The sequence below is a fragment of the Mesoplodon bidens genome, assembly GCF_964165515.1.
Source record: "Mesoplodon bidens genome assembly, chromosome: 10".
Lineage (NCBI taxonomy): Eukaryota > Metazoa > Chordata > Mammalia > Artiodactyla > Ziphiidae > Mesoplodon > Mesoplodon bidens.
The window spans coordinates 78,085,156-78,229,334 of NC_138172.1; the positions used below are offsets into that span (position 1 = coordinate 78,085,156).

At 36.8% G+C, this 144,179-nt stretch overlaps 2 protein-coding genes across 3 annotated transcripts in view; both read left to right on the plus strand.

The window, feature by feature from the left end:
• Window positions 1-7,262: 7,262 nt before the first annotated feature.
• On the plus strand, window positions 7,263-119,761 carry CD2AP (CD2 associated protein). Of its 2 annotated transcripts, XM_081247625.1 has the most exons (19): window positions 7,647-7,740; window positions 38,887-38,949; window positions 43,380-43,540; window positions 51,825-51,978; window positions 59,361-59,461; window positions 62,764-62,884; window positions 80,492-80,679; window positions 82,838-82,916; window positions 83,313-83,407; window positions 86,122-86,226; window positions 87,648-87,684; window positions 88,830-88,892; window positions 98,094-98,259; window positions 98,845-98,987; window positions 105,667-105,779; window positions 106,516-106,617; window positions 107,717-107,886; window positions 110,426-110,489; window positions 116,740-119,761. In XM_081247625.1, the coding sequence occupies exons 1-19, from the start codon at window positions 7,737-7,739 to the stop codon at window positions 116,779-116,781; spliced, it is 1,971 nt and encodes a 656-aa protein (XP_081103751.1). In that variant the 5' UTR covers window positions 7,647-7,736; the 3' UTR covers window positions 116,782-119,761. The 2 variants fall into 2 exon arrangements, with proteins under 2 accessions (XP_081103750.1, XP_081103751.1); XM_081247624.1 differs by lacking the exon at window positions 38,887-38,949 and having other exon boundaries at window positions 7,263-7,740; window positions 116,740-119,756.
• Window positions 119,762-139,195: 19,434 nt separating this feature from the next.
• ADGRF4 (adhesion G protein-coupled receptor F4) overlaps window positions 139,196-144,179 on the plus strand; it is a gene marked incomplete at its 5' end in the record, with an annotated part of 10,847 nt that continues 5,863 nt past the window's right edge. The window contains 4 exon segments of the mRNA XM_081245539.1: window positions 139,196-139,282; window positions 140,130-140,184; window positions 142,635-142,786; window positions 143,989-144,179. The exon segment at window positions 143,989-144,179 is cut by the window's right edge and continues 61 nt beyond it. Coding sequence (XP_081101665.1) covers window positions 139,196-139,282; window positions 140,130-140,184; window positions 142,635-142,786; window positions 143,989-144,179 — 485 coding nt within the window.

Genomic DNA, 144,179 nt, shown 5'->3' on the forward strand with positions numbered 1-144,179 from the left:
GCCTCTCACTGTTGTGGCCTCTCCCGTTGCGGAGCACGGGCTCTGGATGCGCAGGCTCAGCGGCCATGGCTCACGGGCCCAGCCGCTCCGAGGCATGTGGGATCCTCCCGGACCGGGGCACGAACCCGCGTCCCCTGCATCGGCAGGTGGACTCTCAACCACTGCGCCACCAGGGAAGCCCTCCTCCTCTTTCTTTTCTTTCCTTCTTTTTTTTTTTTCTCCTCTCTTTAAGCAAAAAAGGAAATCATGGCTTAAGGAGCAAATTGACTTGAGATAAACTGAAACATTAGCTGTGGAGTTAGCTCTGCATTCAAGCATAGGCTCTGCCATTTAATAGTTACATGATCTTAGGCAAGGTAATTACTGGTCTCAGTTTCCTGCTCTTTAAAATAGGGATGATAATACTATGATTCATAGCATTGTAGTGAGAACCGTACGAGGTGAGGGATATGAAGTGTGTAGGTAGGTCAGTGCCCGAGACTTAAAAATGGTCAGATGCTGTTAGCTGTTATTAATGCTACTTTTGTTGCTAATACTGCAAAACAAGAAATAGCATCACCTAGTTCACTGATTTATTTTAAGGAATACATTGAGATTATGTGCTATTAATGTGTAAAAACTTTGTTACCTTAAAACTAACAATAAGGTCTCAATAAGGTCTAAGATTACTCTGTGAAAAGATATTTGGTGGCCAGGGAGGGTTAGGAGATCAGAAAGGCTACGTATGTAGAGTTTACTAGACCGGACAAACTGGATTGGCAATCAAAGGTCAGTGTTAAGAGAGATATGGTATAAGATAGAAAGGGCGGGGAAGGAAGAGTGAAAATGGAGGGGGATTTCGTCTAGGAAATTAAGGGTAAAGAAAAGGTAGCTCAAATATAAAATTATGAGAGGCCACATCAGAGATATGACTGATGAGAGAAAAAAAGGGGACAGAGTCCTGTTAAAGCATCAGTCCTAGAATGAAGAAGGTAGGCATGGAGTGCAGGAGATCATTTTAGAAAGACTCGGGTTCCCTGCTTATAAACTGGAGGTATTGATATAAGCCTCAGGAGTAAGGAGGTTGAGGTGTAGTATGTGTCACTGGAATTTACCCTCAGATATTTAAGCAGATGTGAGAAAAGGCAAATGCTGGGTGAGGAGGAGTGGGCTGACCAGGAGATGGAGGAGATCCGCTTAGGAGCCACATACAGCATGTGGTGCAATTGTAGGGGTGGTGACATGGCTCAGAAACCGGCAGAATGGTATGTGAATTCTCAGGAATATGCAGAGAGGAATGTATTGGTTTATGAGCTTCTTTTGCTTTGGCAGGTATTTAATCCTGGGTTTCAAAAGAATGTCAGAGCAGGCAGTTTAAACACTCCAGTCTCAGATGGGACATAACCCTCGTTGTCATCTGTGCCCTTAAGGAAGTTAAGTAGGGATTTGAAATAAAGTTTCCACTTCTTGTTTCAGAAACAATTCATGGTTAGATAAGCAGAAGCATAGACATATAACAGTTTGATGAGTGCCTTTTAGTGTCACCTTAGGGCAGACACAGAAATGGTATTGCCCAAGGGATAATGATTATAGATGGAGTCTTCTTCTGGATGTTCCTTTGGGTTATTTAAAAAAATAATAATAATTCCTTCTTTGTCATTTATAAAAGCTCACAAGTAAAGAAAACATAGATCACTAATATTTTTGTTTTCAAAAATCTACTCTTTTTTGAAACTTGTGATACGTATAAATATCTTCTGATTTGGGGGAAACGAGTTATTTGCATTTACTGCTTAGAATTTGCAAAGAGATCTAAATAAGAATACTAATTCATTACTAAATTCATACTAAGACGAGAATGTGCCCAGTTTATTCATTTGTGCCATGTCTGCAAAAAAGGCAAATTTTATTTAAATAAATGTAAGTTCAAAACAGTTAAGCATCTCTTAGGTGGAAATCACAGTCCTTAAAGGCAGAGCTGCTGTTTTCACAGTGCCCAGCATTCATAGTGTCTTGTCTATTATGTTAGTTTAAATGTTTTTTTTAATATTAGTGAAAAACATATTTATTAATTGGTTGAGGGTAGTGGGGCTTAATCAATGCTTATAGAACCAAATTTTTTGTACCTAATTTTTTGAGACATGTGAATTTTTTTCTGTGGCTGAAAGAGCAAAGCAATTGCCTACTTAAAATCCTTCATTAACTACCTATAACTTCTAGGATAAGACCTCAAATCATTTCCACAACACATGAACTCTCTGTGTTTGATTATGGTTCTCCCAGCCTGGCCCCCCGCCAGAGGTATCCCAGGCTTTCAATAGTATACCTGCCTGTTGTTCTGGCTGTCTAAATACACTTCTTTGTCCCTATTGAGCAACTCCAATGTACACCCCCAAAACTCCCCAATACTTGCTCTTTTAAGAGCAGGGACTATTGTGGGATGGGAGTGGTGGGATGAATTGGGAGATTGGGATTGACATAAGTACACTAATATGTATAAAATAGATAACTAATAAGAACATGCTGTATAAAAAATAAATTAAATTAAATTTTAAAAAGTTATGGAAGCAACCTAAGTGTAAAAAAAAAAAAAGCAGGGACTATATTTTCTTTTTCTTTTTTTAAAGTATTTATTTATTTAGGCTGCACTGGGTCTTAGTTGCTGCATGTGGGATCTTCGCTGCGGCATGTTTTCTTTAATTAAAAAAATTTTTTTTTAGTTGCAGTATGCAGGCTCTTTGTTATGGCATGCATGTGGGATCTAGTTTCCCCACCAGGGATCGAACCTGGGCCCCCTGAATTGGGAGCATGGATTCTTACCCACTGGCCCACCAGGGAAGTCCCTATATTTTCTATCTCTATATTTATGACAGAGCAGGTGCTGATCTATAATGGGTGGTCAGTAAATGTCCGTTGAGTTGAATGAATGTGTACTCATGGCCAGAAATACTTCACATGATATTGTGTGTATAATTGAATTGCCTGATATTTGAAAGATGCAAGTGTATTTGTCATTTGGAATTGCTTAAAATATCTGACCCTTCAAAGGAGACTAGCTTTAACATTTTGAAAAAGTAATGCTTCTTGAAAGAGACTCTCTTTGAGGACTTAGAACAAGGCTCTATGACTTACCTACCAACCACCAGCTCTGTAATGACACTACCATCCGAATAAAGTACAAATAACATTATTAAAAAGGTCCTTTCAGTTTGCAAAGTAGTGATTCATTTGGATGGGTTCACCATGTTTTTATTATTTATTTATTGGTAATAGTGCCTATTTTAAAAAATAATTAATTAATTAATTTTTGGCTGCATTGGGTCTTTGTTGCTGTGCACGGGCTTTTTCTAGTTGCGGCAAGACGGGACTACTCTTTGTTGCGGGGTGCGGGCTTCTCATTGCGGTGGCTTCTCTTGTTGTGGAGCACGGGCTCTAGGCACGTGGGCTTCAGTAGTTGTGGCAGACGGGCTCAGTAGTTGTGGCTCACGGGCTCTAGAGCACGGGCTCAGTAGTTGTCGTGCACGGGCTTAATTGCTCCGCGGCATGTGAGATCTTCCTGGACCAGGGCTTGAACCCGTGTCCGCTGCACTGGCAGGCGGATTCTTAACCACTGCCACCAGGGAAGTCCCTCATCATGTTTTTAACTAAATTTTTTCTTCTGTGCAATAATGAAAAGTGCTTAGAGAGACCATATGTTTGAGCACATGCCCCAAATTGCTAACAGAGTAGCAGGACTTTGTTAGAAGCTGATGGGTCCAGTTTGAGCAGGGACATTTTCTAGCTTCACTAACCTCACAGTATAGACATTGTGTTTGAGAGTATTATTTCCTTCAATTATTTTCTAAAGAATGATTTTTAAAAATTCAGGTTATACATTGATGTAATTTGTGCTTAAGTATACAGTAAACTACCCAAGGCAAAACAAAATAACAATAGGAATGCTGGCTAGGAAATCTAGCTCTGTGGAACTGAGAATAAAGAAAAGAATTAGTTGCCTCTAAGATTTGAGCTAAATCAGTGTTTTAAAAATAACACAATCAAGTTAATATTTAATTTTCTTTATAATAATCGTCCTGGTTAGAATAGTTTTCACCAGAAGGAAAGAAGATAGATGGTTTTTTCAATATAGATATCTTCTGATAAATTCCTAAGAAAACATTAGGAAGACATGATGGCAGTTTAGAATGAATTAGATTGGTGGAAACTCTGTCATTCTCACAGAAATTGTAATATTCTCTTTCATATTCAGCAGAAAAAAAAAAGATCAATATTCAGCAGAAAAAAAAAGAAAGTGAGTGATTGGAATGGTATTAGTTCAGGACTTCCCTGGTGGTCCAGTGGTTAGGGCTCAGCACTCTCACTGCCAAGGGCCTGGGTTCGATCCCTGGTCAGGGAACTAAGATCCCACAAGCTGCATGGCATGGCCAAAAAAAAAAAAAGAATACAAAGAAGGGTGAGGATAGATGGATAAATGAAACCTAATTCATTATAAGATAAAGGAAATAAAGACTAAAAGAAAAGGTAATTTGTTCTTAGCTGAAAGGAATTTGAGGTTAAATCTAAATATATGATGAGATTATCATCTCACCATATTTTTTATCATCCAACTAATAGTTACTACTGAGGAAAGCAGTGTTTTGAGCTGAGCAATGTGCTAGTTCCATAAAAATGTATAAAACATAGTGCGACACTTTGAAGGCCTCATTGAGGGGGAAAGACTTATAAGATGAAAGGAGCTCCATGGAGTAATTAATAGCTAACATTTGCTCAGTACTCACAAATTTAGAACATAGTTTCACAAACCATTTTGTAAGTTTAAAAAATACATTTCTAGATTTCATTCTTCCATTGGGATGTCCTTTGTCTTCACCTCTGGAAGACAGCATTAACTCCGGGATTTTGATTACTTCCTAGCTTTAGTTCAGTTTTCTCAACCTTTCTTATTGTCCTATTCCCTGATCTTTCCAATTTCTTTTATGATCCAATATGTCAACGCCACCTCAATGAGGTATTGCCCTCTGAATTTGCAAAGTGATTTTGCTTATTTTAATTTTCAAACTTCTAAAATACATGGTTTATGGTGGAAATAATACAGATCCTGAGATTTCTAGGCTATAACTGATTGTACTGATAGATACTTTATCTTGTCAGATTATGTGACCTGACTTCTGGTTAAAATAGTATGTTCACCTTACCTACTTGTGGCCTCACTTCTTAATCGCTCATTTAGTCACTGAAACCTTTAACTAACTTTTAACTTTTCTATTCTATATATTCTGAATATATGCAGCTATATATATTATACATTCTGGCACGTATATTCTGAAGTTATACTTTTAAAGGTAACCTTATTGTCAAATCCAGAGTTCTTTTTTCCCTCCTTCTGTTTGTTTTCCTTACCCTCTCTTCATTTCTATTCATTGGCCTTTCTTCTTAAAATATCTAGGATCCTAGAGGCCAAGGTATTTAGTTCTTTTCCAATATCTTATATTTTTCTTTATATCCTTCCATGAATCCTTTTTTGCCTCCCACCAGCCTCATTCTTTCAAAGTTTAAATCGTTTGCTTTCTTATGGGTTGCAGGAGCCACACAGATTTCAGGGATATTCGGTTTGCATTTCCACTTTCACTCCTTACTTCTAGGACTCCTCCAGGTTGAAAATATTGCCTTCCTCCACACTTTAGTTCAATTTATACCTTCCCCCTGAAGCTTGCCTTGCCCATAGTAATTTTCCTTTAAATTTTCAGGAATTTGACTCTCTCTACCTCATACTGTTAATAAACTATCTGTTCATGTCTCACTTCCTGGTTAGAATTCAAAATCTTTGAGGGTAAGGGCTGGACTTCAGCTTTTTTGGTTTGTTTATTTGTTTGCTTGGAAGGGGACAATTAACATAATAATAAATATTTGTTGACTGAAAAAAGTTACAATATGTTTCATGGTTTCAGTACAACACAGCCAATATGTACATCTTTTTGGGTGTACATATTTAATTTTTTTCCTTTTTGGTCTCTGATTGTAACTGACAATTCTTGTTAAAAAGGTACCCTATGTAATCTTTTTAGAAATAAAAGATTAAAGGATGTCAAATGCAGGCCTATAGGAGATAGTGGAAATGGATATTTATAAAGTTGCTACTATGTGCCAGACACTGTGCTTTGCACTATAAAGATTCCTTTCGACAGACTCAAGAAACTGAAATCCAGCGAGGTTAATTTATCCAAAGTCCCACAAAAAATAAATGGCTGTGCTGAGTTTCAGAAACCTGGGTTTGCCTGGATGATTGTGAGAATTAAATGACAAGATTGTTTTAAAAAGCACCAACAAATGTTGCTCTCACACGCATCTGTCCGGGAACTGGGTTTGCTTCAACAGTAGAGGAAAAAAGTTGGCTGAACTTTTTTTTTTTTTTTCTTTTTGAGCTGTTTGGCATGTGGGTTATTAGTTCCCCTACCGGGGATGGAACCCATGCCCCCTGCAATGGAAGCACAGAGTCTTAACCACTGGACCGCCAGGGAAGTCCCTGGCTGAATTAATTATATATATTTCTAACTCTAAGAAAGTGTCATATCTGATTACAATAATCCTATGCTCTTTTTCATATTCAGGCTAGAAAAAAATGCCAGGCAATCTCTCAAATCATGACTATCCCAACCTGCTCCCCCCACCCCATCAGGTAACAATTTAAACTATACTTTCGAAGGAGAAAAGGGATTTAGAAAGTGGTCTTCAGCGGACAGAGACTAAAGGAACCCAATAATTTAATCCTGTAAAATAGAATTTACTCTGTGCCTAGGATTTTTTTCCGACTAAGAAATGCTTCTGATTCATGCGGAACTTTGCAAGGTAAACCGCGGGTTCTGATTGCAGCTGGACCTCTAAAGTTCGAAAGCAAACGGTTTTTCTCTCTACTTCTGTCCTCTTGCATCTCTCTCGCGCGGCCTCTTTTCTTTTAGGTCCCCCAAAGCCTGCTGCAGCAACACTGCAAAGTGGGGCAACCCAGGCTCAATTTGCCTATCAGCAAAAACTCTTTGTATCCATCTGAAGCGACAAACCACACAACACGTCTGTCCCAGCAGCTTCGAACTTCAGGGCGGAGGACTGGTCGCAGCTGTGCCGCACGGCTCCCCCATCCGCTCCGCGCACCTGGACGCGTGCGGCGAGCGACCCCTGGGCATGACGTCACCGCACCTGGCAGCCGCCGGGGGGCAGGCGGTGAGCCGGAACGCGGCGGGGGCGGGGCAGGGAGCACCGGGGATTCTCGCGAGATTTTCCTCCTCCCGGCCCAGCTCCCGGCCCAGCTCCCGGCCCAGCTCCCGGCACCTTCCCGGCCTCTGTCCCGGTCTCCACCTCAGTCTCTCGCGTCGCGTTAGAGGACAGCAGACGCTGAGGGAGCGGCGGGGGGCGGGCTCCGGGGCTGGGCTGGCGCTCCGGGTTGGAGCCGGCGGCCACGACGAACCGGCAGGTCCCACCCCGTGGCGGGAGCGACCGGGGGTGGGGAAGCCGCCGGCTGGGCGGACGGGGGAGGGCGCTCCAGCCGCCGCGAGTGAGGAGCGGCCGCCGCCTGTTCCTCACGGGCTGCGCGGACGGGACTGGCCGGGGAACGCCGCGGGCGGATGGAGGCGCCTTCTTGCCCCGCCTGAGCTCAGCCGGGCTAGAGCCGAGCGGAGGGCCCGCCTCCTGCCGCCGGAGCGGCCGCGCGAGCAGCCGGAGGAGGAGCGGCGGGCACCGGGCTGCTCCCCGCGGGAGCCCCCAGCATGGGTAAGGGACTCGAGGACGCTCCCGATTCGTGGAGGCGGTTCCCCTTCTCGATCTCGGCGGGGAGGGGGCGGGAGTCGGTCCCTGCGCGGCCGCACGGCTCGCTCCCCGCCGCCCCTCCTCGTCCTGCCTTCCACCTTGCTCTTCTGGCGGAGAAGTGCTCCATCTCGTGCTTTTCTCTCTGCCTCTTTTCCTGGTCCCGGGAAAGGTGAGGGGATGGGGGGGGTGCGCCCGATCACCTCGCCCCGCGCCTAGCTCCGCTCAGCCCCGAACCTCCTCCCTTCTTCTCTAGCCCCTTCTTTCCTCCCCGATCCTGGTGGGATGGGGGAGGGTGATCGAAAAACTTGACAAACTAGCACTTTCAACTTCTTTATCTACTGTGAACCTTTGTATAGATTGGCCTTTTAAAGCATTTTGTAGTTTATTCGTTAGAAAAGGCAATTTTTTTTTTTCCCTGCTAAAACTTCCAAGGGGTGCCTCAGGGGCAGGGAAGCTTGAGTATTTACTCCGTTTCTACCTGGGCAAGTGTGTTGGCACTTAAATATTAAATCTCTTCCTGAGAACTGGACTGGCGTTTGGTAGGATTTCTGCGTTGAATCCTTTGAGAAGCAGTTTCCTGTTTGGAGTTAGACTTCCTCGCTAGAAGGGGAGAAAAGTACAAGGCCTTATATGTTATTTACTGTGTGCTTTAAAGTTTTTGTTTGGAGCTAGAGAAAGAATGTGTTGCAGCCTGGTTTGAAAGGGAGTTTTGTTGAGTAGTGTAACAATTTTTCTGATAACAAAGTTCGGTGTGGGCTAGGCGCTATCTCCCTGAATCCTTTAAAAATGAAAAGCAGTTTAAAAGAACTTTTTTTTTTTTTTAATCAAATGTGTGCCACGGTAAGGCATATGCATGCTCTGTAAGAGTAATCCCAGTGTTGGTTTTGTAGAGCAATCAGAAGGACGCTATCCCTTCTTGCAGTTGAGGAAAGCGTTGGTACTGCTTCATCTCAACAAACTATTAACTGAAATTAATAATTCATGAAACTAACAAATGATTTAGGAGCAGGACAAATACAGAGTACTGCTGATGTGGCACCTACTGCCCACACACTGTTTTGTGGGAAATGCCTTAAGGATAGCGCGTTTATAGACAGTCGCCTAGCTCTTCTTTGTTTTCTTAGACTTTCTACTTCTGTGCTCTCCTGTCTCCCTTTTGCTTTCAGGTACCTTTTGTACACATAGTGCTCTTAAACTTAGAAACAGTGAAACCTTTGCTACTTGGAACTTTCCAAGGAATTTCTTTCTAATATATTAGTTGAGCTTACTGGGTAATTGAGGGTTTATCCTCTAAGCTTCAAATTATAAAACGACTTTGAGTGAAAACATACTAAAATTAAATATGGTATTCTTTTCTGTTTTAAGTAGGATGCAGAATATATTTAAATCTTTTGATGACCTAGGGTCATCATTTGTGACCATCAGTTGCTGTGGTGCCATGAGGATCTGTTGGATTGTATATAGGACTGTAGATCAGATTTCTTTGCATTTTGAAGTTATTAAGTAAGCATTTTTCTGCTTCTCTGTTGGACGTGCTTGTCACTGTGATCAGTGTCCCCCTTCACCTTCCCACTGGTAATTTTTCTACGCCATTTTTTCCTCCGGAAATCAAATTTGTAATTCTGCATAAGGGTAAAAATGAGTTGACCCTTATTTAGTTGTGAGATCCTCTTTTGAGAAAAGTGAGTATCAATACTTGGACATTGGAGTATTTATCTTGATTGTTCGGAGGCCTTTTCTGAGTGCCTTTGCTGTGTTCTGGTTAGGTGAGTTGCCAGGTTACCTTGGTCAAGTGTGATGTTTGTACACTCTCAACTTGACTACCCAGAATGTGTTTTAAAGGTTGATTACTTGGGTGCATTTGCAGTTAATTTTTGAAAGGTATTTGTCAGATATTGTCATATGAATGTGTACTTTAAATTTATTGGTCATGTATTCATAATAAAATTATCAAAATCATTTAAAGGGAGTTTTTTCTTTAATATTAATCTAACATACTTGGTTTTGCTGTCAGAAGTCTTTATTTCTTATGACTTAAGACGATAGCTTAAAATATTTACATGGTATTTTATCTGGTTCATCATGAAATGAAAAATCTTTAATTTCTTCATTTCGAAATAACTTGGATACCTATTAAGTGATGGTTCTTAACATTTAGGTGGTACAGCTAGAGAGTTAGAGCGTGCTTGGGCTCTGAACTGGGACAGTTTAAGGTCAAATCCTGGCTCTTCTACCTACTAGCTGTTGTGACTGAGCTTCAGTTTCTTAATCTATAAATGGGATGAAACTATCAACCTTATAGGTTGTTAGGAGGATTGAATGAGTTAATACTTGTAAAGTGCTTAGAACAGCCAATGTTGGTTGCTATTATTTTCATTTTCAAATAAATTTCCCTAAATCTTGCATCAACTTGAAAAAACAATTCTCAATGTTTGACCTTTGTTAGAAGCATGATATTGTCTTTGAGGGACCAGCGGGATGAGATGATTTTGTATCAATGCAGAAACAGGAAGATAACTTTCAAAGTTCGATATACTGTGAGAAAGTTCATTATTGGTAGTAAGTTTAGTAGTTGAGGAAAAACTAAGTGGGATGGGTGTTAGTAGAGACTTATTTGAATTTTATCTTAAGCTAAAGCACTGTTTTTAGTTTCTGCATTTCTTAAATGTGGAAGAATGCTTATCATAAGGAAATTTGAGGCCTTCCGTGTGGAAGAATTGGGGAGAGCTTGAAAAAGATGGAAAGGCAATACTTATATTTCTTATTCCAAAGTACAGATCTACATTTTGGGGTAGAATAAGACAGAAAGCACGAAGTGTTACTATATATAAATTTTTATTTCTGAAAAAGTAAGCAGATTTTAAGGATTGAATTTCTCTTAATTTTAGATAAAGTTATGAACTTTTTAGTTTAAATTATTTTTTACCACCTCACATATAATACGTCAACATGTTTAAATTATGAGGCAGTAATGGGCAGAAATATATACTTGGTTTAGAGATAATATGTGTACTTCTGTAATACAGTGATTTATTTCTTTTCTTTGATACACTCTTTGGATAAAATCTTGATTCATACAAATAAGTAGTGGCAACTGGAAATTGCCTCCTGGCGGCTCACCTTTCAATTTCAGGATTTACTTCAATTAAACTAATCCTGAGCATGAAAGAGGAATATTAGGAAATTTTTGTTTCAAAGTTGGAATGGACTTCCCTGGTGGTGCCGTGGTTAAGAATCCATCTGCCAATGCAAGGGACACGGGTTTGAGCCCTGGTCCAGGAAGATCCCACATGCCACGGAGCAACTAAGCCCGTGCGCCACAACTACCGAGCCTGCGTGCCACGACTTCCGAAGCCCACGAGCCTAGAGTCCGTGTCTTCGCAACAAGAGAATACACCGCAATGGGAAGCCCCCGCTTGCTGCAACTAGAGAAAGTCCATGCGCAGCAACGAAGACCCAACGCAGCCAAAAAATTAATTAATTTAAAAAAGAAACAAAGTTGGATCACTAGCAAATCTAATAATCAGTTGTGTTCCTTAATTAGTAAGTACTCGTGATCAGATATTCCTAAGGGTTCAAATTTTGAATAGTTACAATTCCATAAAATCACATTTAGGGTGAAAATTCACATTCATAATATTTTATATTTTCCTATAGAAATTAGCCTGAAGTTTGCCATATATCTCTCTTAAATGAGGGGTTAGCAAAGTAAAATGATGTCTTATTCACTTAATAAGATGATCTAAATTTTAAGGCATTTAAGATAAGAAAGTTAAAAAAAGCATGAAGTGCCTTCTGTTCATTCCATATTGCCAATTGAAAACACCTTAAAATTTTTATTTACGAGTAATCCAATCTGTGATTTTTTCCCCTCCTCTCCTGTGTCATGGAATATTTTCCTCCATTAAGTGTATTTTAAGTATGATACCATTTTCTAATGTATTTAAAAAGTGGTGTCATGTCAAGAGGTTGAAGATAGACAAAGAAAGGTGTAATGATTCTTGATTTGTGTGAGAATAGGACAGCTGCAGAAGCAGTTCCTAGGTAAACTGGTGCAAGTTGTGAAAGATCTGAAAGTTATCAGAGTTTCTGTTCAGAAAAGAAAGAGGGAATAAAACCTAATATGATGCGATTGAAATTTAGGTAAATTGGTAATCATCATGATGGATCTGTGACTTGGTAGAATTTGATATCCAACTACTAGGCAGGTTTACCTCAAGCAGGATTAGTTCTTTCTAGATGGAGAGGCCAGAACACTGGCCTGGAAATCTGGTTGGAGGTGCTATAGTTAGCCTCTCAGCATGAGGGATAAGAGTAGCAAAAGACAGTGTGCAGACAGGTGGAGTTGGCCAGGTTGGTGTGGGCGTGGGATGGTGGTGGGTAGCAGGTACTAGGTAGAGTTTCAGGCTGGCATCTTGGAAAAGGGAGGAAATGGGTTTTAGCAGTAGGCCTTGAAGACCTAGGAACAGGGAAGCAGAACCAGACAGGGTCCAGATTTCTTATGACAGATACAAGGTAGCTATTTGTTCCCAGGAACAAAAGTGAGCTTGGTTATTGGAATTGTTTAGGATGTGGCAAGCAGTAATTTTGACAAGATACTGAGCTCCTAAGCTGTAGATCTTATATATTTTCTGCTTGGCACTGCATCGGTAGCTGGATCTATATGTGTGTTACAAGTGGTCCTGGGTAACTGGGGTGAAAGGAGATTCTCTATCTCAATGCTTGAGGATATTTCTTGCTCACAGTCTAGCGCTCCCTCTGTTTATTTGGTCTCAGGGATTTGATACATCTGCTCTTTGCAGCTATTTCTTTTTCACCTGTTCTTCTCCTTTCACACCCAAGGCAAAGCAGATTACAAAGTTTCAGCATACCCTTCTGTTTCAGGAACAAGCGCACAATCCTTAACAGTGTTAAATAGTCATAACTGCCAATATAATAATAAATGGGCAAGTAAGGCATAAGAAACTTGAAAGTACTACTAATTGTTGATCCCTGAACAATTTCACTGAAGTGGTGTTAGGCTAGTTATTAGGCTGGTTATTAGAGAGAGCTTTCTTAGTTGTTTTTTTGTTTGTTTGTTTTTTGTAGAGTATACCTGCTCTTTTCAGTCCTCCCGCATACTCCCCCCACACCATACTACCCACAGCTTTCTTTTAGATTTATGTTAGATAGATGTTCAGACTAGTTCACAGGGTCATTTATTGCTACTATTAAGCAGATAGAATTCCCTTCATAATCTTACTAGGGCTTTTCTGACCCAAGATTGTGCTTTCCTCCCTCCCTCCCTCCCTCCCTCCCTCCCTCTCTCCCTCCCTCGGGTCTTCGTTGCTGCATGCTTTGTTGCAGTGCGCAGGCTTCTCTTTGCGGTGGCTTCTCTTGTTTCGGAGCACAGGCTCTAGAGTGCGTGGGCTTCAGTAGCTGTGGTGCACGGGTGCACGGGTGCACGGGCTTAGTTGCTCTGCAGCATGTGGGATCTTCCCGGACCAGGGCTCGAACCCATGTCCCCTGCATTGGCAGGTGTATTCTTAACCACTGTGCCACCAGGGAAGTCCCTGTGCTGTACTTTCAATTTTCAGTTCTAACCTTGGTTTTAGCCCCAAGTGAGTTAGGTATTTTCTTTCTGGGCTCCTAAATGTTTCCTCCTTTGGACTAAATTTAACTTTACCTCTTTTTTGTTTTTTGGTTTTTGTTTGATAGTTTCTGAAGACCTCAGTTGCCTGGATGTTCTATCCTCATACTTAACTCTTTTCTTTCAACTGAAAGTGTATTTATTGGTTGTTTGTACTTAAAGGAGCTTTTATTCTAATAAGAAACTCTGCTTTTTAAAAATTCATTATTCTAAATGGATATCTAGCCTAAAATGTTGATCTAGTGTCAGATATGGCCATGTTATGGACTCTTTTTTTCCTAGAACCTCTTTATATTACATCATTCCTTTCCAGTGCCTCCAGTAGACTTGCATTTTTAATCTTTAAAATTTTGTATACTTTATTCAACTTTCCATCATGATCACATACTGTTTCTCCACTAATTTGCAAACCAGAGACGACTAAAATGGGCTCCTGAATTCCCGTATCTATTTTAGTGCCACATAGCTCAGGTTCTTTTTATTTTATTTATTTCTGGCTGCGTTGGGTCTTCGTTGCTGCGCGCGGGCTTTCTCTAGTTACGGCGAGCAGGGGCTACTCTTTGTTGCCGTGCGCGGGCTTCTCATTGCGGTGGCTTCTCTTGTCACAGAGCACAGGCTCTAGGCGCGTGGGCTTCAGTAGTTGTGGCACGTGGGCTCAGTAGTTGTGGCACACGGGCTTAGTTGCTGTGTGGCATGTGGGATCTTCCTGCACCAGGGCTCAAACCCGTATCCCCTGCATTGGCAGGTGTATTCTTAACCACTGCGCCACCAGGGAAGTCCGTCAGGTTGTTTTTAATGATTCAGTGTCCAGGTAATTCTCAGAGGGTGACTGTGGCATCTAATCACTAGGAGTTTATAGGAGAAAAATACTTTAAGTATGGTAACAATAGCAGTTACCACCAACATTAAGAGAAAGGTTCTATCACAAGGTCACATTGTCAAGGAAAGGAGCTTCAGATGAGAGATTAATCAAGAAGTATTTGCCTTAATGTGAGGAATGTGATTAATGCCATGCTAGGTGCTAGGAGAATTCGGACAAATACAAGTTTTGGTGCCTCAGGTAGTTTACAACAGTGTTGCGGGTTGGGCATATTATTAGAATCATCTGGATGTTTAAAAATTTCACACGGGAGATTCTGATGTAGATGCTCCCATGTCTCCTTACCTACAGTTGTTGATGAGTGTCATTAGGGTGTTGGGATGGCTAAGAGTGTTGTGATAGGAATAAGAATTAACATGGTAGGAATAAAACTTAACATGTGAATCATCAGAAATCCAAAGAAGAAAACGGAACATAGTACATTAAGAAAATATATTCCAGTGTCAGAAATGTTAAAATGTAATAAGAGAGGTATAAGGAAGATCAGGATATAGATTCCTGCATTGGAAGGCAAATAGGATTTGTTCATCTCTAAGTTTGACCAATGACATAGTGAGTACTTGGCAGTAGCCAAGATATTTTTTTCTCTACTCCTGGTACTGTCTTTAGAGTGAAGCACACCTTCATTTGAACTGGTATCTTCAAGATCCTTTTACCTGAAGTATTCAAAGTGTCCTAACCTTCTTAGTGTCTATCAGTGCCCCAGTACTGAGGAGGCCAGAACTTTACCTAACATCTAGACTGACTTTATTAACTATAAGAGTGCCATTCCTAGAGTACTTGTATTTATCATGATTATCGTAATAATCAGGTGCCAAATTGTTTGTTTTGGATTATAAGTACAGAAGTTCATATATTTGTAAAATTGAGACCATACAGTCTTGGCTAAAGTAGCATGTAGTTTTTCGGAAACATATTTAAAGTTGGTCTTTCAAATGTATATTCTTCTGCATGTTTTTTTCCCTAATTCTTTGTTACACTTTTAAGTAGTTAGAAATGTGTTTTACTATTAAAGTTTTTTTATTAGACTTTAATTAAAACTCCTGCTCTGCTGCAGCAGAATGTACCCTGATGAGTATTTTGCCTTGCTCTTTTGGGGTGTGTGTATGTGTGTGCATATGTGTGTGTGTGCAAGCTATTTAAGATGAAGACTGTATTTTTACTTACTTACTAATTAGACCATTCTTGTCAAACACATTTTATGAAGCAGTTAAAAAAATTACCTTAGTACAGCAGAAACTAACACAACTTTGTAAATCAACTATACTCCAAACCTTAAATGATGAAAATAAATCTGTTGAGAGTTCAGAATTTTCAGAATGAATGTCAAATGGAAACCTAAAGGCTATACTTTAAATTTCAAGATAACCTCTTTCCCACAAAAATTTCCTAAATTTCTTGTATTCTTTATATTCTATACAACCCAACTGAACTTATGATTAAATCTCACAGTTTAAAGCCTAAATAAAAATTCCTTTGTTATTCTTTTTTTTATATGTAATAACCTTACTTGCCCTGAGCTTATGGATGCCAGAGACCCCATCACTTATTTTATTCTAAAAAATTTAACACTTAGTAACTAGCAGAAAATTGGGAGCTTGCTGTGTGTCCACTAAGTCTGTGATTCAATAATGTTTTAATTTGGAGTAATTGGGGTGGATGAGGTCTAACTTTCTTTTTACAAGTACAGTTGACCATTGGATAACACAGGTTTGAACTTCACAGCTCCACCTATATGTGGATTTTTTTCAGTAGTAAATACCATAGTACTATAGGATCTGTGGTTGGTTGAATTTGTGAATGCAGAACCGCCCGTCTGAAGGGCCGACTGTAAATTATATTTGAATTTTCAACTGTGAGGAGGGTTGGTGCCCCTAACTCCCACGTTGTTCAAGGGTCAACTGTGAACTCTTTAACCCTTTCTGTATGACTCACTGAGACTCTTAAGTCCCTTTAGTAGAGAATCAGTAATCTGGGATATTAAACGTCTTGTCAGGGGGATCTGCAGATTGCCTACTCCATGTATGTTACATTGATGTTACATCTAATAAATAAAGGGGAAATTACTTATTTTGCATATGAGACAGTTCTTTATGATTCTCCAATTTATCCTGTTAAATAAATTGAGGCATAAATGCTTAATTTGCTCCAAAAAGTTTGTTTAAAATAACTTGAACAATGTTGTTGAACTGTAAAATTATATGATATTAAATGGGTATCATGAAACAAGTATACATATGGTCTCTGAGGCATACTAAATTGATAAATTACATATATAAATAAAATTTTTCTATAGCCATGTTAAAAATACAGCAAAGGTGAAATTAATTTGAATATTATGGGTATGTTGTTTTAAAGAAAATACATTATTTCAACATGTTCAGTATAAAAACTTATTAATTGGTATACATTTTTTTCTGTTTTTGGAATCTGATGTGTGTTTTACATGTATATAAAACATCTTAGTTTGGACTAGCCATAATTCACATGCTCTGTAGTCACCTGTGGCTGGTGGTTACCAGCTGGGAAATGCAATTTTAAAATGTAAATCTTAAGGGTTTTTGTGAATCTGATGAGAGTATATATGAGAATATTTTTAAAGTATTATGCAGTTAAAATTGTTATGTAAGGAATTGAACTATTTTAGGGTTTGTTAATGGTAAATAAACTATTTTTGGCCTTATCTGATTAGTTTTGTATTAGATATTTAATTAGCGATAATTTATTGTAATTAAATAACAAGTATGTTTTCTCATGGAAAAAAATGCTCAGTTTAATAGATTGCATGTAATAAGCTTGAAGTTTAGTTCTTCTAAATAAACTGATTTTTTGGCAGTCGGCCTGTTGGTGTATTGGAGAATTTGAAGCTCTTGAATGACATTTGGTTTGACATTTGAATGACTTGAGCGTATAATTTGGCCTTAGTAATAAGAGAGCTGTTCTTTCGGTTTATAATGCTTAACTTCAGAGATAAGTAAGATTTAAGTGTGATATTTCACAAAGACATGAATGCTGTTGGTAAGAGCTCAAAAGAAAAACACAGACATAATTATTGGGGAATAAGTTCTCAGAAATGACACGGGAAAAATATTTCAGAAGCCTGTCAGTTTTAAACATGTAAAATTTTGCATGGACCTGTGTGATGGCGTTGTTCTGGGTAAAGTGTCTGTATCTTTTGTTGGATTTTCAGTGAGGTCTGTGATCAGAAAAAAGTTCTGAAGGACTGTTAAATAGCTATTATGTGATTTTTTTACCCCACTACGTTCTAACATTTCTAGTTTTTTAATCATATTCCACACTAATTGTTTTTTCCATAATAATAATAATAAAATTCTATCTTGTCAGTAAACACTTTGGTTTAAATTTGACAGTGTTTCTTGTGATGTTTGTATCTATCAGCACAGACAGAAGCACTCAATAAGAAGGTGGGCAAGACCCTCGCACTCCTGTTGCTTAATCGTTAGTGGGGAGATTGTAGTAGTGAATATTTATTAGGTACTTCTGTTTAAGGCACAGTTTTAGGCACTTTATAAGCATCATCTCATTTAATTCTCACAACAAATCTATATACATTTTTGTGTACTGTTATTTTTCTCATTTTACAAATTAGGAAGCAAGCACAGAAGTAGAAAGTAATAAATACTGAATCCAGGTACTCTTAATCACTATAAAATGTAGAATGAATTCCTAACTGTTCCTCTGAGAGATGTCCTTTGGGTTATGGAAAATAGGTATTTCTGACCCTCCTTATCCTGCCCTGCTGGATGTATCCAGGTCCTAGAACAAGTGCCTTTTAGTAGCAGCCACTCCAATATTTGCTGAATGAATTTTTTTTTTTTTTTTGGCAGCGTTGGGTCTTTGTTGCTGCGCGTGGGCTTTCTCTAGTTGCGGTGAGCGGGGGCTACTCTTCATTGCGGTGGGCGGGCTTCTCATTGTAGTGGCTTCTCTTGTTGCGGAGCATGGGCGCCAGCCGCGTGGGCTTCCGTAGTTGCAGCACGTGGGCTCAGTAGTTGTGGCTCGCAGGCTTCAGAGTGCAGGCTCAGTAGTTGTGGCACAGGGGTTTAGTTGCTCCGCGGCATGTGGGATCTTCCCGGACCAGGGCTCGAACCTGTATGCCCTGCATTGGCAGATGGATTCTTAACCACTGCACCACCGGGGAAGTCCTGAATGAATGTTGAGTATGATTATACTTGTGCCTAAATAAGAGGTTGTTTTTTGAATATTTATTTATTTATTTGGGTGTACCAGGTCTTAGTTGCAGCATGCAGGATCTAGTTCCCTGACCAGGGATCGAACCCGGGCCCCCTGCATTGGGAGCGCAGAGTCTTAACCACTGGACCACCAGGGAAGTCCCCAAATAAGAGTTTAAAATTTTAGACAATGTAATATCTTTCATTTCAATGCTCCAAATAGCTGTTGAGTACATACTGTATGTCAGGCATTGTGATGGGGTTTGGGAATACAAAGATGAGTGAAGCATAGTCCCCTGCTCTCAGTCCTGGCCAAATAGTGTTTGGGGATCATTTGCATTTAGCATTTCTTTGATTCTAAGAGTTTAAATTATTGTTTTTTGTATGCATGCATTTATTTTTGGTGAATGCTTAGAAACATAAGATGCTTAGAGATTTTGGTGGATGCATAGAGAAATTCAAATAATTACTTCAGATTTTTTCTTGATTCTGATTATTCTTATAGGTTCTTGCAGTTGTCTTTATAACTTCATTGTTTTTAAAGTCTGCTTAGAAAGTGAGTAAAATTGTCTTTTATAGCAACTTCCCACTTTTTGGTAAGCTTAAAATTTCTTTTTAGCTGATATTTTGCTAATTATTATCATTTAGGAAATGCTTCCAATGCTAGACATTTTATTAAACATTTAATCCCACAAGAGCATTCTGGGGTAAAATACCATTGTTCCCATTCTTCAGATTCAGAAATTAAAGTTAAAGAGATTGTTACTCACCCAAGGTCAGACAGGATATGGAGAAGGCAGAATCAAACTTGCATTGATCAAAGCATTTCCTCTTAATTATTTTTTAAAACATTTTGGGAAAGGAGAAAAATGTTGAGCTAGACAGAGCAAGTAACATAAATTGAAATGATTATGTCCTAGTGTGGTTTAAATGAACCTTAAAATATTTATTACCTGAAAATTGTGAGTTGGTGTTACACATTGTTCATGTATCTGGGTAACTATTTTCTCTTAAAAGACAACAAATTTTAACTGTGTGTTACACATTGGTCTTTTACTCGTTTATCTTGTAGGGTATCATAGGATTTTTTCTTTTTTTTTTGTGAGTTCTATAAAACTTCATGACAAATATTCATTGGTATTTAAAAAAAATCTGGCTTGAAATGTGCTTAAAACTAATTTCTAGTGTTTTTTCGGAGTTAGTAGTGGATTAAAAATCTGAGGAATATTTAAGTTTTCCAACTTATTTGCTTTTTAGATAGATTTTGTATGTTTGTTGTTTTTAGGATTTATTATTTTGGGAGGAGACATTAATCACATGTATATGGTAATTTCTTTGTTTTGGCTAATTCTTAATCAGTTTTTGTGAGATTAAATCCTTTTTCATTTTTGAACTTTGCTTAAGGTATTTTTGTGGATATCTGTCACCTATTGATCTGATTTAGTAATGTTTAAAGGAATGTAATACTGTGTAAAAACTTCCTCATACCACATTTGCTTTTCTTCTTTTTGAATATGTGGTAAGAGTATATGGTACCTTGCAAACTTTCACACTCTATTTGAAACACAGAAAGGAGGGGTGTGTTTTCTATATGATATCTTAAGAATGACTGGATTTACTTATCTCTGCTGAAAAACATAAGAAATGTTATGCTTATCAGTTCTGTGTTTCACAAGCTTGAGGAAGTAAATGACAGAAATTCTAATATTATACATATAGCTAAAAGAACTTTAGGGATGATACTGTGCTTGTAATTAGTGTTTTGACTAATAGCTCTGGGTAACTATAGGGGACCTGAATAATGAAATGTCATTGGTTAATGACATTAAGCAATGCTCATCAGTTTTTCATTTCTCCATTTATGGTAAAGGTAGTCCTGGAAATAAATTTCTGGTAAAAATTTTTGGTTTATGGTAAAAAAATATTTAATCCTGAAAATAAAAAATAAAAATATAAAAAAAACCTTTTTTAACATAGGAAATAAGAGGTGGAAGCATTAAAGTGTTTTTTATCATATAACTACTTCTTTGGCAATAAAGCTTATATTAGAGTATATTTTTGTTAATTTTTGTATAAATTTCTATATTTTGACCTTTGCTATAATAAACAACGGTTAATTCTCAGTGGTCTAATGTAACCAGTGCTATAATAGAAATAAGGTGAATTTGACACACCCAATTAGATGCCATTGTGCTATTTATCTGTATTGTACTGACCCAAACCAAAGTAAACATTCCCTAGTGACTGCTCATACAACTCAAACCTATTTGGAATTTGTGTAAATTGTTTACATTATTTTTTCATTAGGTGATATTTCATTATCCAAAAAATATGTTTATGAGGGCAGAACAGTCAAAACTTTTATTGTACTGCCATTAATATTTTTGTGCATAATCTTTTTAAAAAATTCTGAATTTTAAGATTTTTAAGCCTGGTATTCAGACATTTTTATTTTTAAAAAGATCACTATTTTTAAATTAAGTGTTTAACCATAATTCAAAAAGAGTCACGTACCACAATGTTCGTTGCAACACTATTTACAATAGCCAGCACATGGAAGCAACCTAAGTGTCCATCGACAGATGAATGGATAAAGAAGATGTGGCACATATATACAATGGAATATTACTCAGCCATAAAAAGAAATGAAGTTGAGTTATTTGTAGTGAGGTGGATGGACCTAGAGTCTGTCATACAGAATGAAGTAAGTCAGAAAGAGAAAAACAAATACCGTATGCTAACACATATATATGGAATAAAAAAAAAAAGGTTCTGATGAACCTAGGGGCAGGACAGGAATAAAGATGCAGACATAGAGAATGGACTTGAGAGCATGGGGACGGGGAAGGGTAAGCTGGGACAAAGTGAGAGAGTAGCACTGACATATGTACACTACCAAATGTAAAATAAACAGCTAGTGGGAAGCAGCTGCATAGCACAGGTAGATCAGCTCCATGCTTTGTGACCACCCACAGGGGTGGGATAGGGAGGGTGAGAGGGAGATGCAAGAGGGAGGGGATATGGGGATATATGTATACGTATAGCTGATTCACTTTATTATACAGCAGCAACTAACACACCATTGTAAAGCAATTATATTCCAATAAAGATGTTGAAAAAAAATTGTGTTTAAAAAAAATACTCCACCGGCACTACCCCCCATCCCTTCCTGCAGCCAAGTTGTTAAGTAAAAACGTTTTTTTGTTTTGTTTTGTTTTGTTTTAAAGTGAGGGTTAAGTTCTTAGAGTGGCTTAGTGTACTTTTTAAATACTTCACTTTCTTTTACTTGTTTTTTTTTTTTTTTTTTTTTTTTTTTTTTGCTGTACGTGGGCCTCTCACTGTTGTGGCCTCTCCCGTCTCGGAGCACAGGCTCCGGATGTGCAGGCTCAGCGGCCATGGCCCACGGGCCCAGCCGCTCCGCGGCATGTGGGATCCTCCAGGACCAGGGCACGAACCCGTGTCCCCTGCATCGGCAGGCGGACTCTCAACCACTGTGCCACCCGGGAAGCCCTCTTTTACTTGTTTTTCATTCTAGGTTTTCATGTTTTTCTTTTCGGTTCTAACAAATACTCTTAATTCTTTGTCTTGTTTGCTACAAATGTTTATTCCCAGTTTTCAACTTGTTTGCTTTGAAATTTCGTTTGCTTTAGTTTAGAAATTTCTTTTTTCTCCATAATTTTGATATTCACTTCCATTTCCTTCCCTCCCTCCTGTCCACTTCGTTCCTTTTGTTTGAAAGTGTGTGTGTGTTTGTGTGTGTGTGTATTGTGTTCTTTTTTATTCAATTAGAATTTGTGGGATATGGTATGAATTGAAAATCTGTATGTAACATGTTCCCCTTTTACACAGCTTTTCAACACTGGCAGTTTTGTGTTGACATTTTGGGCCAGAAATTACTTGTTGTTGAGGGGCTGTCCTGTGTTTTCATCGGTGCTTAGCAGCATCCCTAGACTCTACCCAGTAGATGCCAGTAGAATTCCCTGAGTTGTAACAAGCAAAAATGTCTCCAGACATTCCAGAGTGTCCCCTATGGGGCAGAATTATCTTGGTTGAGAACCATTACCCTAATATAAATTAGTTCTGAATTTACATGTTGTAAATCTAGTTATCCTGAGAGAAACTGAATTGCTATTTTAGCCTCAAAGCTTATGTTTTCTAGGGCAAAGCTTGAGGTTAAGACCTCATGCTATAGGCTTTTTACTGTGACGAGAGGGATCAGGTACACACACACAAAGGCTAATTTTTATTGAATGCTTATTTTAAAATCTGTGGATCATGTGGTTTTTTGTATTACATCTATTTATATGATAAATTAGATTTTCCAAGATTAAACCTATCCCATGATAGACCTTGCTTAGTTGTGGTAGCTAATTATCTAACTATGCATTTGAATTCCATTTGTTGACATTTTATTTAGAACCTTATCTATTTAAGAGTACATTTCTGGGTGCAATCTTTGGTCTTGATAACATTCAAATTGTTTCAAATACTGATTATTTTTAAATAGTGAAGCTTTGTGGGCTTGTTTTGTGTTCTATAGTAGTTTACAAAGAATTAACCTTTAAAACAAACTATTTTTGGTAACTTTTTTTGAGGTCATTTTTTTTAGACCACTTTCTGATTTTATTCCTGCGTTATTGATCTGTTGATTTTAAAAAATCTCTTGAGTAATTAGTTTTTCTTTAAAATAGAAATTTATCCATTTCATTGAGATTTTTAGGCTTGGAACTTTATAGCCTCTCCAAGAACCAGCCTAGTTTCATAAGTTCTCACATGCCTCTGGGCTGCTGAGTCTGACCCAGCTCTGCAGCATCTCTTTTTAGAATGTTGAATTGGCAGATCTCTTTGTGTATTCTCTAATCTCTTGTGGCTCCAGTTGATTTTTCATTGCTCATCCTGATGAGGCTTCTTTGAAGTATTAAATCTTTTGAGATGCTTTGGAAATGGATTGCTGGATGAGTTAACCATGCAAGTGCTAGTGCCCTTTGAGATCACTTGGTAGAACTGATCAGTTAAATATATATAATTTCAGTCTTTGGTATTAGGATGGTTATTCATATATTGGCAAAAATAGCCCCAAATATCTAGGATGAATTTATTTTGAAGTTTACTGACTTCAGAAGGATCTGGTTTATTTAGCTCTAATAAATGAGATGTTAGTGTTTTTTAATATAGTTTGATTATCTAAGAAAAATTAAAAATAGAATGCTACTCTAACATGTACATAAAATTAGCTCTTACAACAAACTGATTTTTAATGAATAAGTTAATTTTACTGGAAAAAACATGGACTGTGTTGAAATGAAAGTTGGACTTCCGAATAAAGGTTTTGTTAAAATAAAGTGGATAAAATTTATGAAAGTTAACTCAGTATAATTCTGCAAGATGAGCAAAATAAAGAGTAATTTAATGTTGTTTAAGGAGGAATTCATTGTAATGAACTGACATTTACTGCTGGAACATTTTTTTTGCGAAAACCTTTATAACTTACTCTAATATTTTGAGGAACATTTTGTATAATTTTTGTAGTATATATTGTATATATGCATATTGTATGTGAAGATATTATAAAATACACTGAAGTACTTAACAATTCTTACATCTGAATATAGACATTATAATTAAATAGATGGCTAGGGGCAGATAGCACTTTTAAATTGAGCACATAGTCAGGAACTTGAAAAACAGTGCATTTGTAAGTCAGGATTTCTTGTTGCCTATGACTTGTTTTATGGAATCCGTGGTTTCTAAGATAATGTGATATTGGAAAATTGGTGTTAACTTTTTTGTATTGAGTTTGGTTTGGTAACAGAATTATAGAATTCTATCAGAGAGTAGGGCGGGTGGGATTTATGACTTTTTAATGATTCCTTTATGGTTGAAACATATCCCACATGGCTCTAACTGACTCTACAACTAGGTGAAATGTTTTGGTGTATACTGTGGGACAAAACATCAGATACCCTCCTGTATCACCTTGGAATGAAACCCTCACTGGGAAAGAGTGACATTACAATAAGGAACACTGTTTTGCATATTTGGGCTTCTGCCACAGTAACATTCTGTATATTCAGTCCACTATGGGATACTAACGTTAGCGACATCTTTCTGATTATAAAACTGTTCATCTTAGGAAGTTTAGAAAATACAAGGAGGATAAAGAATGACAAAAGTGACCCATAAACTTCTACAGAGTGAACAGTTATTTTGATGTGTTTTAGGTCTTAAAAAATAAGTATATTTTACAGATTTGGCTCATACTTCACATATACAGTTGACTCTTGAACAGTGCGGGGGTTAGGGGCGCTGACCCCCTGCAAAGTTGAAAATCTGCATATAACTTTTGACTCCCCCCAAACTTTACTAATAGCTTGCTGTTGACTGGGAGCTCTACAAATAACATAAAGTTTATTTTCGCATATTTTGGATGTTATATGTGCTACATACTGCATTTTTATAATAAAGTAAGCTAGGGAAAAGAAAATGTTATTAAGAAAATCATAAAGAAGAGAAAATACATTTATTAGTACTGTACTGTATTTATTGATATAAATTTATGTCATTGGCTTACAAGATGAATTGTCTATCAGTAGCTATGTCAATATTATATGATACATAACACTGTAGATGTTATATGTATTACTAACACTAGACATCAAAAATGAAAAGATAATGTGAAAAATGAATTTGTATTTACTTATAGGTATAATGATTCATACATTGATAATAAAGAAGCATCAATATTAATGCTTTATGGTAGCCTAGTATAATTGATATGGTTGCTTCATGGTAGCCTTGCCTTTACACTAGTGAATAAATTGTTATAAAATTATGGCATACAATATTGCAGTCATATTCACAATATAGTATGTAAATATTGTTACATTAAAAAAAACACCTGTGATGATAAGCTAATATACAGTTTCTCCAATTATGAGAGAGATAGGTGTACTGTATGGTAATGTAATTCTTTGAAAGCCAAGTTATAAAACAGTAAGAAAACTAAGACATTAACTTTATATTAAATATCACCCATGCCTATGTAAGGACTGGCTCTCTACTTCAGTACAAGTCTTGCACACGATGTTCTACATGATGAATACTTAGGTGATGATGATGATGATGACACAGAAACGTCTCATACATTTCTTGCTGTACAGTTATGAGATTTTTCACATGAAGACACACACAACAGGCAAGTTTATTAACTGTAAGGCATGATGATTATTTACTGTTCATTAAGTGAAAGTGGATAATCATAAAGGTCCTCACCCTTCTTTTCATGTTGGGTAGGCTGTGAGGAGGTGGAGGAAGAGCAGTTGGTCTTGCTGGCTTGGGTGGCAGAGACGGAAGAGTTAGAAGGGGATGCAGGAGAGGCAGGAATGCTTGGTATAACATTACGGAAATATAATTTTTTTCTTTTGCGGTACGCGGGCCTCTCACTGTTGTGGCCTCTCCCATTGCGGGGCACAGGCTCCTGACGCACAGGCTCAGCGGCCATGGCTCACGGGCCCAGCCGCTCTGCGGCATGTGGGATCTTCCAGGACTGGGGCACGAACCCGCGTCCCCTGCATCGGCAGGCGGGCTCTCAACTACTGCACCACCAGGGAAGCCCTGAAAATATAATTTTTGTGTGACTTTTTTTGCTTTTTCATTTTTCTAAAAATGTTTCTGTAGGTACCAATCCTTCTTCCACAGTTCGCTTTAGTTTCAGTGCCTGTATCATAGAAGGATCCATCTTGTAAAAGAAGTCAAAAGCAGTCTTGAATAATCAGAACCCTTCTGCCAGATTATCAATAAACAAATTTGTCAGTTTGTTTTCTGGCACTGCTGTTTTTATGTCATCTTTCTCATTGTTTTCTTTGGAAGCGTTCATCTACTTCAAGTCGTCTTCTGTTAATTCCTCTGGTGTGGTGTCTGTTAGTTCTTGAATTTCTGCAAGATTCGTACCTTGAAACCCTTCACCCTCCACCTTTTTTTTTTTTGCCATATCTATACTCTTTCATCATTTCCTTGACTGGCTCTGTTCTAAATGCTGTGAAATCATGTACAACAACTGGACACAGTTTTCTCCAGTGGGAATTTATTGTTTTGGGCTTGATGGCTTTCACGGCTTTTTTTTTTTTTTTTTTTAAATAACAACAATGGCATCTTCATTGGTGCCATGACAGACTTCCATGATCTCTCTGTGGAGGTCCTCTTCGATAAGTATTGACAATCTTTTCTGTAGAGTACTATGTGCGATGAGCCTTAAAGGTCCTTTGACCCCCTGATCTAGAGGCTGAATTGGAGCCATTGTGTTCAGGGACAAGTAGGTAACTCTGATGCCTTTGTTGTTGAACTCATGGGGTTCTGGGTGGCCAGGGGACATTGTCCAATATCAAAAGAACTTTAAAAAGTAGTCCTTGCTTGGCACAGGGAGATCAGCTCAGTGCTTTGCCACCACCTAGAGGGGTGGGATAAGGAGGGTGGAAGGGAGACGCATGAGGGGGAGGGGATATGGGGATATACGTATGCATATATACGTATGTTAGTATATACGTTATTAACTAACGCAACACTGTAAAGCAATTATACTCCAATAAAGATGTTTAAAAAAAGAAGTAGTCCTTTACTGGCAAGATTTCTTGCTTGCTTGCTTGCTTTCTTGCTTTCTCCCTCCCTCCCTCCCTCCCTCTCTTCCTTCCTTTCTTTCCTCTTTGTTGCTGCGCCCCGGCTTTCTCTAGTTGGAGCGAGCGGGGGCTACTCTTCATTGCGGTGCACAGGCTTCTCATTGTGGTGGCTTCTCTCGTTGCGGAGCATGGGCTCTAGGCACGCGGGCTTCAGTAGTCATGGCTTGCGGACTCTAGAGTGCAGGCTCAGTAGTTGTGGCACATGGACTTAGTTGCTCCGCGGCATGTGGGATCTTCCCGGATTAGGGCTCAAACCCATGTCCTCTGCATTGGCAGGTGGATTCTTAACCACTGCGCCACCAGGGAAGTCCCCAGTCCTTTTTCTGGATTGCACTCTTATCCAGGCCTTCTTGTTTTGTAACCAAAAGATTGGCAGCTTGTGTTTAATCTTTTTCCTCAAGGCTCAGGAGTTAGCAGCTTTATAGATGAGAGTAATCCTGACCATAAACCCGGCTGCATTTGCACAAAACAGTAGTGTTAGCCTGTCCCTTCCTGCCTTAAATCTTGGTGGTCGCTTCTCTCTCTCTTTTTTTTTCACTAATAAATGTCCTTTGTGACTTTTTTCCCCCCAGAATAGGGCACCTTTGTCTGCATTAAAAACCTTTTCAGACAGATATCCTTTCTCCTAAATTATTTTCTTAATGGCATTTGGGAACTCTTCTGCTGTCTCTTGGTCAGCAGAAGCTGTTTCTCCTGTTATCTTGGCATTTTTAAAGCCAAACCTCTTTCTAAAATTAACAAACCATCCTTTGCTGGCATTAAATTCTCCAGCTTTCTATCCTTCACCTTCCTCTTGCTTTAAATTGTCATGTAATGACTTCGCTTTTTTTCTTGAATCTTATTAGAGTCTATAGTCTTATAGCAATCCTGAATTAAAACTTGTATTCTCAGTATGAAATAAAAAGTTCATGGTTTTTGCTATGCTGGCACAGCTGCAGTGACAGCTTCACAAATTTCCTTTTTTTCTTTCTTTCTTTTTTCTTTATTAATTTAACAATAGTTCTTACCCTCGATTCAGTTATCTTGAAATGGCTGTCAGCTGCAGCTGCAGACCTCAATCAGTGGTATTGATACCTATCAAGCAATTCAGCCTTTTCTCTGTTTCTTGGGAGCATTTCCAGCATTACCAGAGGCACTTCCTATGGGTAGTATTGCATTGTATGACTGTACCAGTTTTTTTTTTTTTTTTTTTTTTTAGTCCGTTTGTCCATTGAAGGGCATTGGGATTTTTGTAGTTTGTGGCAGTTGAGAACAGAGCCGCTGTAAACATTTGTGCATAGGTTTTTATGTCAGCATAAGTTTTACTTCTCCAGAGTATGTGTAGCTAGGAGTCATAGTGTATGTTTAACTTTATGTGAAACTGCCAAACTCTTTTCCTGAGTGTCTATTATACCTTTTTTTTTTTTTGTCACTAGCAATATATTAGAGTGTCAGTTGCTTCACATCTTCGTGGTATTTTAGTCATTCTAATAGGTGTATAGTAGTATCTCACCGTGTAGAATTGGCAGATTTCTTCTTTAAATGTTTGGTAGAATTTGCCAGGGAAAACATCTGGGCCTTGGGATTTCTTTTTTTGGAAGGTTTTTAAGCTACAAACTCAATTTAAAAAATAGTTATTCAGATTATATCAAACTACCAAACTACCAAAACTTTGAGGTTTTCTTCATGTGTATCTTTTTTTTTTAATATTTATTTATTTGGTTGCACCAGGTCTTAGTTGCGGCACGTGGGCTCCTTAGTTGTGGCATGTGAACTCTTAGTCGCATCATGCATATGGGATCTAGTTCCCTGACCAGGGATCAAACCCAGGCCCCCTGCATTGGGAGGGTGGAGTCTCATCCACTGCGCCACCAGGGAAGTCCCCTTCATGTGTATCTTGTTTATAGTTTTCCCTTATTATTTTTAAAATTAATGTGAAGTCTCTGGTGATATTCCCTTTTTTTGTTCTTCATATTGGTAATCTGGGTCTTTTTTTTTTTTTCCTTCTTGATCAGTCTTCCTAGAGATTTATAAATTTTATTGATCTTTTCAAATAACCAATTTTGATTTCATTGTTTTTTCCCTATTTTTCTGTTTTCTCTGGTTTCAGTTGAACATTTTATATGATTCCATTTTATGTCCTCTCTTTTTATACTTAAAAGTTTTTTTAGTAGTTGCCCTAGAGTTTGCTATATACATTTATTACTAATCTAAGTTCACCTTTAAATAACACTGTCCCACTTCATGTGTAAGGCAGGTACCATAGAGTATTCCCAACTCCCCCTTTGTCCTTTATGATATTGCTGTCATTCATTCACTTATCTATATGCTAAAAATCACCCAATACATTGTTACTATTATTATTTTAAACAGTGATCTTTTCGATCAATTAGGAATAAGAAAAGTGAAAGATTTTGTTCTATCTTCATTTATTCCTTTGCCTTCACTCTTTATATAGGGTTGAGTTTTTGACCTGTATAGTTTTCCTTCTATTTGAAGAACTTCTGTTATCATTTCTTTCATGGCAGGTCCATTGGCAATGAATTTTTGTTTTTTGTTTGTGCGAGAAAGTCTTTATCCTTTACTTTTGAAGGATAATTTCACTGAATATAGAACTTTAAGTTGGTAGTTTTTTTCTTTCAATACTTTAAGTAGTTTACTCTATTTCCTTCTTGCTCGATTGTTTCTGAAGAGAAGCCTGCTGTAATGCTTATCCCTGTTCCTCTGTTGGTAAGGTGTTTTTTTCTTATGGCTTCTTTCAAGATTTTTCTCTGTCTTTGGTTTGAATATGGTATGCATAGGTGTAGACTTTCCCGCATTCTTTGTGTTTGAGCTTCCTGAATGTGTGGTTTGGTATATGTTACTAATTTTGGAAAATTCTCCACCAATATTCATTTATTTCTTCTGTCTTGTCTCTTCCTTCTTCCTTATCTGATATTTCAATTATGCATATGTTATATCTTTTTAAAAAATATCTATTTATCTGGTTGCACTGGGTCTTAGTTGTGGCTCGCTGGCTCCTTAGTTGCAGCATGTGGGCTCCTTAGTTGCAGCAGGCGGGCTCCTTAGTTGCGACTTGCGGGATCCTTAGTTGTGGCTTGCCAGCTCCTTAGTTGTGGCACACAGTCTCCTTAGTTGTGGCATGTGAACTCCTGGTTGTGGCATGAATGTGGGATCTAGTTCCCTGACCAGGGATTGAACCCAGGCCCCCTGCATTGAGAGCGCAAAGTTTTATCCACTGCACCACCAGTGGAGTCCCTATATCTTCTGAAATGGTTCGACAGTTCTTGGATGTTCTGTTTTGTTTTTTCAAAAATTATTATTTTTGTATTTTAGTTCGAGAAGTTTCTGTTGACCTATCTTCAAGCTTCTTGAATCTGTCCTTTGTGGTGTCTAGTTGGTAGATGAGCCCACCAATGGCATCCTTTATTTCTGTTACAGTGTTTTTTGATTTCTAGCATTTCCTCTTGATTGTTTATCTTAGAGTCTCTATCTGCTTACCTTATACATCTGTTCTTGCATGTTATCTGTTTTTTTCCATTATCACCTATAACATATATTATAGTTATTTACAATTCCCTGTTTGATTTCAAAATGCATGTATACTTCAGTCTGGCTCTGTGTTTTTCTTGCCTTCTAAAAGCGTGACATGTAATTTTTTGTTGAAAATTGGACATGATGTATTAGGTAAAAGGAGCTGAGATCAATAGGTCTTTAGTGTGAGGGCTTTTTTTAAATTTTTTTATTTGGCTGCATTGGGTCTTAGTTGCAGCATGCAGGATCTCTGTGTGGCATGCGGGCTTCTCTCTAGTTGTGACATGCGGGCTCAGTAGTTGCGGCGCATAGGCCCTCTAGTTGTGGCACACGGGCTCTAGAGCCTGCGGGCTTTGTTGCCCTGCAGCATGTGAGGTTTTAGTTCCCTGACCAGGGATAGAACCTGCGTCCCCTGCATTGGAAGGCAGATTCTTAACCACTGGACCACCAGGGAAGTCCCTAGTATAAGGTTTTATATTAATCTGGCTAGGAGTGTACTGTTTTTAAAATTTGTTCTAGCTGTAGGTGCCAGAGGCATCAAATTCCTTTAGTGTCCTTGTTTTTGTCTCCCCTGCTGTCTTTGGGTTTACCTAAGAACTCCTTCTCAGATAGAATCTGCATCATGTAACTCTTTCAGTGGTAGTTAACTTATTATAATGGAGCCCCATGGGTATGGTTGTAAGGTGCTGGGAAGAGGAAGCATCCTATAATCTTACAATTAAATCTCAAACTACTGGTGGGTCTGTGTCCTGGGACTGTGATGTCTTTCTTATTTCCCCACCCCACACCTCTCCATGTGAGACAGAAAGGTAAGAGGGGACTGGAATCAGAGAAATGCCCTTATACCCTTTCCACAGGTGGGATCAGGACCTGGTGGAGTCTTTTTCCTGGAGAGTAGGTCTGTGTTTTGGGTACTGGTTATTTCACAATGAATTACTTTCCCTTACCTCTCTGCCAGAACCACAAGGAGATCTTTATAGGCTCTTCATTGTGAGAACCTGGTGGGGTTCCTGGAAGTAAAACCCACAAAAGGGTGGAGGCTCCCCTGAGACTGTGGTCCCCAGAATTTTTCTACTCTCATGCTAGTCCATATTTAGCCTCCAGCAATTCATCAAAGGTTTTGTTTTCAGTTTTTGTAGTAGATTGACTTTTTGCCCCCAAAATGTTATGTCTAAGTTCTAAGTCCTGGTATGTATGAATGTGACGTTATTTGGAAATAGAGTCTTTGCAGATGTAGCTAAGGATCTTAAGATGATATCCTAGATTTAGGATTGGCCATAAATCCAGTGACTGGTGTACTTATGAAGAGTAAGGAGAAGGAGGTTTGAGACAGACACAGAAGGGGAGGGCCATGGAGGCAGAGGTTGGAATTATGCAAGCCAAGGAATGCCAGAGGTTGCTGGCAGCCCCTAGAAGCCAAGATAGAGGTGTGGAGCAATTCTATATCCGTCTTTAGAAAGATCCAACCCTGATGATACCTTGATTTTGTACTCTGGTCGCCAAAGCTATAACTATGAGAGAACAAAATAGTTTTATTGTTTTAAGTCACCTAGTTTGTGATAGTTTGTTATGACAGCCCTGGGAAGCTAGTACAGTGTTCTTACCAGTTTATGACTCCAGTGGTTTCTACTTGAGATGATCTAGTAGATCTTAGCTGTGACTCTCTGGATATCCCTGTCTCTCCGTATCTTGAGGTGGTGGTTTGCCCTGTGTCCTCAATTCTCTGATGCGTCCAAGGAAAGTCACTGATTTTCCATTTGTTTAACTTTCTTCTTGTAAGGGTGGGAGTGACAGTTTCCAAGCTTCTTCCATGTTGGAGCTGAAACTGCAAGTCAGGTTTGTTTGTTTGTTTGTTTGTGTCTAGCATTTTTATACTGTATTATTTTAGTGATTACCACATGCCTTTTTCACTTTTAAAAATCTAATATTAATTGCTACCTTTACTCTCCTTCAGTACCATGCAGGGATCTTAGAATACTTTAACTCCTGATTTATATAGCTGTTGTTATTTTAATCTTCCTAATATTTAAAATTTCCACATCCTCCCCCTCCCTCTTCCTCCTCCTCCTTTTTCATCTTATTTATGTTTTTGTTGTTGTTGTTGGGGTGTAACTGTCATATAACAGTATATTAGTTTCAGGTGTACAACATAATGATTTGAAATTTATATGTTTTGAGAAATGATCACCACAGTAAGTCTAGTTAGCATCCGTCACCATACATAGTTACAAATGTTTTTTTCTTTTGATGAGAACTTTTAAAAGATTTACTCTCTTAGCAACTTTGCAGTATGCAATATAGTTTTATTAACTATAGTCGCCATGCTGTACATTACATCCCCAGGACTTATTTATTTTATAGCTGGAAGTTTTGATTTTCATTTCCCTGGTGATTAGTGATGTTAAGTATCTTTTCATGTACCAGTTGACTATCCATATGGATCCTCTGGAAAAATGTTTATTCTGATTCTCTATTTTTAAATCAGACTGGTTTTTTTCTTTTTTTTCTTTTGCTATTAAGTTGTATGAGTTCTTACGAACCCCTTATAAGATATATGATTTGCAAATATATTCTCCCATTCTGTAGGTCGTCTTTTCATTTTGTTGATGGGTTGCGCAGAAGTTTTTAGTTTGATGTAGTTCCACTTGTTTATTTTTCCTTTTGATGTCAAATCCAAAAAATCATCCCCAGGACCAATGACAAGGAGCTTACTGCCTATGTTTTCTTCTAGGAGTTTTGTGGTTTCAAGTTTTAAGTTTAAGTCTTTAATCCATTTTGAGTTAATTTTTTCTTATTTTACTCAGTGTTTATATACCTATATATTTACCACTCTTTTGCTTTTCTTTCCTTTGTGCATCTCTTTCTGGATATTGGATGTGTTCCCCTTTTCCTGCTGTGCTCAGAAAACACCTTCAGAGTTTCTTTCAGTGTGGCAAACTCTGCTTTTTGCTTGTCTTTTTTTTTTTTTTAATACAGCAGGTTCTTATTAGTTGTCTATTTTATACATGTTAGTGTATACATGTCAGTCCCAATCGCTCAGTTCATCTCACCACCACCCCCCGCCGCCGTCACTTTCCCCACTTGGTGCCCATATGTTTGTTCTACATCTGTGTCTCTATTTCTGCCTTACAAACTGGTTCATCTGTACCATTTTTCTAGATTGCACATATATACATTAATGTACTATATTTGTTTTTCTCTTTCTGACTTACTTCACTCTGTATGACAGTCTCTAGATCCATCCACGTCTCTACAAATGAACCAATTTCGTTCTTTCTTACGGCTGAGTAATATTCCATTGTATATATGTACCACATCTTCTTTATCCATTTGTCTGTCAATGGGCATTTAGTTTGCTTCCATGACCTGGCTATTGTAAATAGTGCTGCAATGAACATTGTGGTGCATGTGTCTTTTTGAATTATGGTTTTCTCTGGGTATATGCCCAGTATTGGGATATCTGGGTCATATGGTAATTCCATTTTTAGTTTTTTAAGGAACTTCCATACTGTTCTCCATAATGGCTGTATCCATTTACATTCCCATCAACAGTGCAAGAGGGTTCCCTTTTCTCCACACCCTCTCCAGCATTTGTTGTTTGTAGATTTTCTGATGATGCCCATGCTTATCTTTTTGCTTTTGTTTTGAAGAATATTTTCTCTGGCACAGACTTTACGATTTGCAGTTATTTTCTTTCTGCATTTTGAAAATACAAAACTGCTGCTTTCTGGCTCCTGCTGTTGCTGCTGAGAAGCCCATTTAAGTGTTGCTTCTTTGGTAACCTTTTAAAAATGTGTCTCTTCTAAGATATTTTTTTTTCCCTCTTTGATATTTTGTGATTTTACTATGTTGAGTGGCAGATTTCTTTTTATTTATTCCGTTTGGAATTGCTTAGATTTCTTGACTTCATGGATTGATGTCTTTTATCAGTTTGGTGAGTTCGTAGCTATTAACTTTTCAGATAGTTTTTATTTTCTCCTTCTGGGACTCCAATTAAACATGGTAGACTGTTTTAGTATATCTTCTATGTCTGTTACATTCTCATCTATATTTTCTATATTTTTGTCCCTCTTGACTGCATTTTGGTTAGTTTTTGTTGATATTTACCTGTCTGCCCTTTAGCTAGTTTTCTGAAGCTGTATGTAATATACTTTTAAACTCATCCACTGAGTTTCTTTTTTTGGTTATTGTCTTTCTCAGTTCTAGAATACCTATGTGGTTCAAGTTTGTTTTCTCACTATCTGCAGTACTGAGCTTTGTGTCAGTTTTTCAATCTGTAATTTATATCTTTGAACATGGTAAATGTTATTGTTTTAAAGTCTGATAAGTTCAGTATATGGAGTTCATTGAAATGTTTCTGTTGTTTCTTGTTTCTCTAGGTACTTATTTATGATGTTTTTGCATTTTACATGCCTGGTTATGTTTCCTTGTCTCTGGATGTTGTAGACTAAAAATATATCTTGACATAATTTTATGTCTAGGTTATCTTCTCCCAGAGAGGATTCTGGTTACTTCTCTTTTGTCTTGAACCACTTGAATGGTATGAGGTTTCCTGAGTCATCCACATAACGTTAAACTGGGCTGCGGTGCTTGGGTGCAGTTATTTAGGGTCCTTTCCCAAAGTGTTCATGTAGATTCTCAGAGTTACCACCCTCGATAGTTCCTGAACTCCACTCTCAAATCCTAGAACGGCAAAGCTGCTGAAAGTGCCGCTTAGCCTCTGTCATGTCTTTAGAATTGGCAAATACTTTCCAGAGTGAAAGTAGCCCCAGTATCGTAGTTACTTCTCTGGGTTCCAGTTCTCACTTCAGTTTCACCTGATAACATGTATTTTTAGTAATTTAGTCTGTCTAAGAAGGTGATTTTTATATTTTGTCCTGCTTTTTTAGTTGTCTTCCTGTGAGGGTTGGTCCAAATTATCTAGTGTTCTTTTATTTTGAGTCTTTTTTGATGCCATATTTTAAAATCTTTATTACCCTGCAGATCACATAAATCCTAAAATGTGATATGTGATTAATTTGGGTTGCTTTCTTCACACTATAAAAATAAACTGTGAAGTAGCTAAAGTAATTTAAATTTTACTTTCTCTTTCATTGGTAGTCACATTTGAAATGAAAGATGAATAATCCACAAACAAAATGTGTAATCTTAAATGATCGGTTTCATAGAGAGTAGGTCAGGTAGAAAGAGCCATTAGTGATAGACAAGGGTCTGTATACCTTATACATCCTAGAGTGTTTTTCAGGATGTACACATTATCTTCTTTTTTTCTTTTTTCCTCCCAAATGTTTTTCGTCAACATTTATTTCTTCACTTTAAGCAAGCACTTAAAATGAAGAGAATTAGTCAGTCAAACACAATTGTTTTAAATAGTGGAAGAGTTTTGTCTAGTTTGAAATATAAACGTTTAATTTGCTTTGCAGTGTACCAGTTTTCAATGAAAGAATGAGTTTTTGGAGTTTGCACAATATGGAGGGTGATGATTCTTGGAATGATGGCCTGCATGCTAGTTTGTATAGCAAACTCATGAATTAAATGAGTTTTTATTTAAACAGTTTTAACTTTTCTGTAAATACAATTGTTACATACTGTCTAGTGAGCATCAGTGTTTTTGGTAACTTATTTTTACCCAATTATTATATGTTTATTGTAGAAAAATGCCAAGGTGTGGGTTATTGTTTATAAGAATGCCCTCACTTCTGACAACTGCAGATTTGGGGGGTTCCCACGACTGCCCTCATGTTTGACAATTTGCTGGAAGGGCTTGCAGAACTCATTGAAAACTGTTATACTCTTGGGTATGGTTTATTATAGTAAAAGGATACAGATTAAAATTGGCCAAGGTGGGCTTCCCTGGTGGCGCAGTGGTTGAGGGTCCGCCTGCCGATGCAGGGGACATGGGTTCGTGCCCCGGTCCGGGAGGATCCCACATACCGCAGAGTGGCTGGGCCCGTGAGCCATGGCCGCTGAGCCTGCGCGTCCGGAGCCTGTGCTCCGCAACGGGAGAGGCCACAACAGTGAGAGGCCCGCGTACCGCAAGAAATTGGCCAAGGGGAGAGAAGCATGAGACAGAGTCCAGGAAGGTTCCAGGTGTGATGTCATTCTCTCTCTCTGAAGTCTTGAACAGCATTAACTCCTGGTGATGATGTGTGACAACATGCAGAGTATTGCCAACCAGAGAAGCTCACTTGAGTCTTGGTGTCCAGAGTTTTATAGAGAAGATGTAGTTGACTGCCCATGTGACTGACCTTTAGTGTCTAGCCCTTCCAGAGGTAGAACAGATGCTGCATGGTGTAAGCCCCCAAGATAATGACCTTGTTTGGTAAAGTCCTCAGGTAAACAGAGGTGCCTAAGGAACTCCAGAGTCCTTAAATAAACAAAAACACTCTTCCTAGAGATCAGGATGAGGCCAATTCCTACCCTCTCTTTTGGCTGAGATTAATTCTTTTTTGTTTTAAATATTGGAGTATAGTTGATTAACAGTGTTGTGTTAGTTTCAGGTATACTGCAAAGTGATTCAGTATCTGTTCTTTTTCAGATACTTATCTCATTTAGGTTATTACAGAATACCCAGCAGAGTTTCCTGCCTCTGTGCAGTAGGTCCTTGTTGGTTATCTATTTTAAATATAGCAGTGTATACATGTCAATCCCAAACTCCCAACCTACCCACCCCTTTTAATTCTTTGCTAAAGATGAAAGAAAAGGAGATAACAAACAGCATCTTAGATCCCTTCAGGCATCCATTAACATTTTGGAATGTAACTCTTTATATTTTTCTATGCATATTTTTGTTTCTTCCTTTTTTTACAAAAATACGTTGTTACTATACCTATGTTTTATAACCTTTCTTATTTAACATTGTATTGCAAGCCTAATTATGAATGTTTAAAAGGGCAAGAATTTAATAACCTTATTTACCATATGGTGTTTTCTTTAGGAGAAATAAATTATCTTTGACTCAGTAAACTTTTTAATCATAACACATAGAATCATGAGTTACAAACATATTTGCAATAATATTGGACAAGCCACTTTAATACTTAGTGCTTTTTTTAAAAAAATAAAATCTTATCCAAATAATATCTGCATATGCTATAAAAATTTAAAAGTATTAAAAGACTTAAAATGAAAAAACAGCATTTCCTTGCCTCATGTTCTCTACTTCTATTCCCATTCTTTAGAGGGAAACAACTTTGAACTATCTTATCTTTCAGTTTTAATTTTTTTGGCTTTTGTATTTCTAAATAACAAGTTTCCCAAGTTTCTATAGCTGTTTTTTGATTTGATACTTTCATTTTTTAACCTTCTGATATGATAGGTAACGATTTAGCTTATTGTAATCTCATATCTGTTTTCCATTTATCTCAATATGGTTTTATTTCTCTCTTGGTTACCTTTCTAAATTCTGAGTATATAGTTATACTCTTATTTTTCTTTTCAGCAAGTAAGATAAGTATTTCTGGACTTAGCACTTTGTATGGTGAAGATATTAGTACCTCTATCCTTCTCTTTATCAACCTCCCTAATCTTTACTTTATACTATAATGTGAAGGCTTGTTAACATTTATATTTTCTTCTGTAACCATAGTTTAGTCTTTTTGTTTTGTTAGAGATTGATTTTCAATGTTAACTCAGAAACTAGTTATTATTTTTATTATGACCGTGGAAATATTTTTCACTGTGCAGCCAAGTAGTATATATGATGATTATATTTTCAACATTGTATAGCTCTTTGCCTTTACAGGAGTTAGTAATCATCTTTAGTTTTTCCTCTCCTTATCTAGCTGTATTGTCTCTTTGAGTTCTAGATTCTTCAGGATAGTATATAATTTCACAGTCTGTCTCTCATTTCTTTTTGCCACCAAATACCTCCTAGAACTTTCTGTCTCCTGCTTAATCTAGACTGTTTGTTCCTTAGATTTGTTGCACAATTGCTGTCTTAGAACTTTTCTCACTCTAAGCCTGGCTCCACTATTTCTTGAATTTTGTATCCTCCTCTGTTTTGGTTCTTACTAGATAACATCATGTAATTGCATATGTAGGAGTTAACTTTCTTTGTCCTTGTCTGTGTGAAAATGTTATAACCTATACTTGTCTGTTGATTTGACTGAGTATGGAATTCATTTTCCTTCAGTACTTAAGTGGCTTTGCCTTTTTATTTTTCTTCTTCTAGAATCTGGTATTGCCAATGAGAAGTCTCCTAATATGATTCTCATTCTTTTGTAGATGGAACTCTCTCAGAGAGCTTTCTAGGATATGTTTATCTTTGTTGTGAAATTTCACCTAGATGTGAGTACTTACTTTTTTACTTGTTCATTGTACTGGACTCTCACAGACCTCTTTCTATTTGAAGTTATGTTTCATATAGCTTTGGAATATTTTCTTATATTATTTCATTGTCTATTCTCTATTTTTCTCTTTTTTTCCCCCCTAGAACTGTTAATTGGATGTTGGATTGTCTGGATTGATCATCTGTGTCATATTTGCTTTCATATTTTCTTTATGTCTCTTTCCTTTACCTTTTTTTGTAAAGGTTTTTGGGTTTGTCTCCACCTCTGCAAAAAAAAAAAAAAAAAAGACATTTTGGAAGATGCATTTCCAAATGCTTTTTATTTTCTCATTTCTTTTTTCATAGCATTCTGTTCTGATTTTACGAACTTTATTACAGCTCTTGAAGATAAAAATTTGTACGTGTTTAAATCCTTTTTAATTTTTAAACATTAAGGTGTAGAAATGTTTAAAGTACAGTACAAAGAATTTTTTCCTGACTTATGCCTTTCTCCTGAATATTTTAGTATTTTCTACAAATCAGGATCTTCTCCTACTTAATCACAATTCAGTTATAAAATTCAAGAAGTTAACATTTATTTTTGGTTTCTTACTTTATTCAGTGGGGTATATTCTATTACAGTCATTATTTACTTTGATGCTCAGATTGTCCTGATTTGGTGAGTAGGAGCCGTTCTGATATCACTTCTCTGTGTCCTTTGGCATCACCTTATCTTTTTTGAGAACTTGTTTGCTTTCTGCCACAACACCATGTTTCAGGCTTATTTTGTACTTTTCCTGCCTTAGCCCTGGAATTGCCTATCTTCCCAAGGATTCCTGGTTCCTTTCAGTAGAAAATGGTTTTTAGAAGATCTCGGCATTAGGTTTGCTCATTGCCATTGGAATGTTGTGGTTTCAGGCCCTTTCAGTGGACAGAGCTTGTGTGTGTGTGGTGTGTGTGTGTGTGTTTTATATATATGTGAATGTCTACGTATTGAAAACCATGAGTGCATGATGATACTTCTCATTCCCGTTTAATATCACAGGATCAAATGAAGCCTTTTCCCTTTATATTTGTAACTCCCTTTCATAGAGAAACTTGGCTTCCATTATCCTTAATATATTTACTTATTTGATTAATTCCCCTGGATGTAATCAGTCTTCCATCTCTGCTGTCACCCCACCCTTATATGGACACTCTTTTCTTCTGTGTGGGCTGTTAGTCCCCACTCTAGGTTGCCTCCACCCTCCCACATCTCTGCATGGAAATCTGGCCCTACCCCCAACACCATTTGGCCTCTGATATTTCTCATTAAGCTGCCATCAGCTTGGATGCCCTCACCACTGTGATTGGGTGCTGGCACACCATATCATGTTGCCTCTGCATGAATGCCTTCCTCACCCTACCTTAGAGTTCTGATAGGCTGCACTAGGGGAGGCTCCATAGATGGACACCCTTCTCGCCCTACTTTGTCTCTGATAGCATCACTACGACCCCTCCCCCAGCTTTGGATACCTTCTTTGCTCTTTTTGGCCCCGTCTTCTCACACCTTCTCAGACTCCTTCCCAACCTTGGCCTCCTCTCCCCGCACTATGCTTTTCTACACCTAATAACTTTAAGACTGAATAATTCTGGAAGGGGAGAGGTGGGTGTATATTTCATCCAGGAGTAATTTTTCAATTTATCATGGTCTTTCATGATTAACTATTGTGTACTATTCATATTTATGAATAAACAAATAAAAAGCCAATTGGGAACTCTGTTTATGTAGGTAGGACTGAAGTTTTATTTCAGAATTAGTAGGTTGGGAGCTGCCCATTGCTCTGGAGACCTCTAAATTCTGGAAATCAGTAGTCATTTTTCTAAGAAACCATCACATTTTCTAAGAAACCATACTAGTTTCCCCAAACTATTTTGTGTGTGTGTGTGTGTGTGTGTGTGTGTGTTTGTCTGAGATGAACCCTTTAGTTTTTTACCTTTGAAAAAAATACCTGCCTGTATAGCATTATTGTCTCAGAGTTATTGTGATTGATAATGAGTGTCAGTTCTTCCATACAGGTATTAATTTCCCTGTTTTCAGTTCTGCATTTCCTGTGAGCACTCCTTTTCTGTATTTCTAGCCTTTCTGGGGTTCTGGAGAGCAGTTTGATGTCTCAATTATAGTTTCCTTAAGTTCTCTGGGCTTCTGGCTTTATCAGTTATGGATCCATTTTCACAAATTTAAAAAATTTCTCACTAGTTCCCTTCTCAGGTTGGGATGTTTTCAGCTGCAAATACAATCCCATCTAGAATTTATTTAAAAGTTAAGAAAAAGCTACTTCTATAACAAGAAATCTAAAGGTATTGGAGATATAGGGTTGATTAACTTAGCAGTTTAATGAATCTAGCAAAGATTCAGGCCATTTTCATCTTTCTTCTCTTCTAATCAGATCTGCTGTTTTTCTTGTCTCAACTAGCTGTAGCAGTTTTGTCCATTACATTCTCACTGAAGAACATCCAGAGTCTGCAGGAGTACATTCCTTCCTTGTGTTTTGTTCATAAGGTCAAATGAAACCTTCCCAGAACCCCTGGTTACATTGTATTGGTCAGTCGATCCATCACATGTGTATTTGAAAACCAGTCTGTGTGTGTGTGTGTGTGTGTGTGTGTGTGTGTGTGTGTGTGTGAGAGAGAGAGAGAGAGAGAGAGAGAGAGAGAGAGAGAGAGAATATGAATGGAATTAACTGTCTATTAACTAACTATTTCAACTATCTTTAGACCTTTGCCTCTTTGACCTGCAGCGTTAGGTATCCTGGGACCTACTCAGTCAGTCTGCATTTAAGCAAGATTCCCAAGTCAGCAGGATGACTTGATTGTACATTAGTATTTGAGAAGTGCTGGTCTAGAATAGTTAAGATTTAACCCCCTAGGACTGAGAGAGAAGCCTCATTTGTAAAAGTACAGGGTCTCCATATACCTGAACAAAATCAAGGTTCAGTGATAAAGGAAGAAGGGAGAGGAGTCAGTGTGGGAATGGCTGTTGGTTTGGCAGCCAGCAGTGTCTGCCCATACTCCCTTTCCTTTTTTTTGGTTGTTGTGTAGGACTGAGAGAGAAGCCTCATTTGTAAAAGTACAGGGTCTCCATATACCTGAACAAAATCAAGGTTCAGTGATAAAGGAAGAAGGGAGAGGAGTCAGTGTGGGAATGGCTGTTGGTTTGGCAGCCAGCAGTGTCTGCCCCTACTCCCTTTCCTTTTTTTTGGTTGTTGTGTGTGTGTGTGTGTGTGTGTGAGAGAGAGAGAGAGAGTGTTCTTTTTTCTTATCATTTTTATAGGAGGAAGAAAAGATGAATGGAGGTATGGCTAGTGAAAATGTTAATGCTATGTGTATATGATGTCCTGTAACCTAAAATCTTATACTTAAAAGAGGTGAAATGGATCCTTAAGAGTCTTCATTTCAGGGCGTATTCATTTTCTACTGTTCTGTGAAAAATATTGCCACAGACTTAGTAACTTAAAACAATATACATTTATTATCTCACAGTTTTTGTGATTCACCAGTCTGGGCATGGCTGAGTCCTTCACAAGGCTGCAGTCAGTGTATTGATCAGGGCTGGGTTCTCAACTGGGGAAGGATCTGCTTCCAAGCTTACATGGTTGTTGGCATCATTCAGTTCCCTGTGGGCTGTTGGACTGAGGGCCTCAGTTTTTTGCTGGCTGTCAGGCAGAGACCTCCTCAGTTGCTTGCATGCGGCCCTCTCCGTAGGCCAGCTCAATAAAGCATCTTGCATCTTCAGAGCCAGCAAGTGACAGAGTTTCCTAGCAAGGTGGATGTTACAATCTTATGTAATCACATACAGATCCATCCTCTTTGTCATATTCTGTTGGTTAGAAGTCAGTCATAGGTCATATCCACACTTGAGAAGAGAGAATTACATAAGGACGTGAATATCAAGAGATTGGGGGCTTCCCTGGTGGCGCAGTGGTTGAGAGTCCGCCTGCCGATGCAGGGGACACAGGTTTGTGCCCCGGTCCGGGAAGATCCCACATGCCGCGGAGCGGCTAGGCCCGTGAGCCATGGCCGCTGGGCATGTGCGTCCGGAGCCTGTGCTCCGCAACGGGAGAGGCCACAGCAGTGAGAGGCCCGCGTAATGCAAAAAAAAAAAAAGAGATGGGGATCGTGGGAACCACCTTAGAGTTTGTCACAAAGGATCTCTAGCTGACTGGAAAAGTAAGTGATGATGTAAATTGCACGTTGTGTTGAGGTTCCTGCTTAAAACTGGTACTGTGCATTAGACTCAGGCAATCAAGAAATCTGCTGATGTAGCCAAATATTTAAAACTGAGGTAAGCTTTGATGGTACCTTTGTAATATTATCATTGCTAAACAGTTTCCTTAGTTTTAAGTTTCTTAACATGGTTAATAGTATTTCATGAATTAAGCTTTAGATGTTTATTTCTTTTTTTTTTTAGTTGACTATATTGTGGAGTATGACTATGATGCTATACATGATGATGAGTTAACTATTCGAGTTGGGGAAATCATCAGGAATGTGAGAAAACTACAGGAGGAAGGATGGCTAGAAGGAGAACTAAATGGGAGAAGAGGAATGTTTCCTGATAATTTTGTTAAGGTAAGCATTCTCAGTTAAATTCCTAGCTGTTGCTTCACAGGATTCATTCATTCATTCATTCATTCATTTATCTATCTATCTATCTATTTATTTATTTATGCCTGTGTTGGGTCGTTGGGTCTTCGTTGCTGTGCACGGGCTTTCTCTAGTTGCGGCGAGCGGGGGCTACTCTTCATTGCGGTGTGCGGGCTTCTCATTGTGGTGGCCTCTCTTGTTGCAGAGCACGGGCTCTAGGCGCAGGGGCTTCAGTAGTTGCAGCATGCGAGCTCAGTAGTTGTGGCTTGCAGGCTGTAGAGCACAGGCTCAGTAGTTGTGGTGCACGGGCTTAGTTATTCCACGGCATGTGGAATCTTCCTGGACCAGGGCTTGAACCTGTGTCCCCCCGCATTGGCAGGCAGATTCTTAACCACTGTGCCACCAGGGAAGCCCAATGTTTGAGCTTTGAAGCAGCTTTTTTATGAGCTTTATACTGATTCTGGAGGTGCTACAGGTTATTATATGATCTGTTATTGTTACAGTGTTTTTACTTTAGTACTTTAAAAAATAAGTGAGTATGTTTACAGAAGATGTCTCAGGTGCTGGTAAGTGAATTGCTGTTCCTTATATTTTTAAATTTAAAGTGGAATTTTGGTCCCTTTTGAAGAGTTCTCGGAGCTTGATAATGTGTTTTAGGCTTTTTGATATAATAAGGAACAAGGAAACAAAAGTTATTCACACTTAATCTGATAAGTGAATAAAAATCATTTGGTTGTTTTTTCTTTGTTTTGACTTAAATTTCTAGCAGTTTTTTTACTCGTTTAGAAAAAAATTTAAATCATTGCACCTCTTTTTTCTTAAATATTACGCAGTTTGACAACTTATCTTGCATTCAAAATGTTTTCATTTTATTTCTAGATTTCATAGGTTAAATGGTTAAGTAGACATTAAATCTTTAAACTTATTTAACATCTTTTAAAAGGTACTTTTAAAGAAAACTTAAGTAGTAATATGGGGAATAAGATGATGATGAGATGGCTACCTTGGAATGGTCTCAGTGATTCTTTTTTGTTTGTTTTTTAAATATCACATTCTGATTAGTTTTAAAATCTTATTCCACTATCTCCGTATAAAGGATATTATTTGAATGAAGGAAATGACAATTTGGTTTTATGTAAATTCCTTACTTTATGAAAACTGTTAGTTTGCTTAGATAAACCTCAGTGATGTTTTCAAGTATTAGGAGATGTATTGGTGACTCTAGTAGAACAGTTCAGGAAGCTAGCTTTATATCAGAAGAACGTTTGGTGCTTGATTTACTTTCATTAATTGGAAACACGTTAGAGGAGAAACAACTCTTGCTGATATCAGAATACTAAATGGAAGATAACTTATTGGGAATTACAACAAAAACAATATATGAAACATCGAAGTTGTCTCTAGTTATTTGTGATACATCTTAGTACCTTTTTTATTACATACTGTCAGACATTAACTGTACGCACTGATTAACAGCAATTTGTTCTGAGGTTTGGGTTATTTTTGATAATATTTTGAATCCCATGTAGACTATATTGATTGAGTTAGAGAAATAGTTCAATACAGGTAATGCTAGAAAAGACATGTAAGGATTTAGATTTAGTGTGTACTCACACAACTAACACCTTTCTCTAAATGCCCTAGGACAATTTGTGGGCGCATCAAATTCTTTATTAAAAAAAAAAAATCAGGGCCTCCCTGGTGGCGCAGTGGTTGAGAGTCCGCCTGCCGATGCAGGGGATACGGGTTCGTGCCCCGGTCTGGGAGGATCCCATATGCCGCGGAGCGGCTGGGCCCGTGAGCCATGGCCTCTGGGCCTGCGCGTCCGGAGCCTGTGCTCCGCAGCGGGAGAGGCCACAACAGTGAGAGGCCCGCATACCGCAAAAAAAAGAAAAAAAAAAAAATCAGTGAAGTAATACAGGTTGAAACAAAATTCAAACAGTATAGAAAGTATCTACTTTCTTTCCTATAACTCTTTCCTAACTGCCTTCCACTTTTAGGGATTTGGTAGATATTTTAAAGACTGTTTTCTATAGAAAATGATTTAAACTGAATTATTTGTACCCCCTCTTCCCTTTACATCCTGTTTTTCATACCACAAATTTAAATTCGAGGCATTATTATATACATCATGTTAATGTTTACCTTGGACTTAACCTGGAAAGTTAAATTTTAATTTTTGCCCTTAAAGAGTTAATAAATTTCTTTCTGCTAAGATATTTTAAGTTGTAGAAATAATTTAAGCCAGGAAACCTTGAGTGTCAGAAGTTAGACTTCTGGGATATCTCCTGGTTTTGCTTTGTGGATCAGTACTCATTACCTGCTTGTCAGTGTCAGCTGTGACCTCAAGGAGTCTAGCAGCTTTGAGAGAAGGGTCTCCATGTAGGCCTGATGTCTTTTGAGTCATAGATACTCTAGCCCTCATTCCCTGCAGTTCTTATCCTAAAACTCTTTCATCCTAGGGCTGAAAGCTCAAATAACATTCTTGAATTACCAAAACTACTATGAAAAGTATGACCATCATAAACTTTGGGGGCATTTTCAGTCCACTTCAGTAAGTGTTGTGTGTCTGAAAGAATATGGTTAAGAGAAGGGTTCTTTATTTAGTGTTTTTCCCACTCTACTTCACTTGGCTCTCATTAACATTCTTGTGACAGAAAAAGGAAAGGAGTAGGATGCCATTGACAATGAATGTGCATAACTTCCCCCTCCTTTCCTATTTTTGCCTTTTCCAAATTGGGGAGGGGCTGCTGAAATAGGGAGGCCCTTTGTTAAAATTAGAGAGACAGCAATTATGTGGAGAATAGCATATTTGAGGGAGAGAATAAGTTGAGAAACTTGCAAAATAGCCCTGGTATATTGTATCTGTCATTGTTTTCCTTGCAAATTTTGATATGTTGGCACTCAGAAGGTACATATTGATTTCATATTATGGAGATTTTCTCCTGTTGGTCATTTCTCTTTAGACTTAAGGGTTTTTTGTGGATATCTATTTAATTTAATTGTAATAAAAATGAAAATCTAATGACTCAAGGTAGTTCCTCTGGATCATACCTTATATACTATCACTTATATTCTGAAAAACAAAATGAAAATTTTAAGAATGAGGTAAACCACTTTGTTATGTTGGAAACCTAATTTTTCAATTGTGCGTCTAATATTGACTCAGTCAAAGCTAAAACAGTGGGCATGTATCAAATAAATATTTAATCCTGCTTATTTTTCTTTTCTTTAGTAATATCACTCTTCCATATCTTCTGATTTATGCTTCTGTAAAGTGGAAGCACTAGTTTTATATAACACTTCTAGAAATCCTGAATGTTAAATTAAAAATAAGTGTAGTCCCCCTCACCCATCCATGGTTTTGCTTTCCGAAGCCTTACCCACAGTCAACTGTGGCCCGAAAATATTAAAACAGAATTCCAGAAATAATTCATAAGTTTTAAATCGCGTGCCCTTCTGCCTAGGATGTGAATCATCCCTTTGTCCAGCATATCCTACCCATCACTTAGTAGTAGCCCTCTTGATTATCAGATCACCTGTCACAGTATTGCAGTGCTTACATTCAGGTAACCCTTATTTTACTTAATAATGGCCCCAAAGCTTAAGAGTAGTGATGCTGACCTTTCAGATATGTGAACGGAAGCCGTAAAGTGCTTCCTTTAAGTGAAAAGATGAAAGCTTAATAAGGAAAGAAAAAAAATATCATGTGCTGAGGTTGCTACAATCTATGGTAAGAGTGAATCTTCTGTCTGTGAAAATGTGAAGAAGAAAAAAGGAATTCATACTAGTTTTGCTGTCTCACCTCAAACTGGAAAAGTTATGGTCACGGTGTGTGATAGATGCTTAGTTAAGATGGAAAAGGCATTATATTTGTAAGATTTTTCGAAAGAGAGACAGAAATGACATTCACATAACTTTTATTAGAGTATATTGTTATAATTGTTCTATTTTATTATCAGTTGTTAATCTCTTACTGTGTCTAATTTATAAATTAAACTTTATCTTAGGTATGTATATACAGGGAAAACCATAGTATATGTAAGACTTAGTACTGTCTGCATTTCCAGGCATCCACTGGGGGTCTTGGGACTCTGTGGATAAGGAGGGACTACTGTGTTCCTCAGATTTTAATTAGCATAAGCAGGACTGTAACTCTGTTTAGGGATTTGGTGATTAAGATATCTGTCTATTCCATTTGAGAAGTAAAAGGAAGCTTTTGCCATCTAATCTGGTTTTTATTATTCTTTGTGACCTTTGCTTCTATGTTGTAGAGGGTAACTGCTTTCTATTTTCTGATCATGGTCATGTACTGGCCATGATCAGATAACCAAATTGTAAAATAGATATATTTCAACATGAAGGAGTGGTTTGTGAATCTTGTTGATTGTTTTTTTTTTATCTGTTTTTGGTTAGTGTAATCAGAATTATGTATATTTGATTACCTTAGTGGATGGAGAGTAACTATATCTTCTCCAACCTTTTTAAAGCTACCCCCCATTTGCTTATATTTCTCGTCTTTTCCTTTAATTTGCTACTTCATACTCCTTATCCGACTTTCTTATCCTTATGAAACCAAGCAAATCAATATAGTACATTCTTATCTATATGGAGATTATCCACATTGTATTTTTTTCTTTGCCAATTTTGTATTGACATTACCTGTTGCGTAGGAGGCTTCCCTCATTTGTAGAATGAGATTTAGTTTTTTTGAGTTTGCTTTCTCAATACATGATACTTTCTCAAGTGAAGACACCTCTTTTACTGCATCTCCTGAAGTCATTTTCAAAGTCAGTAAAGGAAGCAAAGTTTATAGGAAAGAGATGCTATAATGTTAATATGTATTTTATTTACTGGCTGATTAGGTAAAAGGAAACAAAGGGCAGAAGAAGGAAGAAACACTGGAAGCCTTAGTAACACCTCATAGATACTCAATATAATTGCTATTTAAGGTGATAGCCAAAGAGTAATTTAGAGGTAATATGTGTCCAGGAACGAGGGAAGAGAATAGGTTGATGAGACAGAGAGAGAGAGAGAGACAGAGAGAGAGTTCGTGTGTGTCTGTGTGTGTCTGTGTGTGTGTGTGTGTGTGTGTGTGTGTATCTGGTGGTAGTAGATTGTAGCAGGGAGAGTTTCCAGAGGCGGAGGGGGTGGAGCCTAAAGCAGACTTTACCTTATTTGTAATTTTGCTTAGAGCTGAAAGTCGCTTGATACTTTTGATAACATCTTAGTTGGCACTATGTATTTGGAAGGCTGTAAACCTGAGTTTTCCCTATTCAGTGTAGACTGTATATATTTTAATTTTGTTTTCCTTCCCCTTTTGTGTTTTTTGTCCCCAGAAGATTTATTATACCTAATATTCATGGATTTGGTTATGTCTCAGTGAATATTGAAGGTCCTCAAAATGTTTCTAGATCTTGAGCAATATGTTGTATATTAATATTTTTAGAAGCGGGAGACATTGTCATTGTCTTAGTATATCATACTTGTTTCTGTGGTTAATTTTTATTAAAAGATAACAAATACCTAGTTATTTAGCTAGCACACAGGATAGAACCAAGACTTATACCCAGGTTGTCTTGTCTCTTGAACCTGTCTGCTGTCTCACATTTGGTCAGATTGGAATTCTTTTCCTGGAGGAATAAGATTTGAATATCAAGCCAAGTTCTTGGTCTCCTGTACCAACAATAGCTTTCAGCTTTTTTAGTTTTTATTTAGTCTTTTTAAAATGTAGGTAGCCCAGTAGTGGGATTGCTGGGCCATATGGTAGTTCTATTTTTAGTTTTTTAAGGAACCTCCATACTGTTCTCCATGGTGGCTGTATCACTTTACATTCCCACCAACAGTGCAAGAGGGCATATACCCTGAGAAAACCATAATTCAAAAAGAGTCAAGTATCACAGTGTTCATTGCAGCTCTATTTACAATAGCCAGGACATGGAAGCAACCTAAGTGTCCATCGACAGATGAATGGATAAAGAAGATGTGGCACATATATACAATGGAATATTACTCAGCCATAAAAAGAAATGGAATTGAGTCATTTGTAGTGAGGTGGATGGACCTAGAGTCTGTCATCAGAGTGAAGTAAGTCAGAAAGAGGAAAACAAATACTGTATACTAACACATATATATGGAATCTAAAAAAAAAAAGTTTCTGAAGAACCTAGGGGCAGGACAGGAATAAAGATGCAGACATAGAGAATGGACTTGAGGACAAGGGGAGGGGGAAGGGTAAGCTGGGACGAAGTGAGAGAGTGGCATGGACATATATACACTACCAAATATAGAACAGATAGCTAGTGGAAAGCAGCCACATAGCACAGGGAGATCAGCTCCGTGCTTTGTGACCACCTAGAGGGGTGGGATAGGGAGGGTGGGAGACACAAGAGGGAAGGGATTTGGGGATATATATGTACATATAGCTGATTCACTTTGCTGTACGGCAGAAACTAACACAACATTGTAAAGCAATTATACTCCAATAAAGATGTTATAAATAAATAAATAAATAAAATGTAGGTGGTTCATGAGATGTTCAGGAGAATCCAAAATGAATACTCCTTGGCATGTTGAGGTTGTAAGTACCAGTTTTTACATAGATTTCATATTTTCATTAGATTGAAAAATATTTAGTGCAGTCTGAAAACCGTGAGGTTTTCATATGGTGTGTCATGTATTAATAGCAAATTGAAGTGTTTTTCCTTAAGTACATTACCAATAAAAATGAAGCAGTCACTATAGTGTGAAATGTTTTGTGTGTCTTCTATGATTTGTACTTTAATAATTCTCAGAATTTTTTACCAACTTAACAGTTTTCCCAAAATGGAGAACTTTTTTTCTGTTTGCAAAATGACATGCCTTGTTAAAAAACACAAACAAAGCAAGCATCAAACACTTCTGAACAGTATAAAGAAGTCAAAGTAATCTGAAATCCTACCAGCTAGAGAGTAACAACTAGTTAACATTGCAGTAGACATAATCACCTGGAGATACAGATTCTTTGTTAACTTTATATGTGAAAAATACCTCCTGGTTAGTGATTTGCTTTATTTTCAATGGTTACTTTTAATGAACAGAAACTTAATTTTAATATCAAATGTGTGAAGTAAGAATCCAGTTTCATTCCCTACTCCCTAAATGTGGAGCATTATAAGCACCATGTATTTTAAGATTCAGTTTTTTCCCCCTCACTTTTTGCCTGTTGTAAATCAAGTTTGTCTGTTTATGGACTCTTTATTTTGTTTCATTATCAGTATGTCTGTTTTTATGCCAGTATACACTAATTTATAGTATCATACAGGTTTTCTTTATATCTTGGTTAAAAAAAAAAGTCCCCTCACTTGCTTTTCACTGAAGTATTTTGGCTGTTCTTGGTCTTTTGTTCTCTACAAATTTAGAACCAGTTTATTTAATTGCTCTCCCAAACCTGTGATATATTTATTCAGTTGCATTGCATCATTGCATCAGTTTTAGGGGAAAATGCTATCTTTATGATAATGAGTTTTCAATCACTGAACATGGCATGACTTCTCTTTCATATGTCTTCTTTTATGTCTTCCAATAGAACTTCATACTTCTTTTCGTGAAGATTCACCTATCTTCTGTTAGACCTATGACTTAGGGTTTATCAAACTATAGCCCATGGGCCAAATCTAAACACCACCTGTTTTTATAGTGTCCATGAGCTGAGAATGCTAGCTAAGAATTATACAAATAGTTGGAAAAATTCGAATGAAGAACAGTATTTAATGACATGTGAAAAATTATTTGAAATTGAAATTTTAGTGTTCATAAATAAAATTTTGTTGGAGCATAGCTCTGTTCATTCATTTAAGCATATGACTGCTTTTGCACTACAAATGGCAGAGTTCATTGTTGCAACAGAGATTGTATGGCTTGCAAATTCTAAAATATTTTACTATCTAGCCCATTATAGAAAAAGTTTGCCCACCCTGACTTAGAATTACTGTTTGTCTTATTGTTTGTTTATGATTGCAGGGTTTCTTTGTGTGTTGGGATAGAGATGGTGTTTCAGCCTCACTTTGTTTACCTCTATTTCTAGTTCTGATAAGACTTAAACTCCTAATAAGTCATTGTTACCAAAGTGTGTTATATTCTTTAGATATGTATGGGCAGAGAAAAACGTTGAAAACTGTTGATACTTTGTTTTATATAATAATCACTGTACCTGGTTTTGGTATTTTACATTTGAGAATTTAATAAAATACAACTTTATTTGCCTATTTGCTGATTTCCCCTTTTGTAGGAAATTAAGAGAGAGACAGAATCCAAGGATGACAATTTGCCCGTCAAACGGGAAAGGCAAGGGAATGTAGCAAGTCTTGTACAACGAATAAGCACCTATGGACTTCCAGCCGGAGGAATTCAACCACATCCACAAACCAAAAACATTAAGAAGAGTATGTAAATAATTTTTTTCCTGTTTATTTCAATCAAAATAGAATGTTGTTTTATAACAGTCCATGAGTTATAGTAAGAAAAATTAGCTCAACCTTTTGTAGCAGATTACAAAAACTTCCTGCTTATTCTCATGTTACTACTTATTGGCCCATGTATTCAGTCTTCATCTGGTAATCCAGCATGAGCTGCTGACAACCGTCTGTAGGGATTGTAAATTCAGATATAAGGCATTGTTTTCTTATTAGTCTTACACACTCTATTAAATAGTTAACACTTTGCCTTAAATTTACTTTAATATCATTTATTTAATGGGATGCTAAAATGTCTGCTCATCCTTAAGCAGTATAGATGTAAGCATTTGATAAAACGTTTTCTTTAGTGGCTAGCCATCTGAACATGTACATTCAGTTTTCCAAGGTAGGTTGGCCCAGCAGAGTGCTTTTTAAGTATTCAGTGTAAATATGTTAAGAGAACAGTTTAGCATAGAGAGAGAGCACCATGTTTAAAATCAGGCATGAGCTTGAGTCTGTCTTACAACCTTAGATCACGTAAACTCTTGAGTTTTATTTTACTGCTGGTGAGAAAGTTGTAAGAAAAAAAGACTGGTAGTATGGCTGTTCTCAAAAACTTAGTCTTGGAAAGACTTACTCAAAAAAGCATTAAATATATACAAAGAAGTACTACATTTATGGGAGCGGATAGTAACATAGTAAACCTGAAGCCCCTTGAGAGACTGAATACTGACTACTATGTTCAGTTTGATTTAATAAGTTATAAATGAGTATTTAACCACATTTATCTTCGATCAGTGTCTTTGATGTTGTGGTCCCTTGTGCTTGACACTGGTACTAAAATGCCTTATGTACCAAGTAGTCTATAATATAAAGAAATTTTGTTTACATACATTTCACAAATGTAAGACTATTTATGATTTTTATAGTCTCCTCATATCTCAACCTGTTACTTTCTATGCTACTGTCTATGAATTTGGGGAAACGTCCACTTTCTGGGTTATATCACCCTTTGATTATTTTCATAAAATGGAAACAGATTTTCATAAAAAACAGGTTTCATGACACTGAGACAGACCAATAAAGGGTTATACATGTTCTTTGTTTCCCAGTAAATGCATTGTACAAACAATATTTAGATATTACCCATACTGCTTTCACCCTACTGCCTGAGGGTGGACAGTTTACTAGTTCTAGTTGTCCTCGACTCTTTAACTCTGTTTGGGGATTGAGGGATAGATAACAGAGTATTTCCACATCCTACAGGTCAATCTCTATATAGAATTTCTATGCACAAGGAGAATTTTAGACCCACAAAAGGGTTATTTGTGACCTCTGTTGTAAAACTTATTTACTACTTTCTTTAGCTTTACTGAGCTATAAAGGGACAAATTTCATCTAAAGTAGAGGCTGGACAAACGACATCAAGGTTATTTTGTCTCCTAATGGGAAAGGACTCTAAATTTTACCTTCCTTGAGAACCCTGGTCATAATTCATTTTCCTGTAAGAAGGAGAAACCATTATATAGTTGGTGCCAGGAGGCTTAGGCTTTTTCCTAAGGATCCTCCATAATTTGTTTTTAAGTACATGTGCTGCAAAGACTAAATTGGTCATTTGGTGCTAGCTAGCATTTAAAACAGGATGCAGGTTGTTTTTGCTTTCAGATTACTTTTCCAGGAAGAGCAGCTCATGTTTTGTTTTTTTTTTCTTTATCAGATTTTTTTTTTGTTACTGTTAGTTTGAATCATATCCTTAATTTATGGAATAGATCAGTTATTCAAAAGCCATTCATTGTAATGTTAAATAGTAGTATATACCCTTTTAATTAATACCATTAATATTAAAAAAAAACATTTTAAAGGTTGGTAATGATAAAGCCTGCATTGTGAAGGTTCACTTCAAATCTTTGTGTGCCAAGGCAGGTGAATCTGCATGTGTGTTGAATTTTGTCTAAGCAACTAAAAGGAGAAGTTCAAATAGATAGTATGATATATGGAGACTGGAATTGTTAGCTATTTTTCTCTAGTCTCCAAAGCCAAAAAGTGTTGGCCTTTTTGCAAAGTCTAGTCACAAAACCATTGAAACTTTTGCTATTGCGTGTAAGTTAAGCATGATATCTTCTTTAGTAAGACAGGTGTTTTCTAGAGTGAGCACAGAAAATTTTCCAGGATAAAGTTGATTGCAATAAGTTGCCAAAGTTACAGAAAAGAACCAATTTACACTTCTCATAGCAAAAACATGTACAAATGACATTACTGCTGAGACCCTTGTAAAATCAGGCACAAAGATAATGGTGTAGAGTAGTTTACTTGCACTAAAGAAATGACATCTTTCAGCATCACAATTCTATATAACATACAGTGTGGAATATTAGTAGATATTTCACTTTACATTTGGAAAAAAATTGATGCCAGATATGAATCTACTTAAGACATGTGTGAGGGAAGACATCAGTGCTTGTAACTTTGTATTCCTTATTGTGGGAACTCATGCTACAGAAGTGATTTTTCACCTAGTTAATAATTATTTTGAATGTAAAAGATACATTTAGATTGATACTGATAGATCACTAGTAGTTATACAGAAAGAAATGATACATGAAAGATTAGTTGACTAAAATGCTAATCTACACAGTGTTTCATTCTCAGAGAACAATTGGTAGCATGCCTCCCAATTTTGCGTTATTTTTGAAGAAGATAATGAAAGTTCTGAATATCATCAAAATGTGGTCACTGACTATACGTCTTTACAGCATACATTAAAAAGGGGGGGTTTATTATTTCAGGCTCTGCTCTTTGACATTAAAATATTCTGACTTATATGGGGAAATGACTCACTCAAATGACTCCTCTCCAGCTGTGGCCTCTCAAATGAACGGGGTAGGGTGTTTTGATTTTGTATTTTATTTTGAAAAACTTTAAATTTTACAGAAAAGTTGAAATAATAATTGTACACTAAACATGGTATATTCTTCACCTAAGCTTGCTGTTAACATTTCGTTATATTGGCTCTATCTCTATATACATGTATAAATACATTTTTAAACTCAATCAGTTGAAAGTATGTTGTAGACATGATACTTCATCCCTAAGCACATGAGTTTTTTTTATTCGTGACTGTGACGATAATGTTTTCTAAGATTTTGATGATCTTAAGTGGTATATCTCAGCAGTATAGCTGGAATCTTGAATAGCTTGAATTTTTCACTTAATGGCCTAAGTAATATGATTTTTTTATTGCTGAGGATAAGAAAGAAATTCTAAAGAAGATTTAGCCATGTAGCAAATGGCTCAGTCTTAATGTTTCTTAACTCTTGATGATTATCTTTGCTTACTGGAGAACAAAATTGATAAAAAAAAATTTTTATATTAGAACATTTTAAATGCTATAATAAAATCTGAAGATATACTTTCCAGAACCAAATGGAACCAAAAATGGATCAGAAATCTTTTTGTTGCTATCTCTGAAATTTTAGCATTCAACCTCCCAGCTTCTGAGTGTGGTATGCTTTTTATTTTAGCATTTGCTGGAAAAATTAAAACAATATTCTTCAATAAGAAATAGTTCCACAATTTAAGGACTCTGTTTGATCTGAATTTTAAAAAACCCAGAAAACAAAAAAGACAGGGACATATTTTTGTCTTTTATGTACCAGTGTACCAGTACCACTCCAAGTCCTTCACAAACATCTCCCACGCAAAAGGTCATAAAAACTTGTTATACATATCATTTTACCAATGAGAAACAGGAACTCAGCAGTAATTGTCCAAGACTGTAAGAAAGAGGCAAAACTAGAAGACACCCACTTCTGACTCCTAAGCCTTTTATCTTCCCACTGTATCAGGCTGTCTCCTTTACAGATTAGAGTGCTTTAACAAAGCTCATGCACTCTAGTCACGTTGGATCCTTACTCCCTGAAAATACCATGGACTTACTTATCTCCATGGGTCTTCCAAGGGCTGCAATTCTAACTACAATAGAATGCCATATTCCCCAATCTTTACGTAAATGATATGTCCTACCTAAAGAAGAGCTTAAATACACCTTGCTCAATGACTCCAGTATAGAACTGCCCTTTCATTTGAATCTTAACTGCACATTATATATATATATATATATATATATATATATATATATATATATATATATAGTATGGTTCTTAATAGTATAAAACACTGTAATAATAATTATAAACATTTATTGAGCACTTCTTATAATATTCACTTAACATGTTAATACCTCTAAAACCCTATGAGGTATAATCATTACTATCACCCCTGTGTTACAGTAACTTGATGTTTTCCTCTGTTAAACTGTGAGTTTTGAATCATTATCCATACCCAGCTTTATTTGGCAGATTTGACTGTCCACACTAACATTGCTCTATGGTCTTCATACCCACAGGTATTATGGTATTCAACACATAAATGTCAAATAACTTCAGAAAAACCTTTTAGAAATATTTTATATTTTTTGAAAAACAAAACCAAATTGTGTGAAATTACACAGTAAAGTGACCTTCCTTGTTGTTTCTACTAAAACAGAAAATCCTGTATTTTCAAATGTAGGTCATCAAAAATGGCAAATATTTCATGGTTCTAAAAAATAGATCTAACCACTCTCAACCACTGCGCCACCAGGGAAGCCCTGTCCCTGTCTTTGTTGTACTTTGTTTATCCTCTTCCTTGTTAATGGGTTTATTTATAAAATACTGATTAAAAAAAAAAAACTTTAGGGCTTCCCTCGTGGCGCAGTGGTTGAGAGTCCGCCTGCCGATGCAGGGGTCGCGGGTTCGTGCCCTGGTCCGGGAAGATCCCACATGCCACGGAGCAGCTGGGCCCGTGAGCCATGGCCGCTGAGGCTGTGCGTCCGGAGCCTGTGCTCTGCAACGGGAGAGGCCACAACAGTGAGAGGCCCGCGTACCGCAAAAAACAAAACAAAAAACTTTATCATTATTTTCTTTGTAGATCCGAAAAGCTTATAGAGGTTACTTAAGAAAATACTCGTTATAGTTATTTTAAAAAATTGAATTTTGCCTATCCTTTTATTGACAGTTCTACTCTTACATGCATTTTCTTTTCTGCTTAGTAAAGGTTCTGATACATTTTAGAAATTCAGTAAATATTTATTGACCAATATGTATGGGTAGACATTGTATGTGCCATTTGAAATGTGAAGAATCCCCAAATTCCTTTAATTGTGCTGCCAATTCATAGATAAGTTTAATATAGGCACTCACCTTAACTTATGAGTGAACCATATAAAAATATGGAATCATATGAAAACTTTTTCTTCTTTAAATAAATACTCACATTTTGTAGCAATAGTAGGGGCTGTTTAGATGTTTTTATCCAATGTGGATTTTCCTTTGAAAAATGAAAAATTCCTTTGCAGATAATTTTGCACACTCTTTTGGAAGAAGGCACTCTGGAGAATTATGCTAGTGTGAAAGGAAAAACAACAAAAACAAAGCTTTTGATTAAACTGTAACTAAGTTTTAAGTGGAAAAGAGCATTGATAGGACATGACTCTTGGCACTGCCCCCAAGATCTTTATTCTTTTTATACATCAGAAAGCACAGGTGCCCAAGTTTGTGTATGTCCCAGGTATAAACTGCCACCTAAATGAGAGGTAAACTCTGTTGTCAACTGTTGTGTCCCGTGAGCAGGCGTGGATCACCCCCTGGCTCTCAATTTCCTCCTCTGTAAAATAAGACGTTCGGCTCCTTGTGGGGCCTCACCTGACCTCAGGGGCCTAGAGCGCTGCTGGGCGGGGTCAGGCCGCTGTCCTCTGGTGGGAGGATGCAGCATCCAGCCTGGACAGCTGCCAGGAGCATGTCCTTGCTGCTGCTGTGACTCCCGTGGGTTAACTGGCAGGTGTCCGATTGGCACATAAAGTGTACAGGGAGTGATTTTCCTTTTTCTTGACTAAATAGGGCAGGCTCTTCGGGAAGTGTGAAGTTCTGGTGTCTTTGCTGGCAAAGGTTCTGATTCTGCAAAGCTCTTTTAATGTCCTCATCCGGTGTCCATTTCTGTAGATACAGCTTTTGCTTCCACTGGTGGGGGGGCTTTGGCTCGGCGGCCAGGCCTCCTGAGCTGCACTGGCTTTCCCTGAGATTGTTGGCCACCTGCAGTGTGTGCTCAGTTGTATTGTCTCTTTCGTAAAACATAGCACATAATAATAGCAAGTAAAAGAGAGCTGCTCAAGTGTGTGTTGCCCACGTACAAATGGTGGGGGACCTGGCTCTCAGAGAAGATATAATACCGATTCTCTTGTGTGGTTCACTAACAGCTTAAATGAAAGTATTGGGCAGAGGAGGGTACATGTTTAAATTTCAATTTATTTTTTCAGACATTTACATTTACTATTATTTGAAGTTCTGACTAGCATTTTGTAAGACATAGGACACTGGCTTGTGAAATGGAACCAATTACGAATTACTTTTCTTGTTCTGTACTATTAATATGTACTGATTTCACATTTTGGGGAAATTTGTGAAATGCATGGTAAAAGTACTTCGTCTCTATGCTTCTAAAATTGCTCACATACTTAGTAAATTTGGGTGTGAATGTCTTTTGCAGTATATCAGTAAAATTTCAGTGTTTTCACAGAAAAAAAATATAACTAGGTTGCTCAAGGCTAATTGATATATATGCTTGGGGGCGGGAGGGCTAATTAATATTCTTTCTTCACTTTAAATCATTTAAAAAGTTACTCATACTCATTAAAAAGAATCGTTACATTTTTTAAAGGCCTACATTTCCTAAACATTACTTGTCTGAATAAATAAAGCTTGTTTGAAAAGCTAAAGTAAAATTATTTTTACCTTCACCTGAGTTTGATTTTTATGTCAGAAAATAGAGCTTAAAGAAGATAAAATACATTTTAGATTTGTGCATTTTGTCTTTTTTTTTTTTTTTTTTGACACAGCTACTCTTAAATTAGTGCATTTAAGGTATCCGTAGCTTTGATCAGGAAGTAGTCTGAAAATCACTGGCTTGGAGGACTTGACTGTGATAAATTTCTTGTGCCAACAGTGTCTTTTATTGTCTCTGTTTCCAGTCTCAAAATTAGCAGTGGATATTTTACTTTTGTATAATCAGTGGGATCAGATACATAAATAGATTTCACTGCTGGGAGCCCACCTTATTTGTAGTTGGTGTGAATTTATTTTAGGATGAAGAGATTGTAGCGTGGGGACAAGGTGGAAAGCCAGCCAGAGTAGATTGTGGTTAGCTGTTGAGAGTGCTTCCACGTACTGTTTTTATTCATACATGCAAATCCTATGACGATAAGCAGAGTATGTAAATAAAGGTGCTACTGTTTATTTTCATGATTTTTCTTTATTTTTTTATGTTACCTCCTTTAGAGACCAAGAAGCGTCAGTGTAAAGTTCTCTTTGAATACATTCCACAAAATGAGGATGAACTGGAGCTGAAAGTGGGAGATACTATTGATATTAGCGAAGAGGTAAGGCAAAAACGTGTTTTAGAGATAAAGCAGCAATTGGAATTGATGCTCTGGGGATTAGAAAAATGCTTTGTAAGAATATTAATTTGTTAAATTTATTTTTCCAGTTTCTTTTTTTTTTTTAATTTTAAGATACAGACTTTAAAATGGATCTTTAATGACTTAAAGTAAGGCTGTCTTATCTGTAGAAATAAAGCTTTATTCATCCTTGCTATGCCTGTATTTGTGTACTGAATTTGTATCTGTTGACTTTAAGAATAAAATAAGGTTTTTTTAGCTCAAATTAATATAATCTAAGTAGCTAAGAATTTAAACCTTTTCTTTGATTCTTAATTCACTTTAGGTACAAGCCATAAAAATAGGATTTTTACCTTTTGCATAGCAAAGGTATACGAAAGCAGAATGTTTTAAAAGGCTTTGTCTTGTTTGAAATATCACATTCAAATATTAACCCAAAAGCACTTTCCCTCATCTTAATATCTTAGAATGAGATTTTAAAATATTAAAAAAATAACTTTTCATATCTCTGCTTTTACCATTAAAGAAATATTAAAGTTTTATTTAGCAGCTAAAGATGCCATTTTCAAAGTATTATGTTTTGATATCATGTATTGCCACTGAGATTGATTTTGTGTGCCAATATGTAATTTATCACTTGTTATGTTAAACTCCAATGTGTTTAGACAAAAGGCAGTTCTGGTTTATTTCTACCAGGTGGCAATAATAATAGTGTTTAGCGAGCCTATATTATGTCTGAAGCACCATTCTAAGTGTTTCACACTTATTAGTTCCTTTAAGTTTCTAAACAACCTAAGGAGATAGGAATTTTTACCCCTATTTTACAAGCAAGAGCTTGAATCACAGAGATAAGTGTTTGGCTTATCTACTGTTGCTACATGACACGCCATTCCAAATTTTGTGGCAAAAAACAACTGTTTCATTAGGTTTGTTGGATGTGTGGGTCCAAAATTCAGATAGGGCACAGAGGGATGGCTTGTCTCTGTTCTGTGATGTCTGGGGGCCTCAACTGGAAAGGTTCAAAGTTGGGTACTGGTAGAATCATAGGAAGGCTCCTTCACTGACATGTCACTGACATGTCACTGACATGTCTAGTGTCTAGAAGCCTCAAAGTCCTAGAGTCCTAGAGTCCTCAAAGACCAGGACTCCCTATGGAAAGCCATTATGTAGCCTCTCCATTTGGCTCGGCCTTCTCACTGTATTGGGCTCGCAGGTGTCTCAGGATAGTAGGACTTATTACATGGCAGTTCGGGGCTCTAAGTGTAAGTAAGCATTTCAGTGAACACAGTGATAGCCTTTTATAATCCAACCTGGGAAGTGATAGTATCACTTTCACCACATTCTGCTGGTTACAAGAAAGTCATAAGCCAGCAAGATTGAAGGGGGTGGGGACAAAGCCTGCCACTTAATCGGTGGGAGGCCTGTCAAGATTACGTGTAGACGAGCATGTGGGTTAGGTGATCTTGTTTCAGGTATTTTTGTGCAAGTTCATATGCTTGGCGGGCAGAGCACCAGAATCTGAACCCACACAATTTGTTTTTGAGTCGGTGCTCTTTACCACTAAACTACCCTGCCTTTTAAGAAGTCCTCGATTAATAGGAATTTTATAGACTTATTCACCCTAACTACCCAATTGCTGTCAATTTGGGATTTCAGATGTAGTTAACAGTTTGATGATCTTCTCTGTTGTACCTGTTCCAGTTTGGTCTACGTATTTCCATCACACCTGGTTTGAAGAACTCTCAATCCTTTGGTGCCTCCTTAAGTCTGCTAAAAATTCTGAACTCTTCATATTTACCACCTTGTATTTCTCTCTTAAATAGCATGTATTCTAGGCACCTTGTATTTCAGCTATATATTCCATTAATAAGTCCTTTATTTTTATGGTACCGTATTTTTCACATGCTTTCTGTCTGGTAAACTCTCATTTAGCCTTAACTGTCCAGCTCTTTTGTCATTTCCTTTTAGGGGAGCGTTTTTTGATTCATATATGCCTTTCCTTTGTGCTCCTACAGCATTTTGTTCACACTTTTGTTATAACACCTCTCACATTGTATTGTAACTATCTGCTTATTGTTTGTTTTCTTCTGTAGATTGTTTTATTCAAGGACAGAGATTTCTCATGTGCAAATTTGAATATTTTCCTATCAGTTAACACCATGACTTGTACATAGTGCCTGTAAGATGAATAACTTATTAAAGTTTCCTTTGTAACTGAAAAAGTTTTTAAAAATATTTTAAACAGAAAACAGAGCCTTTTCTAGCTATGATGTTGAATGTACTGCTGTCAAGTGAATTTTGATAGTAAATAGTTTACTCTTTAAAAAATTATTTTTTCTTATTAAGACCTCTTAGCATCCTTAGAAGAAATTATACATTTTTAAACAGTTATTATTAGTATTATTAAATAACTTTGTAACTTATTATTATTAAATAATAATAAGCCTCACTATTTGTGAATGTAAACATTTTTCTAAGGAGTTTGGTTCCTGAGAATATTTCTGGTTGGGGTTGGGAGGGAGTGTTCAGTTGAGCCTGGCATCTGGACTTTTAAAAATAAGTGATTCTTTTTCATACTTGGGTTAAGACTCACGGTTCAAGCAAAATAGATAAATTACCTACTAATTTTTTGTGCCATTTAGGAAGTTATATTCTTATATTCATAAAACTTTTTCCAAATCAGAAATTTCCAAATGCTTAAATAATGTATGCCATAAATACAGACAGAGGCTCCATAGTATTTAAAACAGTGACATTCCTGAAGAGAGCTATATCCTTGTTTCTGTTAATACATTATTCTTGGTTATCTGATACTTTCATGAAAATTACTTGCTTCATAGATTACAGTTGATCATAAATTCTCATTGTTAAGTGTTGCAAAGTGCTATTGATATATGATTAATCCCATCCACACAGATTTAGTTTTCTTGTAGATTTAAAGGGATTATTATTATTATTTTTTTTTTTTTTTGCAGTACGCGGGCCTCTCACTCTTGTGGCCTCTCCCGTTGCGGAGCACAGGCTCCGGACGCGCAGGCTCAGCGGCCATGGCTCACGGGCCCAGCCGCTCTGCGGCATGTGGGATCCTCCCGGACTGGGGCACGAACCCATGTCCCCTGCATCAGCAGGCGGATTCTCAACCACTGCGCCACCAGGGAAGCCCTAAAGGGATTATTTTGCATCACTAACTTTGTGCTCATTCACTTCTATAGCTCAGTTTTTCTGTGGGGGAAGTGAAATCTTAAGAGAAGTTTTTATTATCTTTGAGTTGTGAACTCTTTCAGGTAGAAGAAGGCTGGTGGAGTGGAACCCTGAACAACAAGTTGGGACTGTTTCCCTCAAATTTTGTGAAAGAATTAGAGGTAACAGATGATGGTGAAGCTCATGAAGCCCAGGATGATTCAGGTAGACTATTTAAAAAATTTGAATAGATTTAAATAAACTTTATATTTGATCTAGTGTTTATTTTGTATTTTTCAAAACTCTAGTCTTACTTTTGAACTAAGAGCTTTATCTTATCTACCTTAAAAAAGCACTTTATGACAGGGACTTTAAGTGAATATTTGCCTAAATAGCTAGGCAAATAATTTACTATTTTTCCTTCCAATGTCTGCTTTAACCTGAAGTAAACATATAGTACCCTTATTATGAAATAATACTACTTATGTTATCTGATTTCTTTCCACTTAAGACCTACTTATGTACAATTTTGCCCAGAGTTTGCAAATGGCTGAACTACTTCAGAAATAGTAGAAGTTTTAAAAAAAATCTTCCTTTGGTTGTTTTCTATATTCACATAATAGATTTTGTTTTCCATGTGCAGCCAGAATGTCATTTAATTATTTTGTGATCTCTGTCATTTAGAGACTCACCTGTAAATTAATCTTAAATTTGTTCACTATTCAAAAGTACGATTGAAAAAGATTTTATCCCAAAGCTAGATTTAATTTTTTTACGGCTGTGAATTGCTGTGGGATTTAGAAGAATTTTTTTTTTATAAGAGAAACTAAATTCATAAGTGGTAGTGTAGGGATAAGTAGATCTTTTTCTTTATGGAAAAGTATGTATAATGAGAATGTTCAGGGTTTTGTGCTTGCACTAACTAGTATTATTTGGCAGTTTTATGATGGTTAGATAGATTCAGATATTGAGGTGTAGACATACAACCTTAAGGTTGCCAGTATCGCCGTTTTTATCAAAGACAGTGTAATGTCAAGATATGAAGACTATTGTTTTAGTCCATTAGGGCGGCTATAACAAAACACCACAGACTGGGTAGCATAAACAACAGAAATTTATTTCTCACAGTTCTGGAGGCTGGAAAGTCCAAGATCAAGGCGAGCCAGCATAGTTGAGTTCTAGTGAGGCCCTCTTCCTGATGCATGGTTGGTGACTTCTCACTTTGTTCTCACATGGTGGAAGAGGCAAGGGATCTCTCTGGAGCCTCTTTTGTAAGGCACTAATCCCATCCCTGAGGGTTCTGCCCTCATGACCTAATCACCTCTCAAAAGCCCCACCTCTTAATTTGTGGGGTTAGGATTTCAACATAGGAATTTCACAGGGACACAGATTTGCAGACCATAGCAACTATATGTCATTCAAAACAATGAGATGAAGTCTTAAGGTTGTCCAGACTGCTTCTGTACCTAGTACTTCATATTGCATTCCAGTGGACACTTCTGGTTTTTAATCTATCTAGGATGTTGGGCTCCATGAGGGAGTGTGGTTTGGTCATCTTTGCTTAACTGTAGTTTCTTAGTGTGCAAAATGGGAATAATAATTTTTACCTAAGAGGACTGTTCTGTGAACTAGCAAGATAGTTTCTAAGCATAATGCTTGCAACATTGCAGATTGGTTTGAACCTAGTTTCTTTTGCTTCTTTTTTTCAGTACCTTCAGTATTTTAAAATTAAGTAGGAAAGTATTATAAGGTTGTTATGTGTAGGAAATGCATTTGTAAGCCTCACTGTCCTCAATGGTGAGGGAATAAATTTTAGAGAAAAAAATTAAATAATTTTACATTTAATAGATGGTAATATTAAACGTAATTTATAAAAGGTATCTAGAAATCATTGTTGAGATAATTCCTAAAGTTTCTGTGATGCAGTTTTAGTTCTACCATTTTAAACCTTATTAAGAACGTTCTCTGAAATTTTTATCCTTGTCCATAATTATGGTTTGTTTGCACATGAAAGATTTATGCAGTTTTTTTCTCCTTCTTCTCAAGAAAGTGTTGAGCTTTGAAAAAAGTCAAGTAATGAAATGGTAGAATAGGGCATGAAATGATAGAGCAAGCTCACAGACATCTAGGTTTAGAGCTACGAAGTCCTAGTACCACCCCCTCATTCTGTAACAGAGAAACCTAAAACTTTTAGAAATTACCACTTAATATTATTCTACATACATATTCTTAGAAGACTCAAGACTTCTAAGAATTTTCTGTTTCTGATCTCATTCCTGTGTACTTTTGCTCACTACCTCTCACTTTATGGGTCCATCCTTTAAACTGCAGTACAGTGATTTTTTTTTTTTGAAACTCTTTTTTTTTTTTAAACTTGGAGCAACATTGCAAAAATAGAGAGGTCCCATATACCCTTCATCCAGATTCACCACCAATTGTTAACATTTTGCCTCATTTGCTAATATTACTCAATTTCTATTTAAAAATCTGGGGGTCTTTTTTTCCTTTACCTTTAAGGACTTCAGTGTGTATTTCCTAAGAACAAGGGCAGTCTCTTATAACTACAGTACAGTTATCAAAATCAAGATATTTAATATTACCAATACTGTTTAATTCACAGTCCATATACAGAATTCTTTTTTTTTTTTTTTTTTTTGCTTTATAACAACAGAATTCTTAATTGTTCTAGTATACTTTACATAGCTATTTTTTTCTCCTAGACAAGACCATGCAGAGAATTTGTTTAAGCTTCTTTTGTTTAGAATAGATCCCCAACCTTTCTCTGTTTTTCTTGACTTTGACATTTTTAAAGAGTTCAGGCTGGTTATTTTGTATAATGGATCCCAGTTTGGATTTTTCTTCTGATTGTTCATGAATAGTTTCAGGTTATATTTTACTGATAGGGCTACAGAATGATGATGTCTCATTGTATTGTATGGAGGACAGATGTGCTTTGTGTCTTTTATTATTGGTGATATTAAATTTGATTACTTGGTTAAAGCTGTGCTGCTACTGTAAGTTTACTGGTTTTTTCCTTCTAATTGGTAAGTGTCTTGTGGGGAGGTACTTTGAGACTATGTAAGTATCTTATTCCTCATCAAACTTTCACTCAGCAGTTAAAGCATCCACAGCTAAATTTTGCCTGAATCAGTTATTACTGTGATAGTTGCAAAATGATGATTTTCTAATTCCATCATCCCATCTGTTTATTATTTGACATTCTTCTATAGAGAAGAATTTTGCTTTCTCCCTAGTTTTTTTTTTTTTTAAATCAGCGTGGACTCATCAGTTGTTTCTTTTTTATTCACTAGGTATTAATCTATTATTGCCATTATTATTTATTTTGATACTGCCAGGTTTGGCCAGTGAGAGAGCCTTCAAACTAGTTTCTGTGACATTAAAAAAAATTAACCTTATTGAAATATAATTTACATACAGTAAACTGTATACATGTAAAATACACAATTTGATGATTTTGGCAACTGTATACATCCATGAAAACCACTACCACAATAAATGTACAGGACATTTCTATCATCTTTATGATGCCTTGTAAACTGAGCCCTTAAAATATGTACAAAATTTAAAGTCCATATGGAGCCACTAGCAAAAGACATTTAAATTTGGATATAGTTCATTACTTTCATAATTATAAATACTTTGGGCATTCCTTGCAGTATTCAGCCTTCTTTTAATTTTAGTAACCTTACAGAATCATATCTGTTAAAAATGTACTTCCTTGCTTGCTTAACCCCTTTCCAAAAGCAGTGCATTCTAAATGTGGAGCTTTGTGATTATGGGGTGGGAAGTCAGTGGTTGAAGTACACTATAATTCCTTTTTTTTTTTTAACTCTAATTTTTAGGCAGAAAGTTTTTGCATATTGATGTAAATGCCAGGAAGTGAGTGCTTTATAAGGTCTTTAGAACTTTAGTGATAAAGGCATAGAGTCCTTTAAGTTTTAATTTAAGAGTTTGATATCTTATGCATTATGACTTAGAGAATTCATGTCCACTATTCCTGTGTCCTAACAAAATATAACATCTTCTACGTATAACTGGTGTTTTGATAGTCTTTTTTTACTCAGTAAAATGGTGTATGTTTCTGGTAACTGTTATAAGAATTACCAACTGTACATAATAAATTTTTTAATTTGTTTTTTGCTTATAGTATTAGAATGCTATATCCACTGCATTTGTTTATTTTACATAGTTTCTTCTTACACTCCTTTACATTTAGTAGAGCTCTTCTCTTTTTTTAATAAATAAACTGAAGTATATAGGATGATGTTCATGGTTTGACCAGTTAAATTCTAGCTATTACTGCTAAGAAGATTATTCTGACTCTAGACAGTAGATTGACAGTATTACCTGAGCCTTAGGGTAATTTATTTTTATGCCCTCAGTTTTCATTGAAGAACGGTGCTATAAAAGCTATTTTAAAAAGCCCCTATTATATTTAGGAATGTGGTAAACTTATAATCTATTCTATTACTCAGTGGTTTCTATATAAAATCTCAAGATTAGTATCTTTTTAGTAGTCAATTTCAGGAAAAGCTTTGCTTCTCTAGGGAAGTGTGATGTTTCTGTTTTTATAATGAAATGACTACCCTTTCATTTTGTCAAATATTCTTAGCCTTTCTTGTTTAGGGTGTCTTTTTGTCACCTTTCAGATTCCACTTATTTCCTAAGTAGGACTTGCTTTCAATTTTCCTTCTTTTTAATAAAGCCAGTGACTATATCTACTTGTATTTTATCCCTTGTTAAGTCTTCTCCCCACATTAAGCCTATAAAAATCTCCATTTTGGGACTTCGCTGGTGGTGCAGTGGTTAAGAATCCGCCTGCCAATGCAGGGGACACGGGTTCAAGCCCTGGTCCAGGAAGATCCCACATGCCACGGAGCAACTAAGCCGGTGCTCCACAACTACTAAAGCCTGTGTGCCAGAGCCCGTGCTCTGCAACAAGGAGAAGCCACCACAATGAGAAGCCCGTGTACCGCATCGAAGAGTAGCCCCCGCTCACCGCAAACAGAGAAACCTGCTTGCAGCAACGAAGACCCAACACAGCCAAAAATAAATAAATAAATTTATTTTTTTAAAAAATTTCCATTTTGATGTCTAAGTAGGCATCTTGAACTAAGATGGTCAAAACTGATCTTCTTGGGCTTCCCTGGTGGCACAGTGGTTGAGAGTCCGCCTGCCGATGCAGGGGACATGGGTTCGTGCCCTGGTCCGGGACGATCCCACATGCCGCGGAGCGGCTGGGCCCATGAGCCATGGCCGCTGAGCCTGCGCGTCCGGAGCCTGTGCTCCGCAGTGGGAGAGGCCACAACAGTGAGAGGCCCGCGTACCGGAAAAAAAAAAAAAAAACAACTGATCTTTTTTTCTCTGTACCCAAATTTGCTCTGTACAGTCTTCTTCATCTGAGCTAATGGCAACTCCATCCTTCTTTTACTTAGACCAAAGAATTGGATTCACCTTTACTCTTCTTTATAATACCACACTCTATACTTGATTCAGTAACAGACTTTGTCACCTACTAAATAAGTGTACAGAATCTGTTTTCTTTTACCACCTCAACAGCTGCTACCCTGGTGTAAGTTATCTTTTCCTGTATAATTGCAATAGTCTGTTATTTGCCATTACCTCCCTACTGAATGTTAAAGTGCTTACCCTCCAGTAGCTGTCCATTTTACTTAGAGTAAAAGCCAAAGTCTTCTTAAATTGGCTATAGAACCCTCCAAGATCTGGCACCACCAAATGTCTACCCCCGCCTCTCTGACTTTATCTCCTACTCAACCATCCCCTTTGTTCTCATTAAGTCTTCTTACTGTTTTTAAAGATGTCAGGAACATTTCTGTCTCACAGCCTTTGTACTTGCTATATACATTTGCCCTGAATGTTCTTTGAGATATCCTTAATGGTTTTCAGTTTGATTTCAGGATTCTCCTCAGAAATCACTTTTTCAGTGAGACCTTTCCTAATAGCTCTGTATAAAACAGCAAAAAGCTTCTATCTTCCGTTCTTTAATTCCCTTATCTTCTTTGATACATTTGTTACTATTTCTTATTTATTTTCTTATTGTCTGTCTATCCCCACATTAGAATATATATTTTGTTCACTGCTGCATACCTAGTTTCTAAAACAGTGTCACAGTGTTGCTCAGTGGATGAATGAATGCATAGTGGTTTTAGGTGTACAGAAAACTTTTCAAATACTTTGTCATGTTAAATCCTCATAATTTTTGAAGTTAGTGCCACGTCCACTTTAAAGGTGAAGAAATTATAACTCAGATTATTTAACCACTGAGTGGTAAAATCACAACTGGAATTCTCTTTTTCTGATCTTTTTACTTTACTGTTTTATTTAACATATGGGGGTGAGGCTGTTAGGCAGTTTCACTGTTTTAGCTCATTTGTTTGCATGGCTGTAGAACTGTCTTTTCATGTACTTTCACCCCTGTGAGAAATATGAGCAGTAATATGTGGGTTCGATGGCATTTCCCATGGACTCATTGCATTCCCAGATCTGAAGTTTAAAAGTTGAAGTGAGTGAAGGGAAATTCTAAATATAAATACTATTACTTAGTGAATTCAACATTCATATGTTTGTTCATTCAGTATATTGAGTGCTTATTTTTGAGCATATTGTGCATGTTTATGGGAATGATGTGATGAGCAACATAGTCATGATTATTCCCCATGTTTGAAGCTTTTGGTCCATGGAGAAAGAAAAGAATATTAGACAAGTGATTATAATTCAGCATGAGAAATATTTGTGGCAGGAAGATTCAGGGTGCTATAGATGTGTAAAGAGCTAACTCAGACTGGGAAGGATGTAAGGGAATGCGCCCCATAGGAAGTTAAAGATTGAGATCTCAGAATGGGTAGGAAATCCCTAGGCAGGTTTGTGGCACAGGGTAAAAGAATGAGCAGAGCAGTTTCAAGATCCTGAAAGACATTCAATTCAGAGGGATTATAGAGTGTATAGTTGGATATGGTAAGTTTTGAGGCTAGAGAAATTGTTGGGTCAGGCTTAAGAAGGCATTACAGGACTGGTAGTCAAGTCACAGAGAAGCCTTAGAGGGGAGAGAAATGATCAGATTACTTTATTTACTTATTTAAATTTATTTTATTTATTTATTTTTTGGTTGCTTTGGGTCTTTGTTGCTGTGCATGGGCTTTTCTCTAGTTGTGGCGAGTGGGGGCTATTCTTCGTTGCAGTGGGCAGGCTTCTCATCGTGGTGGCTTCTTTTTTTGTGGAGCATGGGCTCTAGACATGTGGGCTCAGTAGTTGTGGCTCATGGGCTCTGGAGTGCAGGCTCAGTAGTTGTGGCGCACAGGCTTAGTTGCTCTGGGGCTCGTGGCATCTTCCTGGACCAGGGCTCGAACCCATGTCCCATGCATTGGCAGGCGGATTCTCAACCACTGTGCCACCAGGGAAGCCCCAGATTACCTTTTAGATAGAGTGGTTTCGTTGCAGTGTCAAGAGTGGATTGGAGGAGAATAAGATTGGGGTAGCAAGACCAGTTGAGAATGTTTTGATAATTTAGGTAGAAATAGTATTAACCTAAACTAGAGGAGTGATCATGGGAATGGAGAAACATGGGTAGCATTCCTGTGCTAAATAGGCGGTATAAAGAACTGCACCTTGTGATGATGGGATGATGGGGAATGACTGAGAAAGAAAAGTCAATGGCTACCAGATCTTTGGTCAGTAAGCTGGGTAGATGATGTCATTTGCAGAGAAGGGATAAGTTTTGGGAGAAGATGATGAATTCACTTTTGGAGATGCTGACTTTGAGTCCTGTGGAGGTGTCAGGGCATACAAGTGAAGATATTTGTAGTCAGTTGTATGTGTGTGTCTGAAACCTTGAAAAGAAATTTGGGGTGGATGTCCAAAATTGAGGCTTGAAAATATGTTAGGTGGTACAAGAAACCATGGAGTTGGATGAGATTACCCAGGGAGAATGTCTAGGGTGAAAAAGGAATACAGCCTAAGATAGAATCCTACGTAGCAACATTTATGGTCTAGGCCAAGACAGAGTAACTAAAAAGAAGACCAAGAAGGCACAGAGAGAGCCAGGAGGCAACCTGTGAGTGAGTGGTCATCATGGGAAGGGAGTGTTTCAGGGAGGACATGGACAGTAGTGTCAGATGCTGCTGCAAGGTTAAATAAGATAAGTAAGGTAAGAAATAAAATGTAATCCTGATTTAGGGTTGAAGAAATCATTAGTGACCTGACAAAAGCAGTGAAGAGAGGTGATTGGTAAGTGTGAAGCAGTGTAGCAACATATACTCCAGAATGTTTTCCTTCTTTTCCTAAGAAGGAAAAGTCTTGATCATTTTCAAATGCTAATGGCAGAGGACAAGTAGAGAGGGAGAAGCTGAAGATGCAAATTCAGAAGAATGGGATTTATCAGCAGAACAGGATTTACCCAGGAGGTGGGAGGAAATGAGATTTACATTATAGGTATCATGATTAGTTTCAATTTACTGGAGGTACTTCAGAGTTAGTGCCCAGAAGCTGAGGGCGAGATAATCTGACTTTTAATTTCTTCTATAAGAAAGGAGAGAAGCGAAGAATGAGGTGCAGAGTGAAGAGGTCAGAATTTTGAGGAGATTAAAAAGGTCCCAACAGGGATTGTTAAATGTTTTGAGCCATGTATCCCTCTGGGCTTTACCGGGCTACTAGAAGGATACATTGCACAAAATGTTTAAGAAACTCTGATAGATTGTTCTTCAGGAGTTCTCGTGTCTTATGTTCATTCTCTTCGGAGGAGTCAATCTGAGGTTTTATTTCATTATTCAGGCTCTGAAAAGGAAGATGATGCTTATTGCTAGTGGGGCACAGGATCCTTGTAGAATGGTGATGGACCCTGGGTGTGCCAAAGGTGGTGGATAGAAATTTGGTGATCTGCAGCCTAGTCTCCAGGAGTTAAAATGGTACACAATTTACTTTGGTGTCTAATCTTACATTAGCTTTCACCTTGAACTCCTTCTCCTGGTGAGCAGCTTTGTAAGGAAGAATGTACTGGGGCTTCAGTGCTTTTACTGGTAATATGTTATATGAGTCTTTACAAGTTGTTGTTAGAGCCAGATGCTCTTTCTAAATGATTCTTTTTAGGAACTAAGGAATACAGATTTTAAGTCCATAACACACAAACACAACATTTTCTTAGGAAATGTAGGAGTATCATAAAAATCTTTGAATGATGGTGAAAGATATTCTCTGGAGTAAAAAGAGGGGGAATTTATGCCAGCAACTAAAGTAGATTCCAAGTTCTTCTCCTTGGTTTACATGTTTTACCTTAATGTAAGACACATTCACTTTAATAGTGAACTTGGATTTCTTCCATTAAGTGCTTTGTATTTTCATCAGGTTTCTTACTTTATATTATTTTTCTTTAGCACTCAGTGCAGTTCACATAATGATTCTTGTTTGTTTTTTCAAAAAGTAGTTGTATTTTGGGGCTCTTGATGGTTTTAAGTCATTTTATATGGAGGTGCAAGTCATCAAGTAGTTTTTGCTGTAGAGATTTCATGAGAAAGGGAGGAAGGGAGAGTTTTAGGTTTAGTAGGAAGATTTGCTGTTAGGTTTTATGACTGACAGTGCCATACATAAAATGCAAATATAATTTTTTTTAAAGCTTAGCAATATAAGGACAATCTCTGATGGATAAAACATTGGCATAAAACTATTAGAAATACCATATAGGGTAAGATTTCTGTTTTGTCTGATTATGAGACCTTCTGTTTACCCTTTCTCTCCATTCTTTTGTTCTTTTCTCCTCCTTTGTCCCTGCCTTCTCCCCCGACCAGCTGCTTTCTTCCTTCTAGTGTCTACATTGCCCTTTTATTTTTTGCTCCTTCTATGTGATCATGCTCTTTCCTACTTGAATAGTTTTCAATAATACATCTTTAAATTTATTAAAAGTAATAGGCCCTGAGCCAGGCACTGTTGTAAGTGCTTTACAGGAATCAACTGATTTAATTCTCATAGCAATCCTATGAAGTATCCCATTTTACAGGTGAAGAAACTGGGCATATACAGTGGAAGAGGTGAGATATGGATGGAGAAGCTTTAACTCTAGGGTTCAAAAGCAATTAGCCTATCCATTAGTACTAGATAATTGAAATATCTATGCATTTATTTTAATGATATATGCTTTAATGACTGTAGTAAAGTTTAGAATCACTAAATCTAAAAGAAACTTTATTTTATGGCTATAATCAAATACTCAAACTGATAATTGCCCCTTAGAATCATCTGCTGATTCATAATTGAATTCATTATCAAAAATCTTCACACAGGAGGTATAGTCAAGATGGCATACTAGGAGGACGTGGAATTCGCGTCTCCTCACAACTAGGGCACCTACCAGGCACCCGTGGTAGACCACAGACACCTAAGGGTATGGGAGGAAACCCCAGCGACTGGTGATCTCTCCTTTTGGCTTGTCCTCCCCTCCCCCCCTCCACCTTTTTTTCTTTTTTCTGCTGTGGTTTTATTTTACCTTGTTGCAGTTGTTTCAATTATAGTTTTATTTTTCCTAATATATTTTTTATCTTTCTAATTTTATTGTTTTTTATTCTTTGATACTCTACTGCTCCTTTTTTACTTTCTTCCCTTTTTTTTTTTTTTTTTTAATGGCACAACGAAGCTTGCAGTATCTTGGTTCCCAGGCCAGAGGTCAGGCCCGAGCTCCTGTGGTGGGAGCTCCAAGTCCAAACCACTGGACTAACAGAGAACCTCAGATCCCAGGGAATACCAGTTGGAGTGAGGTATCCCAGAGGTCCTCATCTCAGCACCAAGATCCATCTCTATCTAACTGCCTGCAAACTCCAGTGCTGGACGTCTCAGGCCAAACAACCAGTAAGATAGGAATACAGCAACACTCATCCAAAAAAAAAAAAAAAAATGAAATGACAGAAAAATATGTTACAGACGAAGGAGCAAGGTAAAAACCTGCAAGACCAAATAAATGAAGACAAAATAGGCAACCTACCTGAAAAAGAATTCAGAGTAATGATAGTAAAGATGATCCAAAATCTCAGAAAGAGAATGGAGAAAATACAAGGAACATTTAACAAGGATCTAGAAGAACTAAAGAGCAAACAAACAGTGGTGAACCACATAATTACTGAAGTTAAAAATACTCTAGAAGGAATGAATAACAGAATAACTGAAGCAGAAGAAAGGATAAGTGAGCTGGAAGATAAAATGGTAGAAATAACTACCAGGGAGCACAATAAAGAAAAAAAGAATGAAAAGAATTGAGGATAGTTTCAGAGACCTCTGGGAAAACTAAATGCACCAACATTGGAATTATAGGGGTCCCAGAAGAATAAGAGAAAAGAAAAGGGTCTGAGAAAATATGTGAAGAGATTATAGTTGAAAACTTCCCTAACGTGGGAAGGGAAATAAGTCCAGGAAGCACAGAGGGTACCATACAGGATAAACCCAAAGAGAAACATGCCAAGACACACAGTAATCAAACTATCAAAAATTAATTACAAAGAAAAAATATTAAACGCAGCAAGGGAAAAGCAACAAGGGAATCCCCATAGGTTAACAGCTGATTTTTCAGCAGAAACTCTGCAAACCAGAAGGGAGTGGCAGGACATATTTAAAGTGATGAAAGGGAAAAACCTACAACCAAGATTACTCTACCCAGCAAAGATCTCATTCAGATTCGGTGGAGAAATTTACAGATAAGCAAAAGCTAAGAGAATTCAGTACCACCAAACTAGCTTTACAACAAATGGTAAAGGAACTTCTCTAGGCAGGAAACACAAGAGAAGGAAAAGACCTACAAAAACAAACCCCCCAAAATTAAGAAAATGGTCATAGGAACATACATATTGATAATTACCTTAAATGTAAATGGATCAAATGCTCCAGCCAAGAGACATAGACTGGCTGAATGGATACAAAAACAAGACCCGTACAAATGCTGTCTACAAGAGACCCACTTCAGACCTAGGGACACATACAGACTGAAAGTGAGGGGATGGAAAAAGATATTCCATGCAAATGGAAATCAAAAGAAAGCTGGAGTAGCAATTCTCATATCAGAAAAAATAGACTTTAAAATAAAGAATATTACAAGAGACAAAAAAGGACACTACATGATGATCAAGGGGTCAATCCAAGAAGAAGATATAACAATTGTAAATACTTACGCACCCAACATAGGAGCACCTCCATACATAAGGCAAATGCTAACCGCCATAAAAGGGGAAATCGACAGTAACACAATAATAGTAGGGGGCTTTAACATCCCACTTTCACCAATGGACAGATCAGCCAAAATGAAAATAAATAAGGAAACACAAGCTTTAAAAGACACATTAAACAAATGGACTTAATTGATATTTATAGGACATTCCATCCAAAAACAACAGAATACACTTTCTTCTCAAGTGCTCATGGAACATTCTCCAGGATAGATCATATCTTGGGTCACTAATCAAGCCTTGGTAAATTTAAGAAAATTGAAATTGTATCAAGTATCCTTTCTGACCACAATGATATGAGACTACATACCAATTACAGGCAAAAATCTGTAAAAAAATACAAACACATGGAGGCTAAACAATGCATTACTGAATAACAAAGAGATCACTGAAGAAATCAAAGAAGAAATTAAAAAATACCTAGAAACAAATGACAATGAAAACACGATGACCCAAAACCCGTAGGATGCAGCAAAAGCAGTTCTAAGAGGGAAGTTTATAGCAATACAATCCTACCTCAAGAAACAAGAAACATCTCAAATAAATAACCTAACCTTACACCTAAAGCAATTAGAGAAAGAAGAACCAAAAAACCCCAAAGTTGCAGAAGGAAAGAAATCATAAAGATCAGATCAGAAATAAATGAAAAAGAAATGAAGGAAACAGTAGCAAAGATCAATCAAACTAAAAGCTGGTTCTTTGAGAAGATAAACAAAATTGATAAACCATTAGCCAGATTCACCAAGAAAAAAAGCGAGAAGAGTCAAATCAATAGAATAAGAAATGAAAAAGGAGAAGTAACAACTGACACTGAAGAAATACAAAGGATAATGAGAGATTACTACAAGCCAATATGCCAATAAAATGGACAACATGGAAGAAATGGACAAAGTCTTAGAAATGCACAACCTTCCAAGACTGAACCAGGAAGAAATAGAAAATATAAACAGACCAATCACAAGCACTGAAATTGAAACTGTGATTAAAAATCTTCCAACAAACAAAAGCCCAGGACCAGATGGCTTCACAGGTGAATTCTATCAAACATTTAAGGAAGAGCTAACACCTATCCTTCTCAAACTCTTCCAAAATACAGCAGAGGGAGGAACACTCCCAAACTCATTCTACGAGGCCACCATCACCCTGATACCAAAACCAGACAAAGATGTCACATAAAAAGAAGACTACAGGCCAATATCTCTGATGAACATAGATGCAAAAATCCTCAACAAAATACTAGCAAACAGAATCCAACAGCACATTAAAAGGATCATACACCATGATCAAGTGGGGTTTATCCCAAGAAGCAAGGATTCTTCAATATAGGCAAATCAATCGATGTGATACACCATATAAACAAATTGAAGGAGAAAAATCATATGATAATCTCAGTAGATGCAGTAAAAGCTTTTGACAAAATTCAATACCCATTTATGATAAAAAACTCTCCAGAAAGTAGGCATAGAGGAAACTTACCTCAACATAATAAAGGCCTTATATGACACACCCACAACCAACATCATTCTCAATGGTGAAAAACTGAAACCATTTCCTCTAAGATCAGGAACAAGACAAGGTTGTCCACTTTCACCGCTATTATTCAACATAGTTTTGGACGTTTCAGCCACAGCACTCAGAGAAGAAAAAGAAATAATAGGAAACCAAATCGGAAAAGAAGTAAAGCTGTCACTGTTTGCAGATGACATGATACTATTCATAGAGAATCCTAAAGATGCTACCAGGTAACTACTAGAGCTAATCAATGAATTTGGTAAAGTAGCAGGGTACAAAATTATTGCACAGAAATCTCTTGCATTCCTATATACTAATGATGAAAAATCTGAACGAGAAATTAAGGAAACACTCCCATTTACCATTGCAACAAAAAGAATAAAATACCTAGGAATAAACCTACCTAAGGAGACAAAAGACCTGTATGCAGAAAACTATAAGACACTGATGAAAGAAATTGAAGATGATACAAACAGGTGGAGAGATATACCATGTTCTTGGATTGGAAGAATCAACATTGTAAAAATGACTGTACTAACCAAAGCAATCTACAGATTCAGTGCAATCCCTATCAAACTACCAATGGCATTTTTCACAGAATTAGAACAAAAAATTTCACAATTTGTATGGAAACACAAAAGACACCTAATAGCCAAAACAATCTTGAGAAAGAAAAATGGAACTGGAGGAATCAGGCTCCTGGACTTCAGACTATACTACAAAGCTACAGTAATCAAGACACAGAAACGGAAATATAGATCAGTGGAACAGGATAGAAAGCCCAGAGATAACTCCATGTACATATGGTCACCTTATTTTTGATAAAGGAGGCAAGAATATATAACGGAGAAAAGGCAGCCTCTTCAGTAAGTGGTGCTGAGAAAACTGGACAGCTACATGTAAAAGAATGAAATCGGAACACTCCCTAACACCACACACAAAAATGGATTAAAGACCTAAATGTAAGGCCAGACACTGTCAAACTCTGAGAGGAAAGCATAGGCAGAACACTCTATGACATAAATCACAGCAAGATCCTTTTTGACCCACCTCCTAGAGTAATGGAAATAAAAATAAGCAAATGGGACCTAATGAAACTTAAAAGCTTTTACACAGCAAAGGGCACCATAAAAAGACAGAAAAAAACCCCTCAGAATGGGAGGAAATATTTGCAAACAAAGCAACTGACAAAGGATTAATCTCAAATATACAAGCAGCTCATGCAACTCAATATCAAAAAAACAAACAATACAATGCAAAAATGGGCAGAATACCTAAAGAGACATTTCTCTAAAGAAGATATACAGATTGCCGATAAACACATGGAAAGATGATCAACATCACTAATCATTAGAGAAATGCAAATCAAAACTACAATGAGGTATCACCTCACAGTGGTCAGAATGGCTATCAAAAAATGTACAAACAATAAATGTTGGAGAAGGTGTGGAAAAAAGGGAACCCTCTTGTACTGTTGGTGGGAATGTAAATTGATAAAGCCACTATGGAGAACAACATGGAGGTTCCTTAAAAAACTAAAAATAGAACTACCATATGACCCCGCAATCCCACTACTGTGCATATACGCTGAGAAAACCATAATTCAAAAAGAGTCATGTACCACAATGTTCATTGCAGCACTATTTACAATAGCCAGGACATGGAAGCAACCTAAGTGTCCATCATCGGATGAATGGATAAAGAAGATGTGGCACATATATACAATGGAATATTACTCAGCCATAAAAAGAAACGAAATTTAGTTATTTGTAGGGAGGTAGATGGACCTAGAGTCTGTCATATAGAGTGAAGTAAGTCCAGAAAGAGAAAAACAAATACCGTATGCTAATATATATATGGAATCTTAAAAAAAATGGTTCTGATGAATCTAGGGGCAGGATAGGAATAAAGACACAGACGTAGAGAATGAACTTGAGGACACAGGGAGGCGGAAGGGTAAGCTGGGATGAAGTGAGAGAGTAGCAGTCACACATATACACTACCAAATGTAAAATAGGTAGCTAGCGGGAAGCAGCTGCATGGCACAGGGAGATCAGCTCGGTGCTTTGCGACCACCTAGAGGGGTGGGATAAGGAGGATTTGAGGGAGGGGATATGGGGGTATACGTATGCATATGGCTGATTCATTTTGTTATACAGCAGAAACTAACAACACTGTAAAGAAATTATACTCCAATAAAGATGTTTAAAAAAATCTTCACACAAAGAAAATTCCCTATGTGGTTTCACTCGTGAATTCTGTCAAGCATTTAATCTTCCACAAATTCTTTCAGATTTCTTAGGTCTGTATGACTTTAGGAATTATAACACTTTATCTCATGAAGATAAACACAGACATCCTCAACAAAATATTAGCACATCAAATCTAGCAAAATATGTAAATGTTAATACATTATGACTAATGCGGTTTATTCTGTGCATTCAAAAGTTAATATAATCTAACATATTAAAAAGTTTAAAGGAGAAAAACCATATGGTCATCTCAGTAGATGCAGAAGGATTTTTACGTATTCAACACTTACGATAAAAACTCTTCATAACAGCAACAGAAGGGAACTTTCTAAATTGGATAAAGTTCATCTATGAAGAACCAGCTAACGTTCTTAATGGTAGGTAAATAGTGATATACCTGTCTGATGGAATACCTATTAGTGATAAAAAGGAATGATGTGTGGATGCATAGAACACATATTTAGCAAAAGAAGGAGACACAAAAGACTTATGTGCTGTATGTTTAATTTATATGAAACTTTTAAAAAGGACATATCTATACTGACAGAATGAAGATCAGAAGTTTCTTGAGACTTGAGGGTAGGAAGAATTGACTGGGATCGTGTGTAAGTGTCCTTTTCAGGGTGACAGGGATATTCTGTATCTGGATTATTGTGGTTACATGGTGCATACATTTGTCAAAAATTATTGTAATATCCATTTAAAATGGGTTTGTTTTATTGTATGTAAACTTTCTTTGAGTAAAATTTATTTAAAAATATATCACCAAAAATATATGTGGCTTGGGCTAACGTTGCAAGTGGTTAGGGTAGATCACTGTACTCGTTAGCATTACATTTCTTAAGTTCATAAAAATTGTTCTGTTAACTTCTTCTCAGATAGTTTCAAATGTGTGATTAGAGGCTTTTGTTGTCTGAGTCATTATGTTAAAATATTTAGGACTGGTTTTGGGGTCATCTGGAATTCAGTTCAAATGTTGGCTTTGTTACTACTTGTATGGCCTTGGGAAAGTTCTGAATAACTGCCCATTTTACTTATTTTGAAAATGAAGAATAATAGTGCTTAGTGTTAAGCCTGTAGGTGATTATGTAAATTAGATATAATTCATTTATAGTGCTCAACAAATAGCTGGCACAGATTAAGCCCTGAATAAATGGTAACTACCATTTTTATTATTACCTCTGTTGTTCTTAACCATTAAACTTCAACAGACTGCTTAATTAAATGAACTGAAATCATGTATTTTTCCCTACCCCTCAGCCCTCATTCTGAAATGTTTCTGGAATCTTCTTGGATGATTACTCTAGAACTTTTTTCTTCGATTATTAATTACTTCATCCCTGAGTTAAAATGACAGGCCTTGAACTGTGGACTTTTTAAAATAAAAACTTGCTAATATTACCAGTTTTTATATTCAGAAAATCACCCTAATTTTGATCAGTTTGGGTCATGTAACTTTTTTAAATGATTAACTTTATCTCTTTAATGTTTCTGTCTTACATTATTTCATGTTTGTGCAAGAGCTGTAAATTTTGATATGCTCTTCTTAAGGACCTGGTATACTATGCTTTCCTGGATTTCCGATTAGCATTTTACTAATTAGGAATACCTAAGTTTGTATTAAACAACATTTAAAAAAAATATCCCAAAGAATAAGATGTATAAAGTGCATCTATTCTTTGGGATATTTTAATACTCAGTCATTTTATTATTTTTATACCATTTTATACCATTTTTTATTAGGAGGTATAGAATATAAATACTGTGGAAGGGGAATGTCAAGGTTTTTGTGATTTTAGGTGTCATTCTTTAAAAACAAATTATCCTTCCAGAAACTGTTTTGACTGGGTCTACCTCACCTTTACCTTCTCCGGGAAATGGGAACGAAACTGCACCTGGATCAGTTACACAGCCAAAGAAAATCCGAGGAGTTGGATTTGGAGATATATTTAAAGAAGGCTCTGTGAAACTTAGGACAAGAACATCCAGTAGTGAAACAGAAGAGAAAAAAACAGAGAAGGTAGTAATGATGAGCTTTCCTTAGATTAACCCCATTCATTCTCTCATTAACCATTTTTTAAAATGTAAAAGTTCGCAACTCTGTTACCTTTTCTTTTTTGAGATTGCCAATAATAGATTATGAATGAAAAGACTGTGAGAAACTGTTTTCAAGTTTAAATGACTTACTTTAATGTTTATGTTTGATTCTTATAAAATTGGATTTTGGGGGGTAAATTTAACACAAACTTTTCTTAGTGGAAACTTTAGAGTTTTTAGTTATCATAGTGTAAAAATAGAAAAGGCAAGTTTTTGTTTTCCTTTTAAAGCTAAAATTATATGTTTTTCTTTCAATTTGAAGTAGGCTTAAAATGGGCCATTTTAAGGTGAATTCTCAGTGAGATATTAAGTTAATTAGGCACTGCTTAACTTTACTCTGGATTGTCAGCAATGGTGAAATCTAATTGCTAGCCCTAGATGTATGGAGAACTTTATTTTTTATTAGTGTTGCACTGGCATTGTGAAGTAAATTAAAGTGAATGTACCATACTAATAAGAGATTTTAAAATAAACTGTTAAGTTTCTATTTTGTGGGGGAAATAGCTACAATCTTTAGAATATAGTCTTCCTAGTGTTAACACCTTGGAGATTAGATTAAGTACTTAACATAGGTGGCTTGTCCCTTGACTTTTAAAGCATTGTTTCCCTTGTAGTGCTCATTTGTATGTCTTATTTAACTCGTAAGATTTTAAAATATTTTAGTATTTACTTGCCTTTTTTAGTTACATTTCACTTAGAAGACTGTTTTGGTTGGTGAAATATATTCTGATGTTTTCTCCTAAAATGGTTAGTTTCAACATTTTTTTCCCTTTCCCAGCTTGTTACATATTTTCTCATGTAATAATAATTTGGGTTCAGGAAAGAGAACTTGTACTTTCTGTCCTGCCCTCTCCTAGCTCTGTGACTGTCTGGCATTAAGATTATTAATTAATTCTTGGTTTTCAAGGTAAAGATTAGAGTTCTTGTTGTTGGAATAGTGCTGTATAGTCATGTAATAGCTAGGAATGTCTAGAAGCAATGTCTGCATTATGAGGGCCATTAAGCTAGATGATCTGGGGTCGCTTTCTAACTCTGAAGCTTATGATTATATTGAATAACTTTATTTGATTAATGATTACACCAGTAATCTTTCATTTGCCATTTTTAATGTCCACTAAAGAGTTGTTGTTAATGAGAGTAGTCTCAGGGTTACCGTATAGGGTGGCCTTGGAAGGCTTTCTTTGATCACTGATCTAGGAATTGATAAAGTAGGGAGCACATTTGCTATGTTTGTAGGACCAGATTGGAAGATATGATGGTTAAAATTAGGAGAAATTAAAGTGAGCATCTTAAAAGATAACTAGAACACACAATGATAGGTAAATTAGCAGTATGTTCAGATTTTTAACTAATGAAATCCAGGGTCAAATGTAGTATTACTTCTGAGGACAGAACTCAAGGAAACACTAGTACAAGATGAAGGACTTACTGTAGTCAATTACAATGGAAAATTGACTACTAGACTATATATTGTTACAAAGGGTTGTAACATTACCTAAATGTTTTCATTCTGATAGCAGCAGTAAGTATAAAGACTTTATTTTATACTCTGTCTCATTGTAAGGAAGTTTAATGCAGTTGTTTTAAGAGCCCACCTTCTGGAGTCAGACTTTCTAGGTTCAAATCTGGGCTCCACTACTAAACTATTTTTATTGTGGGCAAGTTACCTAACTGCCTCCTAACCCATGAAAGGAGTGGATGATAGTGCCTACTTTATGCAGATTGTTCTAAGGATTAAGTTACAATGTATCTAAGTGCTTATTAGCTCAGAGATTGGTACATGGTAAATTTTCAAATGCTATTTTTATTTATTTTAGAGGTTCTAAAATAAATCACAGTATTATGGGTATCAGAGTATGTTTATTATCCTGAAGATAGGGAGTTTCAAAAACTAGATGTTCTAGGCTATCATTTAAGTAGCTTTTCAGATATTTATCTTTTTCATGGCAGTTTTCAGTCACATTACTAACCTGGCTATAAGTACCATTAGGGGGAGCTAGATAACTGTTAATGGAAATTTTGTTTAACATTATTAGCTTTGTTCTAACTTAAAGTAATTGACACCATCCTTTTTATTCTAGCCCTTAATCACACAGTCACTAGGATCCAAAACTCAGAGTGTGGAGATAACAAAAACAGACACTGAAAGTAAAATTAAAGGTAAGTGTTTGAATGAAATTTTCATATTAGGAATGAAGCATGCTCAAATATATTATTAGATTTGTTGAAGACATTTGTTACATTGTACTACTTCATCAGAGTGTTAAATCCTCCTAGATGTAAGCACCATGAGGTCAAGGATTTTTGTATGCTTTGTACACTGATGTATCTGATACAGTTAGAACTGTGCCTAGAACATAATAGACATGTAGTAACTATTTGAATGAATGATTAATGAAATTGTTGCTTAATTCAACATATAGTATTGGCCAAAATTATTGAAATCATCTCTAGAAGCTTCTAGTGTACATTTCTTTAGACAAAATAGAGGCTTAATAAGTATTTGCTGAAAGAACCAATTTATAGAAGCTTCATTATTTACATTTTTCATTTTAGCTAAAGAATATTGTAGAACGTTGTTTGCCTATGCAGGTACTAATGAAGATGAACTTACTTTTAAAGAAGGGGAGATAATACAGTTGATAAGTAAGGTAAGACTTTTCTCAGTTTTCAGTGAATCACTTAATTTATTCATAGAAATATTTTTCAGTAGTCTTGCATTCCCACTAGAATGTAAGCTCTGGAAGGGCTGTGACTTTGTCTTGTTTATTTCTGTGACCCGAGAACCTGGCACGTAGTAAGTGATCAGAAAGGTTTTTTAAGCAAATATTTATTGTCTGTCTTTGTTATAATTGATGTATTGGAAATTATTTTTACCATGAAGTTGTGTTTTTTCTCTAACCACACCACCCCCCACTCCCCCAGGGTTCTGTTCTCATTTCCTATTTTACCTCATTGCATTTTTTGCCCCATCTAATGTTTGTTGTAGTGTTTGTAATATAAAAAGAAAAAGAAGAAAAAAAGGGAAACAACTTAAATGTCCATCAGTATATAAATGGTTATGAAGTGTCATGCTATGGAAAATGATGCAGCTATTGCAAAGAATGAGGTAGTTTTATAACTTGGAATGAATTAAGGAAAAAGAAAACCCTACAGTATTGGGGTGTGGGCAGAGTCCTGTAATAGAGAAATATTAAAGTATTTGTTTTTGCTATATCCCTTTAAAGTAATTTTTGAAATTTCTCCCATTGTTTTAAATTGACTTAACAGATTGTTTAGTGTATGTAATTAAAAGAAGTTTTTGGGGCTTCCCTGGTGACGCAGTGGTTGAGAGTCCGCCTGCCGATTCAGGGGACGCGGGTTCGTGCCCCGGTCTGGGAAGATCCCACATGCCGCGGAGCGGCTGGGCGCGTGAGCCATGGCCGCTGAGCCTGCGCGTCTGGAGCCTGTGCTCCGCAATGGGAGAGGCCACAACAGTGAGAGGCCCGTGTACTGCAAAAAAAAAAAAGTTTTTTCACTGAAGTATAATTGACCTACCACACTATGTTAGTTCCAAGTGTACAACATAGTGGTTTGATATTTCTATACATCTGTTATTTCTAGTTACCATCTGTCACCAAAGTTATTACAATATTATTGACTATGCTCCCAATGTTGTACATTTCATCCCTGTGACTCATTTATTTTGTAACTGGAAATTTGTACCTCTTAAGCTCCCTCACCCTTTTTACTCATCCCTCCCAATCTCTTCTCCTCTGCCAACCACCGGTTATGTTTTCTGTATCTGTGAGCCTGTTTCTGTTTTATTATGTTTGTTCATTCCTTTTGTTTTATAGATTCCACGTATAAGTGAGATGGTATTTGTCTTTCTGTCTTATTTCACTTAGCATAATACCCTTGAGGTCCATGCATGTTGTCACAAATGGCAACATTTTATTCTTTTTTTGTGGCAGAGTCATATTACATTGTAATATACATTATATATATATAAAACATATATATGCATATATATATATATATACATGGTAATGTACATTTTATATATATATATATATATATATATATATATATATATATATATATATATATATATATATATGAAACACATCTTTATTTAAGATGCTGATGGATATTTAAGTTGCTTACATATCTGGGCTATTGTAAAGAATGCTGCCATGAACATAAAGGTGCATATCTTTTTGAATTAGTGTTTTTGTTTTTGGAAAAATACCAAGAATTAGAGTTGCTGGATCATGCACGAGGGTTCTCTTTTCTCCACATCTTCCCCAACACTTGTAATGTGTTGCAGTTGTGATTATCCTGACCTTTGTGCAGGACCTCCCCAGGGGTGTGGGTCTTGATTATACTGTCTCTCTACCCCTCCAGCCTGTTTCATTGTGGTTCCTTCTTTATATCTTTAATTGTGGAAATTGTTTTCTGCTGGTCATTCACATTGATAGTTGCTCTACTGTAAGTAGTTCTAATTTTGGAGAGGGTGAGCTCAGGGTCTGCTTACTCTGTCATCTTGACCAGTCCCCCCCAGTGCATGTAATTTTTAATACACATGGAGATTGGGTTGATAACAACTGATTTCTCATGGAAGGGTATTTGGAAGGAATAGTAGAAGATTCTGTAAACTTCTAAAGCAAATGAATAATGTGATTAATTTTTGGTGTATAAAGTGTTGAAAAGAATGTTAAGATACAGTTTGGAAATTTATATTCTGTCACCACCCTCCTCTTCTACTTCCTTTCCTTTTCCCTTTCTCTTCCCTCTCTTTTTTACCCTTGTAAACTGAATTTTTTAAAAAATTATTTGTTTGTTTATTTATTTATTTATGGCTGCCCTGGGTCTTAGTTGTGGCACACGGGATCTTCGTTGCAGCATGCAGGATCTTCATTGCGGCACATGGGATCTTTAGTTGTGGTTTATGGCTGCCCTGGGTCTTAGTTGTGGCACACGGGATCTTCGTTGCAGCATGCAGGATCTTCATTGCGGCACATGGGATCTTTAGTTGTGGCATGCAGACTCTTAGTTGCAGCATGCTTGTGGGATCTAGTTCCCTGACCAGGGATTGAACCCAGGCCCCCTGCATTGGGAGCATGAAATCTTACCGACTGAACCACTGGGGAAGTCACCTGAATTTTTAAATTATTTGACTAATTAAGAAATTAAACTTAATTTTATAACTGCTACTTAAAGTAATGTGTGGGCAATATATTTTTTTAGCAGGACCTCAAAGTCTGTTAGGTCTTTATTTTTCCTTGTAGCAACAATGGAATTCAGTATTTTCCTATTTTGTTGCTAACTTTTTTCTTATTTAGAGATAACCCCTATTATCTTTATTCTTCATTTTGCGGTTTAGGAGACTGGAGAAGCTGGCTGGTGGAAGGGTGAACTTAATGGTAAAGAAGGAGTATTTCCAGACAATTTTGCTGTTCAGATAAATGAACTGGATAAGGACTTTCCTGTAAGCTTTTCTTTTTCAGTGATGATAATAATTTTAAAAACCTTTTGCCAATATTTCTTAAAAAACAAGTTTTTTACATAGTAACTGAATTTTCTGAGGGGATTTCAGATTTATATAATCAGGTGAAAGTTATCTGAATTATGGTAAAAGAAAACAATGTATCAGTTCTGTGCTTTATTCCTGTTTTCCTTTCCCCCTAACTAAAAATTAACTTAGACTTTATTATAATTAAAAGAAAAAAGGCTGCCCATACTATTTAGACAAATTAGCACTTGACTGTAAGAAAAATTGTATTTTTATTTAATTTTGTTGAAAATTTTTATTTTAAGGTACTATTGATTACTATTACTCTGTCACTGCATTTTTGGGAGAGTGAGAAGAAGGCTTTGCCTCCTTACAGGATTTAATGTATCTATCTCACGTCTCACAGTGAATAAAGTGAGACTGAGTCATTCATCAGTGATCTTTTGCTTTTCTACAGCTTGATCACCTATGGAGGGATGAATCTAATTGAGTTTTTAAATTAGAGGGAAAGAGTTATACAGAGAACAGACACACCCCAGCAAGACAGTCTACTGTATTTGATTTAAGTCAGTGTAGAAATCTCTAACCTTTGCAGTCTTTCATTTAAAGTAAATTACAAGAGGATAATGTATGAAGGCTTACACTGTCTGAGATTCTTCCTTTGCTAGATTTCATTCAGTATTAATTCAACAGCCTTCGGGTATGCTTTATTTTTATACTCTTGTTAATGAACACATTTTCTTTTTTTGGTTTTTATTAGGTGTTCATGCAATATTGATTATCAGTTATTTTTTAATTTGGAAAAACCAAATTCACTTACTTAGAAATGTGTCTCAAATTTCTTAAGGCAAAAATGAGTGAATGTTTATAAACCCAAGAGAATTTTAATAAACTGAAAAACAGACCTTTGCCTTTAATCTTCTTTTTGAGAGTTCTGAATAACCAAGGGTGAAAGCTAGATATATTTATTAGCTACTCCTATTCTTTTTAAACAAAGTCTCTTTCTCTCTCCCTTTCCCTGCCACCCTTCCTTCCCCCCCCCAAAAAAAAACCTCAGCTGTTAAAGAGTGGTAAAATGGTGCATAGGAATCTTAAAATAGGGGAAGCAGGAGAGAATATTTTTGCTCATCATTAAGATGTTTTTTAATTTATCTAACTCAGTGATATTTTTGAAATATTTGAATTTTGATCAAAGAGGCATTTGTTCTAATAGAATATATTTTTCATCTGTGACCTTTTGTGGAGTTGTTTGAATCTTATGATTTTAAAATTTTTGACAGGGATGGGATGAGGAGAGATGTTTATGTAACTTAGATCATTTACGATCAGAGTTTACTTTAACTATAAATATTTAATATGTAAGTGTTTTACTGTTTTCACAATTATTATTTTAATAGAAACCAAAGAAACCACCACCACCTGCGAAGGGTCCAGGTAAGTACAAAACAGATTATTCAGATGGCTATTTTTCATATTTTTAAGTTCTAAAATGGTGAAATTGGGTCTCCTGTAAATCATTTATTTTCTTTTAGCAAAAATTAAATATTATGGTGCTATATATAATTTTTTAAAATATATAAAAATTGAATGTTCACGTGTATTAATATCTGTCAGTATTTTTTTAAAGTACAAACTGTATAAAATGGGAATCTTGAAAATAATTTGGATATTTTTGTTATATGGCATTTTGAGTTAAGAAAATTGACTAAACTTAAATCTATAGAAAACAATATATTAAAAAAGAAGACAATAATTTACCTGGTTAATAAGTTATTCTACCTTTTCAGATGCAATCCATTTTTTAATGCCGCAAACAAATACTGATTTTTTTATATACTCTTCCTTCAGAGAGTGTGATAAGTCTTAAACAAACTAGAAGAGTTTAGTTTTTCCTTTTTAAGCAGTGGAATAAATGATGGAGTACCTAGAAGAGGTTTCCAGAGTTAGAGTTTTGTAATCTGACTCTATTTCTGTAAGTTTTAGCCCTTAATTTCTGATTTTTAAATGTGCTGTCCAATTTTTTTTTCCTTGAAAGATTTACTCCTTTTTTAGAATAATGCAAGTCCTTCCCTCCTCCATAGTTTCAGCTTTGTGTTTGCTAACCTTATCTGAGAGCAAGGATAAGTTAAAAGTAATTTTTATGGAAGTTGGTATTGGAGCCTTTTTAGCCACTAGTCATACTGGGCTTTTAAAATTAATTAAAATTAAATAAAATAAAAAAGTTAATTCTGTAGTTGCAGTAGCAGCATTTCAAGTCTCAATGGACAGTATTGAACCACACAAAAACAGAATATTTCCATCATCACAGAAAGTTCTACTGGACAGCAGTATTGTAGGGGATGTGAACTCCTTTGTTTGATCAGGAAGGAACTGAGACCACAGAGCTATCACTTACTGAGGTGATCGTGGCAGGTGCAGGATTATATATTGAGCTCAGTGATTCTGGTATATTGTTCATTCTTTTAAACCATATTTTCATCTGATGTTATTTTTTAAACCTTTGCTTTTTAGGAGTATAATTATCTTTATGCTCTAAAACTTTTTTTTTTTTTAATGTATTAACCTTTTTTTTCCCTCAGCTCCAAAGCCTGAGCTGACAGGTGCAGAGAAGAAGTATTTTCCTACAAAGCCTGAAGAAAAAGGTGAGGTAGATTCTTCTACTTTCAGAAAAATAATTCCTTTCATTGTCAGTGTAAAGAAAAACATATCTCCACACTGAGTCATTCACACTGATTTTTAACAAGTGTTCATTATTTACTATGTAATGCTTGGGGATTTTGAAGAGGGAGTTTGTCAAGATCAATAGGAAATTAAGATTTTTACTCAAACTGATACCAGTTTACATTCATGAAAAAGTTATACCATCAGCTCAGTAAGGATGTAGTATTAATGTTATTTCAAATAATGTGTAAGAAAACTAAGCATTAAACAGTTATACTCTTATTATTTTCATAGTGTCCAAGTTGAAATACATTTAAAATTTTTTCTTAGGTATAAGAGTGAGTTCTTACTTAAAACATGTAAGTGATTTATTATTTATTATTTATGTATTATTTAATTTTCACTGCATATATTTGTCATATAAACTTGGAAACGTATTCCAACATACCATATGTATTTTGTTTAAAAACATTACTTGTTATTGTTAACACCTCCTTCTCTTTGTACACAAAGATCTGCAGTGGCTGTATCTAGTAGATTGGGGTATATATTCTTGCAAAAACTTGAATACTGTTGCAGAATACTTTTGTTTCTACTGCCTGTGTTGTTTCTACTTCCTATCCTTGTCTCTTGCTTAAAGTGCTACTGTATTCTCTTAACTGATTTCTCTCATTTTAGTTCCTTGTCTGGCTTCTATTTCAGATTCATTTTTTAAAGTCTGTTTTTTAGAAGTTTCAGATTCACAACAAAATTGAGCAGAAAGTACAGAGTTCCCATATTCTTGCTGCCCCACACATGCACAGCCTCCCCCACCGTCAGCATCCTGCACGATAGTGGTGCACTTATTACAGTCAGCGCACCTCCATTGACACATCATTACCATTCAGAGTCCATAGTGTACATTAGGGGTGACTTCTAGGGTTGTACATTTCATGAGTTTGGACAAATGTATAATTGTAATATCATACAGAATAGTCTCATCTCTTTAAAATTCCTCTGGGTTCTGTGCTTTCATCCCTCTCTTTCCCCAACCCCTGACAGCCACTGATCTTTTTATTTTCTCCATAGTTTTGCTTTTTCAGAATGTCATAGAGTTGGAGTCATACACTACGTAGCTTTTACACATTGTCTTCTTTCACTTTGTAATATGCATTTAAGGTTTATCCATGTATTTTCATGGCTTAATAGCTCATTTCTTTTCAGTGTTGATTAATATTCCAGTGTCCAGATGTATCACAGTTTATCCATTCACTTACTGAAGGACATCTTGGTTGCTTTCAGGCTTTGGCAGTTACGAATAATGCTGCTATAAACCTTGCATACTTTTTGTGTGTACATAAGTTTTCAGTTCACTTGGGTAAATACCAAGGAATGTAATTGCTTGTTCATATGTTAAGGGTATGTTTAGTTTTGTAAGAAATTGCTAAATTGTCTTCCAAGGTGTCTGCACCATTTTTCATTCCCACCAGCAATGAATGAGAGTTCCTGTTGCTCCACGTCCTGGTCAGCATTTGGTGTTGTCGGGAACTGATCCCAAATTATTCAGTACATTTTTGGTATCATCTTCTACTCTTTTCATTCACTAAATGTAGCAACTACACTCTTGACTCTGAATATCATACACCTTCATAGCTTTATCTCTCTCATGATCTGTGCTCAGCATGGAAAGTTTTTATATCCCCAACTCCCCTTGTTTTTGCATTTGAGATTTTTAAATTTAGATGCAAAAACAATTTATATTTAATAATGGTATTTCTGAATCTCAGATTAGTCCTTTGTGATATAGCTGTTGTTAGGTCCAAGTCTTGGATCAGTTTATTTTGGTACTTGGTTATAATATCTCCTACATGAAAAACTCATCATACAAAGATACATAGAACCAAATGTAAGAAGTATGTTGCTGGCTTTATTATCTTCATTATGATATTTCTTTTATAGTCCCCTTCATCAAGTAGGTAAGGGTTTTGTTAAAATTAAGAATATGACTTCTTATACTCCCTGAAATCAGTCAGTTGATCTTATAAATAAAATGGAAGGTAATGCATTTGTATTACATTTATTTGCTCAAAATCCTGGCCATGATGAAGTGTCAGGGACTGAATTTGTCCCCCTGAGTTAGACAACTAGAAAACTGGACAAAATACATACAACAGTGGTTTTAGACATCGGATAACAGGTAGCATAGGACTGTTATCACTGAAACCAATGAGGCAAACCCTAAAATTACCCCTAGCTTATTGTCTAGAAGCAGTTTTCAGGCAGCAGAAAGGAGAAAGCCATACAGAGCCCAGTATTCATGGAGAGTTGAGGTAATAGGAGTTTAGGGAGGCCAAGGCAGCCATAGTTTGTGGGACAGAGTGCCAGAATGGAAGGAACTGCATAGAGTACAGGGCTTACCATGAGGCTTTGGCCAAGTACTGAATTACGTACATGTGAAAGGAAAATTTCCATAGCTGGAGAAATAACTGCTGGAAGACATTTGATGAAACAGTTTCTGGAACTCACAAATAGTTCATGTTCCCATGAGCCACAGGACCTCATAATGCATTGAAGTCCATAAAAGGGTGTATCAACTTAGACTAAAGCCCTACCTTGGAAACAGATCAATCTAATTCCAGAATGCTTTACATTATAATCTAACAAAATCTAGCACCCAAGAGGATAGAATTCACAATGCCCATTATCTGATCAAAAATTACCAGACATGGGGGCTTCCCTGGTGGCACAGTGGTTGAGAATCTGCCTGCTAATGTAGGGAACACGGGTTCGAGCCCTGGTCTGGGAAGATCCCACATGCCGTGGACCAACTAGGCCTGTGAGCCACAACTACTGAGCCTGCGCATCTGGAGCCTGTGCTCCGCAACAAGAGAGGCCGCGATAGTGAGAGGCCTGCACACCGCGATGAAGAGTGGCCCCTGCTTGCCACAACTAGAGAAATCCCAGACACAGGAACAAAGACCCAACACAGCAAAAATTAATTAATTAATTAATAAACTCCTACCCCCAACATCTTCTTAAAAAAAAAAAAAATTATCAGACATGGAAAGAAGCAAGAAAATGGCAACCAAAAGAGAAGTCAGTCAATTTAAACAGACCCAGAAATATCAAGAGATGATGGAAATAGCAGAAAGAACATTAAAATAGCTATTATAAATGTAGCCCATGTGTTCAGTAAAGTAGAAGAAAACACAAACATGATGGTGAGAGAAATGGAAAATACAAAAAAGACCCAAATTGAAATTTTGCAGATGAAGAATACAGCATCTGAAATGAAAGACACTGGATGGAATTACCAGCAGTTTGGAGACTACAGAAGGAAATATTAGTGAACTGGAAGACATAGCAGTAGAAGCTATCTAAAATATATAGAAAAAAGACTAGAAAAAAATGAACAATGCATCAGTGACCTCAGTGATAATATCAAGCGGTTTTACTTATGTGTAAATGGAGTCCCTGAGGAAATGAAGAGAGAGGACAGAAAAAATATGTGAAGAAATAATGATTGAAAAATCTTTAGATTTGGTGCAAATTTTAAGCCCACAGATCCAAGGAGCTCAGTGAACTCCAAGCAGGAAAAACGTAAAGGAAATCACCTTAAGGCACATCATCATAAATTCTATGTGATAAAGAGAAAAACATAAAGTCTGCAAGAAAATAATTGTCAACCTTGAATTCTATACCTGGCAAAAATACTTTTCAGGCAGTGGAGGCAAAACTAAAACTTTCAGATACAATCTGAGAGAATTCTTTGCTAGTACTACACAGGGAATGTTAACAGAGGTTCTTTTTGGCAGAAGGAAAATGATGCCGTTTTGGCATTTGGATGTACACAAAGTAATGAAGAATGCCAGAAGTGGTAAATATGTGAGTAAATAGAAAAGACCTTTTTCCCCTTATTTCTAAATCTTAACACCACCACCAAAACTCTTCACTGGAAAGATCTTAAAATTTACTATAAAGTGTTGATTTCGAAGTTCAGGGGTGCAAGTGTAAGCATTTTTTAAATAAGTGAAACAAGACAAATATAACAAGGGAAGCAATTCTTAATATTGTCAAAATGTTCTCATTAGCCTGACATGGCTTTAATAGATCTGGTGCAAGAAATAAGAAAAGTGTCAGGCATTGCCTATTAACGGGCATTGGGGGAGAGAGCCACTGTCAGTTCAGAGGGTCTGAATATTATTGACATAGATTAAATTATTTCTTTAAAAATAAACATAAGTTTATCTCTCTCTTGTTCCAGAGTCAACAGAGAGAGCTTTTTCAAACCATGGCTAGGGCCACTTTGAGGAGCCTTAAGCCTTCTTACAGGAGAAATGGTGTATGCCACCAGTGTGTGCGTTCATTACTTTTATCTCTCTTTTGACCTCAGTTTCACAGAGTATGTCCTTTGAAAAGCCCTGCCATATTGAGGAGGATTAAAAAAGAGCCAGTAGAAAACGTGAAACAAATCACCCTATTGCCCTTGATTCTTAGGTGACGCCCCATTATTTCATGGGATACTTTCCCAAATCATAAGAATGGAGTTTAAATCCTCACTGTCTACTCGCTGCCCAAACCACCACATGGGTTTTCTCAAATCTGCTTAGCAGTGTCGTTCTCACTGTTTCCTCAGAGGTACCTCGAGCGCTTGCCATGCACGTTGCCCCTCAGGAGAGTAATGAGAGCAACAGTTTGGAGCACAAGTTTTTCTCCTGCTTTTGGGGAAGACTTTCTTGGATATACCTTTTAGTAGCCTGCTTCATTCTTATCAATGTATGAAAAAGTTTTTCAGATTCATTACTCAGCAAGGGAATATAATTTTAAACCAAAGTAAGATTCTCACCAAAATGGGTGAAATTTTTAAAAAGACTAACAGTACGAAATGTTGGTGGGGATACAGATTCTCAGAACTCTTATACACTGTAGGTGGGAATGTAAACCGTTACATCTACTCTTGAGAACTAAAGTTGAATAAATCTATATACCCTGTTACCCAGCACTTTTACTCCTAATTATATACTCACAAGAAATGTGTGTTCCATATGTACACCAAAAGACTTAAATAAGAAAGTTTATCATAGCATTATTTACACTGACTGTCAATTGGAAACAACACAAACGTCCATCAGTAGTTGAATGGATAAAAAAATTGAAGTATATTCATATGCCAGGATACTATATATATAGCATAGAAACAAATGAATGAGACAGAGTTTCACACAGCAGCATATGATTTCAGTGGTGTAAAATTAAAATATTCAAAAGTGATCTATGGTGTTAGAAGATACCTTTGGATGGGAGCATTGAGGTAGTGACTGGGAAGAGGCATGAGGGGAAGGAACTTAATGTGGCTAAGGTTCAGTTCTTTACCAGAGTGGTGGTTACTCAGGTGTGTTCCTGTGATGATAACTTCTTGAACTTTGTACTTAGCTTTTGAAAATACATTATATTCCAGTTTAAGTCACTTCAGTGAGATAAATATGGGTAGATTTTTTTTTTGTCCTGAATTTTTCTAAAATATTAGGAAAATAGATTCAGTTAAGAACATACTTGCTACTTTTTGCATAGTACTGTGTTTTTCTCTAATGCATCTCCAAACGACCAGTGATAAAGAATGGAATATTTGACTTTTTAGTCAGAATTTATGGACTTGTGATCATTCATGCTTTAGTACCAGTATTATTACTTATTTTTAAATTCTTATTCATGCAGTAAGGAACTAACCCTAATCTGAATTAATGAATGGATTAACCTAGTATGTATAGTGTTAGTAATGTATTGCTATATTCTGTAGTAAATAAGATAGGGCATATTTGTTATTTTGCTGTATTTTGTTAACTGTCATATATTTTAGTTGTTTTAATAAAAAGTTTCTTTATATGCTTATAATTTTCTGTATGTTAAGTTATCATAACATCTATATCTTACATATGTCTTCTTTTGGGCATTTGGATAGCTAACATAAGAATGTTTTCCTTAAATCCAAATTTCCTTTTGTTTTTTTGGCCAATCTCTAGCTAAACTTAAATGCTATGCACAGTGGATATCCACATGCAAAAGAAAAAAGTTGGGGCTTCCCTGGTGGCACAGTGGTTGGGAGTCCGCCTGCCAATGCAGGGGACACGGGTTCGTGCCCCGGTCCGGGAGGATCCCACATGCCGTGGAGCGGCTGGGCCCATGAGCCATGGCCGCTGGGCCTGTGCGTCCGGAGTCTGTGCTCTGCAACGGGAGAGGCCACAGCAGTGAGAGGCCCGCGTACCACAAAAAAAAAAGAAAAAGAAAAGAAAAAAAAGTTGAACCCCTGCCTCATACCATGTACAAAATTTGACTAAAAATGGATCATCCACCTAAATATAAGAGGTATAAAACTAAGACTTTTAGGAGAAAATATAGGGGTAATTCTTCATGGTCTTGGGTTTGGCAGTGGGTTCTTAGCTATGACACCAAAAACACAGAAACAAAAGAAAAAATAGTTAAATTAGATTTTATTAAAAACTAAAAACTTTTGTGCAGCAAAGGATATTATCAAGGAAGTAAAAAGACAAACTACAGAATGGGAGAAAATATTTACAAGCCCTATATCCAATATCTGAAGTATGAAAAGGGTCCAGTATCTGGAATATATAAAGAACTATTATAGCTCACCAACAGAAAGATAAACAATCCAATCAAAAAATGTGCAAAGAACTGAAATAGAATTTTTCTAAGTGAGATATACAAATGACTAACAAGCATATGGCAAGATGTTCATCATTAGTCATTAGAAATGCAAACCAGGACCACATTGAGCTACCACTTCACACCCACTAGGATGGCTGTAATAATAATAAAAACTGAAAATAACAGGTATTGGCAAAGATGTGGAGAAATTGGACCCCTTGTGGCCCTGGTAGAGGAGGGAATGGGGAGTAGCTGATTAATGGGAACAGAATTTTCTTTCGGGGTGATAAAAGGGTTTTGGAACTAGATAGAGGTGGTGGTTGCATAACATTGTGAATGTACTAAATGGCACTGAGTTGTTCACTTTAAAATGGTTAATTTTATGGTAGGTCAATGTAACCTCAATAAAAATAAATAAATCTAGTACTCAAGCACATTGCCATCATATATTAGTTATATAATAAATCAACATATAGTAGTAGTTGGTCTAGTTATGGATATACCTGGAATGGTGAATCTTATTTTTGTCACCTTTGATTTCCAGCAATATTGAATGTGTTCTTTTGTTTTAGACTAACCTATAGGAATTGAATTTATTTCAAGCTGTTATTTATTTATTTGGCTGCAACTCACAGTATGCTGGATCTTAGTTCCCAGACCAGGGATCGAACCTTTGCCCTCTGCAGTGGGAAACAGAGTCCTAACCATTGGCCCACCAGGGAATTTCACAAGCTGTTATTTACATATCTGTTAAAAGAAGTATATTCATTTAATCAGTGAACTTCTTTTTAATTTATCATTTAACATTTTCCCTGATGTTTTATCTAAAATATCTTTCTTTTAATATTTTCTAGAAATAATTTTGGCTGACTGTTGTAACTCTGATAATGATGGCTCTATCAGCTTATAGTTAGAATCGGGGAGTTGGCTTTCACTTCTGGTGGTGTAATTACATGATGTGCTTGTACAGTTTGAAGCCATATAGAGATGGATTTTTGTACCAAATGATGACGAGGGTTTAAAAGACTAAGCTATATTTTCAAATGATCCAAGGAAGCTGTATATAAATGATAAAACTGAAACAGCAGCATTTTGTATTTTCATCGTTGTTAGATGAAATCAGATATTTTTAACAAGGGGTTTACCCCTGGCCTTCAGTGTTTTTGTTTTTGTTTTTGTTTTAATTTGGCCTTTTATCAGTTTTGACTGCTGTTTGGTTTTTGCCAGGTACTTTCTTTTTTTCTAATTTATTTTATTTATTTGTTTGTTTGTTTGGCTGCTGTTGGGTCTTGGTTGCTGCGCGCGGGCTTTCTCTAGTTGCAGCAAGCAGGGACTCCTCTTTGTTGCGGTGCTCAGGCTTCTCATTGTGGTGGCTTCTCTTGTTGTGGAGCACGGGCTCTAGACGCGTGGGCTTCATTAGTTGCACGCAGGCTCAGTTAGTTGTGGCTCACGGGCTCTAGAGCACAGACTCAGTAGTTGTGGCGCACGGGCTTAGTTGCTCCGTGGCATGTGAGATCTTCCCAGACCAGGGCTCGAACCCGTGTCCTTTGCATTGGCAGGTGGATTCTTAACCACTGTGCCACCAGGGAAGCCCCTGGCCTTCAGTGTTTTGTTCAAGATTCATAATTACTGGTTTCTGATTGATAAAAAATCTCATGAAATTATTTGTGGTCCTGTGATAGACATTCTTTTCAAAGACCTACTAAATCTTGAAAAGTACTCAGTATTGCTCTTGGGAGCTTTCTTATTTTTGCATATATGCCTTATAATATATTTTTGCTGACTGCTGTATCATGAATATCTCATATGTGTGCACATGTGTCAAATTTAATACCCATTCTTAGTACCTGAAAGATCAGGAACTAAGTATGTCATTATGTATAGAACTATGCCTTTTTGGTGATAAAATTGTTTTTATTAACATGGCATGACATTGTCCTTAATGTTTTTTTCCCAGCATATTTTCTTATCTATTTCATAGAATTATTAAATGAAATGTTACTAATAAAATTCCTAATACAATGATAAGAGTTATAAATATAAGCCTGTAATTTTTTCATCTGTGAGTAATCAATCTAGCCTCAGTTTCTCTTAAAATATTTTGTCATCATGATTATTTTTAAATAAGTACATTAAATGGCACTAGAGTTCCTAATCATTTTTAGTTCTCTATACTTCAGTTTCAGAAAGTGATCTAGATATAAGTCTAGATAATATTGTTCTCTGCTTAGAGTAAAATCATACATGATTATATTTGAGTAGAATACCAGCCTTAAAAGCAAAGGGTGTTGGGAAGACAGTAAGAAGCAGGCATTATTTGTTGATCAGAAGCTTATTAGTGGTCCTCCTTCCCACCAAAGTAGAGTTTTTTTTAAAGGATAGTTAGGATTATTAAATTATAATTTTAAAACAGTGCACATATACACGAATAGTGTCTCTTTCTGTTTCACACCTTTCCAGCCTGACATTAGCTTTAAGAAATAGGAAAACCTAAACAGTTCTGATTGTTAGTAACCTACTAAATATTTTAAAATAATCAGATGAAAAGTCAGTGCTGGAACAGAAGCCTTCTAAACCAGCTGCTCCGCAAGTCCCACCCAAGAAGCCTACTCCACCTGCCAAAGCCAATAATTTACTGCGATCTCCTGGAACAGTGTACCCAAAGCGACCTGAAAAACCGGTTCCTCCACCACCTCCTGTAGCCAAGTAAGTTTTATCTAATTTGAAGTTAGTTTATTAATTTACCTGCCTTTGACATAATTGGCCCTACTGCCTTTCTAAATGTTAAAGTAATTTTTAAAGTATTTGCTTTTCATATTTTTTGTAGAGACTGTAATCTGTGTTAAATGTTAACCTTATATTCATACTAGGTGAATATACTCATGTTAAGCTGTTTTACATTTCTTATTTTATTATGATTGGTATTAGGGTAAAGGTTTATGTTTATGGAAATAATTTTATAGACAAGAAAGAAAATCAGTATTGTGGTATAACATCTTTAGTATCATTATTGTTTTTTTAAAAAAATTATTTATTTATTTGGCTGTGCCAGGTCTTAGTTGCAACATATGGGATCTTTTAGTGGCGGCATGCGGGCTCTTAGTTGCAGCATGCGGGATCTAGCTCCCTGACCAGGGATCGAACCCAGGCCCCCTGCATTGGGAGCGTGGAGTCTAAACCACTGGACCACCAGGGAAGTCCCTCTTTAGTGTCATTAAATCACAGTGTTAAAAGATGGTCATGCTTTACATACAAATGATTTTTGCATATGTTTGATTTTTCTCATTTTAGGATTAATGGAGACGTTTCTACCATTTTATCAAAATTTGAAACTGAGCCAGTATCAAAACCAAAGCTAGATTCTGAACAGTTACCACTTAGACCAAAATCAGTAGACCTAGATACATTTACAGTTAGAAGCTCTAAAGAAACAGGTAAGTTAACATGTGGAAAGGTGGTGCATAAAAAGAAGTTGCAAATGTAGTTTTCAGAAACTATTTAAAATAAGAAACTTGTGTATGTAATTTGTGTGTGGATAGATACAGTGGAAATTTATTAAAAATTTTAAAAATCTCTGAAGTCGAAATAGAAAAATGAAACTGAAAGAATATAAATGGGCAGGGTATTTATGGTTCACATAAACTTTCTCACTGGTCAGAGAACTGAGATGGATATTAACAGATCAGTCATTTATCATTCTATCCCGTTATAATGGAATGACCATACCATTTAACTTAAGCAGATGTGAGTGAGTGACATAGACTTTCAGTGCCCACACTAGAGTATATTTAAGAAGACTATTTTTATTTTTCCACTTAAATCTCAAGATACTTTTGTTTCCAATTCTGGAAAATAGGCTTTCTTATGACTCTCTCTCTCTGTATATATGTCTATTATGACTCTTTCTCTCTCTCTGTCTCTGTATGTATCTGTCTATCTCAGCAGGCTTTACTTCTTTAGCTAAATATTATTCCTTAAGTTTTAGGACTGATTTTTCAGCCCATTAATCATCTTTGTCCCCTGGTTTTTTATACTTCTCAGTTGTAAAATGGAATACTTGAAACAGAAAAGTCTTTTTTTTTTTTTTGCTTCAGAGAAGTCTTGATACAAGGTCTCACTGTTAAAGGCATTGCACCATCATTACTTTGTGGTAATGGTTATTTTATAGCACTTTGCATTCGTTTTTAGTTTTTTAACATTTTAAAAGCATTTTCTCATATATATTCTTATTTTATCTTAACACTGACTCTAAGAGGTAGATGCCATTTTCCCCTATTTTGCATCTAAACAAAGTAAGCTAAAGACACAGCAAGTGTTCAAGATCATGTAAACCAGAAGAGAACTCTTTAAATCCCCTTTATATAAAGTTCTCTGTGATTTTCTTTTAAAAAAAATTAATGACAACATACTTTTTAGCTTCAGGTTAACAGTTCTTTACATTTAAACTTGAAGGCCAGTTACACTAAGATTTTTTTTGTCACTCTATTGTAAAATGTGCTACGTATTACCTTTCAAATTTTTTAGGTGATTTTATTTTTCTTCATTCTCTTTAGTTTGTCAGTACAAAAGCTCTAACCTAAGCATAGTCTCCTTCAGTTTTTTAATTGAAATGTCTTATAGATCTTTCATCATGTATTTGGAGCCTACCTGATCTGGATGAAGCCATAGTCATCAATAATTTCTGGAAATTGAGATGTTGATTGTATTTTAGAGACAGTTACTCAAATATATTCAGTATGTTTTTGGTGAAAATTGTTCTGATTTACTGTTAGTTAAATAAAAAACAAAACTTCGTGTTTTTTAAAAATATCCTTTAATTTTTTTTAAATTGAGTTTAGTGGTAAAAAATGTAATTCTATTATTTCTTACTGTTTTCTTGTTTGATTTAAAATGTAGCTAGAAATGTGTTTTCAAAAGTAATAGAGAAAAAAAATTTAAGCACACACTTTTAACTCTGGATATCAAAAATCCATAGGTATTATCTTTTGAATTTCCACAATTTTCTGCAATCTTTCTTTATCAGAAGTCTTAAATTTTGATGAGTCTCTTTGGGAGCTGAAAGGGTAATATTTAGAGCTTTTTTTTCTGTATTTTTTGTTACTTTTATCATTCTTCAACATTTGCTTTATTTAGTTTTATCAAAGTCGTGGAAATTACCAAAAAAATTTAGGTCAGTTAAAAGAAATTTTCACTTTTTTTCCAAACTTTATCTATATATGATTACCAGCAAGCTTTATTTTCTTTGGTACATTTCTAAATACCATGTAACAATGTCAGACTATTGGTGGTTGAAAAGTTCTTTTTCCTTTGTATTTTAGTCCCATTTCTTGTCGTATATCCATAGCTATTATTTATTCTTCATTAGAAATGAGAGGCTTTGTGGAACAGAGTTTGAAAATTTCTAACTTCTAGTTTGCTTTTTTGTTGAAATAAATAAGGAAGTAATTTAGAGGTGCCAAGACACATATACCATCAAAAAACTAACAGCTGACTTCCAAGTTTCAGTCTTTATATCTTCCACTATCACACTGCCTTTGGTGTACTGCACTTACACCCTTTAAAGTTCAGAAAATATAAATTTTGGAAATTGAGTTCATATTAAGTAGCAAATATTTACTGAGCAGCTGTGTATTTGCAGTAGTGTTTTGGGCACAAATAGTATGCTAAGATAAAAGGCATAGCTGCTGACAGCAAGTAGCTTATGTCTCCAACCTCAACTCAGACTATTCCGTATTTCCTTTTTTTAAAATTAGAATATCATGTCCTTAGTACTTGTAGTATAAAAGTGTTTTACCTCTTCTTTGAGTTGTTGGCACCGTATAAAAAAAACTGTGTTCTGTATTAGATACAGCCTCAAATTTGGCATTAGATTGAGGCATGTTTTAATTTACATATATGGCTCAGTTTGAGGTTTTAAATTTTTTAAATGACACATGAAACTAGCCCTTTAATGTAAGTTTCAGAAAGTTTAAAACATACATGAAAATCTCCTTAGAGTTTAATTATTTTGTAAAAGAGTAATCTGAGGCAAAATGATATAGTAGAATTTGCTGTTTAAAAAATGTGAGTTTTAAATTATTAGCTAATTGGTCATTGGCATGTTTCTTCTCTTATTTTCTCACTTAACTAACAGTTGAATGATCCATTATATCTATGATACCTATTAGAAAACCTGACATGGAAGTTGTTATAAAATGTAATTTCCCTTCTTCCCCTCCTCCACTGTTAATCACTTCTTACTCTGTTTCTACTCTTATCTATTAAGGATGTAAATTCCTTTCGTTACTCTCTGATATGATTTTATACAAACCCATATATAAACGTATATATTCATGTATATAAATACAGTCTTTTTGTTCATATAAGAAAAACATTCCTAGAATACTCAATTTGTTTCATTTATTTTTAAGATTTTTCATAAATATTCTCATATATGATACAAGATAGTACTACAATTGCAGAGCTATCAGACCATGTTTTAATTTTTTTCTCTTTTTTCCAACACTTCATCAAAAATTAGTTTAGGATAGTCTCATTGCTACTACAGGTTAATTGTAAAGTTCACATAGTCTAAGTATTTCTAAAATAGTAAATTTTCCAGGAAGTAAAATTGGTTTACAATTAGTTTTAAACTACAAGATAGAAAACGTAGTGGAAACATAGCTATTTCATTAAGAAAGCACAGTTGATGAAGTATTCTTAGAGTGTAGTACCTTACCCTTTTTCATTATCTTTTGTGATAAATTCTTCTTGGATTAAAGGAAATTTTAGAGATACATTATTTGATCTGAAAACCTTCATTGTTAAATAGGGCAACATTCTTTCTCTTCAGTTCTATTTAATAATTGATCTATTTTGTTTGAATTAATTTCCCAATATTTATTCATTTATTTCTTCCAGAAAGAATTCATGGTGAGATTTTTTGAATACCTGTTGAGTGGTAGACACTATAAAAAGCGAGCCTGTATCTAATCTAGTATTAAAACAAAACAAAACACCATACCCCAAAGGGTAGAATTTACCTGGGAAATAAGAGCAGTAATTAAAATTTTTATTTTCTAATAATAATTTCCTTGATAATATCATTATAGATATTATAGATATAGAGATATATCTATATAGATATAGAGAGTATCACTTAAGGCACTACTGTATTTTTATAGTGGGATATTTAAAAATAATATTTGGCATATTTTTTTTCCTATTATACCATACCAGAATTTTAAAATTGCCTCTTTTATTGTAACTACTATCATGTGCTGAGAACCAAAACTTTACTAAAAGGTGGTTTAATTTCAGTTATAACTATATCAATGAGTTGTTAATATGTTGATTTATTACTCTGACCTCTAATTTTAGTACTAAAACATTCTTTTAGAAGTTGTCTTGGTGTTCAGTGAGTAATTTAAAAAAGACTTCTTTCTAGTTTAATGTATATTGAAATTAATACTAATCATAATTTTTCCTTTTGAAAGACAAAAGAATAAATCTAAAATCTAATACACATCTTAATGTAAGTTTAGATAAACTGCAATATCTGCTAAACATTAAAATGGTTCTATTCATTCTACAACTGTTCCTTTTTCCTGCTTTGTAAAATAATTTTTTTGGTTTAGTCTTTTTTCTAGACATTCCTATCCTTGACTTTTCTTTCCAGATTTTGTTTCCTAGCCTGTTTGCCATGTTTCCCTTCTTACGTGTCAGGAAATTATCCTACCTTTCTCCATTTTGGTAAGATGACAATTTATAAAAGAAATAAAAATAATATAGTCAATATGAATAGGTGGTGCACATTGATTTTTCTTTGTAATTTTACTAAAGTGTACGTGTTTGTCTGTCTATTCTAACCCTTTTGGTTTTCCATTTTAAAATAAAATGAAATTCATATTGGAAATTTTTTCTTGATAGTTAGTTTAAAATATTCTTTTGATAAAAGGTTTTTTTAGTTGACAACCATAAAAGTCTGGTTTTTTCTCTCCCAAAATTTTATGTTTATTTTGATATTTTAAAATTCCATGTCTTAGGCAATGTTAGACATGTAAATGGCTGGCAGAGTGACAGTGTGACGGCAAGAGTTAAGTGACTGTCATGCCTTTTATGCTGTGTGTAAAATATAAATCCACTGATACCACTCTTAGGTAAATTGAAAAGCATTCAAGTATATCATGAGTCAGAAATGCGCACTATTTCATTTTACTAACCTAATGACTTAAATGGAGGACCTGAGAGAGTTTTAGAATAGTAAAGTTACTTGTCTTGGTGTTGTGGCCCAAAACTGGACATACAGAAGACATTTTTACATGAGCATGGTGTATAATTTTGTAAATCTTCCTTTCATTTACCCTTTTAATTTATCTTCATCTCTTCCTTTGTTTTTGTTTGTTTCTTTTTCTTTTTAAAAGTTGCTTAAATATGCATTTGAAAATAATCTCCACAGGCCAAAATGGATTGTACTTTTCAGGGGTTTTTTTGTAGGTTGTCAGTACATACTTACTGATGTAAAAACAATTTTTAACCCTTCAAACTACAGCATATTTTTAACATCTTTTAAAATATTGTTTTCTTTATTTATGAAATTAACAAATGAGATATTTAAATATATGTTTAAGCTCAAGGTCTTTCACATTATATAATGCATTCTCCATTAAAGCCACTGTGCTTCTTACTGTGGTTTGTTGTATATTATAATTATTGATAGACAATTATTGAACAACTCAACACAAAAATTAATCCAAGCCCATTAGATTGCCTGTTGTGGTGTATTAGCCTAGTGACTAGATCCAAGATAGAGCATACAAAGTAATCCCAGAATGTGAAGATGGAAAAGAATTAACAGAGGTCAACAAATACTTACAGTTGTCACAGAATGTATATTGCCAGTTAGTGGTAACCTCTTCCTGTTTTACCTTTGTGTCCTCCATCCCTTTAAAAAAATTTCTCTAAATAAATTACTTTGAATATGAAATTTGATGAGTAAGCTTTAAGGGCAGTAATAAGTATCTTTAGATTTCTTTTAAGAAATAACAGTTCTCTGAGTTTGGACATCTAAATATTTGACAGAAAGCATTATAAACTTCCAGGCAATGGCAACGTGAAGAATGATTCCATACCTGGAAGACAAGGCAAAAGATACCTGCTGCCATAATGAGTGATGGCGTATTGACTGTGATTAATATTCTTAGTTTGGAATCTGGGCCAAAGGAAAATTATAATGATAGTGGAATTGCCAGGAATTAACCTTAGGGTTCTTATTATCACTTATAGATATCTGGGCTTCAAAATTAAAGACCATCTCCTTCAGCAAGGTTTTCTGGACCATCTAGAAAAAGGGAAGGTATTATATACCATTGTTTCAGAGATAGAAATTACCTAGATTTGTCCTTAAACTCAAGTTATTGGATCAAAGGTCAACCAGCCTTTGATGGTGGGGAAGCAAATGGATGATTTATGTAGCATTTTCCCTTAGTATCTGATTTGCCTTAGATTTATAACTATCGTCTGATTCCTACACATGATAATGTCTAAGCAGAAGTACAGTGAACTATAAACAGGTCGAGTCCCAGCTACAGTATACTATGCACATACATATATGAAGACATATTAAATTACACTTTCACTTTACATTAAGAAATGCAATTGGAAAGCAGCAGGGTCCCAGATAAAATTGAGTTTAAAAAATTTTAATATTAGGATATTACTTGAACTTTAAAACACATTTCATAAGCTAGTTTTTTGATATGTTGTAATTAATTCTGAGTTGAAGAAGTAGATCATGTTTTTTTTTATAAGCAAGAACTTAAGATGACTGCTTTTTCAGACTACTACAACTTGTGGTACAGATTTATATCTTTCAGTAAGAACTTTTGTTGAGGTCTAAGTCTCTATTAAAAACATGAACTTTATATTGTTAATATATAAAATGTATCAGGTAAAGAGGATGTTAGTTTTTGAGGGTGAGTGTTGTTTTCCAAATGCATATGAAAAGCACAGGTCAACTTGTGAGTCTTGGTGGTGTTTTTAATTTTATAGTTTGTTAAAAATCAGAGACGTTCTTTTTTGCCTTTTAAAATGTGCAGTTATCTCTTAATAGATATGTTTACTTTTATTCTCCAGATCTTGTAAATTTTGATGACATAGCTTCCTCAGAAAACTTGCTACATCTCACTGCAAATAGACCGAAGATGCCTGGAAGAAGATTGCCTGTCCGCTTCAATGGTGGACATTCTGTGAGTTACATTTAGTATTATAAAACACAGAGAATTTAGTAAATCCAGAGTCCTTCTGAAGATAAGAATGAGGGAGGATTTATAGCTCCACTGAAGTTTAAAAATCAGGAGGATAGCTATACTCACGTGGCCAAGGGTTGTATTTAAGAGATATGGGGGAAGAGATCTGTTCATTTCCACAGGACATAGAATGGAAGGTTACAGAATCAGAAGCAGAGTTGTCCTAAGACTATAACCACAGAGCACAGTGTCGAGAGGGGACAGGGGACCTGTGCAATATACTTGTCCAAAAGCAGTAATTAGAATTGAGTGGTACACATTCACTTCAGGAAAGAATGAGAACATTTTTTTTCCCCCTGAAATAGTCAGTGTTTTTTGTAGGACTAATCCTGGTCTCTAAATGTGTAACTTCTTTTTATGCTCTCAGTATGTTGCCTGGGATACTGGTAGTACTTTAGTGTTAATACACTAGCTCTTAAGTACTATTGTGCTTTTAAATTACCTAAGTAGGGAAAATTTTTGTTGCTAATAGGCAAGCTGTTTTTCCACCCTCAAGATATGCAAGTGTGTTATTCAGCATGAAATTATGTAAAATCCTGTTAACAATAATGGAATATCTGGAACAGTATCTGCTGAAAACAGTGATAAAAGTTACTTACTTTATTATCCAGATGCTTACTGCCTTTTCTTTCTTTGGTGTTTTCTGTTTCTTGATTTAAAATTAAAAATCATTCAGCCAACTCAAAGCCCAGAAAAAATCCTGAAGTTACCAAAAGAAGATGATAGTGCCAACCTAAAGCCATCTGAATTTAAGAAGGATTCATGCTACTCTCCAAAGGTAAGGTGCATTGTGGTCTAAGATTTGTATCATGTGTAGGGTTCTTTGTGAACATCAAAATTGTGGAATTTAACGTGTCCTTCAGGAAGAATTATTTCTTCTGCCAGGAAATAAAATAATTCCTACTAAAACTAAATAAAATAAAATAATTACTGTTAAACTTAAGTTACATTATTCTCTGTAGATCTTTTTTAGGAGAGTCACATTATTTTAAATGAGTAATACAAATGTTACATGTTTCATATTTTTTAAGGCATAGATCTATATACATTTGTTTCATTTGCCGTTAAACATGCACTCCTTAGGCAGAAGCCATCACTCTTTTACTCCTTATGTAACTTGGTGCTTGGCACCATAATAAGCACTGAATACACGCTGGAATGAATGGTAGAATACATGGATTCTTCTGTCTATTACGTGGTGTTAAGAGTCTTTGCTAAACCCTTGCCATCTTAATTTAAGATAGTATTACCACAACTGACACACATCTTATATTTGAGAAGATCATGCCTGTTCCTCAAATTCATTTCAAGGCATTTGACTGCTCTTCAGTTGATCAGATACACTTAATCTGAATTCTCTCAGCTGTTAGCAGTCTATTGAAATTTTACTTGCTGTTACCTAAGTGAAATGGTAAAAGAATGTCAGGCCATGGATCCATTTTAATGCCTCTTCTATGGACTTACTAAGTCCTTCATAATTGCTTTTAATTGGATCTCTCTGGATATTCTAAATAATAACTAATATGAAGGATCAAAGCAGTACCTTAATAATGCTTTTATATTCTTGCTTCTAGATGTTCCACTAGGTAAACCATAAGATAAATCTGATGGATCTTCTTTTCGCTCTTTTATTTTTTTAAATAAAGCCCTTGACATTTCTCACAAAAACCCTTAGTAATTACAAGTTTATTCTTTGGTCGTTTAGTGGTTTTTCCAGTTATGAACGTCAAACTGCTTTTTGGATTTTCAGGTTTTTTATTTATCTTGGAAGTATTGCTTCAGTTATTTATCTCCTTGCAGTAAAAATCTTTTGAATTTATAATGTAATATTAAATGTAAGTACAAATAAAAATTTTCTGTTTATTATATGTTTTCAGCTGTCTGTTTACCTTTCAACACCTTCAAGTGCTTCTAAACCAAATACAGCTGCTTTTCTAACTCCGTTAGAAATCAAAACTAAGCTAGAAACAGAAAATTCCTTGGATGAACTTAAAGCTCAGATTGTTGAATTGCTGTGTGTTGTGGAAGCACTAAAAAAGGATCATGGGTAAGTAGCCCTTACTTTCTTCTTTGAGAACTACTTAACTCATATGTAAAGAATTCTTTCAAATTATATCAAGTAAAGAAGTAATCTGCCAAGTTCCTAGAATGAGCAAGTTTGTTTTCAAAGAAATTTTTATTGATAGTGTCTCTCTAGGCAAAAAAGCTTGAATTAGAAAACATAATAATTAGAAACTCTATTAATTCTAGTTATTCTAATTAGGAATTGGAAAGCTTGCATAAGAAAACCCAGCCCAATTATGAAAAAGGTAAATCAGAAAGTAGTAGCTTGATTATAGAATTGGTTCTAGTAGCTTGATTATAGAAAAATGGCCAATAGGCACATGAAAAGATGTTCAACATCATTAGTCATTAGCACATGCAAATCAAAACCACAATGAAATACTACTTCGCACCCACTAGGATGGCTATAATAAAAAATTGAACAATACAAGTGTTGGCAAGGATGTGAGAAATTGGACCCCTCGTGCCTTGCTGTTGGGCATGTAAAATGGTACAGCTACTCTGGAAAACAGTCTGGCAGTTACTCCAAAAGTTAAATTTCATGTTCCCATATGACCCAGCAATTCCTCGCCAAGGTATAGTACTGCCCAAGAGAATTGAAAACAAGTGTTCAAACAAAAACTTGTACACAGATGTTTATCGTATTATTCATAATAGCCAAAAAGTGCAAACAACCCAACTGTCCATCAACTGATGAATAGATAAACAAGATGTGGTACATCCATACAATGGAATGTTATTCAGCCGTAAAAAGAAATGAAGTACTAATACATGTTATATCATAGATGAACCTTAAACACATAATTTGAGGCTAGAAATGTCAAACATGGGTTAATTAGTCTTAAAAGTATTAGGAAAAGCCATTTGATTTTGGATCTGTGGTGTATCTGTATATACATTTGGTTTTCTTCTCAGAGGACTTTGATCACTGTTTCTGCTGGGATTGAGTTGGATGTTTATAAAACAAATGGGTTGGGATAGATGATTTGTAAGGCCTTTCTCTTAACTCTGAAAGTTTTTGATAATGGTATATGGTGAGGCATGCCTAAGTAAAAGTTAGGGACTTTTTAGAGCTAAAATAAATTTAAAAGATCACCTGCTATAGTCCCCTCCCTTCTTTTAAATGAAGAAATAAAGGTTTAGAGAGGTAAAGCTAATTATGTAAGATCACACAGCTCTTAAGTGGCAGAGCTAGAACTCAAACTTGGATCTTCTATTGATTTAGAGATCTTTTCTTGTAAATATTATTATTTGAATTTTAAAATGTGTTAACATTTTAAACATACTTCTGCAAAAGCCCAGTAGCTAAAATAGATCAAAGATCAGCTAATCTAACTAAACTGAGGGTGAGGGTTCCGGTGCTCCTCCCCTATTCCAGCTTCTTCTCTGGCCTCTAAGAGTATATCATGGAATATGGAATCTGGTATAACAGTTATCGCCAGAGACCGTGTTACCACTGATTTTGAATTCACTGTTTCTCCTCCAATTCTTTGTTGACATTGGATTATTTATTTTAAAAAATATTGAGATTAACAACATGATGTATTTGTAGTTTGCAGAGCACTTCTACAGACATCTCTTAGATAGAAACATAAAGTTATCTTGAATGCCTACTGAAAAACATATATTGTGCACATTTATATCCTATAGAGAGAGAAAATTTGATACATGATATTTCTTGAATTCTTCAGTTTATCTTGGTTTAAGTTTGGCAGGTTTATCCACAGTTTCTGCAATAAGCACATTATAAACTATAAGTTCATTTATCTAGTAAATATTTATTGGGCACCTCTCAGGTACCAGTTAGAGAGCAATCTGATTTGTTAATTTTGACGTATGAAATAATAAATCCATGTACAAATTGCCCATAGGTTCTCTTAAATAAGCTGTAGAATGAATAAAAATATTAATGACTTACATATATTATTTATCAGATATTTTAGAAGTCTTTCCAAAGAGTATTTTAAAAGTCTGGAGTTCCTCTTGGAAAATGAAATGGAGGGGAAAATGACTATATAAAAATATACAAGGGAACCTAGAAAAATGAAAACATGAGTTACAGAAGAGGGATTGTTGGCTGCAGTTTTTTGTTTATTGGTTTGGATTTTGGATTTTAATGTCATAGTTAATTTAAAACAAAAACAGAGAAAGAGGTATGTAAAGTCCAGGTTATTGTATTAAAAATTATAATTTACCTTGCACTGTGACATATTTTCACATTCATTTTCCCAAATTATTTGGGCTGTGTGTCCTGCCTTGGAAATGGATCATAACTGAATATGGAAAATTACCTGTATTCACTTAAAAATTTCTTTATCTCAGGTTTGCCATGATTTTGCTGTGTTTTTTAACTGTTGTATTGAATCATTTCAACTAGAGAATTTGAATTTTTTCTCAGTCAATACGGCTGTTTCAAAGTTTTCCCTGTGTTCTGGGATATCAGACAACAGATGCTATTAACCTTAGTCAAATATATATTGTTTAATCAAAAGACTTAACAGTAATAAATACTTTGTTTTTAGCAAAGAACTGGAAAAACTACGAAAAGATTTGGAAGAAGAGAAGGCAATGAGAAGTAATCTAGAGGTAATTCATCTCTTCCAGCTTTGAGATTGTAGTCAGCATAAACTAGACATGTTTCTTCCAACCCAACTGGGTGATTGGTTCTGCCACAAATTATGCTATCCTGCTTTAGTTGGACACTCCCTACAGCTTGGTCGCCATTTAATTAATCTCCTGTTGACTCCCTGCCACATTCCATTCATTCATTCAGCAAATGTTTGTTTTTGTTTTTTTTTATATTAGTTTCTGCTTTATAATGAAGTGAATCAGTCATACATATACATCTGTTCCCACATCCCTTCCCTCCTGCGTCTCCCTCCCTCCCACCCTCCCCATCCCACCCCTCCAGGTGGTCCCAAAGCACCGAGCCGATCTCCCTGTGCTATGCGGCTGCTTCCCACTATCTATCTACCTTACGTTTGGTACTGTATATATGTCCATGCCTCTCTTTCACTTTGTCACAGCTTACCCTTCCCCCTCCCCATATCCTCAAGTCCATTCTCAAGTAGGTCTGTGTCTTTATTCCTGTTTTACCCCTAGGTTCTTCATGACATTTTTTTTCTTAAATTCCATATATATATGTGTTAGCATACGGTATTTGTCTTTCTCTTTCTGGCTTACTTCACTCTGTATGACAGACTCTGGGTCTATCCACCTCATTACAAATAGCTCAGTTTCGTTTCTTTTTATGGCTGAGTAATATTCCATTGTATATATGTGCCACATCTTCTTTATCCATTCATCCGATGATGGACACTTAAGTTGTTTCCATCTCCAGGCTATTGTGAATAGAGCTGCTATGAACATTTTGGTACATGACTCTTTTTGAATTATGGTTTTCTCAGGGTATATACCTAGTAGTGGGATTGCTGGGTCATATGGTAGTTCTATTTTTAGTTTTTTAAGGAACCTCCATAGTGGCTGTACCAATTCACATTCCCACCAGCAGTGCAAGAGTGTTCCCTTTTCTCCACACCCTCTCCAGCATTTATTGTTTCTAGATTTCTTGATGATGGCCATTCTGACTGGTGTGAGATGATATCTCATTGTAGTTTTGATTTGCATTTCTCTAATGATTAATGATGTTGAGCATTCTTTCATGTGTTTGTTGGCAGTCTGTATATCTTCTTTGGAGAAATGCCTATTTAAGTCTTCTGCCCATTTTTGGATTGGGTTGTTTGTTTTTTTGCTATTGAGCTGCATGAGCTGCTTATAAATTTTGGAGATTAATCCTTTGTCAGTTGCTTCATTTGCAAATATTTTCTCCCATTCTGAGGGTTGTCTTTTGGTCTTGTTTATGGTTTCCTTTGCTGTGCAAAAGCTTTGAAGTTTCATTAGGTCCCAGTTGTTTATCTTTGTTTTTATTTCCATTTTTCTAGGAGGTGTGTCAAAAAGAATCTGGCTGTGATTTATGTCATAGAGTGTTCTGCCTATGTTTTCCTCTAAGAGTTTGATAGTTTCTGGCCTTACATTTAGGTCTTTAATCCATTTTGAGCTTATTTTTGTGTATGGTGTCAGGGAATGATCTAATCTCATACTTTTACATGTCCCTGTCCAGTTTTCCCAGCACCACTTATTGAAGAGGCTGTCCTTTCTCCACTGTACATTCCTGCCTCCTTTATCAAAGATAAGTTGACCATATGTGCGTGGGTTTATCTCTGAGCTTTCTATCCTGTTCCATTGATCTATCTTTCTGTTTTTGTGCCGGTACCACACTGTCTTGATTACTGTAGCTTTGTAGTATAGTCTGAAGTCAGGGAGCCTGATTCCTCCAGCTCTGTTTTTCGTTCTCAAGATTGCTTTGGCTATTCGGGGTCTTTTGTTTTTCCAAACAAATTTTGAAATTTTTTGTTCTAGTTCTGTGAAAAATGCCAGTGGTAGTTTGATAGGGATTGCATTGAATCTCAGCAAATGTTTTTTGAGCACTCACTCTCATAGACACGGGGCACAAGGTATGCACTCATGAATAAAGCAAACATGGTTGTTGCCTCTTAAAAGTGTCTAGTTTTAGATCTTTTGCACTCAACTCTCCTTCTTTCTTGAGCTATAGTTCTCTTTTCTTCACAGTTAAACTTTTTTTTTCTTTTTTTTGCCTGGGGGCAGGGGTGGTGATGGTAATGGGATGGCTGTAGATTTACTGACTTTAATTTCTCACTGAATTGAGTTTACTTTGTAGCTAATGTCATCATCTTCACTCTCTGCTGATGACTGACAGTTTCATTTATTTTCTTTATCTTCCCTACTTTTTTCCATCCTCACTGACTTTGGTCTTCATTTGTATTTTTTTTTATTTGTATTTTTTTCTGCATACCTCAGAGAAAGTGTTTCCTGCCTTTTTTAAGAGACTCTTCCCATTCTGTGTTTAAGTATTGCATCCTCCTCCCTATTTTTACCTTGCTTCATTACTTACCCTGTTTCTTTTGTTAGCACTGTGAAACAGAGAACGTGGGACTTGCCCTTAAAAAGCTTGAGCTCCTCTTCTGACTTACCCTCATAACTTTCAGTTCAGAACTACATATTTGTCAGGCTTAGCACTTTCTGAACACTGTCTCATTGGATACATAACAACTTGTAAGCATTATTGTTCCTATTTTAAGAGTGAGGAAACTAGGGTTTAGAATGATTAAGTCAGCAGTGGGGCTAACATTTTTAATAGAAGCAGCCAGACTCCATCCAGAACCTTTGCTCTTAGGGATTAAGTTACACCAGTTTGAAGGAGGAAGTCACTTAACCTCATTTAACTTTAGTTGTTGAGATAATATATGTAAAGGTATTTGGCAGATTATCAAAACTCCATTTTTCCTCTTATATCTGACACATAACCTTTATTGGCACTCTCCTTTCTTTCCCTGAAAATACTCAATTTTCCCCTTTATTCAAAAAATAAAAAGCCCCCTTTTAGGTCTAGCTGCCCTCTTGATCTGTATTCTCTTTTCATTTGCAGTTCATTTGTTGCAAAAAATAAAACAAACAAACAGAAAACAAGAAAAGCATACATTTACAGTCACTAATTCTTCACTTTTAGTTCAGTCCTTAACCCCTTGCATTTTGGGTTTACTGATGGCAACTCCTATGTCTCTTCGGTTTCTACAGCACTTCACATTTTTACCATCACCACCTTTCCAAAGTATGTCTTGGTTTATGTGACCCTGCATTCTTCTGTCTGACTTCTCCATCTCTCCTCACCTAAGTGAGGTGTTTCTTCAGTGTTGTGCTTAGCCCTCTTCTCTGTGCATCCACTCTTTGCTTGCCTGTGTCCAGGAGTATCATAATTAGCTCTGGTGCATTTGCCATTGAAATCCAGCTCTTCTTTTCCCAGCTTTTGTCCTGAGTTTCCAGCTCTTAGACTCCCTGGATGTTCCACTGTGAACTTAGACTTAGCATGTCCCCTGTCACACGTAGCACCTTCTTTTCAGATTCTGATTTTCTGTCTGTGTTGAAAGTTTGTTGCGCTTCTAGTCATGCAGATGTGGGACTTCTGTCTCTTCTAATTCCACTAACTTCTGGGCCTACTGGCTGTGCTCCCTAACCTTTTTCTCTTTATTCTCACTGTTTCTGTCCTTTTCTCATGCTCTTATCTTCTGTTTAGCTTGTTTGTTTCTCTCATTCTTATCTTGTCTTCCCTTGCTCAGTATTTTCGAAAACTTTCTATTACTTGTTGAATGAAGTTCAAATTTCTTGACTTGGCAAATGAGGTCTCTTATGTCCTGGTCCTAGTTTATCTTTCTTTCCTCACTTGCTAGTCCTCAATTGTCCCTTACAGTTAATTTGTCTGAATTTTTACTCTTACTGTGTTTTCATGGATTTTCCTTTTGTCTCACTTATCATGCCCAAGTTCTGTAGATTCTCAAGGCCCTGCTCAATCACATTCACTGAGTTGGCCACCAGTCTTCTGATTAAAAGCAGTTTTTCTTATTTCAAATTCATGTTGTTTAGTTTTGTAAGAGATGAATAAGTAATAATTTTCTGTCGTATCACTATTCACATTATGTACTTATTTTGCCCATCTTCTATACTGTTCAAGGTGAGATCTTTTTCTGTTTCATCTTTGCCCATAGCTCCTAGCACAGTGCTATATACATATTAGATTGCTAACAAATTTTTGTCAAACTAATAAATGTTAGAAGATAGATATTAAAAATATATCTTCTAAATAAATGATAAATTCCCAGTGTGCAACATGGTAGAAATTGAAGAATTAAAAACAAATGTTTCTTGACTTTCATTCCTTATATTTTATACATAACACATATTCATATATGAAAATAATAAGGTTAGCAAGAGGAACTAATACAATACTAAATTTGTATATATGACTTAATTTATCATAAAAATCATGGAAAGAGTCAAATGAATTATTTGTTTCTTTTTTTGAAGAATTTCATTTGATTATATTTTCCCAGCAAAATCAGCTGTTACTTATCCTCTCACTGACCTGTATTATAAATTTTTTTTTTTTTGGTGGGAAAAGTTCGATACTTAATACACTTAATAAGGCATTAGAGTCTTAGGATCATATGTTTAAAAGAGAAATTATATTTCCCCCCAAATTAAAAGTAATACTTTGAACTACTGTAACTTAACATTATATAGTATTAAATTATACTGAGGAGTGGTACAAAGGACTAATGATGAACAATGAACATAAACGTGCTAGAAGAGAAACTCCAGCAATGCAAGTATTTGCCAGATACCTAAATTTATGTGGCCAGCAGCAGTCTGTGAGGAGTATTACTGACTGCGTGCAGGGTTTTTCTCCACTCTGACCCTCACCCCACCCGCACTCCCTCTTCTACCAATTTTTTTTTCTTTCTGTTTTCTGTGCATCCTCGCACATTAAAATTCATGCAGTGGTTAATGTATCTTTGGAATAGAGATGGTAATAGCTCATCAGGCTGAAGATTGAAGGTATTTTGTCTCAATCCAATGCTACTAACATGTTTGGCTAATAATCATATTAGTCAAAGAATAATATCAGGAAAGATCCTGGAATTAGCAAACCATTCTTTTTTTTTTTTTTTTTTTTTTTTTTTTTTCTTTTTTTTTGCGGTATGCGGGCCTCTCACTCTTGTGGCCTCTCCCGTTGCGGAGCACAGGCTCCGGATGCGCAGGCCCAGCGGCCATGGCTCACGGGCCCAGCCGCTCCGCGGCATATGGGATCCTCCCAGACCGGGGCACGAACCCGTATCCCCTGCATCGGCAGGCGGACTCTCAACCACTGCGCCACCAGGGAGGCCCTGCAAACCATTCTTGAATGGTTAGGATCCCTTAGGAGATTGTGGTCTTATTGAAATTATACTTTTTGACTGTGTAGCAAAATGCTCATCATTTAGTAGTGATCTATTTGTTAGAAGTTAGCCATAACATGTATTATTTGTATGCATTGTTGGGGAGAGGGATGATGCTATCAGGAGAAGGTAAGGCCTAAATGTTTCTACATGTAATGCAAGGTCAGAGATGATCAAAATACCATATAATTGGGAAGAAAGTACAAAAACTGTGGCCTTTAAAGCCTTAGACCTTACCAGTACAAGTTCTGCATGGAACCACTCGCATGGTGTTTAATCTCTTTGATCCTCAACTTAGTTATTTGTAATATGTCAAAGTTAAATAACTCTGTAGTTATTGTGAAAATTTAATGAATTTTTCTAATTTTCTTCTAACATTTCTTAAATTGTGAACTTCTGTTAAGTGAAGAAGTTAAGTCTTTTATCTAACAGTGGAACTATTTTTAACACATTGACTGCATTTTATATATATTCCTGGGCTTTAAAGGCAATTTAATCTAGGACATACTGTTTATAGTTGAGGAAATTGATACTGAGTGAGGTTAAGTGGTTTACTGATATCACCTAAGCAGTAAGTGAAAAACATAGAACTAAACTGGTCCTTTAAAAAAAAAAAAACAACATTCTGTATTGCCCCCTTTTTTTAATTATAGGTACGGGTACGTTTCTTAGCTTGGTTTCAAGGATACTTTTGTTTTTTGTAGGGCTGATTTTCTTACAGATCTTTCAGATGCTCACATTATTTAACATTGTTCTGGGTGAAACAACTGTAGCTGCTTTTTTGTTGTTGTCACCTGTCATTTAGGAACGTGCATTGTGACATTTTCATCTGTTGAACTTTTTAAATATTTATTACAACATTGGAAATTGGATTTTAGAATGGAAATCAAAATCTGGAGGCTTGAAATTATGATCAGATCTTCATGACATAGGATAAAATAAATAAACTTTTCTAAAGTAAAGATATTTTATCTGTTGCCATTTAGGTGGAAATAGAGAAGCTGAAAAAAGCAGTCATGTCTTCTTGAAGTGATGTGCACCCAGTGTTCTCAGTGTTCCAGGGATTCAGAAGCAACACTATGAACTTCAACTGACTTGTTACTTTAAAATAACAAATGCTGATGTCATGATAAAGAAATATGCGTATATGAGCTATTATATCTATAGAAAAATGTAGGGGGAGGGTGAATTTTTTTATATATATTTTGTTTTGCCAATATGAAAAAAAAGAGGCCTTATTTCTTATGTGCTGGGATTGCAAACTCTTGTTTAGTTTGCTTGAAAATACTACTGAATCTGTATAAAAAGGAAAGAAAATTCACAATAGTTTTTTTTATTGAAACTTGTAGTATTATTTTTAAAGAGATCTATACTATAAATATGGTGATATCTTTACGAATAATCTGTAAAATATACCATTTGAGAGGGACAGTTTAGCTTTATAGTAACTATAGTCACTACTTTTCCCATAAAACATAAGGGATATAAACTTTGTATATATATATTTTTTATGTTTAGCTTCTTACCCAGGATTACACTGTTGTGCCTGTTTGTTTGCGGTTTGTGATACTCTGGGTGATGAAATAGGAGTTTCCTAGCTACAAACCAGATTACTCACCCGTGCATATAGTAATAACTATAATGAACTAATCAAAATAATTTCTTCAACTTTTGGAATTTTTTTTATTGCTTGCACTATAGGATTCATAAAGGAATTTAGTTAAAATGAATTGGATTGTTAAATATATTGGGGAAAATATCAGCTATATTTTAAATTCATTAGGTCTAAGGAACTAAAAATGTCAATTTAACCCTTAACTTGTTATGCCTAGAAACTACAGCACATATAATATGCAAACACCAGCCTTATTGCTGTACTTTTCTGCTTATTTTACAGGCTCAAATATTACTCATTTCATAATCTTGTGACTTAATTCTTCATGCCCCTCCATTTGATTTTTAATAATGGTAATGTTAGAAAAACAAAACTCCAGAACTTTCAGAACTTCAGTATGCAGTTTCATACTTTGACAAGTTATCATTATGTAAATACTCAGGTTTTACATTGTGTAATTTACCTACTAGACTAAACTAACTGGTGGAGATATTTGGGGCTGTCATTTAGGTAACCAGCTTTATAAAGAGTGTTTAGTAGGTCATAAAACGTAACATCACAGCTTATTTAAAACCAAATAGTTGGCCATATTCAAAATGCATTTTCACAAAGTGGGTGAATAGCAGTTTCTTCACGGTCACTTCTGAACACTTGAACTTTTAAAAATGTTATCTACAGATAATATGTCTCAAAATATGTGGGTTTATATTGAAAGTAGAAAATTTGATCTTTTTTTGCAAAAAAAAAATAGATTTTAAGCTTTATTGTAGCAAATGACTTTCAGATTTTGAGTACCATCTATCATGCTTCTATTTTGTGTTCTTTAAACCCCCAAACCAATATTTTTCCTTTAAGTTTTAGTTTTATAATACTGAAATCTTGTGTTAATGAAATTTTGTCATATTGTTTCAAATAAAAGTGAAATAGAAAATAATAGAAATTCCAATACATAATTACTTAATGTTAAATTCACAACTTAAATTAGTGCTTTTGGGGAAATCTGTGCATTAAGTATGTACGTTCTAACTTCTTAAAGTCCTTGGGCTCTTCTGATGAGGTCACTGCTGAACAAAATTGTTTATTCTTGTTCTAGTGTTTTTAAATGACTTGTCAAATGAATGATTTCCTTCTTTTTAAATAAATTAGGTCTTATTTTCTTTTAATATGAAAGTCTTCAGGTAGAAATAAAAACAATGTACCCTGGAAATCACCCTCCAGCTTTATGACTGGAAGATCTGATTAAGTGCTCCCTCCCCACCCTAATAATGGGGTAGGGGAAGTTACCAGCAGATTTCAGGCTGTTCTTAAAGTTTTTGTTGGTCATTTTCTCACCCGTGCATAAAATCAAGATGGTCATGAGTACTGAGAGACATTTAAAGTGTTTGCTTGTATACTCCTCAGTCAGAATTGAAAAGTAATTCAAGTACTGTGTCTCTATTTTCTTGCCCTTGACCAAATAGTAAAGAAAAGAAAACCAAAATCAAAGGGAAAAACGATTACTTTAATCTAGCAATTTACCAGTATTTGCTCTTGATATAGGAATTTTATTAATTCCTGTTTATAAAGTTCATATCATAAAATGCTATGTAATTATATAGCTTTTACTTGGGGTAAATCTTTTTTTTTTTTTTTTTTTTTTTAGTGAGTGAGTATAAATTACAGAGTAGAAGTGAACAGCATGGCATCTGTCATTGCCAAATTGGTAGTGAATGTTTGCTATTCTTTAAAAAACATATTACTAATTTTCCTAATTATATTTCAATATTAGGAGTATTGTGTGTGTGTGTGTGTGTGACCACCAAGCTTTGGTCCTACTATAAAGCTGTTACCTCTTTACAAAATCTAAGTCTGAAGATAGGAAGAGAGAATGGGCCTGGTGTAACAGAGGATTCTCTTTTTATGCTTCTTACTGTGATCACAGAAAAAAATAAACCCAAGTGCTCTCTAGATGTGTTGGTAAACATCTTATGCTTGCATTTAAACTTGAAATGTATGAACAGAATGAGACAATCAGTTCAAATCAGAAATGAGAAGTGTTAAAATTTAATGGCCTTGTTTTGCTGTAGCAATAAGATGACCAAGTGCAATGACTTGATTTAATAAAATCATCTTTTAAAAGTTGCTGCTATGAATATTTTTAGCCATAAAATTTTATCCTTGCTGTAGCCTGACTTGCCTTCAGTAACTGTTACGTAATGCAGTTGGTGTTGTGGTATTCTAACATTCCAAAAAAATAATAATATATATTTATGGAGAAACTCAAAACAGTATACTTCACTGACTTGTTTACAGGTGCTGTAAAACATGCTTCTCCCTCAAAAAGAAAATAAAGAATGGTGTTGCCAGTTGTGTCAGTCTTTATTGGTTATTTTTCATTAACTTCAGCATATTCTGATTTGCAGAGTATGATGAAAATTATTTTATATTGCTTTGAGTTTTCCAAATAAGAGAAACAATGTAATAGTAAAATAAAAGCATTCAAAGTTCTAGACCTATGTGACATTTACTGAACCTCTGTGAGTCTTTTCTTTCTACCTGGAACTGTGAGATGATAATTCCTACCTCACAGGATTATTGGGACGATTTGAAATGATTTATATAAAGTACCTTATCTTGCCATAGAGATTTTTTTTAAATGGAAGCTGCTGATTTAACTCTTCTCAAAAGCATCTTGCGGTGATGGATATGATGTAAATTAGGCAGATAAGATTAAGAGAAAAGGCATAGTATGTCCTCTCCCCTTGTTTTTGAATCCAGCATCCCTTTCTTTGGAGGAGATACTGCTTTCATTTGTATGATATTCGAAATGGAGCTGAGAGTACTTCGCCCAAATTGAATTAATGACTCAGACACACTGAGATTTTAAACATTTGAAACAAAGAGCTAGTCTCAGCATGGGAGCTCTCCACAGTTACATTTTTCTGTCATCTGGAAAAAGCTGATTTGGAAGAACTAAATAGAGTATAAAGATATGGAGACAGAATTCAGAAGGGTTTTAAGACTGATTACAGTCATTCCCGAAGCCCCACTACCCACCCATTGCTTGCTTCCTTAAGCATAAACTTGCACGTAAACTTTTTGGTTTCTGAACTCGCGACTGGATGTCCTGGTAAATATAATACAAAAAACAAGATGCAGTCATCCCCCCCCTTATCCACGGCACATTCCAAGGTACATTCCAAGACCCCCAGAGGATGCCCGGAACCGCAGGCAGTACTGAGCCTCACGTAATACTATGTTTTCTCCTATACATACCTGTGATGAAGTTTATAAATAAGACACAGAGATGAACAACTAATAATAAAATAGAACAGTTATAACAATATACTATAGTAAAAGTTATGTGAATGTGGTTTCAAAGTATTTTACAAATACAATGCCTTTTCCATCCTAACTAAGCACTTGCCACACACCGTGGCCCTAGCTTTTGCAGCTTGAGGTGCGACGGCACAACTAGCCCAAATTTGTTTTCTTCCCAATTTCGTGGATAGAAGATTCTTGCCATAGGTCTTAGCAACCTCAGCATGTGATTTTTTTTCTTATTGTCGAGAGCTTTCACCTTTTCACTTGAAGCACTGTTTGTCATACTTGAATTGCCAACATCACTACTCTTGTGCTCTGGGACCATTATTAAGTAAAACAAGGGTTACTTAACACAAGCACTGTGATTCTGCTAGTCTCCTAAGTGACTAATGGGCGGGACACGCTGGACAAAGGGATGATTCACGTCCAGAGCTGGACGGCGTGGGATCATCATGCTACTCCAAACGGCGTACACTGTAAAGGTTATGAGTTGTTTATTTCTGGAAATTTTCATTTAATACTTTTGGACTGCAATTGACTGTGCGTAACTGAAACTGCAGAAAGCAAAACCGCGCATAAGGGGGCAACACTGTAGAGTCTGGAAGACATCAAGGCCCATGTACTCTTCCTGAGCACATACATGACTCCAGGCTTTCTAGAGATCTGGAAGATTGGAATCATGGAAAGGAATAAGACAGCACTATGAAGCAATATGGAAAAGAAGTGTGGCAAGTCGTTTAAGTTAAAAAAAATGTAATTTGAAAATTTCTACTTGCTTTTTATTGGCTTTTACAAACACTGGGCATGAATTAAGCCTTGCAGGCAAATGATGGTAAAGTTTTGGATTGTAGAGTTTTAGTGTTTGAAGGGACGTTAGAGATTGTCTAATGCCTGTGCAGATGGTTTTGTCTGAAGGAACAATTTTCAGATTTAGCCCCATTGTAGGAGGTAAAAGCTGAATTCACATGGGTCTATTCGACTTTATTACTTGCCAATCAAGGTTCAAGAGACTAGACTGTTGGGGTGTGAAAATTTTTTTCTGAATCCTAACAATTATTGATTTTATTTTTACCACTAACACCTTTATTGTGAATATGCTTGTATAAAAGGAAAATAAATTTAGAAATAGGCAACAATATTTTTTTGTATAGAGCCATTTTTTTTTATCACAGAAGGTGTTGTGGTTTTCATTTTGCGACTATTGGGTGGTATTCTTTCCTATCAGCTTATAAGTGGTCTTTATTAGCTACATTACAGTTCCTAGAAAATTGTGTGAATAAAGTTATGAAAAGTAAAACTATATTTTAAGTGCACTGAGTAACTTAATTCTTTAATAAGGGCAATTGTTAACATTTCATGGTATAGTGCATTTTTAAAAATATTACTAAACATTAACAGAATGCAAATACAATCTGACATGACATTTTTACTCTTATCCTCTCACTTGAAACTGATTAAAGACAATAAATAGAATGAAAAATCGACTTGATAGATTGAAAGAGATGTAAGGAAATCTGTTTCTCAAATAAGGAAACAACAACAACAATTTATAATAAAAATACCTCCCAGATGCTTTGAGATTTGGAACAAAATGAGGACAGCCTGAAGTCTGACACAAGGCTCCCCAGACCTCATTCCAGATGCTGATTCTCTGAAATGTCCATCTGATGGTCTTAGACCCGAATCCTCTACAACAGAATGGCTGGAGCTGTGGAACTGAAAGGGAAGCCACACCAGCTGTAAGCCCTACCAACTTGAAGGCTGAAAACCGAGGGGCTCCCAGGAAAGATAACAGGTTTGATGAGAGGGTGTTTTAGGTAATGGTCCTGAATTAAAGCTATCGTTATCTCCTCTCCTCTCTGCTCTGGTCAGCAAATAACTGACACCAGTCAAAGGGGAGCAATCAAGCACCACACACAAGCATCTTTATAGGTGCATGTGTTATAGTTAAATGTATTTTTAAAAAATTGTCCTGGGGCTTCCCTGGTGGCGCAGTGGTTGAGAGTCCGCCTGCCGATGCAGGGGACACGGGTTCGTGCCCCAGTCCGGGAAGATCCCACATGCCACGGAGTGGCTGGGCCCGTGAGCCATGGCCGCTGGGCCTGTGCGTCCGGAGGCTGTGCTCCGCAACGGGAGAGGCCACAGCAGTGAGAGGCCCGTGTACCGCAAAAAAAAAAAAAAAAAATTGTCCTGAAATAAAGGCTTGATTTTGCAAATAGAAATCCCTATGTCCTGGGAGTGGGGCGGGGGGGGAGGATTGACAAGATTTATAACACCAAGACACATTTTTGTTAAGTTATGAAACTTTAGGATAAAGAATGAATATTTGCCCAAAAAGAAATAGAAAATTTAATTGACTAATTCCACCATAAATAGGAAATGTCATTAAGGCTCTACCACGAAAAAAGACAGCAAGGCCAGAGGGGATCATAGCTGTGTTTTAACTGCTTGATGTAAACTAGTCAAAACTGTAGGTGGAAACTTTCCCAATGTATTTTATGAATCTAGTGTAACTTTAATATCTAAACCTGATCACTACAGACCAATCTCACTTGTAAAGATTTGGTGTGAGGATTTAATGCATTACATGAAATGATGAGTTAAAAATGGTCATACTGGGACTTCCCTGGTGGTGCAGTGGTTGGGACTCCGTGCTCCCAATGCAGGGGGTCCTGGCCAGGGAAGATCCCACATGCATGCCACAGCTAGGGAGCCGACGCAACAAAATAAAATAAATTAATTTTTTACAGAATGGTCATACTGACAGAGCAGGGCGGGGTAGGGCTGAGCACGTCCTTTGCTGGGAGTGCAGTGCAGGGAATACAAAGATAGTTTGGTACCACTGCCTTGATCCATGGGACACACCAACAGTTCTACTCACATACCATCAGTACAAATGTCAACAGTGAAAAAAAGTAGCTGACATCTTAGTAGTATTATGAGAGTGGTTTTGACCTTGTGGAACACATTTAAGAACCACTGACCTGAAATAACCTGGTATGGTCCCTAGGATATAGTAGACAGTGAATGTTGAGTGGATGAATCAATAAATGAATGACAAAGAGGTTGTGGTCCCTCTTCATTACCCCTTGTCTTTACCCTCTCCTCCTGCCTTTTCTTTCTTCTTCAACTATTTAAGGATTCAAGTTGAAATAGCTTCCCAGGACTAACCACTATCATGTCAATTATAAAATAACCATGCTTCCAGAGGCTCTGTATTATGCTCTTAAAATGCTTTTAACACATTTGTTATACTGGGCTTTAAGTAGTCAGTTTAATTATCCTAAGGTTTATAATAAACATCTTTAGTCTAAAAATAAACATGTTTGTATTGTGCTTACCATGTACCAAGCACTGTTGCAAGTAATCTCCATCTAAATCTACCTGTGTATCTATATATCTAACTATCTCAACAATTTGATGTCATAGATACTATTATTATCTTTTGTTACTGAGTCCAAGCTTGTACTGCTCCCCACAAAACAGGCCAATAAATCAGGAGTGATGAGGTGTTGGGACAAGGAACAGAGACTTTATTCAGAAAGCCAGCAGACAGAGAAATGGTGGACTAGTGTTCCAAAGAACCATCTTACCTGAGTTAGAATTCAGGCTTCTTTTATACTAAAAGGGGAGGGGGTGTGGCTGGTAGCTGCAAACTTCTTGGTGCTGGAATCTTTTGTCCTAGCAGCTGTGCACATAGGTCTGGTCACAATGATCCTATAAACCTCCAACAAGACAAATATTATTCTCTGTTCTGCAAATGTTTAATGGAGAAGTGTTATACCTTTAAAGGTCAGAGCCCTGAGACTAGGCTATCCTGTATATTTCAGGCTATAGGCAACATTCTTTTACAAAAGGTGCAAAGCCAACATGAGTAAGCACAGGCTACAGAGCACAAGGGTTAGAGCTAAAGGAATAGATCCAATATGGAGTCAGGTTTGTTCTTCTCTGTTACCCTTTCACATATGAGGAAACAGGCTCAGAGAGGTTAAGCAACTTGGCCAAGGCCACCCAACTGATAAGGAATGGAGCTAAACCTAGGCAGGCCAATTCTGAAGCCTGTGCTCTTGATCATATGCTCTCTTTACCTAGATAATGTGTAGAGAACATTCTTTGTAATCCTTTATATTTCTTTTGAGTATCAAATTTTCCTATCAGTAAAAGAGTTAGACTAAATAATTTACAAAGTTCATTTTCAGTGATCTCATAGTCTGTTTAGATTTCTCTGTGTGACATAAGTTAAGATTTGAGGGAACATTCTTTGTTTCTTGATGTACATCTTTGCAAATTTAAATGATTTTCATGGCTCTCCAGCAGACATGAGAAACAAAAACTCTACTTAGCTTCCCTACAGAGATTAAATGACCACTAGATGGCAGTCAAATGAAGCTCAGCTTCTCAGGAGCAGCTGGAGTAAACCTCAAATACAGGTAGAAGCAGCAAATAACAATTGCAGAAGGTTCCAACCCACTGAATTCACCCAGAACTGGGACACAGCCACTGCACTCCCTTAGCTCCCTCCCCGCTAAGTTCCACATGACAGACTGAAAAGAGTTGACGCTTTGGAATCCGACAGATCTCGCTTTGAAAACTGGCTCTTAAAGTTAGTAGCCATGTGAACTTGGCAAGTCACTCAAATCTTGTCACTTCCCTTATTTATAAGAGATCTAAAAAAAAAAATCATTGCTACAATTTAAAGCCTTTCCCGTGACTTCCCTGGTGGCGCAGTAGATAAGACTCCATGCTCCCAACACAGGGGACCCAGGTTCGATCCCTGGTCAGGGAACTAGATCCCACACGCATGCCGCAACTAAGAGTTCGCATGCCATGACTAAGGAGCCCACCTGCTGCAACTAAGGAGCCCGCCTGCCACATCTAAGCCCCGGCACAACCAAATAAATAAATAAATAAATAAAACCTTTCCCTCTGATCGTGTACTCAGAGAAGAGAAAGAAAGGGGGCACCAGGTGCTTCACATTTTTTTCCTCTAAGAAAATAATCACAACAGCAGCAACAAAACCATCCTGCTCTGTTTGTCATTCCTTGTTGGATGGTGATGCTCCTTTGACCCCAGTTTGCTGCCATATCCTTGGCCCTTCCTCAAACCTGATTTGCCATTTCCTGCCCTTGGTTCTCTGGGAACTGCTCCTGTTTCTCCATTTTTTCCTGCAATGTGTTCTGATATCTACCAGATCATATTCCCTCCAGGGTCACTTATGTAACAAGCTCACAAAATAGTGAGCTTGTGCTGTGGGCTTCTTAAAGACATTATGGTACAATCTCTCTCATTTTGCCACCTGTCTTCTCCCCAAGGGTCTCGTATGATTCACATAGAGTTGAGGTCCGACACGACAGCCCAGAGCAGGTGGTCAGTGGGGAGTCCCTGGTGCCATGACCCTGACTGAAAAAGCAAATCCAGATTCAGCTCAGATTCTAAGCAGAAAATGACTTTTCTCTCCAAAAGGGGGTCAAAATGTCCATCTTGTGGTTGATGACATGACTACAGGGTCCCAGAAGCAGGGAACAGTACTACCCCAGAAAGGGCACAGTCATCTGAAGGACTTGAAGATGTAGAACATGCGGTGTAGGAGGCCAGGGTGGGACAGCATCACACAGCTCTTCCCACCAACCAGTCACAGAGCAGCCGCCCCCTGCAGCGCGCTTTCGGGAGAAGCAAAACGTTCCACATCGGCTGGTATCAGCCGGGAAAGGCTCAGGGCTTATTTTGAGCAGGTGAGAACTAGTGATTATCTATGATGCTTAATGGCAACAAAGGTCCTGGATTACGAGACAAAACAACCCCCTGGGGGCCTGAATGGCAGTAAATTGAATTAATAAGAATTAAGTCTTCTTTTTCTTATAAAATAAATTTTTGTAACAGAGGGTCTATAGACAATGCCAAGGGCAAAGGAAAGTTGCATTTCAGTATTTTTATTCACTATTGAGTAGTTTTTTCCACTCTTGAACTAGGGGGAAAGAGTTGAGATTTGGATTCTAACCTGGGCTTGCATTCCCCCTCTCAGGAAACTTGGGTAAATTTCATCACATCTCTGGGTCTGTTTTTTCAACTGAAAAATTAGGATCTTGAACTTTAATAGTAGTTCTAACGTTCTAGATACAGATGACAAAAGCAGTGTGTTTAGTGTTACACCTTCTTGTCCTTGGTGCCACGTACATGAACAGTTGGTAGTTTCTCCTCTTTAGGGTGTTACTGTTGTCTAAGCTTGGAGAGGGCTTCCACAGTCAGTGATGTCTACCTACGAGGCCACCAGCTCTCACAAAGGCAGGGAAGTAGGTGCGTCTAGAGCCCTTCACCTGAGACCAAAAACCACAGGGCTCCAGGAGAACGATAGCATCCACACTGAATAAAGGTGCTGGGACATACATCTGGAAGTGAAATAGAATTGGAGCGGCCAGTAAATTGTTTAAAATTAATTTTATTGGAGTATAGTTGATTTTCAATGTTGTGTTAGTTTCTGGTGTACAGCAAAGTGGATCAGTTATCCACATACATATATCCACTCTTTTTTAGATTCTTTTCCCATATAGGTCATTACAGAGTATTGAGTAGAGTTCCCTGGGCTACACAGTAGGTTCTTATTAGTTACCTATTTTATATCCAGGAGTGTATATATGTCAATCCCAATCTCCCAATTTATCCCTCCCCCCTTGCCCCCTTGATAACCATAAGTTTGTTTTCTACATCTGTGACTCTATTTCTGTTTTGTAAATAAGTTCTTTTGTACCATTTTTTAGACTCCACATATAAACAATATCATATGATATTTGTCTTTGACTTACTTCACTCAGTATGACAATCTCCAGGTCCATCCATGTTGCTGCAAATGGCATTATTTCATTCTTTTTTATGGCCAAGTAATATTCCATTGTATATATGTACCACATCTTCCTTAACCATTCCTCTGTTGATGGGCATTTAGGTTGCTTCCATGACCTGGCTACTGTAAATAGTGATGCAATGAACATTGGGGTGCATGTATCTTTTCGAATTATGGTTTTCTTCCAGATACATGTCCAGGAGTGGGATTGCTGAGTTACGTGGTAGTTCTTTTTTTATTTTTTTAAGCAACCTCCATACTGTTCTCCATAGTGGCTCTACCAATTTACATTCCCACCAACAGTGTAGGAGGTTCCCTTTTTCTCCACAGGAGGGGCCAATAAATATTAAACCACACAGTGATGGAAGAAATGTTCACATATTGAGATATGGAGAAGTCATTCTGGCTTACACATGATTTGACTTGAATTTTATGCAAATTAGAACAGCCTGTCTTATGGCCTGTTAAACAATATGCATTGTACATCTGCTTTAACCATTCAAGAAGAGAATACACTGAAAATCAAAATGGACTAACTATGGTTCAGGCATTCAAAATGGAGCCGGATGGCCTTTGTGGATGTGATTTCAGACACATTCCTGCATCACTGAGAACTTGAATTTTCTGAACTCTTTCAGAATCAAGGACACCACCAGCCATTCTGGAAACAATGTCTGCTAGCAGCTGCCAGCTACAACCTTATGGTCTCAAGGTCTCCCCTTGTAACTATACAACCATTTTGGACTCCAACCAATCCTTACTTAACAAGCATCTTGTCAGTTCCAGTGCTAATTCTTGACAAACAGTTTATGTAACTTCGTGGTTTTTGCGTATATACGCCTCCCATATTTTGTAGTCCAGCGGAACACAATTCAAGTGCTTCTTGAATCTGTGTCTCCTGGGCTATAGTCCCCAGTTTGGTTTGAATAAAATTCTTTTCTATTCCTATTATAGATTGTTTATTGATTATTTCCCATCAACCACAGGAACTGAGCTGAAAGGACTAGTCCTTTAAAAAAGAAAGCAGGAAGTGGCTTGAGGTAAATTGATGAATACAATGAAAAGGAAATACTTTGCTCCTGGGAGTAATTCACCATCACAGTCTGTTCCAGCAATCAGACTCTTAGAGTTAGCCAGCTGGCCTATTCTGGGATGGAGAATAACACTGGAAGAGAAAGATAACAAGATCGCCTGCAGATCAAATTTGAGCCTAAAAGACTATTTAGTGATTAAGATGGGAAATGAAGTTGTTGACTACTTAAATGACGGAATTGAGCAAAGGTGAGGGGTGGCCAAGGAAGAGGGGATGTAAGTGAAAACTGGGAGGGTGAGATTTAGAACTTTACAAGTAAGTTTTTTGTTGTTGTTTTTGGTTTTGGCCACACTGTGCGGCTTGTGGGACTTTAGTTCCCCGACCGGGGATTGAACCTGGTCCACTGCAATGAAAATGTGGAATCCTAACCACTGGACTGCCAGGGAGTTCCCAGATGGCTGAGAATTCAAAGCAACATACTTTCCCATGTTAAACAATACTGGAACTGAGCATTCCTTCCTGTCCTGATGTGAAATAACTCAGAAAATACACAAAAATAGATTAAGACCTTGCTCTCCAGGAAATATTTATTCCTGAAAGATAAGCCCTGAACCATGTAAAAGAGCTTATTATCAAGAGTAACCTCTTGCTCTTCAAGACTTGCTGAAGACTTTGGTCTTGTCCATCTAGCCAAGCCATTAGACTACAAACTCTGCCTACTCTCAACCAGTTCCTAAATTTTTTAAAGACCTAACAACCCTATAAATATCCTCCCCTGACTTCCTTCTTTTGACACCTATGAAGGCCATCAAAGTGGTGTTCTCTTACTATGTATAATGGGTGTAATTGTCTTAGCGCTGCTTGATCAATGAAGTTTTCTGGTGGTCTTTTGGGCAGTTGTCAAAAATGAAATGTTGCTCTAAGCTATGAAACAAAAGTTTTATTGTAACTTGTCGGAAAGGAGGCCACTATGTCATACCAAATTGCCTTTACATTTTGATTCTTGTGTTAATTGTCAAGATTTCTTTGGATCCTTCCAAAAATTTTGGATCTAGTAATACTTGAATTCTTTTCACCCTTGAAAATTCAAAAAGCTCAGAAGCTTTATTTCCCGTATCAGTCCTGTGGCAACTCTTACCCCCCTTCCTTCTTCCCTCTCCTCCCACCCCCAGAAGGCAGAAGAAGGTGACCAGGGACGGATTTGAATTTGAGGCCATGCACCTTCAAGGATGGTTGAAGTACCTATGGCTATTAAACGCATTCAAAACCAAACATTTACTGCATATTGTTGTTGAAAACAAGCACAGCGCTTGTTTTCCTGGAGGAGGAGGAACAGACAACCTCCAAATCAATGAATAGATAGATTTAGATAATTATAATTGTAGATAATATGGACACAACCTGGCATTTTACCCACTGCGTTCTAATTACCCCAGTGCAGTAGGTGCAGCGGAGTCTCATGTGATCATCTGAGATAAAGAGGAGGAATGAAAAGACAAACAAGTGACTCATTTTACTGAATTTGCTTCAGACAAGAGAAACCTGTAATTTCTCTTAGACTTATTTGATGGACCCACTGTGCAGCGAATCACAGACTTACACAAGCCTTGAAACTCAGGGCAGGTTTACAGTTCTCCCATCAGCTTCTCACCACAGTGGCTGGTTTACACTGGGGCCTCCTGAACTTCCTTTCAAATATGGAGAAGACAGATCCCAGCCGCTGACGGGGACCTTGGGAGGTTCCAGAGCCAGCACAGTGATGGTGGGGCATAGTGGTGGGGAGCCCAGCGCCGACCCTCCTGCAGGGCTGCTGGATCTCCTGAATGCTGTGAGTACACACGCCATGCCAACACCTTTTCCTACAGAAGGCAGGATTGTTGTTAGACATATTCCAGAATGGGGAAAATGTGTGATTTATGATGTTATTTTCTGGAATGCTTGCTTCTGCAGGAACCTTCCCTACCATTATTTAGATTGGCTAACTCAAGTTTGGAGTATTTCCTCAGTCTCTTTTACATTTGTTTTTCTTTAAAAAGTCATCTGTCAGGCTCTAAATTGCTCACTTCTAGGGTTGAAAATGCAAAGCACTTTGTTAGGCAATTAGATTCTCTGTTCTCCAATAGTCCCACTTACTTGATAAAATTGCATGAGCAAACTAGTTTTCAATCCCTTCCTTTAGGCTGAGTGTAAAGCTAGATTTTTTTTCTATGAAGCATGCTTTAATAGTCTCTTCTTGGGCTTCCCTGGTGGCGCAGTGGTTGAGAGTCCGCCTGCCGATGAAGGGGACACGGGTTCGTGCCCCAGTCCGGGAAGATCCCACATGCCACGGAGCAGCTGGGCCCCTGAGCCATGACTTCTGGGCCTGCGCATCCAGAGCCTGTGCCCCACAGCGGGAGAGGCCACAGCGGTGAGGGGCCCGCGTACCGCAAAAAAAAAAAAAAAATAGTCTCTTCTTTTCGTGGGGTTGACAAAGCTGTCCTTATATCAACTTAAAGGGAAACATTTCCTCCACTGACTGCTGAAACCTCTCTCCCCTCATTTTGAGTAGCCAATATTATGCCATTTGATGGTCTATGCTCCTTAAACTCTGAGGACAATTGTGGGAGCTCTAAAATGTGCATCTTAAGATGCTATTTTTTTTTAGTGTCAGCCCTCCAGAGAGCTTTCTTCATGGAGCAGGGCAATTGCCTGTCGTATCAATTTCTTTAACATCATATAAGTATCAAGATAGTTGGTGATATGCTGGAAGCTTTCCAACTCTGAGGTGATGTGATGATTCAGACTTAGAATTTGAATCCAGACTGCAATTCTCAGAGAAGATATTGAGCTACAAAGACCCTGGCTGGATGCCATCTAAAATAACCGAGGATGAGATGTTTCTGATTATAGAAGATCTTTCATATCTTTCTTTTCCCCCAAGGCTCTTTATGAAACAGCTCATCCATGGCAAGGGAGAACCCGTAAGAGAGACTGAATACATTCTATTATCGAGGCCAGAAACACACAAACAACTTGTTCGGCCATCTGGCTGTATAATCTGTCCTAATTACACTAGTGGGGTAGACAGGAAATTAGGCTGAGGGGAGCAAAAGACACACAACCCCCCTCCAAAATGTGGGTCCTTAAGTTCCTCACCCTCCAGTTAACCTTTCTGAATTGGTCCTTCCCATCAGTGGGACTGGCCAAGGAGTATGCCGTGAGGTGCTGTCTAAATATGTATAACTGATTCACTTTGTTATAAAGCAGAAACTAACACACCATTGTAAAGCAATTATACTCCAATAAAGATGTAAAAAAAAAGAAAAAAAAAAGAATTAATGGTAAACAAGTAAGCATAAATAAAAAACAAAATACATCAAAAAAAAAAAAAAAGATTAGCAAACAAGTGAGAATAGGTCCTCCCTCTCACCTTGGGGTGAAGTTCAGTGAGACGGAACACGGGGAAAGTATCCACCTTGTTTACAAGCATTCGCATCCAGCTCACCTCAGAGTGTTCTGCATGAAGAGGTTTGAGAAGTCATACTTTGCCATGCATTCCTTTCTGCCTGACTGTGGCTACAGTTCCCAGGCTGTATTTCCTCTTATTTTATTTGAGAGTCCTGATACGAGCCCTTACTCAGCGTGTTCAGACAGGTGGGGAGGGCCTCAGTCTGCGGGAGTCACCTGCCCCAACTCCACCTAGCATCTAGTATCAGAAGTATGTTCCAGGACCCAGGAAGCCTAACTGTATTTTTGAATTCCAACTCAGAAACTCAGCTCCAGGTACAAAGATGGGACAACTAGAAGATGGTGTTTAAGAACAGCCAGCATCTTCTGGGTCTGTCCAGGGAAGCAGTGTTTTGTGATTTCCGACTTTGTGGAGACAGCGTGCAAAGACACTTGCACTGTGGCAGACATCACTCATCTGGCAGTAGGCTGTTTCCTGCTGAATCTAGAGGAGACCTCACAATCCTTTTTTACATAAGGCTGTAGTATAACAAAGAGGAGGTCCATTAGGCTGGGTGCATTTCTGCTTAATTTACCAGGTTCCAGAATGATCTAGCATTGCAAATATGCTCATCTGATCTCCTAAATCAAGAAAGTTGCCTTGTGATTTTAAAACAAAAAGTTCAGAGGCTGGCATCATTCACACCTTTATTCCTTTATCCAACACATGTTTACTGAGCGTCTATTATACGTCTTATGCTCTGCTGGATGCTGGGGACAGAGAAATGTCCTTCTGTGTCCACCTCCTAGTTAATGATAACCTGATTTTTCCACTAAGTGCAGCCTAGTTTCTCTGGGGCTCTGGGACTCAAAGCACGAAGCCCAGTGCTCTGTTGACCCCTTGTCATTAGGTCTCAGAGCACAGGCAATGGTATGGAAGGTACTCATTGCTGTGAATTCTCCACAGAGCTAAAACCTGAGATGCAACCCCTCTGGGACTTCTGGGTGTAGCTATATTTTCCTTTAAGCCTCTGAAGCCAGAAAACACTATTTTCTCTCTCACTCTTTGACATAATCACCATGTTAGAGGAGGGAGACTGGCTTCCATTCAGCTACCTAGAATAGCTGCTTATTATTAAATGAAAAACAGAAGTGTATGGTAGGAGGTAATTCACACCTTTGTGAGGATGCTCAAAGAGAGGCGGGTTGTGGAAATAAGAAGGAGTGATTGGCACTTCTTTAGTTCCTGAGAAGCTGCCGTTCCAGATTGCTTGTTGCTTTTATCTCTGAAATAAGGCTTCTTTCAGATACTTTGGGAATAAGATGCCGTGTGCCTTTATTGGATGACTAGTGTACAAGTTGGAGAGAGTTTCTTTGTAAATGTCAGATAGCTATTTATTTACCTAATTTTACCATAGAGAGCTTCAGGTGAGAGTTCTTTTGCATCTTGTTTCTTTTCCTCTTTTTTATTCTCCACTTCTGAGTCTGTCTTGCCCTCCCTTGTGATCATCCCATACTTCTGACTGCCATGCATAGGTGCCTGTCTTCCCTCCAGCTTTACTCTGAGCATCATGTCAAGTTTCAGGATAATTTTTACGTGTTTCATGAATTAAAGATTGCCTGCCCACTGCCGCCTTCTTTCAGGATGCACTAAGGCCAGGACTATTACTCTCTGCTGGGCTACTTTGGATCACGATGTGAGTGAATGAAAGGAGCTCCCAGGGAGGTGTTAGCACAGGACTGGCATGGCGTAGGGTCCAACAAAGGCATGTGAAGCTTGAATCTGGAGAGATTAATGTGTTCCAAAATAGTATACTGTCTTTGGATAGCAGCCTTCAACTCTCCCAAAGCACTTTTGATGATCAAGTAAATTTGGTAAAATCTGTGTGACAGTCTTGTCACTTCAACAACTCTCAGAACTTTGCTATGCAAATGTATGTGTGTGGGGGGAGGGCGGAGGGGGGGTGGTGATACTGGTACACAATGTTTCCCAAACTGACCTGACCATGGAACCCCTTAGTCTTTCATAAGACCAGTGATCCACAGAAAACCATGTCAGGACATGATGCCTTGGCCAAATCCAATAGACACCAAATTGTTTGCCCACTAAGAGTAAAGCAGGCAGATTTCCTGAATTCATAGAACATTTATACAAATGTCTTCAGTGTTGTTTTTCTTCCACCCTTTTTTTCTTTACCTTTTGGTGCCTGGGACAAATTGTTGCCAAACAGGTGGTGGTTAATGTGCGTATCCCAGGATAAATATGCATTTTTGCAGCGTTATTCTGTCAGGATTACTGCTTACTCTTCATTTCCCCCCAGCTGGGTATTAGGATCTTGATTTAAATAGCCAGTGATGGGGCTTCCCTGGTAGCGCAGTGGTTGAGAGTCCGCCTGCCGATGCAGGGGTCGCGGGTTCGTGCCCCGGTCCGGGAAGATCCCACATGCCACAGAGTGGCGGGGCCCGTGAGCCATGGCCACTGAGCCTGCGCATCCGGAGCCTGTGCTCCGCAACGGGAGAGGCCACAACAGTGAGAGGCCTGCGTACCGAAAAAAAAAAAAACATAAATAGCCAGTGACAGTTCTTCCCACCGAAGTGTTTTTCTGCCACCATCTCCAGGGGGTTTGTAGAACTAGGGATTTTATAAAGACACACGATTTCATTGATAAACTGAACACTCTGTAGAACCAGAAGTCAGTACATGGTATAAAGGTAATTTAAGCGTCCTGGACAGAGAGAAACTCTGGATTCTCCATGTAGGATGAATTCTCCATCCTGGACCTGGCATGGACTCCGGCCACTCTTTGCGAGGAACTAGTAAACCCCTCGTCCAGGTGAGTGTCCAGGTGAGCTGGCTTTGGTTACGTTCATATCTGAAAGCTTTTCCTTTCAGTACTGCCTGTGTGTTGCTGATGCTCTTCTAGACAATTTAGTTTATGTTTAGATTTTGTGTCTTTGTTCTTCTCTTTTCCTCATTCGAAACCTAGGTTTCTTTTCCTCGTTCATCGGTACTGCCATCTAAATGCCAGTGCCGATGGGACAGTGAGAAGCTGAGAGCAGGGTCTGGGTGAAGGCGAGACCCTAGGGCAGGCATGAGGCAGTGCTGTGCTGGAGCTGGCCTGTACTGGCTCAAGAGAGCTGACTGTTATATTTTCAGGAATTAAATTATATAAATATACCCCTTGAAAGAATTTTCCATATCAGTTGTATTTCAACTTGACATTTTGACCATTGAGATGAAACAGTATGAACCCAGAACCATAGATTCATAAAATGCCAGAACTGGGAAATAAGACATGCATTAGAAATGAGATTCTAGTCCAACCTAGTCATTTTCATAAGTAAGGAGACCCAGAGTACATGTGAGATTTGCCCAAAGCCACCCAACTAATCATGAAAATTAGCCTTCTCCTTGCTTTGGAATTTTTCAGCAAACCACACTCCCTTGAATTCAAGTATCTGTGTATTTATAGATCTTGAAGATGACTTTTGACCTAGCTATCTGTTTTTTCAAGCACCAACTGAAATTGCTATCATTGTTATATTAATTAGAAAGAAGTCATTTATTCAACCAACAGTTTCTCAATAAGAGCTACTTTTAAAATAAACAAAACCTTTTCTGGACACATTGAGAGTCAGAATTTATGGTCAGCTAGTACTGAGTGTGACATTTAGTGCCACAGTTCATCAGCTCTATGATAAGCATTTTTTATTCACCTCTGAACATTTTTGAAATTGGAATGTATTGTACAGTTAGTGGCATGTCATGGTTTCATTGGCAAGTTCTTTTCTTTTTCTTTCTTAGTGGACATAAAAATAGTAATGTTGCTTACAATGTTGGGTTCAGTGAAATATGGTAATTTAATTCTGTGTAACGGTGTCAATTTGGGTACTTTCCTTCATGTTTTCATTTTTACACATTTATCTCTAGTCAGGCATAGACATGAATATAAATCTATGTGCATTTTGGTCGATGTCATTCCTCATTGACTTCACTGTTATTTTTTCCCCATTTAGAATGCATCGTTAAGCCCAGCCAAAGGATCTACATTGATGAATCGTTGAGGATAAGATGTGAGTATTAAAAACTCAAGGAGAACCTTACTGTATGTAGACATTGTGCTACATCTTGAAGAGGCATTTTATTTGTACTTGCAGAAATTTTTCAGTTTGGAATTATGCAAAACTCAAAGTTCACTCTAGTTATTGTCTTTATCAGTGGTTCATCTAAGAAAGCGTGCTTCCTCCATTCTGTTCTACATAATATCAACTTCTGTTTAAGGATTATGCCAGCAATGCTTCTTTTTATTTTTTAAATTCCTCATTCTCCACGCTCTTAAGCTTTCCTCATTCTCTGCTCTGCAGATCACTCCGGCTTTTGGCCTCAGCCAACATCTGAACTCTGGTATGGGAGGGATCCCATTCAACTCCTTCTGGTGAGAAGAAAAACAACCCAATTGAAAACATCTATCCATCTGACTAATCCCCACCAGTCAAACTGGGCAAAAATAAGAATGCTATGACTCCTCTTGGGTTATATTATTAAATAGTCTCTCCCCAGCATTTGTGTTAACTGAAGGAAATTTACCATATAATTATCATGCCAAGTGGTATGTGGGTTACATACACCAGACTATAATAACATGAATGATCAAGTAGCAAATTGACCCCAAACTAGCCAGTTGTGTTTCGTTCAACGTTTGTGTTTCTTATGCTCACGCTTATGATTTCATATTGCATATATATATTTCTGCTAGTAAAATTGTTCTTAGTTTATATGAATACATGAAATGTATCATTATTTCATAATGTTCCACAAAGAGCATAATGATCTACGGAAAATGCCATGGCTATTGGATTAAATATGCTCTGAACATTTTTAGGGACTGTGGACTTAGAGGCCCTAGCATTGGTTGCAGAACATTTTTGGACTCCATAAATCACATCACATCACATCACTATGCCAAACACTTGACTTTCTTCCAGCGAGATTAGCTTTAAGCAAAGTTCCTATAATGAAAACAATGGAGAATAAGAGTGGCCCTTCTCCTGAAGCCTTAGATAGCAGGCATTATTATTTATAAATGTGATGTCCTCCAGGTGGAGGAGGATTGCACTTACCCATCAGTCCTATTATTGGGTCCTGAATGTAGGCATCTTTTCTCCCTGATACATGTACCTGGGCAAGGGGACTGCAATAGAATTGTGAAGAATAGGATCAATATGACCAATTTAGCAGAAGAAGTGAATAATTTTCAACTTGACAATGGTAATGAATCATACTCTATATTTCTGTTTTTCAAATTGCAGGTTACCATCCATTAGAGGGTTGTGAATTAGTTTAGTGGGTGGCAACCAATTTTTGAGAGAATGTCAGATAGAATAAAGTGGAATACAAGATAAAAGTCATGGATTTACCAGAGTGTCCTGCTTGCAGGTAGGAAGAATAGTATTTTAACATATAAGTTTTTAAAATATAAAAATTATGTGCTTTTTTAGTTTTATATGTGGATCACTATATACATACATATTTTTGTCTGTACACACTGAGTCACAATGTCAGATCTGTTTCTTACTGTGTCAGGGTCAAAAATTATTGAAAGCTACATGTATATGTGAAACATAAGGATACTTTTAAGGCAGCTCACACTGGTTCTTCTGTTATTTCCCTTTATAAGGATCAGTTAAAAATATATCCTAGGGAACTTCCTTGGTGGTCCAGTGGTTAAGACTCCAAGCTCCCAATGCAGGGGGCCCAGGTTCGATCCCTGGTCAGGAAACTAGATCCCACGTGCTGCAACTAAGACCCGGCGCAGCCAAATAAATAAATAAATAAATAAAATATATATCCTAAACAATAGTAATGTTGCAAATTTCCTAGTGTGCCCATCCACCATGTGGCTGCATATGTGAGAACTCCTTTCTACCCACACTGTCAGATTGTGAATTTTGCACGTATATCTCAACACCTATGCAAATCCGTTACCACACTTTGCCTGTCATTCTGCCATGCTCCCTTTCCCCTGCTCAGATTTGGTTTACAAGATGATGGTATAAGTCAAAATACTTTCCTCCTGTTCATTGGTTAGGAACTCAAAGACAATTTTTTTTAAACTTTTTCTTCATGGGTGCTTTGTTTATTAATTTATTTTTTTCTTAACATTTTTATTGGAGTATAATTGCTTTACAATGATGTGTTAGTTTCTGCTTTATAACAAAGTGAATCAGTTATACGTATACATATATCCCCATATCTCTTCCTTCTTTCGTCTCCCTCCCTCCCACCCTCCCTATCCCACTCTTCTAGCTGGTCACAAAGCACCGAGCTGATCTCCCTGATCTCCCTCCCACTAGCTATCTATTTTACAGTTGGTAGTGTATATAAGTCCATGACACTCTCTCACTTTGTCCCAGCTGGCCCTTCCCCCTCCCCTTGTCCTCAAGTCCATTCTCTCGTAGGTCTGTGTCTTTATTCCCATCTTGCCCCTAGGTTCTTCATGACCTTTTTTTAGATTCCATATATATGTGTTAGCATAAGGTATTTGTTTTTCTCTTTCTGACTTACTTCACTCTGTATGACAGACTCTAGGTCCATCCACCTCACTACAAATAACTCAGTTTCGTTTCTTTTTATGGCTGAGTAATATTCCATTGTATATATGTGCCACATCTTCTTTATCCATTCATCTGTCAATGGACACTTAGGTTGCTTCCATGTCCTGGCTATTGTAAATAGTGCTGCAATGAACATTGTGGTACATGACTCTTTTTGAATTATGGTTTTCTCAGGGTATATGCCCAGTAGTGGGATTGCTGGGTCATATGGTAGTTCTATTTTTAGTTTTTTAAGGAACCTCCATACTTAGGAACTCAAAGACAATTTTAAACTCAAAGACAATTTGGAAGCCTTCCTGTAAGTGCCCGTGGATTGTCATCTCAGCAGAAGACTCAGTGGAGCTGTGAAAGTCCCTCTTAGTCTTGACTCCAACCAGGAAGGCTTTGAGCCAAGATCAGTGAGTTTTGTCTGCTTCCTGGTCACAGTTTGTCCCACGAGCCTAAGTGGATCAGAGTGAGTTCATCTCCATTACAGCATAAGGAAATTTATGTTTGCTGAGGACTAAGTGGTTGGTTAGTTGGCTAAGTATTGTACTAGCTACGTGCTGTCGTCACCTTCAGCTGGATCCAACTTTGTTGTAGATTGCAGGTGAAGAGCCTCATGTGTGAAAATGAAGTCCCAGGCAATCACGATTTACTGTTTAATGTTATTTCTGGGCACAGAATGTTCTCATCCTAGATCCAAGACCCACATAAAAGTAAGTCTGATCCATTCTTAGGTGGTCCCATTAGAAATCAGTCAGTTCTTCGAGATGACTAGAGTTATGATAAATAACATGTCATTTAAAAGAAATTTTCAGATGACTACGATTTTACCCTTACTGATGGCAGCTTTCTAAAGAAAGGAATAAAGAAAAGATAGTACAGTATTGTTGTGACAGGGTGCAACAGTATTACAGAAAAAGCCACGGGGTATGTAGACAGGCAGCTGATGAGAGGAGGAACCACTAGCCTTGGCAGCTGAGCAATTTAGGTTCAAACCTTAACTTTGCTTGTTAGTTGTACAAGTTGCTTCACTTCTCTGAGTCCTTAATTTCCTTACTTATAACATGAAGAGTGTTTTTTTTTTCTTTTAGATCTTTACAGTCTTTCATAGCTACAGAGAGTTTGTGATTCTATTATTGCAACGTAGCACTCATTCCTAGTACCCGCTCACTTCTTCCTCTCTGAGGATACACAGTATCAGGTGGACCATATTAGTTTCATTTCACAGTTTCAGTTAATCCAGGCAGAGAACAGCTTAGTGCTATAACTGTCATCACTGTGTTCTCCAATGATACTTAAACTTTCCAAAAGTTGCATCCAATCCACTGGTCTTCAGCGCTCAAGTGAGCACTGTCAAGTATCTAACCTTCATCAGGGGGCAGCATGTTCTCAGTCGGTGCTCACATGCCTGTTTCCTTCAGCAGTTCCTGCCTTATCAGATGCAGTCTTCTTCCTAGTCTTCAACACATTTTCTTTTCATATCCACATGGAGCCTCTAAGTTGAGATGAGAGACGAGAGGCCCACAGTAAAGAAGACGTTTGGGAATTTATGTTTTACAGGATGGAGATAAACTTCAAGGTCCTGAAGGAAAACCCAAGACTGGAAGGATGCATGGTGTGTGGCTATAGAATAGTTTTCTTCCATTTGAAGACTGGGCAGAATAAAGGAAGGGCATGGATATTGCAAGCCTGTCCCCAGACCACAAGCTTTCACATAGAATAACAATCTTTAATAAATTCTTAATGTTTACCAGCATTGATAGATTTTAAAAAAAAATAATTATACTATTATTCATGCCATAGTCAATGAAGCAAGTTGGCAAATATTCACAGTTGTTCTAGAATAGTAGACAAGAGTCCCTTTCAAAACTCAAAAGGGAAATCTGTGTGAACTAATGAGCTAACAAGAGGCATAAGAGGGAAGGGGACAGGAGCCATTCATTCCTTCATTCAAAGATATTTTCAGGATGCTTAAATGTATGTAACACTCTGAGGCCAAGAGGTCTATTGAAGTGATATAAGAGGTATTGTGTTGGCAAGACTGGTCACTCTTGAGAAGTGAAAAACAAACTATGGAGGCATCATGAGTAGTAAGATAGTGAAATCATGTGGTTCTCACCCACATAGTAGTGATAACTGGATTCTGCACAGTCATGGCCAAGTACATTTCTGGTGGCAAATACATCTCTACACAGATGTGGAGTTAAGAAAGGAAAGAGGAGAGAAAGGTAGCTGGTATTCATTGAGCATTTATGACAACACTGATCTAAGTGCTGTACAAGGTGCTGTCTCACTCAATGTTTGTAACAAGACTATGGCATTACCTCCAAACTATATTTATGAATGAAGAAATTGAGAAGCACTCAGCTTAAATAAATTGCAAAATTGATACACTTGGGTAGATGTCAAAGAAGGATGCAAAACCACTTGTTTCCTTTCTCCATAAATGGAGTCATCCACAGAGCTGTCCAAACCATAAATACCAGAGCAGCCTCTGACTCACAGTTGATAGGGCCCTTCATCGCATTTATTTCAATACCTTATTAGCTCTCAGCATCATCTGCGTCTTTCCATTGCACGGCCACTATCCAACGGCAATTCTTCCTGGGAATACTTCAACAGCTTCATCAAGTCAATGCACTCTATTCATGCCTCAAATTAGGCCACCACCAGTTTTTATAAATAAGGTTTTGTTGAAACACAGCCATGCCCAATTATTTACATATTGTCTTTGACTGCTTTTATGCTACAAAAGCAGAGCTGAGTCATTATGACAGACCATATGGCCCACAAAGCTGAAAATATTTACTCTCTGGCTAGCCTTGACATATTTAGCAAATAAAAACATAGGAAGTGTGGTGAAATTTAAATTTCAGGTAAACCATGATTAATATTTCATGGATCATACATATACGAAAAAATTATCCATTGTTTTACTGAACATTTTTAGTCGGTCTTCTTTATTTATGGATTCTGCATCTGCAACTTCTCCTACTCATAGAAATTTATTTTCAACCCCCAAATCAATACTCACACTGCTTTCTGAATCATTCACAGACATGCACAGAATAGCAGAAAAATTGAGTTGGCCAAGGTGCTTGTTCACAGCTGAACGAGATGGCTCTTGGCCTTCTTGTTTCAGCTCTCCTACTATAAACAAGTGTTCTTTTTGTGGCCTATGTAGTGCCACATGTTTTGCTTTTTGTGCTTTTTGTTGATGATTTCACTGCTTAAAATGGTCCCCAGGTAGAGCTCTGAAATGCTGTTTAGCGTTCCTAGGAAGGTTATGATGTGCCTTGTGGAGAGAATACATATGTGAGATAAGCTTTGCTCATATGCTGTCATGGGTTATAGTGCTATTGGTCGTGAATTCAGTGTCAGCGAATCAACAACATATGTTAAATGGAAACACAAAACAAGCTTATATATTGATATAATGATTGGTTGATGAAAATGTTGTGAGCAGAAGCTTGCAGGAACCTAACCTTGTATTTGTCCTAGGAGCGATGGTTATGTTTTTGCTAATTCAGTGTTTGTGGCAGTGACTTTATAGAATTTAACTGCTGCAAATCATGGGAATTGGCTGTATCGGAAAATAAAATTAATAGTTAACTGGCACTTAACCTGTATTTTATCTGGCAACTCTATTTACCTGGTCCTTTACAGAAAAGTTTACTGACACCTGCTCCATGCTATGGTTAATCATCTTTCAAACACAAATCCAATCATGTTTTCTGGTAATCCCCATATTAGCACAGGATCCAAGATCCTTCATGACTTGAGATGTTTTCTTCCCCACCCTCATCTCTTGCCACTCTCCCTTCAGACGCTCTGAATCAGCCTTTATGATAATACAGCCTTTACCTGTGATCCCTCCTTTCCACATGCTCTTCACTCTGCCTAGACATCAGCTTCACAACCTGCCTGGCAGCTCTTGTTGTTAAGAACCCAGTTCAATGTCACCTCCTCTGGGAAGCAAGACCCAAGGCCCCAGAATGAGTTAGATACCCCAGTCAGAGTGCAGAAATGCTAATTAGGCTTCTCTCTCTCTCTTCTCCTTTTAAGAAAAATGCCATGGACCTTGCACCACTTCTTCCAACCGCAGTCAGCCTTGTGTTCAGCACTTTTGTGGAGAAATAGGATTTATCTGTAATGGAAACAAGTGCCAAAAATCAACTGAAACATGTACAAGCCTTTCTGTGGAAACACTCTTTATGGTGATGCATTTGCATATTTGCATCTTATTTGCATATTCTACAGGAACCAATCCCCCGGAGGGGGTAGAGACGTTTTTAATGTTCTCTGTTCAGCATGACTATAAGTCTCAGATCTGGACTTGAGAAATTCTACAGAGCAGATTCAAGTTTGTCTATTCCTTTCTCACCCAAACTCTCAGCTACTCTCTCCTCTCCCTACTCTATTTCTCCCTCTCAAAATCCTTTCTCAAAAAAGATCTGAAATTTATCTATACAATGATAAACACTTAAAGATTAAAATTTTAGCTATAAAGGTGGATTTGCATACCTCTTATGCTAATCAGTTAAGCAACTAAATGTGTCTAGAATCAAAATAAGTTTGATATCTTTTTCAAATACTTTCAATCGCTTGACCAAAAGAAGAGAGAGACGTGTGTCCCAGAAGGAATAGAAATCCAATGAATACAACAATTCTCAATTAAAATATTTTATCTTATATCCTTTCACTTAGTGACTGTTTCCTTCTGCACCCCCCCCACCAATCCTGTAGAAGCACATTGATCTCTGCATCTCCTAAAATGTCAACAGTGTTTCTATAAAGAGAGTATCAATGCAGTGTCACTTAGCATAGGTAATCACATAGATGTCCCTGCAAGTACAGTGGCATTCAAAAGAGAGTTAAATGAAGTAAGCGATTGTTTTGGCCTATCCTAAGTCATATTCTGGGAAATTCTAGGTAAAAAGTATGAGGAAATGAGCAAATAACCTCTTCTATTTAATGAACTCTAAACTTTAAAAAATTACAATGCCTTAGCATTCTGTGTTTAACTGCCAATCTCCAAAAACTATTCCCCTCTGAAGTTCCATGTGGCTCCTCTTTAAAAAAAATAAAATAAAATAATTAAACAAATTTTGTTTCTAGAATTTCTCCATATCTCTGGAGAAAACTGTCTTGTTATAATACTTGAGTTAAAAATCGCTGTCCTGAAAGCAGATTCCAATAAGAAAGGTCAGCATCCTGATCTCTGTGGGAATTCTGATGGAATCTCATGTCCGTTTGTGAGCCCACTTACCTTCTCCATACTTTTCAGGATCTAAACCACTTTTCAGGACCACTTACTTCTGTGTCTGTTTTTCCCATGTGGATTATTTGTGCCTTTAACCCCTTTAGTCTGACACGTTAGGTACTTAATCATTTTTGAATGAAACTTTTTTTTTAACAGGAATTAAATAACGCATCATGCTTTTCCGTGGCAGCACCATTTATACCTCTGCACGTTGTTGACTACCAAGCCCCAGAGCCAATTGAGAGTGTAGCTCAAGTCATCCAAAGGAACTGCCCACTTGATTATGCCTGCATAATTGATGTTGTGAAATCATCAGAAGCCACATCTGGAAATATTGCATTTATAGT

What these genes read in the sequence shown, in the direction of transcription:
- CD2AP (XM_081247625.1), top strand. An exon ending in TTCCTGATAATTTTGTTAAG is followed by an intron (nt 43,541 to 51,824) that starts GTAAGCATTCTC and finishes CCCCTTTTGTAG; the next exon opens with GAAATTAAGAGAGAGACAGA. An exon ending in TAATACAGTTGATAAGTAAG is followed by an intron (nt 83,408 to 86,121) that starts GTAAGACTTTTC and finishes TTTGCGGTTTAG; the next exon opens with GAGACTGGAGAAGCTGGCTG.